The sequence below is a fragment of the Salvelinus fontinalis genome, chromosome 34 (genome assembly GCF_029448725.1).
Source record: "Salvelinus fontinalis isolate EN_2023a chromosome 34, ASM2944872v1, whole genome shotgun sequence".
Classification (NCBI taxonomy): Eukaryota; Metazoa; Chordata; class Actinopteri; order Salmoniformes; family Salmonidae; genus Salvelinus; species Salvelinus fontinalis.
In genome coordinates, this window is record NC_074698.1 from 8698536 (window position 1) to 8842714 (window position 144179).

At 45.3% G+C, this 144179-nt stretch overlaps 7 protein-coding genes and 1 long non-coding RNA gene across 14 annotated transcripts in view; 2 read left to right on the forward strand and 6 right to left on the reverse strand.

The window, feature by feature from the left end:
• Nucleotides 1-8592: 8592 nt before the first annotated feature.
• On the reverse strand, nucleotides 8593-75177 carry LOC129833007 (gap junction gamma-1 protein-like). 2 transcript variants are annotated; one of them, XM_055897219.1, is made up of 2 exons: nucleotides 73538-75177; nucleotides 8593-12447 (listed from the first exon to the last, which is right to left on the reverse strand). In XM_055897219.1, exon 2 carries the CDS (start codon nucleotides 12391-12393, stop codon nucleotides 10939-10941), a length of 1455 nt encoding a protein of 484 aa, XP_055753194.1. In that variant the 5' UTR covers nucleotides 12394-12447; nucleotides 73538-75177; the 3' UTR covers nucleotides 8593-10938. The 2 variants fall into 2 exon arrangements, with proteins under 2 accessions (XP_055753194.1, XP_055753193.1); XM_055897218.1 differs by lacking the exon at nucleotides 73538-75177 and adding an exon at nucleotides 72380-73492.
• On the forward strand, nucleotides 29728-33280 carry LOC129833011 (uncharacterized). The gene is made up of 3 exons (XR_008756031.1): nucleotides 29728-30966; nucleotides 31606-31948; nucleotides 32220-33280. It is a non-coding gene; the product is annotated as an uncharacterized LOC129833011 (long non-coding RNA).
• Nucleotides 75178-77044: 1867 nt separating the features above from the next.
• LOC129833005 (116 kDa U5 small nuclear ribonucleoprotein component) lies at nucleotides 77045-90349 on the reverse strand. Its single transcript, XM_055897213.1, has 26 exons — nucleotides 90218-90349; nucleotides 89583-89695; nucleotides 89283-89445; nucleotides 89079-89157; nucleotides 88890-88965; nucleotides 88710-88775; nucleotides 88518-88553; nucleotides 88328-88418; nucleotides 88017-88099; nucleotides 87657-87823; nucleotides 87274-87398; nucleotides 87021-87084; nucleotides 86849-86939; nucleotides 86485-86620; nucleotides 85990-86117; nucleotides 85414-85607; nucleotides 83964-84318; nucleotides 83724-83806; nucleotides 83332-83418; nucleotides 82788-82914; nucleotides 82188-82275; nucleotides 80572-80690; nucleotides 80117-80211; nucleotides 79776-79929; nucleotides 78558-78665; nucleotides 77045-78429 (listed from the first exon to the last, which is right to left on the reverse strand). The coding sequence occupies exons 2-26, from the start codon at nucleotides 89682-89684 to the stop codon at nucleotides 78334-78336; spliced, it is 2913 nt and encodes a 970-aa protein (XP_055753188.1). The 5' UTR covers nucleotides 89685-89695; nucleotides 90218-90349; the 3' UTR covers nucleotides 77045-78333.
• Nucleotides 90350-93250: 2901 nt separating this feature from the next.
• LOC129833013 (probable phosphatase phospho1) lies at nucleotides 93251-103889 on the reverse strand. Of its 6 annotated transcripts, none has more exons than XM_055897229.1 (3): nucleotides 98806-103889; nucleotides 98324-98385; nucleotides 93251-97403 (listed from the first exon to the last, which is right to left on the reverse strand). In XM_055897229.1, the coding sequence occupies exon 3, from the start codon at nucleotides 97357-97359 to the stop codon at nucleotides 96589-96591; it is 771 nt and encodes a 256-aa protein (XP_055753204.1). In that variant the 5' UTR covers nucleotides 97360-97403; nucleotides 98324-98385; nucleotides 98806-103889; the 3' UTR covers nucleotides 93251-96588. The 6 variants fall into 6 exon arrangements, with proteins under 6 accessions (XP_055753204.1, XP_055753199.1, XP_055753203.1 ...); XM_055897224.1 differs by having other exon boundaries at nucleotides 93251-97542; XM_055897228.1 differs by lacking the exon at nucleotides 98806-103889 and adding an exon at nucleotides 98626-98799 and having other exon boundaries at nucleotides 93251-97539.
• A 671-nt stretch (nucleotides 103890-104560) lies between these two features.
• LOC129833012 (zinc finger protein 652-like) lies at nucleotides 104561-128753 on the reverse strand. Its single transcript, XM_055897223.1, has 6 exons — nucleotides 128418-128753; nucleotides 120599-122088; nucleotides 119921-120068; nucleotides 118089-118204; nucleotides 109802-109946; nucleotides 104561-108552 (listed from the first exon to the last, which is right to left on the reverse strand). The coding sequence occupies exons 2-6, from the start codon at nucleotides 121778-121780 to the stop codon at nucleotides 107951-107953; spliced, it is 2193 nt and encodes a 730-aa protein (XP_055753198.1). The 5' UTR covers nucleotides 121781-122088; nucleotides 128418-128753; the 3' UTR covers nucleotides 104561-107950.
• Nucleotides 128754-129509: 756 nt separating this feature from the next.
• LOC129833014 (prohibitin 1-like) lies at nucleotides 129510-134063 on the reverse strand. The gene is made up of 7 exons (XM_055897230.1): nucleotides 133262-134063; nucleotides 132567-132661; nucleotides 132066-132227; nucleotides 131766-131908; nucleotides 131480-131596; nucleotides 131169-131264; nucleotides 129510-130985 (listed from the first exon to the last, which is right to left on the reverse strand). The coding sequence occupies exons 2-7, from the start codon at nucleotides 132649-132651 to the stop codon at nucleotides 130773-130775; spliced, it is 816 nt and encodes a 271-aa protein (XP_055753205.1). The 5' UTR covers nucleotides 132652-132661; nucleotides 133262-134063; the 3' UTR covers nucleotides 129510-130772.
• A 1609-nt stretch (nucleotides 134064-135672) lies between these two features.
• Nucleotides 135673-141467, forward strand: LOC129833015 (uncharacterized). Its single transcript, XM_055897231.1, has 6 exons — nucleotides 135673-135804; nucleotides 136474-136657; nucleotides 137120-137223; nucleotides 137312-140116; nucleotides 140379-140587; nucleotides 140874-141467. The coding sequence occupies exons 2-6, from the start codon at nucleotides 136474-136476 to the stop codon at nucleotides 140977-140979; spliced, it is 3408 nt and encodes a 1135-aa protein (XP_055753206.1). The 5' UTR covers nucleotides 135673-135804; the 3' UTR covers nucleotides 140980-141467.
• Nucleotides 141468-141534: 67 nt separating this feature from the next.
• Nucleotides 141535-144179, reverse strand: part of LOC129833017 (synaptic vesicle membrane protein VAT-1 homolog) — a 43106-nt gene continuing 40461 nt past the window's right edge. The window contains exon 6 of the mRNA XM_055897232.1: nucleotides 141535-144179. This exon is cut by the window's right edge and continues 3314 nt beyond it. The gene's annotated coding sequence lies outside the window, so the exon portion shown is untranslated.

Consider the following 144179-nt stretch of genomic DNA (forward strand, 5'->3'; position numbering starts at 1 on the left):
TTATCCCCTCCCATATGCTTTCCACACCATTTCAATGTATTTTGCTCAATTTCAAAGATAGACATTAACGGACTCTTATGCCACTGCCAATAGCATTAACTATGTATGGAATGTTGTGTGAAAATGTATTACCATTGAGGCTGGTTTTTGCAAGTATTCAGACCGCTTGCTATGAGACTCGAAATTGAGCTCAGGTGCATCCTGTTCCCATTGATCATCCTTGAGATGTTTCTACAACTTGATTGGTGTCCACCTGCAGTAAATTCAATTGATTGGATATGATTTGGAAAGGCACACACCTGTCTATATAAGGTCCCACAGTTGACAGTGCATGTCAGAGCAAAAACCAAGCCACGAGGTCGAAGGAACTGTCTAGGCACAGATCTGGGGAAGGGTATCAAAAAAGTCTGATTGAACCAAGATTGAACTCCCCAAGAACACAGTGGCCTCCATCATTCTTAAAAAAAAAAGACGTTTGGAACCACCAAGACTCTTCCTAGAGCTGGAGCTAAGCAATCAGGGGAGAAGGGCCTTGGTCAGGGTGGTGACCAAGAACCCAATGGTCACTCTAACCGAGTTCCAGAGTTTCTCTGTGGAGATGGGAGAGCCATCCAGAAAGATAACAATCTCTGCAGCACTCCACCAATCAGGCCTTTATTGTAGAGTGGCCAAACGGAAGTCACTCCTCAGTAAAAGGCACATGACTGCCTGCTTGGAGTTTGCCAAAATGCACCCAAAGGACTCTGACCATGAGAAACAAGATTCACTGGTCTGATGAAACCAAGATTGAACTCTTTGGCCTGAATGCCAAGTGTCACGTCTGGAGGTAACCTGGCACCATCCCTACCGTAAAGCATGGTGGTGACAGCACCATGCTGTGGGGATGTTTTTCAGCGGTAGGACTGGGAGACTAATCTGGAACGAGGGAAATATAAACGGAGGAAAGTACAGAGAGGTCCTTGATGAAAACCTTCTCCAGAGCGCTCAGGACCTCAGACTGGGGCGAAGGTTCACCTTCCAACAGTGCAATGAATCTCAGCACACAGCCAAGACAAGGCAGGATCGAACGTCTCTGGAGGGACCTGAAAATAGCTGTGCAGCGACGCTCCCCATCCAACTGTTAGGATTGCGTCAATTCAATCTGGTATAAGGATAAGTATGACGATGAGTCCCCGATTGTATGCTATGTATATTTTATTAACTAAGCAATAAATGGCAAATGCAATTTTCGTATATACGGGTTCAATGTATCATCATGCAGGATAAAACAGAGAACTGGGCAACACCCCAAAACCCCTCCCCTATATACTCTAACAGTGTTAGTTCCTGCTTCAGAGCAAGCCTGTTAGAGTAGAGGTCCAGTGTGGTTTAGACCTACTGGCCTATCGCTGGTGTTGGCGCTTAAGCTAGGCCAGCCCCTTAGCGCTCCGGAGGATAGAGTGTTGCTGTCTTGCCCCTCATTCCTGTTGTTGCATTCACAGTTCCTGTTTTCTTGTCTTTTCGGTACTTTTCCATCCTTGCTACCCCTCGTGAAATGCACCCCTCCCCTCCCAAGATTAGTCAAGTCATGCTATATGTTTAGCCACACTTTGTTGCACAATTATAACACACACACACACACACATGTTCAATGTACTTATCACTCCCCCACATGCAATCAATAAAACTCAGACCTCACACAACCTGACAGAGTTTGAGAGGATCGGCAGAGAAGAATGGGAGAAACTCCCCAAATACAGGTGTGCTAAGCTTGTAGCGTCATACCCAAGAAGTCTTGAGGCTGTAATCGCTGCCAAAGGTGATTCAACAAAGTACTGAGTAAAGGGTTTGAATACTTATGTATGTAACTTGTTTCTGCTTTGTCATTGTGGGGTATTGTGTGTAGATTGATGAGGGGGAAAAACAATTTAATCAATTTTAGAATAAGGCTGTAATGTAACAAAATGTGGAAAAAGTCAAGGGATCTGAACACAATAATGCGCCACCAGTAACCTTTAGCACATATTTTTCCTCCTGTATTGTACTCTCATTACTGTACCTTGCCAGTACAGAGCAGATATTTTCACTGTATCTCCAGCGACTGGGGACTCCTCAATTACCGGCTGGGTACCCTTGTTTTTTCTATCGTCCTGGGGCAGAGAACCAACCGGAATAATCCCCTGGAAAGCACCTGTGTTAGTCCTTTCCTCTTCCCTTGCTTTCCCCAAACACATAATGTTAACATAGCTTCTTTAATGCCAACTCAGTCAGCTAGGACACATAATAGGGAAAATACTTTTGGTACTGTTTGAAAGCAGCGGTCCCCACATGTTGTGCTTCACGAACATGGGTTCATGAGATTCCATTCATGTGGACTGTGACCTGAATGTGGAGCCAGCTGCTGCTCTCAGCTCTGCTCTGCTCTGTGTCCCACTGGCCCTTATCTCTGGGGAGCACTTATTTCAGGAAATCTAACAAACAAGTAAACTAACTGAATCTTTCCATTTTTTACACTTTAATATTCCCTTACCACCTCAGCTGTTTACTCACTAATGAACTGACTGACAAATGGAAGGATTAGAGAGAGTTTAAGTTTCTTAGAGTTTAAGTTCTTAGAATTGTGGTGAAGTTTTCTGAAATTCGACTTATATCAGATCATAGATGGAATCAAAAGTGCATTTCTGTATGATTGCAAATAGGAAATCCCCTCTATTGGCTTTATACCAGTGGGGCACCTCTCTGACAGTCAATCGAGGCTTCCCTGAAGGATCGAAATGTCCTCATACCAACCTGAGACTCAACTGTCACCAAATTCACAACTTCCAAACAAATATGACACAGCTGACATGAGAAGAAGTGACATATCTGACCCGTCTGCTGCACGGGTCCCTGGAATAGTGACACAGCATCAGCCTTTATGACTGTAATCCTTCTGATAGGACCGTACAGCCCCCTGCTCTCCACCAATCAAAATCAAATGGGAAGCCGACTGTGAGAGTAAGAGGACAATACACAACAACATCCCAGGAGTCCATGTCAGTCTTGTCTTGTTCTGGTGATATGGTGATTCTATACTGACGAGACAGGCATCAGGGAGACACGCAGTACATTGACGGGGATACCAGACTGGAACTCTCAGAAACATCCTTCACAAAAGGCTAGAAAAACAAATGTGTTATTTATGAAACAGTGCTTTTCTACTGTTGGTTTCGGATGAAATCCCCAAAAGGTGACTTTGACAAGGATAGAGGACCTCTAACAGACGACCCATCATCAGACAAATAGATCCCTGCGTGTACATAAAGTGTTTCACTGAATAGACATCAACAGACACATGCTTAAGGAAGAGAATGTGGCCTCCTGATGAGTAGACACAGTTGACAAAATGTCATTTTGATTCAGTCTAACTGGAGACCTTTTTTTTCCAGTTTATATACCGGGCCTGACATCAACATAATGTGACGTCTGAGAAAAGTATCTGTCTAATGTAAAACCGCCAGCTCCCATACAGTTAGACAAACAGCCTACAAGGCCAATCACAAGCCATTATGTCTCCTGCTGGAATGAAAAGTGCTGGGAAAGCGATGTGTCACATCTGCACTTCTGCTGAATACCCTCGCCTCCTAGTTCCAACTCCACTACCAAGCACCATGGGACCATGTTGGGACAATGTTGACACAGAGTCTGGAAGAGTGCCCAAATCCACTTGCACACACACACACACACAAGCATGCAGGGGCGGACTAGGACCAGAAAGCAGCCCTGGCATTTACAGTGCCTTCAGAAAGTATTCACACCCCTTGACTTTTTACAAATGTTATTCTGTTACAGCCTGAATTTAAAATGGATAACATTTAGAAATATAAATTGATAGTTTGTGTCACTGGCCTACACACAATACACCATAATGTCAAAGTGCAATTATATTTTTTAGACATTGTTACAAATGAAAAGCTGAAATCTCTTGAGTCAATAAGTATGTTTTTGTTATGAAAAGACAAAGTAAATTCAGAAGGAAAAATGTGCATAACAAGTCACATAATCTGTTGCATGGACTCTGTGTGCAATAATAGTGTTTAACATGATTTTTGAGTGACTTCCACATCTCTGTACCCCACACATACAATTATCTGAATTTCAAACACAGATTCAACCAGGGAGGTTTTCCAATGCACCGCAAATGGGTAGAAGAAAAAAAATCAGACATTGAATATCCTTTTGAGAATGATGATAATTAATAATTACACTTTGGATGGCGTATCAATACACCCTGTCACTACAAAGATACAGGCGTCCTTCCTAACTCAGTTGCCGGAGAGGAAGGAAACCACTCAGGGATTTCAACATGAGGCCAATGGTGACTTTAAAACAGTTACAGAGTTTAATGGCTGTGATGGCTGTGAACTGAGGATAGATCAACAACATTGTAGTTACTCCACAATACTAACCTAAATGACAGAGCCTATACAGAATAAAACATATTCCTAAATATGTATCTTGTTTGCAATAAGGCAAAGTAAAAGTAAAACTGCAAAAAATGTGGCGAAGAAATTAACTTTATGTCCTGAATACAAAATGGTATGTTTGGGGCAAATCCAACACAACACATCACTGAGTACCACTCTTCATATTTTCAAGTATGGTGGTGGCTGCATCATGTTCTTGGTATGCTTGTCATCAGCAAGGACTGGGGAGTTTTTTTTTAGGATAAAAATAAACGGAATATAGCTAAGCACAGGCAAAATCCTAGAGGAAAACCTGGTTCAGTCTGCTTTCCAACAGACACGGGGAGACAAATTCACCTTTCAGCAGGACAATAACCTAAAACACAAGAGTTGCTTACCAAGACAACATTGAATGTTCCTGAGTGGCCTAGTTACAGTTTTGACTTAAATCGGCTTGAAAATGTATAGCAAGACTTGAAAATGGGTGTCTAGCAATGATCAACAACCAACTTGACAGAGCTTGAAGAATTTTTTAAATAATAATGTGCAAATATTGTACAATCCAGGTGTGCAAAGCTCTTAGTTTTACCCAGAAAGACTCACTGCTGTAATCACTGCCTGTAACGTCCTGACCAGAGTTCTTATGTGTTTTGCTTGTTTAGTGTTGGTCAGGATGTGAGCTGGGTGGGAATTCTATGTTGTGTGTCTAGTTCGTCTGTTTCTGTGTTCAGCCTAATATGGTTCTCAATCAGAGACAGCTGTCAATCGTTGTCCCTGATTGAGAATCATATAAAGGTGGCTTGCTTTGTGTTGGGGATTGTGGGTGGTTGTTTCCTGTCTCTGTGTTTGTGTTCTGCACCAGATAGGACTGTCTCGGCTTTCACGTTTGTTATTTTGTTATGGGTTAATGTTCACCGTTTGACTGCTGATTAAACATGTTGAACACTAACTGCGCTGCATTTTGGTCCTCTCATTCATCCCAGGAAGAAAGCCGTTACACTGCCAAAGGTGATGTTAACATGTATTCACTCAGGGGTGTGAATACTTTCTAAAAACAAATAAATATTTAACCCATTTTGAATTCAGGCTGTATCAAAACAAAATGTGTTAAGTCAAGGGGTATGAATACTTTCCAAAGCCACTGTATAACACACCAGACAGTTTTTTTCCTTTAGGACCCCTCACTGGCCCATTTCTTTCCTTGAGGCCCCCACATCGGCCCATTTCTTTCCTTGAGGCCCCCATTATTAGCCAGATAATGATCATTTTGCACAAAAGTTAGATAGGCCCACTGGGCTAAAAATGGACCAGCTCATCTGGCATTTGCCTGAAATGCTAGATGGCCAGTCCGCCCCTGCTTGAGCGTACACATGCACACAAATCCAAACCTCAGAGGCCCCATCTTGGAGCCATAAGGCACCCCAGACTGTACTGAGCAATTACCAAACGCCTGAAGGTACCACGTTCATCTGTACAAACAATAGTACGCAAGTATAAACACCATGGGACCACGCAGCCGTCATACCGCTCAGTAAGGAGATGCGTTCTGTCTCCTAGAGATGAATGTACTTTGGTGCAAAAAGTGCAAATCAATCCCAGAACAACAGCAAAGGACCTTGTGAAGATGCTAGAGTAAACAGGTACAAAAGTATCTATATCCACAGTAAAACGAGTCCTATATCGACATAACCTGAAAGGCCGCTCAGCAAGGAAGAAGCCACTGCTCCAAAACCACCATAAAAAGCCAGACTACGGTTCGCAACTGCACATGGAGACAAAGATCGTACTTTTTGGAGAAATGTCCTCTGGTCTGATGAAACAAAAAAGAACTGTTTGGCCATAATGACCATCGTTATGTTTGGAGGAAAAAGGAGGAGGCTTGCAAGCCGAAGAATACCATCCCAACCGTGAAGCACGGGGGTGGCAACATCATGTTGTGGGGGTGCTTTGCTGCAGGAGGGACTGGTGCCCTTCATAAAATAGATGGCATCATGAGTGGGGGAAATTTGGTGGATATAATGAAGCAAAATTTCAAGACATCAGTCAGGAAGTTAAAGCTTGGTCGCAAATGGGTCTTCCAAATGGACAATGACCCCAAGCATACTTTCAAAGTTGTGGCAAAATGGCTTAAGGACAACAAAGTCAAGGTATTGGATTGGCCATCACAAAGCCCTGACCTAAATCCTATAGAAAATTTGTGGGCAGAACTGAAAAAGCGTGTGCGAGCAAAGAGGCCTACAAACCTGACTCAGTTACACCAGCTCTTTCAGGAGGAATGGGCCAAAATTCACCCAATTTATTGTAGGAAGCTTGTGGAAGGCAACCCAAAACATTTGACACAAGTTAAACAATTTAAAGGCAATGCTACCAAATACTAATTGAGTGTATGTAAACTTCTGACCCACTGGGAATATGATGCAAGAAATAAAAGCTGAAATATATCATTCTCCATACTATTACTATTACTGACATTTCACATTCTTAAAATAAAGTGGTGATCCTAACTGAGATAAGACCGGGAATTGTTACTTGGATTAAATGTCAGGAATTGTGAAAAACTGAGTTTAAATGTATTTGGCTAAGGTGTATGTAAACTTCCGACTTCAACTTGAACTACTGCTGTACACACCGATTCTATTCATATAGTGTCCATAATGTCTATACACATATATATTTATATTCCTGAGTGTCACATTGATCGTTCTGATATTTCTTAATTCTTTTCTTAATTTTTTGAAGTATTTGTGTGCATTGTTTTGTATTGTCAGGTATTACTAGACTGTTGGAGCTAGAAAAATAAGCATTTTGCTCCACCTGCGTTAACATCTGCAAAATATGTGTATGCGACCAATAAAATGTGATTCGATTTCATTGGGCGGTTGATATAACTCACCTGCGGCTTGCTGGGATCAGAGCAGAGTGAGTGGTTACCTGGCATCCATACCAATCAGCCAATCAGTGCCAGAGGAGAAGCTGACTGGACGGACTACTTCCTGTCATTTATGCCTGCCTTATCACCATGGACACGTGGCACTGAACATGTGCAATAGAATATAGGATTATTACTTACAAGGAGTGCTTTTTTTCCTTCTCATTTTAATTGGTTACTATCGCTTATGAAGTACTGTTAGTTTACATAGGTTAGTGAGATTTAAGAGAGGCCTATCAGGAGAAAGGTCTACCCACATTAAACAAACACTACAACTAGGACAGAAAGAGCAGGATTATTAGTACTAAAATTGGGAAAAGTTACTGTCGAGCAGAGCCAAGGAAGATTTGGCAGTTTCTCCCCCATTCGCAAAACCGGTCATGTTCCTACACACACAGCTGGTCAGCACTACTCACAACTTTTCAATAAGATACAGTTCAGGGCTCCGTTTTCACAAAGTAGTAATGCTGATCTTCAGTGTACAAAACATTAAGAATACCTTCACCCCCCCTTTTGCCCTCATAACAGCCACTATTCATCAGGGCATGGACTCTTCAAGGTGTCGAAAGCGTTCCACAGGGATGCTGGCCCATGTTGACTCCAATGCTTCCCACAGTTCTGTCAAGTTGACTGTATGTGCTTTGGGTGGTGGACCATTCTTGATACACACGGGAAACTGTTGAGCGTGAAAATCCCAAAATCGCTGCTGTTCTCGACACAAACCGGTGCACCTGTCACCTACTACCATAACCCGTTCAAAGGCGCTCAAATATTTTATCTTGCCCATTCACTCTCTGAATGGCACACATACACAATCCATGTCTCAATTGTCTCAAGGCTTAAAACTCCTTCTTTACCCAGTCTCATCCCCTTCATTTACACTGATTGAAGTGGATTTAGCAAGTGGGATGAATAATGGGTCACAACTTTCACCTGGATTCAGCTGGTCAGTCTATGTCATGGAAAGAGCAGGTGTTCATAATGTTTTGTACACTGAGTGTAATTACAATTTAAAAGGCCAAACTGATCTTAGATCAGCACTCCTACCCTGAGATGATTTCTGAATATGGGCCCAGAAGTTTGCTACATTGCAAATACGAGTCTATTTCCATACAAGGATACATTTGGCAATTGCATTTTTTATTTTACACATCAACAACATGATACACAACTACTGTACCTATAAAAAATATATTATCTTTACAATTTGAAGGCAATAAAATAACCAATTCTAGGAGATATCTGTAAATACAATCTTTATTGTTTATTTTAAAAATCTTTATTGAAGAAAAAAAAGTTTGAAAAACACAACTGGTCAAAAAAGAAAAGAAAAAGGAAACCAATTTCCCCTCTGCTACATTAGACCTCCCTAAACACACCAAAACACACAGACATAATTTGAAAAAATAGCAACTTTTACAAAAAATACAAAGGATTGGTCATACACATGTTCTTCTCCTTTGTGATTCAGGTAGCACGGCCACAGTACTCCTTGGCAAAGCTACATCACAACCTGGCTGCATAGTAGCCTAACGTTGTCTTGGCAATGGCAGTGACGCTGCCTTCATCACACGAACAGTGTTTGGTCTCTATAGCTTCATCCCAAATGGCACCCTATTCCCTATATATTCCAGTACTTTTGACCAGGGCCCATAGGAAATAGGGTGCTATTTAGGACGAACCCCATATGGCAGTTCAGAGAAATACTTCGGACAGAGGAGAACAGAGAGGCAGATCATCAACACAGCTAGCTTAGAGAGCTGGGGGGGTTTCCAGCTTTGTTGGTCTCATATAGAACACTGTACGGAAGACTTGTAAGGAAGAGGTTGAAAAGGAAACAGTAGTCTACTGTGTAACGGGAGAGACTAACTTCAGGTGTTTGGAATGCTGGGTGATCATTGGTAACTCGACATTAGTAAGTACTAGTAAGATAGCAACTTAAAGTAAGCCATATTGTACCAAGGGGATGATATATCCTTAGTTTAAAAGCTGTACCACCAGGGGGCACTCAATAACCAGACAGATAAAATGCCAACCCAGTACTGACAAAACCTTACACAGGTCCAAACTGGAGAGAACTAGAGACGGAGAAACACAAAGAAAATAAAGTGAAAAGATTGCAGGTTTACAGAGGGAGTTGTCAATAAATGGTATTAATTAATGGTGAGAATAATTGATTCTCATACACATTGGGAAGGAGGGGAACTCCATTGGGTACAAGAGTAGCACTCTTCACCAGACTCCGTCTAAATCAACCATATATCCCTGACCACTTTCATCTGATCAAGCCATGAACTGTCCCTCCACCTGGAAGATGCATGCACTCAAAGACTTGGCCTGGGTCAAATATAAAGTCGCACACACTAAACATCAGTGACCTTGGAGAGATAATAGATACACAATAGCCTTCAGGGAAGGTGAACATCCACATTATGATTGACCTTTTCATTATCATCCCTGCATTATGAAGTCGTTGCATTATGAAGTCATTGCATTATGATGTCATTGTATTGTGATGTCATTACATTATAAAGTCATTCTTTAAACTGTCTTTGTATTACGATGTCATTCATTGCATTACGATGTTCATTCATTCGGGTGCCAATGTATTACAAAGTCTGTGACTTTGTAGGAAGTCAGCCAACAAATTAGCTTGATCGAAATCTGGAATGGAAGTCAGGATCACCAAGAAAACGGACGGGATAAAAATAAATGCATCAGAAGAAAAAAAAAGATGATGATAAAGATATGGTAATTTTCTCAGCCCAATATCCTCTGGAAGACTTGCCTGGTTGCCCAGAATCCTTGCTCCGGCCAAACGCTATGCCACGCCCACGGATGTTAGTTTCTTCTCCTCAATGAGTCTGGATCTGAGCACCCTTCACCGAATGCAAACACATTCGACGCCATCTGATTGGTCCAGAAACCGATGGGTTGGGCCAGAGCCAGAACACACGTGAGTAAAGCGGCGCCCATGGGCTCTGATTGGTTAGAGACGATCCAATCGCTGATGACTTTGTTTTGTACAATGCCCCTTGTGCCCTTCGTCACCACAAATGACTTCAACGGTGGCAGGCTCAGACTAAAGTGTGCAGCGAACTACAGAATAATTTAGTGTGAGTCATCAGGCTACTGGAAGACGGGACAGTAGAAAGACAACAGAGAACAAGTGTCTGCTTCAGAATTGGAAGAGTTCAGAAACACTAGAGACTGTTTCAAAGAGTTGTGTCGGGGTGTTTTAGGTTAGACAGCGACAGCCCAGACAAACTGCCGCCTGCTACAAAATCCCTAATGCTCCTGACACACCGGTCCTTACCTGTCCACACTGACATACTACTACTGTAGGCTAGTCTCCTCCAGCTTGTGGGATTTTTAAAGGCACAACATGGTGTTGAAATATCCACAGAAAGACAACATGACATTCCACTACCTCAGCCCTTCATTCAGGGCCGGTCCTGGCGTTTTCGGGGCCACCCCTTTCCCCACTGACACATACTCTACAGGGATATGGGGCTCCGTCAGTGCTGGCTCAGGCCAGGGCTGGAGTGTGTGTGTGTGTGTTTGTCTATTTGTGTGTGTACGGGGTCAAATCCACACAGAAGGCTTGCCCACCCCTGACTTGCTGCTACTGCTGTTGCTGCTGCTCCCATTCCCTTCTCCACTGCTGCCCCCCTTGCCATGTTTGAATCGGTGCTTGCGTTCCTTGTGAGGCTGCGGCTGAGGCTGGGCCTGGGCCTGGGCCTGGGTGATGTTGCTTCGGGGCTTGTCATCATGGTTGTCCCCCAGGTGTTCCTCTGCCCTGTGCTGCTGGCTGTAGGCCTGGATGGCTGCCTCTAGCTGGTCATGGGCATGCAGGATCATGTCCTTGTTGAGGGCCACGCGGGCCTCCCCTCCCGTGGGGAAATTGTCCTCGTTGCTCCCAAACTGCTGCTGCTCCTCCTGGGCGATGTTGGCCCGGTTCTGCTTGCACGCCATCTTGGCGTTGCTCAAGTCCGTGTAGGGGATCTGCTCCGGCTTCACCACGATGTTGTAGCCCGGCGGAGCCGACGGGGCGTTCCACGAGAACGGGTACCCCACGTAGTCAGCACCCCCGTCCCCCACCACCCCTCCCCCCGTGCCCGGCTCCGGGACTGGCACCCCCACGGAGACCCCCACGCTGGGTCCCAGCAGCCCCAGCTGGTACTCGTCCTCCTGGGGCGGGCAGCGGCGACGGCGGAGGATATCACAGATGGTCCCGATGCCCAGGTGCAGCATCTCCCACACGTTGAGGGTGAGGCAGAGCACAGTGACGCCGTACATGATGCGCAGGAAGATGGTCTTCTCCGTGGGCCGCGACACGAAGCAGTCCACGCTGTGGGGGCAGGGCTTGAAGGAGCACACGAACACGGGAATGACGCGGAAGCCGTACAGCAGGTACTGGCCCGCCAGGAAGCCCGCCTCCAGTGCCGTGCGAGTCACCAGCTGCAACACGTAAATACGCATCAGCCCATCACCCTGGATACGCCGCCGCCCGTCATGGCGTACCTTGGGCTTGGGCCGCGGGGCCAGCGGGTCGACCCGGCGAGGGGGCTCGGGCTCAGGCACCTCGTAGATCATAGGGTCATCCTCTTGGTCCTGGTCCTGGTCCTCCTCTATACCCCGGTGCTGCTGCGCCCCGAAGCAGATCTTCCTGGGCCTCCGATGGGTGTAGCCCCCTCTCCCTGTCTCAGTGGCCATCCCTCCCCCGCCCTTGTCCAGCCGGGCGATCTTGTTGACGGCGTAGCCCATGTACATGAGAGATGGCATGGCCACCAGGATGATCTGGAAGACCCAGAAGCGGACGTGCGACAGCGGCGCGAAGGCGTCGTAGCAGACGTTCTCGCAGCCCGGCTGGCCCGAGTTGCAGACGAACTTGCTCTGCTCGTCGTAGTAGATGGACTCTCCTCCGACGGCGGTGAGGACGATGCGGAAGACGACAAGCACGGTGAGCCACAGCTTCCCCACGAAGGTGGAGTGGTTGTGGATCTCCTCCAGCAGCCGCGTGAGGAAGCTCCAGCTCATTATGTCACTGGACAGTGGGGCAGACAGGGTCCCGCACTCACCTGCTCACAGACTCTACACACACACAGAGAGAGAGAAAGAGAGCAAGATGAAGAGGGAGTGATGAAGAGAGAGAGAGAGAGAGAGAGAGAGAGAGAGAGAGAGAGAGAGAGAGAGGAGAGGGAGAGAGAGAGAGAAGAATAGGGAGTGATGAAGACAGAGGGATGAGAGATAGGGAGAGAGAGGGAGAGAGAGAAAGAGAGAATTAGTCAAATATGAAAGGAGATTATACATAACGTACTGTCTACCAGCAATTTCTTATCATGAAAGCGGATGAGTGAGAGGATTTTGACAGGGAATGTAGAGATAGTACAGTTAGAAGCTTTGCTTCTTCAAGTTCAACAGAAGGAGTCACAGATCAATTACGGAGAGGAGAGGAGACAGATAGAAAAGCCTAAATCCAAACAAGTGTTCTCTCTGAAATTGAGACAGACTGCAATCTCCACATGCATTAGATCCATTCTACTCTCTGGTATACCCCAAATGAATAAAAGTTCCAACCCAACAACACAGTTTCAGCACAGTGAAATAAATGGGGGTATTTTGAGGGGCTGTAGGATATCAAACCAAACAATAGGATATCAAACCTAAGAAAAAGATGCTCAAATGTAGCAGAGAGGAGCCAAAATAATCCCAATAGGAACTGAGCTATCACAGAGCACATTTTACACAAGCACACACTCTCTCTCTCTCCGGGAATAAATCCTCTTGCTCCTCTCTGTGAGGTGCAGATTGTGTTGACTTAAAACCTCTAACGAGTCACAAACCCGGATCCGGGATCCCCCCCATCAAAAAAGCTGACTAGCATAGCCTAGCCTAAAGCCACAGGGATATCATATAATAAAATGTTCATGAAATCACAAGTCCAAGACACCAAATGAAAGATACACATCTTGTGAATCCAGCCATCATTTCTGGTTTTTATTATGTTTTATAGGGAAGACACAATATGTATTTCTATTAGCTAACCACCATAGCAAAAGACACAACTTTTTTTTCTCCACCATTTTTTTCCTGCATAGGTAGCTATCACAAATTCGACCAAATAAAGATATAAATAGTCACTAACCAAGAAACAACTTCATCAGATGACAGTCTGATAACATATGTATTGTATAGCATATGTTTTGTTAGAAAAATTTGCATATTTCAGGTATAAATCATAGCTTTACATTGCAGCCACCATCACAACTCTCACCAAAGCAACTAGAATAACTACAGAGAGCAACGTGAATTACCTAAATACTCATCATAAAACATTTATGAAAAATACACAGCGTACAGCAAATGAAAGACAAAGATCTCGTGAATCCAGCCAATATTTCAGATTCTTTAAGTGTTTTACAGCGAAAACACAATTTAGCATTATATTAGCTTACTACAATAGCCAACCACACAGCAGCATTGATTCATGCACGTTAGCGATAGCGAATAAACCAGTAAAAGATATTACATTTTCACTAACCTTCTCAAAACTTCATCAGATGACAGTCCTATACCATCATATTACACAATACATATATTGTTTGTTCGAAAATTTGCATATTTAGCGGCACAAATCGTGGTTATACAATGAGAATAGTAGCCAAGCTGCCAACAAAATGTCGGGAGAAATCTTGGTAGAGGCACCTGGTCTAATCAATAACTAATCATAAACTTGACTAAAAAATACAGGTTGGGCAGCAAATGAAAGATACATTAGTTCTTAATGCAACCGCTGTGTTAGATTTTTAAAATTAACGTTACTACGACATACAGCGTGCGTTAAAGCGAGACCGCACTGAAATTAATGGTGGAATATGAGTTTTACATTTTTCAACAGAACAACGAATTAACAGTGGTGGGCCGTCAGGGCCAGCAAGGCCTTCTCTGCTGGCCTAAACATCATCAGAATATATATTTTTTTTAAATATATTTTCCCACAAATATGTATTAAATTATTCCCCAGAGTAAGAATTATACTCTTAATTTCATAGCTTTCCTCTTGGTTGCACTGCTTCCAGCCCCAGGTTGAGATTTGGAGGGCTGGCCTTTATGTTAGATCTTTTATCCAATCATATTCAGCCATCATGTGTTGCCAGGGGTCTAAAATCTGCCCTCAGGCCTTCAGAATCAACAGTGCGGGCGCTTGTAGCTTAAAGTGAATGGAAATGAAAATTTAGTGTCAACCAATCAGCTTTAGAGTTGGCTATTGTACGCCTGCTGGCTGGCTCCAGTGTTACACAGGAGCCAGCTAGCAGGCGTAGTGCGTGCACGTCTTTTGATTGGATTACCAATATTGAGAAGCAGGTCCTATGGGCATAAACAAATTAATTTGCGTATGACTAAGCTGTTTTTTCAACCCACAATGGCGGAAGGAGGAGAAGATATCGATTTGGTCGAGGATATAATTATAACGCCATTCTCAAGACAAACTTTTCAAGAAAAGTTAGACATTGTAAGGAGAGGTCGCCCGACACCGATGCTACAAAGCCTGTCACAGGCGGGAAAGGGGTTCGTTCGCCACTTTCAAAGTTCCAACTATGAGCGCTGTCAATGGCTCACATGCTCCGAGAAGCACTGCAAACTGTACTGCTGGGAATGCCTATTATTTGCAAGTGATCGATTTGGTGTTTGGAGCCACACTGGCTTTGCAAACTTGAGTTGTCTAACCAAGGCAGCAACGAGACACCAAAGTATGGCTGGGCACTTACAAGCAATGGTGCTTTTGAAAACTTTTGGGGACACCCGAGTGGATCTACAGCTCAATGAACAATCGCGCAGGGCAACGGAGCTGCACAATGAAAAGGTGAAGAAAAATAGGGAAATATTGAAAAGACTCATTGATGGTGTCATGTTTTTGGGTAAACAAGAACTTTCTTTTAGGGGACACGATGAAAGTGCTGACTCCACAAACAAAGGGAACTACGTGGAGCTTCTTTCTTTTCTTTCTGAAAGCAACACAGATTTACAATACCACCTGTCCACTAACAAAGTGTTCATTGGGACGTCCGGCAAAATACAAAATGACCTAATTTATGCTATTGCTGAAGTGATGGGAGAAGAGATCAAATGGAGATTAAAAAAGCTCCCTTTGTTGCTGTTATGGTGGACGAGACAACAGATGTGGGGAAATGCAGCACAGCTCTCACTCGTCCTGCGTTATGTGACGGACACAGGAGTCAAGGAGCGATTTATCCGATTTGAAGATGTGACAAGCGGCAAGCGAGCTGATGACATTGCCGCTATTATTTTCCGTTTCTTGGAGGAAAATGAATGTAGTCTGGATAAAGTTGTGGCACAGTGTTTTGATGGCGCAGCAGTCATGGCATCTGGACTCAATGGGGTGCAGGCTAAAGTTAAGGAGAGGGCACCGATGGCCTTATTCATTCACTGCTATGCACATAGACTAAATGTAGTACTGACTCAAAGAGCCTCAAAGCTTAAAGAATGCAAGGTCTTCTTTGCCCACCTCAATGGCCTTGCAGCATTTTTGTCACGATCCCCTAAGCGCAAGCAACTGCTGGATGACATCTGCAAGCGTCGTCTTCCTAAGGTTGCACCAACGAGGTGGCAATATACATCTAGATTGGTCAATGCAGTCTTTGAAAAGAGAGTTGCCCTAAAGGAGCTGTTTAACCACTTACTGGAACATCATGATGACCATGACGGGGATACTGTGCTTATGGCTGATGGATTTAATGCATGTTTGGATGATGTTGAGTTTTGTTTTTTGCTTGAAACATTCAATGCGATTTTTAATTATTCGGATGTGCTTTTTTGGAATTCTACAGAAACAAACGTTGGATGTACAATTCTGCCTGACAAGGGTGAACGAGTTTTGTGACACAATTGAGCGAGAGAGGTGCAGGTTCAGTCAAATGTACGATGACACAGCGCGCATCTCAAGTTCACCCAACGCACGCAGAGGCCCAGCACAAGGAGACCCTCGCACATACTATCAACAACTCCACAGCAATATTCTGGACAACATTCTTTGCCAGATACGAAACAGGTTTCAAGACCACGAAAAATGAATGTTTCTCTCCCTCCTGGACCCCCGGCACTTTCAGACCTACCGGAAAAAAATCCCGCAAACAGCCTTCTCCAGCTTAACAGAGTCACGGAACACTGTTCGACCTATCCAAGCTAAAAACAGAACTGACTGTAATGTATGCTATGACTGATTTTGAAGGGAAAAGTCCCTCTGATCTCCTTGATTTCCTTAAGCAGAAAAATCTGAATGAGGACATGGGGCAACTTTACACATTGGCATGTGTGACAGTGACTATCCCTGTTTCCACGGCTTCTGTCGAGCGGTCATTCTCGGCCTTAAAGCGAATCAAACGTATTCCAGAAATGCTACTGGACAGACTCGGCTTTCAGCATTAGCCTCCATGTCGATAGAAAAGGACTTATTGGTGGAACTAAAACGCACAGACTACAACAGAGTCATTGAAGTCTTCTTGAGGAAAGAAAGGAGGAAGGATTTTGTGTTCAAATAATCAGTCTTTGGTGAGTAATAACATGCATACAATGCATGTTATTTTTTATTAAATGTGTATGTATGTTTCGCATTTTATTTCGTTAATATGAAATACCCTATATGTTAACAAAATAAAATGGCAAATAGCCTATGTTGCAAATTATTTGTTTTCTTTCTTTTGTTTTCACTGAATAGTTATGTGTCTTTATCATCACGGTGAAACTGCTTTGGGTGCGACAATGCGCTGTTTAGTGAACACACTGTATTTATTTTTTGGGGGACTTAAAGGTCAAAGTTTGTGGACCAGAAATGGATAGAAGAAGAATATTAATATAACTTTGTTGCACTCGACTATGTTCTTGCCTATTAGTTGAACTGTACTGTATTGTACTCTTCCCCTGCAATTCTCTGAATAAAATGTCAATTTCAAGGTGACGCAACGCCTGGTTATACTGCGTTTCTGTAATAAGAGGTGGATTAATTCGGGTGGGACTGTGTAGGACCTCACTGAAGGCCCAGGCCCCAGGCCTACAGCACGCTACTGCGAATTAACATCATAAATAGTTCTTACTTTTTGATGAGCTTCCATCAGAATCTTGTGCAAGTGGTCCTTTGTCCAGAATCATCGTTGCTCGGTTGTAGATTGATGTCTTCAACTTAGGAATTAGCGGCAAACATTAGCTATGTGGCCCAGACGTGCCCAACTCTTCATAACGCAGCACAAAGAAATATTCGAAAATCGCAATATATTGATATAAACTGATATAACTCGGTTTAAAATAACTACATTCTGATGTCTTTAACACCTATATCGAATAAAATCAGAGCCGGATATATCTAAGGCCTATAACGAGAGCTTTTCAGAATGCCATCCTGAGGTCTGTCTTGCGCCATGACGAACGTTGAAAAGAGTGCGCCCCACGTTCCAAGACCCTTTATATGGCCTCAGATCTGCCTAGCAACACCATTCCAATTCTCACTGCTTACTGACATATAGGGGAAATCGTATGCAGTGCATGTCGACTCATAGATTACATGCAAATTAATAAACTGATCCTGGAACAGAGTGCCCGATTTCAGATTTCTCACTTCCTGACAGGAAGTTAGCTGCAACTTGAGTTCTGTTTTACTCACAGATATAATTCAAATGGTTTTAGAAACTAGAGAGTGTTTTCTATCCAATAGTAATAATAATATGCATATTGTACGAGCAAGTATTGAGTATGAGGCAGTTTAATTTGGGAACTAATTTTTACAAAGTGAAAACAGCGCCCCCATATTGACAAGAAGTTTTAACGGTGATGTTCTGGTGTGTAAATAGCATTGTGTAGTGTGGTGTGGTGTTGTGTGTAGTGCTACATTAAAATGGATGAGAGATGAAGCCTGTCTATGTAAGATAGCCGTGGGCTCCAGGCAGCCAGTCCAACTGCACCAGTTAAACCAGCAGGCGGCCTGGCCAAAACAAGTGGAGCACGGAGTCACACCGTAGACCCGCATTAGCTAAGGCACTGGAGCAGAACCCTAACCCTCCTGCCTGCGTCCAGGGGAGTGTGAGGGTGGTGAGGGAACAGGTGTCCAGAGCCAGGTTGCATTCTGCACAGAGTGACACCTTCCTGCTAAGTAGCTCCAACGGTGCGTGGCTCATTGTGAGTCGAACTGAAAGGTAAACCCAACCATGAAATAAAAGCTTGGGCTGAGGTTTAAAAAGGAGCTCCACAGCGCCTGCCTCCCCCCTCACTGGAAGGTTGGGAGCCCAGATAGAGGGAGGCCAAGCATGGTCTGCTGAATGCTGGAGGGAGTGGAGGCTTGGCTGTTGGCTGTTAGTAGACATACTGTAGGGTGTGTCACAAATGGCCCCCTACTGCCTACATACTACTTTTCACCAGGGCCCATAGGCACACAACCCTTGTGCTGGAGCTCCTCAGACCCCTGGTTAGTGTCTCCAATAGCGTGAGGTGAGAGGAGGTGAGAGGAGAGGAGAGGAGAGGAGAGGAGAGGAGAGGAGAGGAAAGGGAGTGAGAGTTAGAGATGGGAATGTTTGAAGCTGCCTTCCTGGACTCACTATAAAATATGTGCAGTATTGATAACTGTGACCATAAAAGGCCTGCCTGGGATAGAGGTACTGTACATGTCAGGAAGGCTGTGCATACTGCTGTTTTAGAGTGTTTTTGTTTGTGTGTTCGCGTGTGTGTGTGCGCGAGGGTGTACGTTCCCACAAGTGTGTTTACTAGATCTGCTGCACATAAACAGGAGTGTTTTTAACACCTGTCTCACATTACAGTAGTACAGCAAGACTGCAAGTATATAAACTCAGCAAAAAACGTCCTCACTGTCAACTGCGTTAATTTTCAGCAAACTTAACGTGTAAATATTTGTATGAACATAACAAGATTCAACAACCGAGACATAAACTGAACAAGTTCTACAGACATGTGACTAACAGAAATGGAATAATGTATCCCTGAACAAATGGGGGGACAAAATCAAAAGTAACAGTCAGTATCTGGTGTGGCCACCAGCTGCATTAAGTAATACAGTGCATCTCCTCCTCATGGACTGCACTAGCTTTGCCAGTTCTTGCTGTGAGATGTTACCCCACTCTTCCACCAAGGCACCTGCAAGTTCCCGGACATTTCTGGGGGAAATGGCCCTTGCCCTCACCCTCCGATCCAACAGGTCCCAGACGTGCTCAGTGGGATTGAGATCCAGGTTCTTCGCTGGCCATGGAAGAACACTGACATTCCTGTCTTGCAGGAAATCACGCACAGAACGAGCAGTATGGCTGGTGGCATTGCCATGCTGTAGGGTTATGTCAGGATGAGCCTGCAGGAAGGGTACCACATGAGGGAGGAGGACGTCTTCCCTGTAACGCACAGCGTTGAGATTGCCTGCAATGACAACAAGCTCAGTCCGATGATGCTGTGACACACCGCCCCAGACCATGACGGACCCTCCACCTCGATCCCGCTCCAGAGTACAGGCCTCGGTGTAACGCTCATTCCTTCGACGATAAACGCAAATCCGACCATCATCCTTGGTGAGACAGAACCGCGACTCGTCAGTGAAGAGCACTTTTTGCCGGTCCTGTCTGGTCCAGCGACGGTGGGTTTGTGCGTTGTTGCCGGTGATGTCTGGTGAGGACCTGCCTTACAACAGGCCTACAAGCCCTCAGTCCAGCCTCTCTCAGCCTATTGTGGACAGGATGACCACTAATGGAGGGATTGTGCGATCCTGGTGTAACCCGGGCAGTTGTTGTTGCCATCCTGTACCTGTCCCGCAGGTGTGATGTTCGGATGTACCGATCCTGTGCAGGTGTTGTTACACATGGTCTGCCACTGCAAGGATGATCAGCTGTCCGTCCTGTCTACCTGTAGCGCTGTCTTAGGAGTCTCACAGTACAGACATTGCAATTTATTGCCCTGGTCACATCTGCAGTCCTCATGCCTCCTTGCAGCATGTCTAAGGCATGTTCACGCAGATGAGCAGGGACCCTGGGTATCTTTCTTTTGGTGTTTTTCAGAGTCAGTAGAAAGGCCTCTTTAGTGTCCTAAGTTTGCATAACTGTGACCTTAGTGTCTTAACGACCGTTCCACAGGTGTATGTTCATTAAATGTTTATGGTTCATTGAACAAGCATGGAAAACAGTGTTTAAACCCTTTTACAATGAAGATCTGTGGAATTATCATTGAAAGACAGGGTCCTGAAAGACATGGTCCGTTTCTTTTTTTGCTGAGTTTATATACAGTTGAAGTCGGAAGTTTACATTCCCTTAGATTGGAGTCATTCAAATTTGTTTTTCAACCACTCCACATGTTTCTTTTTAACAAACTATAGTTTTGGCAAGTCGGTTAGGACATCTACTTTTGCATGACTCAAGTAATTTTTCCAACAATTGTTTACAGACAGATTATATCACTTAATCACAATTCCAGTGGGTCAGAAGTTTACATACACTAAGTTGACTGTGGCTTTCAAACAGCTTGGAAAATTCAAGAAAATGATGTCATGGCTTTAGAAGCTTCTGATAGGCTAATTGACATCATTTGAGTCAATTGGAGGTGCACCTGTGGATTTATTTCAAGGCCTACATTCAAACTCAGTGCCTCTTTGCTTGACATCATGGGAAAATCAAAAGAAATCACCTCCACAAGTCTGGTTCATCCTTGGGAGCAATTTCCAAATGCCTGAAGGTACCACGTTCATCTGTACAAACAATAGTACGCAAGTATACACAACATGGGACCACGCAGCCGTCATACCGCTCAGGAAGCAGACGCGTTCTGTCTCCTAGAGATTAACGTACTTTGGTGCGAAAAGTGCAAATCAATCCCTGAACAGCAAAGGACCTTGTGAAGATGCTGGAGGAAAAAGGTACAAAATTGTCTATATCCACAGTGAAATGGGTCCTATAGCGATAACCTGAAAGGCCGTTCAGCAAGGAAGAAGCCACCGCTCCAAAACCGCCATAAAAAAGCCAGACTACGGTTTGCAACTGCATATGAGGACAAAGATCGTACTTTTTGGAGAAATTTACTCTGGTCTGATGAAACAAATCAGAACTGTTTGGCCATAATGACCATCAATATGTTTGGAGGAAAAAGAGGGATGCTTGCAAACCGAAGAACACCATCCCAACCGAGAAGAATGGGGGTGGCAGCATCATGTTGTAGGGGTGCTTTGCTGCAGGAGGGACTGGTGCACTTCACAAAATAGATGGCATGATGATGATGGAAACTATGTGGAAATATTGAAGCAACATCTCAAGACATCAGTGAGGAAGTTAAAGCTTGATTGCAAATGGGTCTTCCAAATGGACAATGACCCCAAGCATACTTCAAAAATTGTGGCAAAATGGCTTAAGGACAACAAAGTCAAGGTATTGGAGTGGCCATCACAAAGCCCTGACCTAAATCGTATCGAAAATGTGTGGGCAGAACTGAAAAAGCGTGTGCGAGCAAGCAGGCCTACAAACCTGACTCAGTTACACGAGCTCTGTCAGGAGGAATGGGACAAAATTCATCCAAACTATTGTGGGAAGTTTGTGGAAGGTTACCTGAAACGTTTGACCCAAGTTCAACAATTTAAAGGCAATGCTACCAAATACTAATTGTGTGTATGTAAACTTCTGACCCACTGGGAATGTGATGAAAAAAATGTAAGGTGAAATAAATCATTCTCTCTACTATTATTCTGACATTTCACATTCTTAAAATAAAGTGGTGATCCTAACTGACCTAAGACAAGGAATTTTTACTAGGATTAAGTAATGGGGTCTCCCACTCCTCTTTCTACTCTGGTTAGAGAGGTTGTTCTATTCTGTTTCCCCGAACAAGAATAGACTGACGAGTTTCATAGAAGTCTTTGTTTCTGGCCATTTTGAGCCTGTAATCAAACCCACAAATGCTGATGCTCCAGATACTCAACTAGTCTAAAGAAGGCCAGTTTAATTGCTTCCTTAATCAGATCAACAGTTTTCAGCTGTGCTAACATAATTGCAAAATGGTTTTCTAATGATCAATTAGCCTTTTAAAATGATAAACTTGGATTAGCTAACAACATGCCGTTGGAACACAGGAGTATGGTTGCTGATAATGGGCCTCTGTATGCCTATGTAGACATCCCATTAAAAATCAGCCATTTCCAGCTACAATAGTCATTTACAACATTAAGAATGTCTACACTGTATTTCTGAACAATTTGCTATTTTTTTTTTGAATGGACAAAAAAAAGTGCTTTTCTTTCAAAAACAAGGATATTTCTAAGTGACCCCAAACTTTTGAACGGTAGTATATATATATATACAAATAATATATTTCCAAAACAGAAAATTGAGTACTGCACCAATGCTAACACTGACAATTGAGTACTGCACCAATGCTAACACTGACATGTATGAATAAGTATCATGAGGACATATTGAGAGTGAGGAGCTGAGCTGACATTAACACATAGAGCCATTAGGCAGTTTGTCCTTCAACCGTCTGGACTCTTGTCTGGCTCTGGCCTTTCCTCTCCTGCATGACAAAATTATACACACCGTCTTTAAAGAACCCTCACTGTAATCCCTCTGCTATCTGTTATCACTAGACACACTTGGACACATACCGTACAATCACCCAGTCCAAGGCTAATAAACGGCACTAAGTGACTTGTAACTTACAGTACAGTGTGACACAGACGGGGATCTTTTCATCTGAGGAAGACGTCACTGAGGATCCGTCAGATGTCAGTATACGTGTTTGAATAAAGCCTGAGCGTTAGAAGATAAATATGTCTGTTTTTCTGCGTGCTCCTGTTATCCATAAACAAGTTCTTTTTGGAAGTTTCTGCCGTGTAAGCCCAATCAAGTTTTCTGTTTCTTGAATGTGCATTGTGTTTCTCTTATCTGTCAGCGCTAGCCGTGACAGAGGGGCATCGAGTGACACCGGTCATTGAGTCATCACCGCGTGAAAGGAAGATCTGGGTAACAGACCCCTGGATGTTAACATGCTGTTTCTCTGGAATGGGAAGGTGTGAGGGTGTGTGTGTGTGTGTGTGTGTGTGTGTTATATCTGTGTGCCATGTGTGTGTACAGTAGGTGTGTGTTTGTGCATGTGGAGGACGAAAGTGAAAGCGAACAAAGTGTGTGTGTGTGCGTTCACACGTGCAACTATGTGTGAGCTAGAGGTGGAATACGTTTATGTGTGACTATGAAAAAGTAACAGAAAGTGATTGTGAACAGAGAAAAGGCACCATGTTAGATGGCCAGAGTGTCCTCTGCCTTGCAGTCAGGATTAGCCTCTTTCTGCACTCAAAGGCCTGGAGCTCCATGGAAAGATCTAGCAGCCCGGGGCCGTCATACCACCACCTGCCCATGCGAGAGCCTCCAACATGGGCATATGGCTCCAGCTGCCTCCCCCTACCATCCTACCACCCCCCCACATCCTGTCCTTCCCTTTCTCAATTATTCTATGTCTATCACTTTCTGTGTTACTAGAATGAGCCAGCCTGCCAACCTCAACACATGCTTGTACAAGCGTGCACGCAGCCATACCCGTCACGATTCACAACCATACTCGTCACGATTCACAACCATACCGTCACGATTCACAACCATACCCGTCACGATTCACAACCACACCCGTCACGATTCACAACCATACCCGTCACGATTCACAACCATACACACATAGAAACAGCTGTCTGCCCCTCAACATACTCACCCAGATACACATGTGCACAGCTTCAGTTGAAAATGACAAACTCACAGCGTCCTCGAGTAGTTCGTGTTTACATTTACAGTTCTGATGTTTACAGGCGAGCCTGAGAGAAACTGCAAGGCAGAAATTCCACTCTGTTAAATACTTGCATTCTGACCAAAGAGCTTGGAGCTTGCATATACTAATTCAGAGACGTAGAGTAGTAATTCAGAGATATAATAGATTGTCCATCCTAATACACAGCAGATTCTGGACCATCTGTGTATGTAGTCTCCCAACAGACAGAGCAGAGCAGTGGAGTGTGTCCTGGTGAGCACCGAGGGGCCAGCTGTGACTCAATGCAACCTCAGCAGCCAGAGATACACTGGTCCTCCAGGGGAGGTTGGGGCTGGATGTAGAGACAGGACAAGGGAGCTTGGGGCTGGATGTAGAGACAGGACAAGGGAGCTTGGGGCTGGATGTAGAGACAGGACAAGGGAGCATGGGGCTGGAGGGTAGGGGCAGGACAGGGGAGCTTGGGGCTGGAGGGTAGGGTCAGGACAAGGGAGCTTGAGGCTGGATGTAGAGACAGGACAAGGGAGCTTGGGGCTGGATGTAGAGACAGGACAAGGGAGCATGGGGCTGGAGGGTAGGGGCAGGACAGGGGAGCTTGGGGCTGGAGGGTAGGGTCAGGACAAGGGAGCTTGAGGCTGGATGTAGAGACAGGACAAGGGAGCTTGGGGCTGGAGGGTAGGGGCAGGACAAGGGAGCTTGGGGCTGGATGTAGAGACAGGACAAGGGAGCTTGGGGCTGGATGTAGAGACAGGACAAGGGAGCTTGGGGCTGGATGTAGAGACAGGACAAGGGAGCTTGGGGCTGGATGTAGAGACAGGACAAGGGAGCTTGGGGCTGGATGTAGAGACAGGACAAGGGAGCTTGGGGCTGGATGTAGAGGCAGGACAAGGGAGCTTGGGTCTGGATGTAGAGGCAGGACAAGGGAGCTTGGGGCTGGAGGGTAGGGTCAGGACAGGGGAGCATGGGGCTGGAGGGTAGGGGCAGGACAGGGGAGCATGGGGCTGGAGGGTAGGGTCAGGACAGGGGAGCATGGGGCTGGAGGGTAGGGTCAGGACAGGGGAGCATGGGGCTGGAGGGTAGGGTCAGGACAGGGGAGCTTGGGGCTGGATGTAGAGGCAGGACAAGGGAGCTTGGGTCTAGAGGGTAGGGTCAGGACAGGGGAGCATGGGGCTGGAGGGTAGGGTCAGGACAGGGGAGCATGGGGCTGGAGGGTAGGGGCAGGACAGGGGAGCATGGGGCTGGTGGGTAGGGGCAGGACAGGGGAGCATGGGGCTGGGGGGTAGGAGCAGGACAGAGGAGCATGGGGCTGGAGAAGGGGTCAGGATAGGGGAACATAGGGCTGGAGAAGGGGTCAGGACAGGGGGCCATGGGGCTGGAGAAGGGGCAGGACAGGGGTGCATGAGGCTGAAGGGTAGAGGCAGGACAGGGGAGCATGGGACTGGATGTAGAGGCAGGACAGGGGAGCATGGGGCTAGATGTAGAGGCAGGACAGGGGAGCATGGGGCTGGATGTAGGGGTCAGGACAGGGGAGCATGGGGCTGGATGTAGGGGTCAGGACAGGGGAGTATGAGGCTGGATGTAGGGGTCAGGACAGGGGAGTATGAGGCTGGATGTAGGGGTCAGGACAGGGGAGCATGGGGCTGGATGTAGGGGTCAGGACAGGGGAGCATGGGGCTGGATGTAGGGGTCAGGACAGGGGAGTATGAGGCTGGATGTAGGGGTCAGGACAGGGGAGTATGAGGCTGGATGTAGGGGTCAGGACAGGGGAGCATGGGGCTGGATGTAGGGGTCAGGACAGGGGAGCATGGGGCTGGATGTAGGGGTCAGGACAGGGGAGCATGGGGCTGGAGAAGGGATCAGGACAGGGAAGCATGGGGCTGGAGCTGGGGGTGAGGACAGGGGAGCATGGGGCTGGAGAAGGGGCAGGACAGGGAAGCATGGGGCTGGAGAAGGGGTCAGGACAGGGAAGCATGGGGCTGGAGCTGGGGGTGAGGACAGGGGAGCATGGGGCTGGAGAAGGGGCAGGACAGGGAAGCATGGGGCTGGAGAAGGGGCAGGACAGGGAAGCATGGGGCTGGAGAAGGGGCAGGACAGTGAAGCATGGGGCTGGAGAAGGGGTCAGGACAGGGAAGCATGGGGCTGGAGAAGGGGTCAGGACAGTGAAGCATGGGGCTGGATGTAGGGGTGAGGACAGGGGAGCATGGGGCTGGAGAAGGGGCAGGACAGGGAAGCATGGGGCTGGAGAAGGGGCAGGACAGGGAAGCATGGGGCTGGAGAAGGGGCAGGACAGTGAAGCATGGGGCTGGAGAAGGGGTCAGGACAGGGAAGCATGGGGCTGGAGCTGGGGGTGAGGACAGGGGAGCATGGGGCTGGAGAAGGGGCAGGACAGGGAAGCATGGGGCTGGAGAAGGGGCAGGACAGAGGACCCAGCTAGCCCAGTGGATCTGGGCCAATTCCGGCTAAGAGTCAGGGCACTCAGTAGCCTAGTGGCTAGAGTGTTGGACTAGCAACCAAAAGGTTGGAAGATCAAATCCCCAAGCTGACAAGGTAAAAATCTGCCATTCTTTGAATTCTTTGAATATAAGAATTTGTTCTTAACTGACTTGCCTAGTTAAATAACAGTAAAATAAAAACAGGCCCAAATGTATTACTTGCGGCTCCTCTCTGGCAGATGATTACACGGGCTGCTTTATATAATGAACATTTCATTATTTATTTGTCCATATTTTCCTCATTGTTTCTGTGATCAAAAAATACAATGAACATTTAAATGAAATTCTTTAAGAGTCCTGTGTAGTATTTGAGTATTTTCATACTTTGTGCAAGACAACTGATAAGAATTAAAAACGTAGCATTTGTAACTTCCCGGGTGGCGCAGCGGTCTAAGACGCTGCATCGCAGTGCACACTGCCTTTCTACAGTTGCTGGTTTGAGACCGTGCCAGCCGCGACCGGGAAACCCATGAGGTGACGCAGAATTGGCCCAGCGTCGTCTGACTTAGGTGAGGGTTTTGCCGACCAAGATATCCTTGTCCCATCGCGCTGTAGTGGCGTGCTAGGCGCATGCACGGTCACCAGGTGTATGGTGTTTCCTCAGAGACACATCTTTTTGTGTGGACGGGTATAATTTGTATGTATAAAATGTATAATAGTAATATTGAAAATTACAAAAATCTGGTAATTTTGTATACATTTATTTAAATTTGCATCGGGGCGCTTCTGGGGGGATTCTGATAAGATGCCGGCAAAGTCGGCTGAATTCGGGTAGACGGAAACGGCCCGATGTACTTGGGCCGATTCTGGGCAGTTATTTAATTTTGATTCCGGGCCGAGTCCGACACCCGATTCCGGGACGATTCCATCAGTTCCGGCCCCCCGGAAGAGGACCGCTTCTGGGCCGATTCCTCATTGCTAGCTGGGGAGCATGGGGCTGGATGTAGGGGCAGGACAATGGAGCATGGGGCTGGATATGGGACAGGACAGGGGAGCATGGGGACCAGGGTTGGGGTCAATTAAATATTAATTCCAGTCAAGATCTGTGTTGTAAGATCTGTGTTGTAGCGTGGTTGAAATTTAAAGGTAATTTCCGATTGAGCCAACATATGCAGCATTGATCGTGAATGCAGTATCCACATACGCGGAAACATTGCCTTTAACGCTGATCTTCTGCGATACGGATTGAATCAAGCCCTAAATTCCAATTCTACATTTTCCTCATTGAAAAGCATAAAAGAGAATTGGAATAAGAATTTCAGTGTACTTCCTGAATTGAATGAGATTGAAATGGATTTGACCCCAACCCTGTCCTAAAGCAGGACAGCTGAGCATGAAGGGTTGTGTCTCCATGTGTGGATGGGATGGAAGGAGAGCCCAGTGAGAGGGAATGTGTTTGTGTCACTGGATATACCGTGTCCAGACATATCCTACATGGGTGTTGTTGAGCAGTGGATAGGCTGCATTAGACAAATATCTACATAGAATCACCATAAACTGTAAACTAACATGATGAACAGCCATTTATCTTACGCATGTTTACTCGCTCCCCCTCTCCCTCCCTCCCCAAGACAGTGTATTGTGTCTCTCTCACTCTCGTGTTATTTCTCTCTCAAGGTTGAATTGACACTCACCCCCAAAGGGAACGAGAGACTTTACATTTGCTTGTCTACATTAACTGACGCTGGGGTCTGCATATTCACGCATAAATACACACACGCGCGCGCACACGCACTGCTACTGTGTGCGTTAGAAGGAAAATGTGGGCGGGCAGTTGGATAATGAACATAAATTGAATGAAAATACTCCACAGTGAGTTGTGAGGGGGAAATAGTGATTGTCTCTCCAGTCGGGGAGGGAAGACTTCACAGAAGTGAAAGTGCTGGAGCATGAAGCCTTATATACACAAAACAGACAAACACACCTAAAAACACAAAGAAAAACATTCAATGACAATAGAGATCCCTCCTGCAGCGCACAAATGTCGATACACACTCGGTGTCACAAGTTCCCTCAACTTCCCTCTCTCTCCCGGCACCACGGTCCCAGCCTGGTGAACACCCCCATTCCTCCTTCCTTACACCCAGCTGTACATTTTGATGAAACATGGTGAAGCCCCAAAATTGCCCTCCCTGGAAGCCTGTGTTTCCGACATAAGGAAGTGGATGGCGGCAAATGTTCTACTTTTAAACAAAATAGAGATGCTTGTTCTACGTCCCAAGAAACAAAGAGATCTTCTGTTGAATCTGACAATTCATCTTGATGGTTGTACAGTCGTCTCATATAAAACTGTGAAGGACCTCGGCGTTACTCTGGACCCTCATCTCTCTTTTGACAAACATATCAAGACTGTTTCAAGGACAGCTTTTTCCCATCTACGTAGCATTGCAAAAATCAGAAACTTTCTGTCCAAAAATTATGAAGAAAAATGTATCCATGCTTTTCTCACTTCTAGGTTAGTCTACTGCAATGCTCTACTTTCCGGCTACTTGGATAAAGCACTAAATAAACTTCAGTTAGTGCTAAACACGGCTGCTAGAATCTTGACTAGAACCAAAAAATGATCATATTACTCCAGTGCTAGCCTCTCTACACTGGCTTCCTGTTAAGGCAATGGCTGATTTCAAGGTTTTACTGCTAACCTACAAAGCATTACATGGGCTTGCTCCTACCTATCTTTCCGATTTGGTCCTGCCGTACATACCTACACGTACGCTACGGTCACAAGACACAGGCCTCCTTACTGTCCCTAGAATTTCTAAGCAAACAGCTGGAGGCAGGGCTTTCTCCTATAGAGCTCCATTTTTATGGAGTGCTCTGCCTATCCATGTGAGAGACGCAGACTCGGTCTAGAAGTCTTTATTGAAGACTCATCTCTTCAGTGGGTCCTATGATTAAGTGTAGTCTGGCCCAGGAGTGTGAAGGTGAACAGAAATGCACTGGAGCAACGAACCGCCCTTGCTGTCTCTGCCTGGCCGGTTCCCCTCTCTCCACTTGGATTCTCTGCCTATTACAGGGACTGAGTCACTGGCTTACTGGTGCTCTTCCATGCCATCCCTAGGAGGGGTGCGTCACTTGAGTGGGTTGAGTCACTGACGTGATCTTCCTGTCCGGGTTGGCCCCCCCCCCCTTGAGTTGTGCCGTGGGGAAGATCTTTGTGGGCTATACTCGGCCTCGTCTCAGAATAGTAGTTTGGTGGTTGAAGATATCCCTCTAGGGGTGTGGGGGCTGTGCTTTGGCAAAGTGGGTGGGGTTATATCCTGCCTGTTTGGCCCTGTCCGGGGTATCGTCGGACGGGGCCACAGTGTCTTCCGACCCCTCCTGTCTCAGCCTCCAGTATTTATGCTGCAGTAGTTTGTGTCGGGGGGCTAGGGTCAGTCTGTTATATCTGGAGTATTTATCCTGTCTTATCCGGTGTCCTGTGTGAATTTAAGTATGCTCTCTCTAATTCTCTCTTTTTCTCTCTCTTTCTTTCTCTCTCTTGGAGGACCTGAGCCCTAGGACCATGCCTCAGGACTACCTGGCCTGATGACTCCTTGCTGCCCCCAGTCCACTTGGCCGTGCTGCTGCTCCAGTTTCAACTGTTCTGACTGCGACTATGAAACCCTGATCTGTCCACCGGACGTGCTACCTGTCCCAGACCTGCTGTTTTCAACTCTCTAGAGAATGCAGGCGCGGTAGAGATACTCTTAATGATCGGCTATGAAAAGCCAACTGACATTTACTCCTGAGGTGCTGACTTGCTCCACCCCCGACAACCACTGTGATTATTATTATTTGACCCTGCTGGTCATCTATGAACATTTTAACATCTTGGCCATGTTCTGTTATAATCTCCACCCGGCACAGCCAGAAGAGGACTGGCCACCCCTCATAGCCTAGTTCCTCTAAGTTTCTTCCTAGGTTCTGGCCTTTCTAGGGAGTTTTTCCTAGCCACCGTGCTTCTACACCTGCATTGCTTGCTGTTTGGGGTTTTAGGCTGGGTTTCTGTACAACACTTTACAACACATTATAAAGGCTTTATAAATACATTTGATTTGATGATCCTTCTCTTGCGCCTCCTCCTAATAGCCCTTATACACATTCCATGATCGATCGTTCTAAACACACTTCCTATCGGTTTGGCAATTTCCGGTCAATCTAGTTATTGACGAAATAACGTTACTACCATTATTTCGCAGTTTTCTACTAGGTGTCTTCAGGACTTGCCTCAAATTAATATTAATGATGTACATCGAATTGTTAAATCAGCCTCCGAGACTAGCTAGCAAGAATGAAAAGGGGTTCAAGATGTATATATGAAGCTACATAGACAACTATGAAGGTGAGTACCAAGTCAGTGACAGATATAACGTTAGCTAGCTACAATCATTAGTTCGCTAATTTAACTATTAACTGTAGCTAGCTAGTTACTTCGTAAAAGGATGTAACGTTGACAGAATCTACCTGAGAATGTGTGTATTTTCGTTAGCTTGGTTAAGTTATGCTTGCTAGCTATATTTGCTAGCTAAAAATAATTGTTATTCGTGTCTACACAGTATCTAACAAAGATACATTGACAGGGGAGATCACCGTGAGGGCTGCCTGTCACAGATCCATGAGGAAGAGTGAAAAGCCGCACAGCATGAGAGTAGGGAAAGATTATAGATAGCTCCTAGGGACCTTGTTAAACATCTCCTGTGAGACACTGTCATCATGGTCAAAATGTGTTGGAGACAGTGTCAACGTTTAATCTTATCAGTAGATAGATATTAATGATGGGTCCCAATCCCAATTTAGAATTGCCCACTTAACAGGTTATTTGGTAAAGATCTGTTGATGCAGTGTTTGGTAATTGTGTTACTGAGACACAATGTATTCCTGTATAGTTAAATGAGCCCCAAGTTAAGAAGACCAGACACTACTATGTTTGTTATTTATGGGCCGCATCATTCATGTTCTCACTTCAGTCTTATCTTCACAGATGGTGTTTCAGCACTCCGTACCAGTGATAGTGGTCCAAAGCCACTGCTCCTGTGTTGCAGGAAGTGCTCTGTGCAATCATCTGGTGTCTCTTCTTTACCAGACAGCGCACTACTCTCAAGTAAACATTCCTGCTGCACCACCAGTTCACAGCTGCACAGACACAGAACAGCGTTGGCACAAGCCAAGAACACTTGTGAGTCTATCAATATCCATAAAAAAATGCACCTGAAAAGTATTCAGCCTATGTAACAGTAAATCATTGTTAATTAGGGTGTGAAACCAGGTCCGGTTGATGGGATAGAGTTCTGTAAACTTACTAACTCGTGTGCTGATGGAATAAGGTAAGTTGGAGGTTCCTAGAATGGGAACATTTTAGAAAACATTTTCTTGTGATTGTTTTTGTATCCAGATGATAGGCCTAAACAGTGGCGTCTTTACGATGTAATGACAAATGTTTGGGACAAAGACTGGGGGGAAATATATCTATAAATCTGTATATTTTAATTCATTTTATTTGAACTTTCGGGCTTGTGCTGTTTCTGGAAAAGTTACATGAGTCTTTGTCATAGTAATCTCTCCAACCTGATGTTAAGGTTTTAAAATGTTTTGCAGAAGTTCTCTCTACAAAGCACTCAATGGATACATGCCTGACATGGACCTACTCCGCGTCTCAGAAACGGATGCCAACTTTTCTCCACTTACTGCCCCTCTTGTGACAACAATGGAAATGTCAGCTGACGTGCCCCTGGTTGAGTCCGCTTTTGGGCCAGTGCAAGCCGGCAGTGTTCTGTCCTATCAGCTTCCACAGCCAAAGACCCGTGAAATTGTGAAGATTGCCGATGCCCCTTCTCCACCAATACTTCCATTAGATGGCTACATGCTTCAGTCTTCCCAGTGTGCTTACGTCCTTAGCCATCAGGAGCAGTTCCACCTCAAGGCATTAGAGACAACCTACGAGATGTCATACAAAGTTGTCGTTTCCGAGAGGTTTGCCATGTCCGGGGAGAGACCTCACCTCAGACCACCTAGCTGAGCGGATGTTCAAGGTATCTGGTATGCAGACCATGGAGATGAAGAGGGGGCTTGCCATGGAGCCAGAGGCTGTACAGGAGTACTGCACACTGAAGAATGTTAACTTCTTTCCGTGTGGCTTCGTAGTGCACCCAGATGCCCCGTGGTTAGGATCCTTTCCAGATGGCATCATATTTGATCCCAGTGTAAGACCACACTTTGGACTCTTAGAGGTCAAGTGCCCAAATGTACCAAGTTATGTTGACTGCCCTTACCTGAAGATACAGAATAGAGAGCTGAAGTTGAAGAGATCTCATGTTTACTACTGGCAGGTGCAAGGTCAAATCCTTCTCACAGATTGTAACTGGTGTGACTTTGTCATCTGTGCACAGGAGGACATCCTAGTTGAAAGGACGTATAAAGATCTACAGGTTTCAAAAACTATAAGAGGGAAGGTTGACCACTTATGCTTACCACTACTTGCAGAAGTGTCTATCTCGCACCTGAATGGATCCCCTGCATGGGTGCCAAGTTTAGTGGTTTTAGGAAAAATAAGTATTGTTCTTGTGAAGAAATCTACAGTAGAATAGATTTGTTTAAAAAATGTATTTCAGCAAATGTTCAACAGTTCAGTTAATCAATTACACATCTCTGACATTGTATTCAATCTTGCATTCTGGCTATTCTGTGTTTACTTGATTTCTTTCCCTCACCCCTGTTACTTATTGCCTAATTAAAGCCAATACACGCTCCACACAAACTGATATTCACTACAACACAAATGATTGATACATGTCGTAGATAAACAAATTATTATTTTGCTGCTAGCAAATAAACACATGTACATTTACACTGGCTTGGCCCATGCTCTGGACCGGATCAGAGACAGCACAGTCCATTGGCAGCGCACCTTGTTCTTCATCCCCCTCAGTCGGAGCAGGAGGTTTCAGTCTTCTTTCCCAAACACCAGATCTCTTTTGAATTGGCCAGTTCCACGCGAAGACAGTAGGAACAACACCTCTTTTTAGGTATTGTCGCCCCCCAATTTTTCCCTCAACAAAGTCACTTTCGACGAAATGTGTACTACACACCTTTGTGTTGTCACTACGTACTGCCACCAATCACCTTTTTCTGAGCTCTACATTGACTGGGAAACGATGGAAGCTCACAATACCATTACATTTGGAAGAAACTGAACACAGAGGCACTGAACAATGTTCATTAGCACCTCCTTCGCGGGGATGTAATTTAAACGTAGTCATTGCGGACTATTTCAGTCAGAAAAGCATCGGCGCTAGTAAGCTAATGATAAAAACAATAGCAGAACTCGCTCCGGAAGTCATCAACCCGGTCAGAAGTAAATTAGAACGTTGGAGGCGGTATAATGCATAGAGCCTATTAAAATCACACTGTTGGAGCTCGCCATGGGAGAGCCAGCCTCTCTTTTAGGCAAAATGTGACAATAACAGGGAATCAAAGGAGACATCCTTTGTCTTTGCCTTCCCTCTTCTCTCACCTTCCCTTCTCCCACTGATCACATCTCATTCTTCTTCTCTCCCTCCCTCCCTTCCCTTCTCCCACAACATCTCATTCTTCTACTCTCCCTTCATTTTTCTCCTCTCCCTTCCGTCACAACATCTCATTATTTTCTCTCCCTTCCCTTCTCCCAGTCGTCACAACATCTCATTCCTAAACCCATGCCAAATCTCCCTCAGGTCCATTCCTGTATCCACTCCAAACTTCCATGTCCTAATTGGCACTACCATATGGGGAGCTGGCGGTCGACTCCGTGTCTGATTGTACGCCCCAAATCAGAAACATGCAAAACACACACATTCCACACACACGCATATGCACAAACGCAGGCACGTACACAAAGCCGGGCGGTCCTATACGCTCAGTACGCATGTTGCGTAGGACCCTGCAAATTACGCAAGGGCCCCGCCTCCCCCTCGTGTCAAAGCGGGTGTCAATGTTTACAACTTTGATGAGAGGATGAAGCGGAACTATCCTTCTGGTCACGAAAAGAAAAAAACACAATGATAGTGAATTGCGGGAAAAGCAATCAGGTAAAAACGTGTGTTCTCTCCTCTCCAAGTTTGATGTCAGCAAATAACAGTAACGTTAAGTTGATGTGCTAGCTGGCAGTGCATCTCTCTCTAGTCTGTCTTGCTAACCTAGCTGGGCAGTGCATCTCTTGGTCTGTCTGTATCTTGCTTGCTTTCCAGCCACTTCCAGGGCTGTGTTCTGTGACTTTGTGCCTGACAAAAATGAGAGTGAAATACAACTATTTATTAAGTTTGATAAAACGGGCAACGGTGTTTATTAACGGCAGCTCGGAAAAGATAACCGCGTCGCGCCTGAACAAAATGAAACTCACGCTTTCCAGGAGCAACCTCTGTGGGGACCAGTCCAGACCATATATGGGCGTGATGGCACTCCTCATAGGCGCACATCATTTTAAAACAAGACAATGATTATCTAGTCTCTCAGTCAAGGTTTAGTTACAACTCTGGACTAATACAATATGGAAATCAATGGATTTACATTGACTATTGATTTATATATTGAATTTAACATGTAGATTAGCTGGGGATAGTAGGCAATATGGATACACATCTCTCAGTAAATAATAACCATCAAGTATTCAGCCGTAGTATAAACAGTATTTTATATTTGAAAATGTATAAAAGGAAATCTGGGGGAGCCAGTTTGAATGGGCCTGATGCAGCTGATCAAATTAATAATAGTATTGTTGTCTATATTTACAGGTGCTATGCTTAAGTTTGTCAGTAGAGGAGATGCTGGATCATCAGCCAGTACTAACACAGACCCAGTAGAGCCGGCTTCAGCAAATACTAACACAGACCCAGTACAGCCGGCTTCAGCAGGTACTAACACAGACCCAGTACAGCAGGCTTCAGCAAGTACTAACACAGACCCAATACAGCTGGCTTCAGCAAATACTAACACAGACCCAGTACAGCCGGCTTCAGCAAGTACTAACACAGACCCAATACAGCTGGCTTCAGCAGGTACTAACACAGACCCAGTACAGGCAGCTTCAGCAAGTACTAACACACACACAGTACTGGCAGCTTCAGCAAATACTAACACACACACAGTACAGGCAGCCTCAGCAGGTATTAACACAGACCCAGGACTGGCAGCTTCAGCAAGTACTAACACACACCCAGTACTGGCAGCTTCAGCAAATACTAACACAGACCCAGTACTGGCAGCTTCAGCAAGTACTAACACAGACCCAGTACAGCCGGCTTCAGCAAGTACTAACACAGACCCAGTACTGGCAGCTTCAGCAAGTACTAACACAGAGCCAGTACAGCTGGCTTCAGCCAGTACTAACACAGACCCAAGTGAAGTACAGGCAGCCTCAGCCAGTACTAACACACACCCAGGTGAAGTACAGGCAGCCTCAGCCAGTACTAACCCAGACCCAGGTGAAGTATAGGCAGCCTCAGCCAGTACTAGCACAACCAGAGGTGTACAGCCAGCATCAGATACAAGCAGCTCAGACCCTAATAGAACAGTTGCTGCTCCACCAAATGACCCAGCAGATTGTCCCCCAGTCTTAACAGACTTTATGAGGACTGAGTTAGTGCGCAGAGGTTCTTTCAAACCAGGACTGGATTTTTCTTACCCTAAAGACAACTCAGAAGAGGTTTCCATTCAGGCTTATTACAGAGACAGCTGTCAAATGGGGAAAAGACTACCTGACTTTCATACTCAATCAAAAACACTATTGTTTTTGCTGAAAGCTCTTTTCTACAAAAGACTACAAAATAATAAAGGAAAGTGTGAATGACTGGTCAAATATAAATGCCATTCTGAAACACCATGAGGGTAGTCCTGAACACACAAACAATATGATTAAGTGGAGAGAACTTGATCTGCGCCTAAGTCGGGGACAGACTCTTGACCAGATACAAATGACAATTTTGGAGGATGAAAGAAATAGATGGCGGGATGTCCTTACACATTTAATAAGTATCACCCAATCTCTGGCTGAAATAAACCTAGCATTCAGGGGTTCATCAGTCAAACTCTTCCAACCAGATAATGGAAACTTCCTAAAAGAGGTTGAATTACTGGCAAAATTTGACCCCGTTATGGAAAATCATTTTAGCAAAATTAAAGATGGAGACACATGCTCATTACCTTGGGAAGCGCACACAGAATGAGCTGATACAGATTGTGAGTGACACAATTCTGGAAGCAATAGTGACTCAAGTAAGAGACTCAAAGTACTTCTCCATTATCTTGGACTGTACACCTGACATTAGTCACCAGGAGCAAATGTCCATTATTCTGAGAAGAGTGGCTTTAAAGGGAAAGCCAGAGATCAAGGATCACATCCTCGGCTTTGTGAATGTTGAGGTTACAACAGGCTTGAATCTGTCCACTTTCATCTTAGATAAGCTGAAGATTCCATTTGAAGATTGCAGAGGGCAAGCTTACTGTATGATAATGGGGCCAACATGAAGGGCAAGCACCAAGGAGTACAAGCCAGACTGCTCAAAAAGAATCCCAGAGCCGTGTTGGTCCCATGTGGAGCACATACTCTAAACCTTGTCATTGCAGATGCTGCCAAATCTTCAAAATATGCAGTTGTTTTTTGGGGGGCATTTGCAAAAGCTCTTCACCTTCTTTTCAGCAGGCACACAAAGATGGAGTGTTTTGAAGAAACACGTGAACATAACCGTGAAGTCATGGAGTGACACAAGATGCGAGAGTAGGCTCCTCAAGTTTTCATGCAATCAGGTATCAGGCTTCTGAGGTTCGGGAGGTATTACTGGAAGCCAGACGGATGATCAACAATCCTGTGGCCAATGTGGAGGTACAAGTGCTTGCAGAGGAAGTTTGGTCCTAGCGCTTCTTGATTTGCTGTGTCGTATGGTGTGAGATACTGACAATGACAAACAAGGTGAACAAGCTCCTCCAATCCACCTCAATGCAGTTGGATATCTCAAATGCAAACGCCTCTCTCGCTACATACAGGGAAACTGGATTCTCTGGAGCCCCAGACAACAGCCAAAGGCATCTGTGAAGAAATGAATGTGGATGCTGTTCTGAAAGAGAAGAGACCGAGAAACAGCAAGAGGCATTTCAGGTATGAGGCACCTGATGAAGCAGTGACTGATGCACTGAAAAACCTTGAAGTCAAAGACTTCAACATTGTGATCTACTCTGCTGTGACATCCATGGATGAGAGATTTGAAACACTCAACCAGGTGAAAACCAAATATGGAGTGCTGCTGAACTTCAGCACTGCCTCTCAGATGTCCAGTGAATCTTTAAAGGCTTACTGCATGGAAGTTGAAAACACTCTAACCTTTCAGAGATGACTGTGACATCAGTGGAATGGATCTGGCACATGAGATTCAGAATTGATCTGATCTGCCATCAGATAAGATGACTGCCTTTGAGCTGCTTTCCTTTCTCTGTGAGAAAAACCTGGAGGAACTCTATCCTTACCTTTTGGATAGCCCAAAGAATTGCAGTCACCCTACCAGTAACAGTAGCATCGGCAGAGAGGAGCTTTTCAAAATTAAAGCTCATCAAAAGCTACCTGAGGTCTTCCATGTCACAGGAAGGTTTGAGTGGTCTGGCCATCATGAGCATAAATCATGACGTGGGGGAAACCCATGTCCTATGATGACATCATTGATGAATTTGCCTCAAGAAAATGCAGAAGAGGAATATTTTGATGGTAAGATGTTAATTCAAGCATTCAAATGTTTACACACCTAATAACATTTAAGATTGTATGGCAGAAGTGCATTTGTGTAAATGGCTGCTTAACTATGTGACATACTTTCTAAATTTCTTCCAGACCGTCCAGACAGACTGGTGTCCATGCTGATGCTGAAAATGCCCAGGCTGTAGAGGGAACCAAAGTTAATCACACAGCTGTATAGGTTTTATTTGACTATTTTGAGACATATAGCTGCAACCATTGTCTATACGCTTATGTTTACTTTATTATAGCCAAAGCTAATCACACAGCTGTATAGGTTTTAGGTGGTAGTATTCAGAAGTTTGGAGGACTGAGGTGCCCAAAGTAAAGTGCCTGTTACTCAGGCCCAGAAGCTAGGATATGCATATGATTGGTAGTATTGGATATAAAATACTCAAACGTTTTCAAAACTGTTAAAATAATGTCTGTGAGTATAACAGAACTGATATAGCGAAGAATCCACCCAGGATTCTTTTTTTCTTCAGCTCATCACTCATTATAATGGCTGTCTATGGGAATATAAAAGGAATACCTCCCAGATTGCAGTTCCTAGGGCTTCCAGCAGATGTCAACAGTCTTTAAAAAGAGTTTCAGGCTTGTTTTTTGAAAAATTAGCTAGAAGTTTTTATAAGTGGCTCCCATTTTGGCTGTAGTGTTGTGGTGCGCACTTGGTTATTTATCTCCGGTAATGAACATACTATTCTCCGTCTTAAATTGTATCTTTTTTTTTTTCTTTTTTTTTTTTTTTACATATTAAGGTACCTGAGGATCGATTACAAATGTTGTTTGACTTGTTTGAATTAAGTTTATTGGTAATTTACGGGATTCATTTGTATGCATTTTGAACGAGGGAAACCGGTGGATTACTGAGTCAAGCGCGCCAACTAAACTGACTTTTTTGGGATATAAAGAAGTACTTTATCGAACAAAAGGACCATTTGTGATGTAGCTGGGACCCTTTGGATTGCAAACAGAGGAAGATCATCAAAGGTAAGTGATTTATTTTATCGCCATTTCTGACTTTTGTGATGCCTCTGCTTGGTTGGAAAATGTTTGTAATGCGTTTGTATGCGGGGCGCTGTCCTCAGATAATCGCATGGTGTGCTTTCGCCGCAAAGCCTTTTTTAAATCTGACAAAGCGGCTAGATTAACAAGAAGTTAAGTTTTAAACGATGTAAAACACTTGTATTTTCATGAGTGTTGAAAATTCGTAATATTATACTTTGAATTTTGCGCTCTGCAATTTCACCGGATGTTTCCCCAAAGCGGTTTTAAGACATATAGCTGTAGCAATTTCCAAATGCCTGAAGGTACCACGTCCATCTGTACAAACAACAGTACGCAAGTATAAACACCATAGGACCATGCAGCCGTCATACCGCTCAGGAAGGAGATGCGTTCTGTCTCCTAGAGATGAACGTACTTTGGTGCGAAAAGTGCAAATCAATCCCAGAACAACAGCAAAGGACCTTGTGAAGATGCTGGAGGAAACAGGTACAAAAGTATCTATATCCACAGTAAAACAAGTCCTATATCGACATAATCAGAAAGGCCGCTCAGCAAGAAAGAAGCCACTGCTCCAAAACCGCCATAAAAAAGCCAGACTACGGTTTGCAACTGCACATGAGGACAAAGATCGTACTTTTTGGAGAAATGTCCTCTGGTCTGATGAAACAAAGATCGAAGTGTTTGGCCATAATGACCATCGTTATGTTTGGAGGAAAAAGGGGAAGGCTTGCAAGCCGAAGAACACCATCCAACCGTGAAGCATGGGGATGGCAGCATCATGTTGTGGGGGTGCTTTGCTGCAGGAGGGACTGGTGCACTTCACAAAATAGATGGCATCATGAGGGGGGGAAATTATGTGGATATATTGAAGCAACATCTCAAGACATCAGTCAGGAAGTTAAAGCTTGGTCGCAAATGGGTCTTCCAAATGGACAATGACCCAAAGCATACTTCCAAAGTTGTGGTAAAATGGCTAAAGGATAACAAAGTCAAGGTATTGGAGTGGCCATCACAAAGCCCTGACCTCAATCCCATAGAAAATTTGTGGGCAGAACTGAAAAAGCGTGTGCGAGTAAGGAGGCCTACAAACCTGACTCAGTTACACCAGCTCTGTCAGGAGGAATGGGAGGAGAATTCACCCAACCTATTGTGGAAGGCTACCCGAAACGTTTGACCCAAGTTACACAATTTAAAGGCAATGATACCAAATACTATGAGTGTATGTAAACTTCTGACCCACTGGGAATGTAATGAAAGAAATAAAAGCTGAAATAAATAATTCTTTATGCTATTATTCTGACATTTCACATTCTTAAAATAAGGTGGTGATCCTAACTGAGCCAGGGAATTTTTACTAGGATTTAATGTCAGGAATTGTGAAAAACTGAGTTGAAATGTATTTAGCTAAGGTGTATGTAAACTTCCGACTTCAACTGTACCTCATTCTGTTCTGTATAGGTCTACTTATTCTTAGAACGACAGATGGAGCAAACTGTTTCAAAGGAGGGAGGATCGTAGTGGGAACACTGGGGTGTCAGGTGTGACTGTGTGGCAATGGCAAATGGTTTTAGTGGCTCACAGGTCAGGTAGGAGGGCCCCTTAGCAGAATTTTGCTTAGGGCCCCAGGGAGGTCAGGACCGGCTCTGCACACACACCATAGTAATCTGCTAAACTGACAGCCGGGATGGCATCTGTAAGAGATAACCCCTTTAAATTGGTATATTTAGGTTAATGTGAGGGAGCCATCTTCTAATGCAGTCATAACACACATAACACTATGCACAGTAGAATGTCCAGTATGGTGTAACAACAATGAACACTAGAGTAAAGTCTTATGAAGACAGAGAGAGAGAGACAGACAGAGAGAAGAATGAGAGACAGAGAGAAAAATGAGACGGAGAGAGAGAGACAGACAGACAGACAGAGAGAGGGGGGGGGGGGGGGGGGGGGGAGAAGGAGAGAGAGAGCAATTCACATCTGTGTGATTTAATGTTAGTGAGCACAGACCCAACCAGGACTGTTGGCTGGGGGAGGAAGACAGCTGGCTGGGGGAGGAAGTTGTTTTCTTCCAGCCAGCAGGGGATGCAATGGTAAACCCTTAAGGCAATACACACAGGATTTCTCTCCTGCTTGGTTACCCTATCATATCTGAGCTAGGGGGTTTGGATTAGCCCCTTTGTTAAATGTTCAGGAATATTCAAATGATTAAAATCCCTGCATAGTTAATAAAGGAATTATTATCATGTCTCCTTGCCTGTTATTTTGTCTAAGCACCAACCAATAACCCTGGGAGTGGATAACACAGATATGTAAGAATGTCTGCCAAAAATGACGATACACAGCTTGGGTTTAAATGGAGCCGGTTATCAGTGTTTATTATCACACAATACAAAGAGCTGACTTTCTGTTCTCAGACAGTCCTTCTCTCCACATCTACTGCAAACATGCTGCTAGAGGCCTATATACTTCAGTTACACATTGATATACAGGTAACTGCCCAAATAAAGGAAACCCCAACATAAAGTGTCTTAATAAGGTCTGTTGGGCCACCACGAACCAGAACAGCTTCAATGCACCTTGGCGTATATTCTACAAGTGTATGGAACGCTATTGGAGGGATGCGACATAAGAAATGATCAGACACACACAAATCAAAAACAAACACAACAGTTAATTCCACAGTGGAGAGAAGATGGATGGGGAGACCTTCATTTGGGCCTTAACTGTTCTATAAAAAGACCAAGAGGAAAAAGAATGTTGTTACTATGAGACATCAAGAATAACACAGATCTTTCTCCTTAGAGGGTAAACATGGATACAGTGTTGGACAACCTCTGACCTTTTCTAAGAAAAGCACAGTCTCCCATCCGGTCAGATATATTGGACCGTTGTCCAAGTGTGGAATCAGGTCGGAGAATGCGGATGTCTTTGGAGAGATGGCTGGAGACATTTGGGGGAGGAGGGAGAAGTGGCAGCTTCTCTGTGTTCGTGGGAAAGTAGGCTTTACAGATTGTGAGGAATTCTGTCTTTTACAGCATCCTAAAGGGAGTGAAGGCAACCATGAAGCTGTTCCATATGTTTGCTAGTTGAACAATCTCTCAGGCTCTCCTTCTCCTCTCTTGGGGCTGAGTGGCACTGTACTGTAGGCATCTGGGATTTCTCCTCAACTTGAGAAAAAAAACACTACACACGTAAACAAACTGTCCGACTGTATCTTCCCAAGAGCTCCAGTGCTAAATGAACAAGTAAACAAACAAAAGGTCTTCACAACAAACACACACGCGTGCACACACACACACACAAAAGGTGCAACAAGGAGAAATAGGGAGGTGACATACCCTCACTCCTAGCCCAGACGTGTCAGCTCTATCCTTTCTCTGTGTTTCCTCTGCATCTTTTTATTTCCTTAATGTTATTATTCAGTCTCCTTTAGCAACTTCTTAAATTAACCTGAGCTGGTGTGCCCTGGTCTAATCCCGAACGCACTAAACAACGATGACCACGGAGCCATGTGCTTAAACGAGGAAGTAGTGTGTATGTCTAACCAAGTGTGAGGCACTGATGAAAGAGAGAGGAGAGAGAGCATCCCGTCTGAGGTAAACACAATGTTCCCCACTTACCATTCATCTCCTCATACATGGGTTGTGGATTTTTTCTATTTTACTAGGCAAGTCAGTTAAGAACAAATTCTTATTTTCAATGACGGCCTAGGAACAGTGGGCAGAATGACAGATTTTTAGCTTGTCAGCTCGGGGATTCGATCTTGCAACCTTTTTGTTACTAGTCCAACGCTCTAACCACTAGGCTACCTGCCCGGATGGGGGTGGGGTGGGGTTCTATGGTAAATCCCCCTGAAGAAGAGGGGGTTAGATAGCGATATAAGAGGTGGTAAGGGAGGGGGTATTGGAAGAAGGTAATATAAGCGGTATAATTGCTAACCATCCGCGGCAGAAGGAGTGACCTTGTAGAATCTATTAGAATAGACAGTGTACGGGGAAGAACAGCTTCATGATTGGAATGGTAAGGTACAATAAGAGCATCAAGACAGCAATGAATACAGAGGAGCAAAATTAGCACTTTCATCCTTCCAATCTCATGTTTTACACTTCATCTCTCCATCCCTTACTTCCCCTTTTCAAACCTTCATAGAGTTATAATCCTTCCCTGCTGAGAATAATAAGTATTTTGTTGGTATTGTAGGAATCCACTCACCAGTGGTTCAGGTGTAGCGTAAATGAGAGTTAAGGGCTAACTCAGTTCTGTTCTCTCTCTCTATAGAGAGTGGACAGATTCCTATCACCACATTTCACAGCATCTCCCACGGAAAGAAAAATCTGGGTATTCAAATTCAAATCACAGCTCACAAATCCACAGCCTATTTAAAAAGTGGACTCTGTGTAGTAACCTTGTGGTGATCTGTCACGTGTGACTGGCCTTGGTTAGTTTGCCAGGTGAATTAATAAATGATTATAATTTATAAATGGATTATGGATTAAATAAAGGCACAGCAATATAATGGTACAGAAAACCATTACCTTAAAATAACTATACTCAAGTATGCAGTTATGAGTTTATATCTTATAAATCTAATTACTTTATTAAATGCAGACTTTAGCCATACCATAAAACTGTAATTTCATGGAAGCCTTTAAACACAAAAAGCTTTCCTGAGATTCTTGTCTGTAATTAGTGTGAAGGAAATGAGTCGACCTGGCGGTGAAGTGAGGCTAGGAGCACTATCAGCCTGCACTGTAAGCACACACACACACACACACACACACACACACACACACACACACACACACACACACACACACACACACACACACACAGGGAAGTGCACATGCAAACACCTCCGCAACCCGAGCTCCGACTCACTTGCGAGCTCCTAGAAAGACATCTCATTAGCAGGCAGGACAGGATGAGGGGAGGGGGAGATGAAGGAAGGAGGAGGGGAGAGTAGAGTTCATGTGAGTGTATAAGAGAATGCACATGTGCTTGCGTACACTTTAGAGGGTTATTGTATACGTATGTCTGTCCCCTGTCGGAAACCCTATTAATATGGTCTGTGACAGACAGGATCGTAAAGGCAAGGCTTTCATGGACGTTCCACTGGAAGTGTGTAAAAGAGTGCTTGTGTGTGTGTGTGTGGTGAGTCTGTATGTAAGTGTGTGTGTGTGTGTCTGTGTGGGGGTGGGATCATGAAAGGTATAACGGAAAGCCAGGTACTGTAGTGTATGTTTAGTATTTGTGAGTTGGCTACGTACAGTATGTATGGGCTATAATAAAGAGATAAAGGTCATGCCAGTTGGAACTAACCACAGGGAAAATGCTGTGGACAGAGGGAGTCAACTTCAGGCTGAAAAATACTTTACTGTGTTTGTGAGCCAGGATGGGAGTGAGTGTTTCTTGTTGTGTCTTGAGGCATGAATAGTGTGTGTGTGTGTGTGTGTACATAGTGCTTTGCCTAAAGTGACAGGTATGGGAGTAGAAGGGATGAGTGTTTGTATGTGCTGTGCAGTGGAGGCTGCTCAGATGAGGAATGGGAGGACAATCCTACTCAGTGAAAAAATATATGTATAATTTTAAACATGACAAAAGTTATCATTTTTAGATAAAACTACACACTAACTATATCCACAAGTCACCAAATACCGGATTAAAAAACATTGTTTTGCAATGTGCCAGGTCACAGTTGTAAATGAGAACTTCTCAACTAGCCTACCTGGTTAAATAAAAGGTGAAGGGAAAACAATGAAGGTTTACAGTAGTCTCAACAGCACTCTGTAAGGGAGCACCATGGTGTAGCTGGAGGACAGCTAGTTTCTATACTTCTCTGGGTACATTGACTTCAATACAAAACCTAGGAGGCTCGTGCTGCTCACCCCCTTCCATAGACTTACATGGTAAGTATGACGACTTCCGGAGGACATCCTCCAACCAATCAAAGCTTTTGCAGTATGAACTGACATGTTGTCCATCGAATTAAAGGATCAGAGAATTAAGAGAACTAGGCATGTCTGATTTAGAAGCTTTGTGAGTTGATGCCATTGTTGGATAGAATGATATTGAGATAGTGAAGTGACAGTTAAGCATAATATATATTTTTTTACATTATTCAATTCAAATGTGTTTCTTCAAACTACAGGAGACGGAGGGGGTAGATAATGTTGTTTTCTTGGTATTATAACTTTATTTTGGTGTCGAGTTAGTGCCATTAGTGCCCTGCTAAATTTAGTAGCAATTAGCTAGCTAGATATTAGAGTGCCGTTGTTCTCGCCAGAATGGCTAGTTAACGCTAACGTTGTAGTGGAACAACATAGTGAAATTTTTGTTGAAGAACCCCCTTTCATTGCCCACATCAGATTCAAGCTACTGAGAAAAAGACGCATTGATCATGTAATGCAAACTCTTGAACGTGCCGTCCTTGGCCAGCTCTCCTGCTATCTCTCTCAGAATGACCTTCTTGATCCAAATCAGTCAGGTTTCAAGACTAGTCATTCAACTGAGACTGCTCTTCTCTGTGTCACGGAGGCGCTCCGCACTGCTAAAGCTAACTCTCTCTCCTCTGCTCTCATCCTTCTAGACCTATCGGCTGCCTTTGATACTGTGAACCATCAGATCCTCCTCTCCACCCTCTCCGAGCTGGGCATCTCCGGCGCGGCCCACGCTTGGATTGCGTCCTACCTGACAGGTCGCTCCTACCAGGTGGCGTGGCGAGAATCTGTCTCCGCACCACGTGCTCTCTCCACTGGTGTCCCCCAGGGCTCTGTTCTAGGCCCTCTCCTATTCTCGCTATACACCAAGTCACTTGGCTCTGTCATATCCTCACATGGTCTCTCCTATCATTGCTATGCAGACGACACACAATTAATCTTCTCCTTTCCCCCCTCTGATAACCAGGTGGTGAATCGCATCTCTGCATGTCTGGCAGACATATCAGTGTGGATGACGGATCACCACCTCAAGCTGAACCTCGGCAAGACGGAGCTGCTCTTCCTCCCGGGGAAGGACTGCCCGTTCCATGATCTCGCCATCACGGTTGACAAATCCATTGTGTCCTCCTCCCAGAGTGCTAAGAACCTTGGCGTGATCCTGGACAACACCCTGTCGTTCTCAACTAACATCAAGGCGGTGACCCGTTCCTGTAGGTTCATGCTCTACAACATTCGCAGAGTACGACCCTGCCTCACGCAGGAAGCGGCGCAGGTCCTAATCCAGGCACTTGTCATCTCCCGTCTGGATTACTGCAACTCGCTGTTGGCTGGGCTCCCTGCCTGTGCCATTAAACCCCTACAACTCATCCAGAACGCCGCAGCCCGTCTGGTGTTCAACTTTCCCAAGTTCTCTCATGTCACCCCGCTCCTCCGCTCTCTCCACTGGCTTCCAGTTGAAGCTCGCATCCGCTACAAGACTATGGTGCTTGCCTACGGAGCTGTGAGGGGAACGGCACCTCCGTACCTTCAGGCTCTGATCAGGCCCTACACCCAAACAAGGGCACTGCGTTCATCCACCTCTGGCCTGCTCGCCTCCCTACCTCTGAGGAAGTACAGTTCCCGCTCAGCCCAGTCAAAACTGTTCGCTGCTCTGGCACCCCAATGGTGGAACAAACTCCCTCACGACGCCAGGTCAGCGGAGTCAATCACCACCTTCCGGAGACACCTGAAACCCCACCTCTTTAAGGAATACCTAGGATAGGATAAAGTAATCCTTCTAACCCCCTCCCCCCCTAAAAGATTTAGATGCACTATTGTAAAGTGGTTGTTCCACTGGATATCATAAGGTGAATGCACCAATTTGTAAGTCGCTCTGGATAAGAGCGTCTGCTAAATGACTTAAATGTAATGTAAATGTAATGGACGACGGTCTGCGTATTCAAACTGCGCAACACAACAAGAAGATGAGAAGAAAAAGGGATACTGCATTTTTGGACTTTTAAAGGGACAAGTTGTGAAGCAAAAGAGCATGATGAGAAGGAAAGTTCTGCTAACAGGGGCAACTAGTACAAGGAACTTGAAGAGGTAATTGCACATTACGGTGCTTTACTTGCTGAGCATCTCTGGATGTAGAAATCAATTCAGAATGATTTGATATCTTCCATCGCATCATCCATTTAAAATGAGATTAAAAGAGAGGTTGACGCATGGCAAATGGATGAAACCACAGACATCAGGTGTCGTGGGCAGTTGTTAGTTATCGTCAGGTATGTGGATGATCAGGGCTTGATTCAGGAACGTTTCTTTGGCTACTTTGATGTGTCAAGTGGGCGAGATGTGCAGCCTGTGTTTGAATATCAATTCTGAGTCTAACTCCATAGAGAAACTTGTTGCCCAAACCTAGGACGGCGAGCCTGTAATGGAATGTATCTTCTATTTGTATTTACAGCCAAGTCCCCTCCTGTTCCCTGATTAAGAGGGGATGACCACTCCGCTACCAGTGTCAACTCTCTCCTGATATGAACTGAAACAATGTCTCATCTGGCACATTGAATGTTTCCTCTCAATTTTGTCTCGCTACTGTATGTAGAGTCAATCACCAAATCACTTTATTTCACATCCATGCGATTTTAATCCGTGCTTGGACTAACTCATTCTTAACTCTTTTGTCTAATTGTGTAGTGTAATGGTTTTCTGTCTTCCCAGTTAAATCTTGTCCTGCCCTCAGTGGAAGAGTTGAGCTCTTCTCCAACGCCATCCATCCATGATGAGCCTATCCTGCACTGGACCCTCTGAAGACCTCAACCCCTATCCTGCACTGGACCCTCTGAAGACCTCAACCCCTGTCCTGCACTGAAGTCAAGCCTCTGAACACCTCAACCCCTGTCCTGCACTGAAGTCAAGCCTCTGAACACCTCAACCCCTGTCCTGCACTGAAGTCAAGCCTCTGAACACCTCAACCCCTGTCCTGCACTGAAGTCAAGCCTCTGAACACCTACAACTAATTTAATCACTGCTGTGGTCCCTTCCCTTCCCAAGTGTGTAAGTAGCCCTCTCATTCCCATTCCCCATAATATATTACTATAAAAAGTCTTTATTGAAATGTTTAAGTTTAAAATAATTTCTTTGCCCATTTTTGAAACCTGCTTTGTCGTCTGTGCAGTCCACACTTATACCGTGGGTCTCAAGTCACCAGCTTCCACTGTTGTAGTGGTTATTCTCTAGGGTAGAGATGTAGGAGACAGTGTCCACCACACACACACACCCACCTCGGGTCCAAACCTCCATTGCCATTCAAATAAGATGTAATACATCACTCAGCAGTTTCCTGGTTTTGTTTAGTCTACATTGAAATATACTTTGTATAGTATTTGTGGTGATTTCATTAATAAGCATTAGTTAAAATACCTTCCATTGAACAAGGGTTGTTTGGTAGAGAAAAACATAGATGTAGGAAGGGAGGCTGTTTTTATTAAATAACATTCTGTAGACTCATTAACGTCAAATCTCTTTCCTAAATGAGGATGTGTTTTAGTTATAGAGATGGACTACCATCTGGCTGTGTTGGGCTGCATAATGTCCAGGGAGTTGGCGGCACAGCCTGGGCGCTGGGTAGGGGGGGTTTGAAGTGCACAGTCTGGCTGCTGGTTAGGGAGGGGGAATTGGGGGCACAGCCTAGGTGCAGGGTACTGTGGCTGGCACCCCCTGGGAGGAAGGCATGGGGGAGAAGGGGCAATGGGCGTGGCAAGGTTTCCTTCAAACCAAGTCAGGACATAGCTCATAAAATATATCCTAAATCTAAGATTTTCGCCCCATATTTCTATTGCAATTGACGTTACTCAGTGCTAATTTGCTAATATTATGATCATGTAACGCATTGCAAAATTAATGGTTTTGTCACGGTCGTCATCGGAAGGAGACCAAGGTGCAGTGTGGTAAGCGTTCATTTTCCTTTATTATATTTAAATGTCGCCAACAAAACAACAAACAAAGATACGACGTGAAGCTTAACAGGGCTATAGTGCCACTAACAAAGATAACTACCCACAAACACCAAAGGGAAAAAGGCTGCCTAAGTATGATTCCCAATCAGAGACAACGAATGACAGCCGTCCCTGATTGAGAACCATACCCGGCCAAAACATAGAAATTCCAAACATAGAAATAAAAAACATAGAATGCCCACCCAAATCACACCCTGACCAAACCAAATAGAGACATAAAAAGGCTCTCTAAGGTCAGGGCGTGACAGGTTTGAATCTATGAATACTGTCATTCTATTTTTCTTCTCAATCAAATGTGAATATTTTCAAAATTGTGTAGATCCTGTATCATTGGATGATTATACATTTGACATGAATGTGTTGCATTGAAATTATTATTTCTACAGTAGTATAGTAGTTACTAGCAGTAGTGTTATTAGCATTAATAATATCATTTTTATTTACAGACTTTCAAAGCTGCGCTCACACGACGACTTGAATTCCGTACTTTATCATATTTTGGTGAAAAAGGAGAACACAGTAACCCACTTATGCAGCTGGATTTCCACTGAGTTAAGTGAAGCGAGAGATTTAAATGGCATCAGTCCTGTTATTAAAGCAAAGCGAAACATCAGACAAATGGTTAGGGGCAGCGAGTGCAGCGGTGGTGTGGGTGCATGGTTTGGGGGAGGGGGGGGGGGGTTGTAGCAGCTGCAGCAGCTTTCACCCTGGGTCTCTAGTACTGTGAGGGACATCCTGTCATCTGAAAGAAACACTGACAGATTTAAAAGCAGAAATAGGATGGCATCTCTGAGGTCACCATTGAACTGTACTGGGCGTTGCATTTGACTCGCACAGCAGTATGTGAATGGGAATGTACTTAGGGGGGGGGTGATGTGGCGCTTTTGTAAAATAAGGGTCACACTACGAGAGTCGCTGCATCGTTTTGGGAAGAGGCACTGCGAGCTTAACGCAAAGACAGAGTCTTGATGATAGGGTTTGGAGAGAAAGAAAAAGATAGAGAGAAGCATCCAAGCATCCAAGCATCTTATCTTCTCCCTCCAGCCCGCCATGCCGACTATCTTTTAAACAAAACCATGCTAACCACAGATAGTAAAATGATGCCGTACGCATACATACATTTGCAAAGAAAAAGCTGCAAGCTGAGCGATTCTCACACATGGCAACACTAAACACACACACGCACACGGCGCCAACAGTCTTACGCCAGTAGAGTGTGTATGAATGGGGCGTTGTGTCTGTCTGCGAGCCCATGGCACCATAGACCCAGTAGACACAATGCTGCCCTCACCAACTCATTCACAGCCTGGCATCCAGAGCACAAAATGGAGCTGTCTGTGTGTGGACTCAGAGAGGGGAAATCATCAGCTCTCTAACAACGTTCTTCCCCTCGCCCATCCCCCAACTCCCCATCCCCCAACTCCCCTCGCCACCCAGCCCCCGTCCACCACGTCTGTGGTGTAGCTGTAGCCCCCCTTCCTAATCCCCCGCTACCGAGGCCTCCTCTCTTCTCCTCTCCCATCCCCCTCTTTCCTCACCAGAACTCCTCATCATCCACCAAAGATCCTTAGGCTATAGACTCCCTCCTTCCACATCTAACACTCAGCATCAGGGTGTACGTCTATTCCTCTCTGTTGCATGTGCAGTATGTCATTCAACTCTTACCCTCTGTGTTCAGTAATTAGGTGAATCAAATGTTTCCAAATACAGACCAACACATATTCATTATAGCTGACTCCTGAATTCTGGATGTATTTTTAAGGCAGACATGCCTCTGATGTGAGCTGTGCTGCTAACAATCTGTGGAGGAAAGGCCCCTGGAGATTAAACAGGGCGGGAATCAGAGACTCTGAACCAGGGTCGATACGCACACACACACAGTGGGAAGATTCCCTTATTGAGGAGATAGATTTCCAGTGCTGTGGAGGAGTCCATTACAGCAGAGTGTTGGGTATACACAAAAAAATTAGAATGGTGATTTATGACTGGACAAAGCGCTTGCTGTCAGAGCAGAGCAAACCCAGATTAAACTGAGAGACAATTGGATGGGACAATGGGATGGGAAGGAAGAGAATAGGAGATATTGGTCATGAGAGTCAGGAGAGGCCATAAAGAGCATTAGGATGGGATTTCAGGCTCCCAGAAGCCCGGTTCTATTGTGTTAGTAGTTACATCGCCTGAGGCCAAAGCAGACCTGAGACCTGCCAAATGTGCTCACCCCCTGCTGCTCTGTCACAGAGCTGAACGCTCCAAACTGACCTGGGATCTGAACATATTCACCATCTCTGCTCCAGATACCAGCGGCGGACTGAGGCTGAATCTGTATGGGCTGTTTCATGTCCTTTGAAATGAAAGCCAAATGACTGAATGAGAAATGAATACCAAACGGTGTTGCCATTTGCCATGATTGATGACATCGGCATGGTAAAAACGTAACAACACAAATGAGAAATTGATTAGCGAGTGAAATGAGTGTAATATTATTAACAATAGGATGGAGCAGCACCTGACATTTCACCTTATAACAAGTGGTTAGATGAACTTGTCTTTTCCCTAGCGCTAAATTGGCACTTAAGCTATTGTCATGAGATTTAATTTGGGGTGTGAAAATGACTCCTTTCATAAAACACGCATGAGTTATTACAGAATTGAATGAGAATTGAATAATGAATGAATCAATGTTGGCTCTGGCAGAGTCAAACCAGACATCTTACATACAGGAGGGTGGGTTAACTTTAAGATCCAGGGGTCTGTACCTCTGTTGACTTCACCGACTACAGCTCAGCCTTCAACACCATAGTGCTCTCCAAGCTCGTCACTAAGCTCAGGGCCCTGGGTCTGAAACCCTCCCTCTGCAACTGGGTCCTGGACTTCCTGACAGGCTGACCCCAGGTGGTGAAGGTAGGCAACAGCACCTCAATCACGCTGATCCTCAACACGGGGGCCCCACAGGGGTGCGTGCTCAGGCCCCTCCGGTACTCCCTGTTCACCCATGACTGTGTGGCCACGCATGTCTCCAACTCAATCATCAAGTTTGCTGCTGAAACAACAGTGGTAGGCCTGATTACCAACAACAACAAGACAGCCTACAGGGAGGAGGTACTTGCCTTGGTCAAATGGAAAATACCCTCTGCCTCAATCGTGTACTACAGGACCAGAGAGAGCATTGCCCCCTCAAGAGAGGGTCAAAAGCTTGAACTTCCACGACGTACACATCACTGACATACTGAAATGGTCCCTTCACACCGACAGTGTGGTGAAGCCGCAACAGCGCCTCTTCAACCTTAGGAGACTGAAGAATTTCAGTTTGACCCCTAAGACCCTCAAGAACATTTGCAGATGCACCATTGAGAGCATCCTGTTGGGCTGTATCACCGCCTGGTACGGCAATTGCACCGTCCGCAAACGCAGGGCTCTCGAGAGGGTGATGGGGTCACGGGGGCACACTGCCTGCCCTCCAGGACATCTACAGCACCCGGTGTCACAGGAAGGCCAAGAAGATCTACAAGGACCTCAGCCACCCGAGCCCCAGACTGTTCACCCCACTACCATCTACAAGACAGACACAGTACAGGTGTATCAAAGCTGGGACCGGGAGAATGATAAACAGCCTCCTCTGTCCAGTACCCTGCCCTCTGCCCAGTACCCTACTCTGCCCCTTAGTCACTGTCACTAGCCGGCTACCACCGGGTACTCTACCCTGCACCTTAGAGACTGCTTCCCTATCTACATAGTCATTGAACACCAGTCACTTTGACAATGTTTACATATCTACTGGTGTACTAAATGTTTTATTATTTAGACATTTTGGATTGTGTTGATATTGATTGATAGGTACTAGGAACATAAGCATTTTGCTGCACCCGCCATAACACCTGCTAAACTGTGTACGTGACCCATACAATTTGACAGTCAGGGCAGCACAAACGCACTGACATGCCAACAGAGGAGCATGAGCACAGCAGCTAAACTCCAGTGTTGCCAGCTTCAGTCGAATGGCGAGTTCCAGATCAGTAGAGACATTCTTCTAGCCATCATAGTGACTGAGTGCTGAGTAGACGCTTATGGGCTGAACTCGCATTGGGGGAGGGTACTTAGCTGTGTGTGCACATTCACACAAGGTTCCTATCGCCTTGTACATGTCAGTAGAAACATGCAAGTGTTGTGCACACGCGAGCGCATGCACCTACACACACAACAAGGCCAGTGAGCAGTGCACAGGCCTTTCAGGGGGCAGGTGCACAAACATTTTTGTCATTTAGCAGACACTTCTATCCAGAGCGACTTACAGGACCAATTATGGTTAAGTGCCTTGCTCAAGGGCACATGGACCAATGTTTCACCTAGTCGGCTCGGGGATTCGAACCCAGCGACCTTTTGTCCCAACGCTCTTACCCGGTAGGCTGCCTGCCGCCGTCAACAAAACAAAGGAGCTGATCGTGGACTACAGGAGACAGCAGAGAGAGCATGCCCCCATCCACATTGACGGGGCCGCAGCGGAGAGGGTCAAAAGCTTCAAGTTCCTTGGCGTGCACATCACCGAGGACCTGAAATGGTCCCTTCACACCGACAGTTTGGCGATGAACGCGCAGAAAACCAAAATCGGCTTTCAAAATTCAGATTTCAAAATTCATAACATACTGCCTCTGTAGCGATTACTATATTTATTTTTCGCATAGGCCTATTTATTTCTGCAACAACACACACACACTCATCCCAAATTCAAAGCAAGCTAGTTACGGTGCCTCCTAATGGCATGATTGACATGGGGAAAAGAGGGTAGGCTATCAGTTGATGTTGATGATTGATGTAAATCTGCTAGTTAGCTACCTCACATTTTTATTTTATTTAACTAGGCAAGTCAGTTAAGAACAAACTCTTATTTACAATGACGGCCTAGGAACAGTGGATTAACCACCTTGTTATTTGGGGGCCGATTGTGATTTATCTTTAATGCTCTTAAATAATAAAGTTCATAATATAGCCCAATACACATCATCTTCTACCTCATGATACAGTATATGGCTGTCTGGATAGTGGCTTGTGTAGATATTTTTAGTATATGGTTGTTAGCTAATCTAAACTAACTGTGTTCAGTGCTTAGGCCCAGTTTGTAAATCGGGAGGTGCTGGAATGAAAAGTGAGCGTGAGAAGGGTATTCTTTTTTTAACCTTTATAATAAAGCATTGCATGCATATCATCACATTTGCGTTAGTGACATAGAGCAGTAGAGTCCAAGCACTTGCAGAAGTTGTACACATGGGGACAATTTATAGTAGCCTTTTTTGTTGCCACGTAATTAAAGCATTTTTATGCAATTCTATGTAATTGTACATGACTGGAGACTTGGGCAGAAACCTTTTTAACACTGCACAAATGATTGAAATGACAGGCTACTTTGACACTGACAAACAAAGAATCTGAGCTCAATAAAAACGGCCGCGTCTTGAATCCATCAATAGCCTAGGTCTATGTTGTTATGTTGTGTTGCCACCATGCTGTGTTGTCATGTGTTGCTGCCTTGCTATGTTGTTCTCTTAGGTCTCTCTTAATGTAGTGTTGTCTCTTGTTGTGATGTGTGTTTTGTCCTATATTTATTTTTCATTTTTTAATCCCAGGCCCCTGTCCCCCGCAGGAGGCCTTTTGCCTTTTGGCAGGCCGTCATCGTAAATAAGAATTTGTTCTTAACTGACTTGCCTAGTTAAATAAAGGTTAAATAAATAAAAATAGAATGTACTGTATGTGGAGGAAATTGTAGTCCGAAAAACATTGCCAGTATCACTGGCTCACTGCCAGCGATGGCCGATGTGCTCGTGACAAAAGCCTACCTTGCTCTTATTTTACTTTGTAAAACAGCGTTCGCTCAATGGGCCTAGTTGGAAGTGAATCAAATATTTTGGTAGCCTACAGCAGATCAGTCTTCGCTTTTCAGCAGGAGCCATTCGCTTTCCAACCTGTGTTTTCCCGCTAGTGTATTTAAAATATACTTAAAGGTCTGTTTTGTCTGTATGCTGTTCACTGACAGATTTCTAGTATGTTCCATAGCTATGCCTTGTTATTGGCTACACACATTTTTTTTAAAGAAGCTATTGATCCTGTGTGGCTAAGTTATAGGCCTACTCAGGTGTAGTAGGCTGTTCTGAATCATTTCGTTTATTTCGGAATAGACAGCATTAATTCTAAAACTTCTGCACATTTATTTCAAATGATCATGGGTGCTGCAGCACCAGCACTGTTGATATGTAAACTAGGTAGATAGTGACACACTCGACCGGTGACCACATTTCCACCCGTGCATGTTTGGATACTGGGTGCACGCAATCTCTGTACAGGGCAGACTGGGAAAAAGGCACAACTGGGTGCACGTGAGCGCCGTACAGGGCAGGCCAACGGACGGGGTAGGGGTGGTGAACCTGACGACATCATGACGACTTGGGGGCAGTGGGTTCAGAACAACGGCAAAAACTGTATACAAAAGAATAGATCTCCACCACCCAAAAGGGCACTTGGCGAGTGCTAAGGCAAAGGGGCAGGTGCTAGAGCACAGGTAGACCCCTATCTGTGCACATGCCTGCCAGTGGGTCAAAATCATCATGTGTAGAGAATCATGCACTTCCGACACACAGAGCAGAGCAGTCATCCACTGTTCAGGGGGGAGGGGATCTTTACCAAGGACATATACACCTATAAACCCGCAAGGCTGTGGACTCACCTGACCTCCCTGTCCTTGTCCTCCCTCTCTTCCCCGACATGCTGCCTCTCACTCCATTCCATTCCTCTGATCTCTCTCTGCTTCACCGCTCTCCAAGTGCTAGACCTTCTCTCAGTCTGGCCGGTAAAATCTTCAGCTTCTACGGGGCTCCTGAGTGGCACAGTGGTCTAAGGCACTGCATCTCAGTGCTAGAGGTGTCACTACAGACCCAGGTTCGATTCCAGGCTGCGTCACAACCGCCTGGGATTGGGAGTCTCATAGGGCGGCGCACAATTAAGCCCAGCTTTGTCTGGGCTTGGCAGGGGTAGGCCGTCCTTGTAATTAAGAATTTGTTCATAACTGTCTTGCCTGGTTAAACAATTTTTTTTTAAAGTGATGCCTCATCTCCTCTCTGGGACTGTGAGCTATGTGTTCCTGGTGTTTTGACGGGGCAGCCAGAGGCTCTAACCCTGAGCAGACGGCCGTATCGATAAATCCAGGAGTCATCAGTCCTGTGACTGTCTGGCCATGACTGGGCCAGTGGTACTGGGACAAGGATCTCCCCGGCCATTACACTCTAACACCCCGGCAGTAGTTCTTCTCAAAGGACACCCCACATTACCCCGTAATACCATGGGCCAGAATCATGACCCACTTTAAGTAGCTAGGAATTTTGATCAAGAACCCAAATCTCTTTAAGAGAAAAATTATCAACATGGTCAAGGTTAATCAAACAGCATCATTGAATTTGAGAGACATTCAGTAGAGCTGCCCTATAAGCTATCTGTTTCTGATGTGAAAGGGTTCCCTGTTTAAGCAAAGACGAAAACACAACTGATAGTTAAAGGTAATTTATAGTGGCAAACAGAGTAAACATCCCATAGCTAAGTAAGGGGATAAAAAAAATGGAAAAGTGTAGGACTTTCCCCTGGAAAATTAGTTTCCCATGGATTTATTTAAGTGAGACCCCTAAGGCCCCAGACCAAAATTCCAACACCAGCTTATTCAATTGAAACTAATAGAAGCCAAATTCAACAGATGGAGAGCATTATGTTGAACTATGCAATCACATTACCTTCCACAAAAGAATGGAGTACAGAGAGTGGAAGAGTAAGGGAGGAGAGAGGAATGGAGTACAGAGAGTGGGAGAGTAAGGGAGGAGAGAGGAATGGAGTACAGAGAGTGGAAGAGTAAGGGAGGAGAGAGGAATGGAGTACAGAGAGTGGAAGAGTAAGGGAGGAGAGAGGAATGGAGTACAGAGAGTGGAAGAGTAAGGGAGGAGAGAGGAATGGAGTACAGAGAGTGAGAGAGTAAGGGAGGAGAGAGGAATGGAGTACAGAGAGTGGAAGAGTAAGGGAGGAGAGAGGAATGGAGTACAGAGAGTGGAAGAGTAAGGGAGGAGAGAGGAATGGAGTACAGAGAGTGGGAGAGTAAGGGAGGAGAGAGGAATGGAGTACAGAGAGTGGGAGAGTAAGGGAGGAGAGAGGAATGGAGTACAGAGAGTGGAAGAGTAAGGGAGGAGAGAGGAATGGAGTACAGAGAGTGAGAGAGTAAGGGAGGAGAGAGGAATGGAGTACAGAGAGTGGAAGAGTAAGGGAGGAGAGAGGAATGGAGTACAGAGAGTGGAAGAGTAAGGGAGGAGAGAGGAATGGAGTACAGAGAGTGGGAGAGTAAGGGAGGAGAGAGGAATGGAGTACAGAGAGTGGAAGAGTAAGGGAGGAGAGAGGAATGGAGTACAGAGAGTGGGAGAGTAAGGGAGGAGAGAGGAATGGAGTACAGAGAGTGGAAGAGTAAGGGAGGAGAGAGGAATGGAGTACAGAGAGTGGAAGAGTAAGGGAGGAGAGAGGAATGGAGTACAGAGAGTGGAAGAGTAAGGGAGGAGAGAGGAATGGAGTACAGAGAGTGGAAGAGTAAGGGAGGAGAGAGGAATGGAGTACAGAGAGTGGGAGAGTAAGGGAGGAGAGAGGAATGGAGTACAGAGAGTGGAAGAGTGGAAGAGTAAGGGAGGAGAGAGGAATGGAGTACAGAGAATGGAAGAGTAAGGGAGGAGAGAGGAATGGAGTACAGAGAGTGGAAGAGTAAGGGAGGAGAGAGGAATGGAGTACAGAGAGTGGGAGAGTAAGGGAGGAGAGAGGAATGGAGTACAGAGAGTGGAAGAGTAAGGGAGGAGAGAGGAATGGAGTACAGAGAGTGGGAGAGTAAGGGAGGAGAGAGGAATGGAGTACAGAGAGTGAGAGAGTAAGGGAGGAGAGAGGAATGGAGTACAGAGAGTGGAAGAGTAAGGGAGGAGAGAGGAATGGAGTACAGAGAATGGAAGAGTAAGGGAGGAGAGAGGAATGGAGTACAGAGAATGGAAGAGTAAGGGAGGAGAGAGGAATGGAGTACAGAGAATGGAAGAGTAAGGGAGGAGAGAGGAATGGAGTACAGAGAGTGGAAGAGTAAGGGAGGAGAGAGGAATGGAGTACAGAGAGTGGAAGAGTAAGGGAGGAGAGAGGAATGGAGTACAGAGAGTGGGAGAGTAAGGGAAGAGAGAGGAATGGAGTACAGAGAGTGGAAGAGTAAGGGAGGAGAGACGAATGGAGTACAGAGAGTGGGAGAGTAAGGGAGGAGGGAGGAATGGAGTACAGAGAGTGGAAGAGTAAGGGAGGAGAGAGGAATGGAGTACAGAGAGTGGAAGAGTAAGGGAGGAGAGAGGAATGGAGTACAGAGAGTGGAAGAGTAAGGGAGGAGAGAGGAATGGAGTACAGAGAGTGGGAGAGTAAGGGAGGAGAGAGGAATGGAGTACAGAGAGTGGGAGAGTAAGGGAGGAGGAGTAGATTCACTCCCAAAAACAGTAACAAAGTGAATTTAAAAAAAAACATAATCCCTTGTTGACCTAAAAACAGTGTAGGCTAAAGCATAAGAGTATACCATGACTACACCATTGTAGGCCTACTGTTGTACATTGTGCTGCCTCACATCCAAGACCACACACACTGATGCTTATTGTTCAGGCAAGCAGGCAGATAAAGTAATGTCTCTGGTTTGTTCATTGGCCATGAAGGTCTTAGTTTCCATGTTATCTCATTGTTGTCGTTCTCCACAGTAACCAGTGTTTGAAGGAGAAGCTTTACAATAATGGTAAGAGGCACGCTGAAGGATTACAGACTTGGACTGAAGAGGCACCGTCCTGGCTCACTATGTTTCTCTCGAACTCCAGTTATTATTCATGTGTGTAGTCTAAGTCTTGCCAGGGCTGCCAGTGACTCCACACACATAAACGGACCAGTTTTCCAGCATTGGTCCCTCACTGGGTCAATAATTGGATGACCTGGGGTGGAGAGTGTAGGGGAGAGGACCGGCTGCTCCAGGAGTCCTCTGCTGCCAAGTTCAGTAGACGAGATGAGATCCAGACAACTCCACTGCCCCAGCCAAGGACCCCTACTCAGTCTCTCCCCCATGCCCCACACCATAACATACACTAAGTCATTATCGCCTTCAGATGGAACACATTCCCCATCAGCCCTTCCTTTGTCGTACTCTAAACACTCTTGAGTTAAGGCTGTTGATGTGAGAGGCTCACCCCCGCCCCCCCCTCTCATTCCCCGAATCCATGCCCTTCCTATGCGACGGGGGAAACCAAGATGAGGGGACTACAACAAAACAATTACAAAACATCTCAGAAATCCAGACCTATTTAAAGTTAACCCTTGAGCTCTTCTGTGAAGCTCATCTTTAAAAATGTTTTTTAAAAGGGTATAATCTCCAAGTTTACTTTGAAGATATCGCCCATTATTAGCTAGCATCTGCACAGCCCTTTGGGCCATTTTCCTATCTATCACACCACCAGATAGTCGCCAGACCCCGTGGCCATAGAAACCCACTCGTATTACTGTTTAAAAGAAGGAAAGAAGGAAAGAGACTGGGGCAGGAGAAGAGACTGTGGGGGTGGGGGGGGGGACCATCCTGAGAAAGCTAGCTCATGGTGGTGATGTAACAAGGCTGTTGGAAAACGACGAGCGTGCCATTAGTTTGTTTTAAATTCTTGCCCAATCGTTTCATGTTGTTGTCAACCTGCCTCTGTGCGTTGCCGATGGCAGGCCGACAGGCTCTGCCTGTTCATCCCACTACCATCTAGAAGGTGGCGACAGTACAGATGCATCAAAGCTGGGACTGAGAGACTGGTAGCCTGGAGATAAACAACGTCTAGCTGAAACAGTCACCACTAGCCGGCCTCCGACCAGTACCCGGTCCTGAACCTCAGACATTGTCACCTTCCGGCTACCACCCGGTACTCTACCACGCACCTTAGAGACTGCTGCCATATGTACACAGATCCATTGAACACTGGTCACTTTAGAAATGTTTACATACTGTTTTACCCACTTCATATGTATATACTGTATTCTGGTCATGGCTCATCCTATATATGATTATTTATACTCAGGTCCGGAAGCTAATTTCCTGCAATTCTATCCATTTTGCTATGGGGTTTTGTACTGTATTCTCGACAGAGCTCACTCTAATATTTCTACTACTGTACATTGCATTTTAGTTACACTGCTTATTGTATAAATGATTGGAGAGAGGCGCAGGAATACGTAATAGGGGGTTTTAATACTCCACCCAAAAATACAACATGCCATGAAAAGGCACGGGGACAAAGCCCAAAACAAACATGTATACAAAAACACAGGGATGTAAGCCAAACAAAAGAGTGAGGTTAAACTTCTAATAAATACACGGGACGAGACCCGTAAAACAAAGGACGGGACGAGACCCGTAATAACAATTGTGCAATACTACACAGGACGAGACCCGTAATAGCGAGCACACAATACACGCAGCACGAAAGCCGAAACAACAAAGCACAGGTACTCACAAGACCAACGGACATTGGAACATTAGAAAGAGGAGGAAGGGAAGCGCTACTGAGGTACACTATAGTATATTTTGGTAGATAGAAAGTGCTCTTTGGTAAAAGGTGTAAATAGGTCATCAAAAAGAAAGGAGGACCAAGGCACTCTTCATATAATAAATTAAAATGCCTTTATTAGTATGGCATGTTCAATAGAAACAAAGTTGTTAAAAACCGACGCGTTTCGGCTGCATGGCCTTCGTCAGGGAGTACATTGGAACATTAACTGACCACACAATGGCGAACAGAGGGCACATATCTACAATTACTAATCAGGGGAAATAGGACCCAGGTGTGCGTAATTAGACAAGACAGTCCGGGGTTGGTGGTAATGAACCAGTTCAGTGACACCTAGAAGCCGGTGACGTAGAACTTGGGATCTCGTGCACGGAATGAGCAGCAGTACCGGAGGGATCCGTGACAGTACCCCCCACCCCCTGGCGCATTGCACTAGCAGCGGGACGACACTGGCCTCGGGGACAACCACAGGGATGAGGTGCGGGTCGGTCAGGGCAGGCAGAGGGGGAGGTTCCGGGTGGAGAGCCAGTTGCTGCTTCAGAGGTAGCGTTGTCAGATGAGATAGTTGCAGCTGCAGAAGTTGCGGCTGCGTCGGACTGGCCAGTTGTCGTGGTTGCAGCTGCGTCAGACTGGCCAGTTGTCGTGGTTGCGGCTGCGTCGGACTGGCCGGTTGCGGCTGCCGGGTCGGACTGGCCAGTTGCAGCTGCCGGACTGCCAGTTGTCGAAGTTGCGGCTGCGTCGGACTGGCCAGTTGTCGTGGTTGCGGCTGCGTCGGACTGGCCAGTTGTCGTGGTTGCGGCTGCGTCGGACTGGCCAGTTGTCGAAGTTGCGGCTGCGTCGGACTGGCCAGTTGTCGTGGTTGCGGCTGCGTCGGACTGCCAGTTGCAGCTGCCGGACTGCCAGTTGCCGAAGTTGCAGCTGCGTCGGACTGGCCAGTTGTCGTGGTTGTGGCTGCGTCGGACTGGCCGGTTGCGGCTGCCGGGTCGGACTGGCCAGTTGCAGCTGTCGGACTGGCCATTTGTCGTGGTTGCGGCTGCGTCGGACTGGCCAGTTGTCGTGGTTGCGACTGTGTCGGACTGGCCATTTGTCGTGGTTGCGGCTGCGTCGGACTGGCCAGTTGTCGTGGCTGCGACTGTGTCGGACTGGCCATTTGTCGTGGTTGCGGCTGCGTCGGACTGGCCAGTTGCAGCTGCCGGACTGCCAGTTGCAGCTGCCGGACTGCCAGTTGCCGAAGTTGCGGCTGCGTCGGACTGGCCAGTTGTCGTGGTTGCGGCTGCGTCGGACTGGCCAGTTGCAGCTGCCGGACTGCCAGTTGCAGCTGCCGGACTGCCAGTTGCCGAAGTTGCGGCTGCGTCGGACTGGCCAGTTGTCGTGGTTGTGGCTGCGTCGGACTGGCCAGTTGTCGTGGTTGTGGCTGCGTCGGACTGCCAGTTGTCGTGGTTGTGGCTGCGTCGGACTGGACGCTTGTGTACATTAATCTGGTGTAGATACATACAGATTCCATTTGGATTACTTTTACAGTGCTATTTGTGTTGTTAATTGGATTAATTCTGGCATGTCTTCATTTCTTTCTTTTTACTTTTGGATTATGTGTGTATTGGTTTGTATTGCTCAGTGTTGCTGCGCTGTTGTTGCAAGAAACACAAGCATTTCGCTGCACCTGCGATAACATGTGCAAATCTGTGTACGCGACCAATAATCTTTGATTTGATTTGTTCCATGATCTGTTATTGAAGGTTATTATCTTGGAGGGGCCTGACAACTGATTGACAGCTTGAAGAGAATAGGTCAATGAGTGATAAAGAGAGGCCTAGACTAGGGCAATGTTAAACTATTGTTTCTACTGTGATAGCCTTAAACGCAACCTATAGCTAAGACTCTCCTCCCCTTCTCTCTCTGCCTCAACTCAGATCATGGAGACAGCATCAATCAGGAAGGGCTTTCAGTGTAGCCTTCCATAAGTAGTTGGTGCTGACTCCCTAGAGTTTGAAGAGGAGAGAAAGGGATTAATGCAGAAGAGTGACTAAACCCCAAAAGTGAAGTGAGAGGACAGGAGAACAGAAAAGACGGTCTTCGAGTCATTTTCTAACTGACCCACCCCACCACAGCGAGTCAGACCAGTAAAATATGCATGCTTACAAAGCTAATGGCATATCAGCATATAGATGCAGCCTATTTCAGGGAGAAGAGTTGTGGAGAACGTCAGTTTGGGGATTTGTCTGTGATTTGTTCACAGTATAAACAGATCAATCCCTCGTCTCATTGATTGGACTCCAGGTTAGCTGACTGCAGACTCCAATTAGCTTTTGGAGAAGTCATTAGCCTAGGGCTAGTGGTTCACAATTTTACAACCTACACTGTGAATGTTTAAATGATGTATTCAATGTAGACAAGAAACATACAATAATTTGTGTGTTATTAGTTTAAGCACACTGTGTTTGTCTATTGTTGTGACTTAGATGAAGATCAGATCAAATTTGATGACCAATTTATGCAGAAATCCAGGTAATTCCAAAGGGTTCATATACTTTTTCTTGCCACTGTAGCTAAAAATAACCCAGTGCCAGCTTGTCTCTCGATCTCTGCCATTTTGGTCGTGTGTACTGCAGACCCTTAAAGATGCTCAATTGACCGAAAGGATTCTCTTGGACAACTCAGAGTTGGTTTCAGACTAGACATTTACAGTGTATGTTTTCCGCTGCTCATTCACATCTATTCGTAAAAACATCATTACGCCAGATTTGACATAGACTTGACACAAATTAATACTGTGAATAAGCAACAAAAAAATGGCCTTGAGTGCTTCTGTCAAGCCCATCATTTCTCTCTCTTTTGTTGTTGAAATCGCCAAGCTTTAGCGCTGAAGCTATTCCCCGAGTAGCATGTAGCATCTGTGCAGCCCTTTGGGCCTTTTTCCCATCTATCACACCACCAGATAATCGCCAGACCCCGTGGCCATGGAAACCTATTCATGTATGAATGTTACTTTGTTGACAAATGACTTGAGGGAAAGAGATTGGGGGAGGAGAAGAGACCGCGGGCCGGAGGGGGAAAGAGGACAGGATCGTCCTGAGAGAGCTAGCTCATGGTGGGGATGTAACAAGGCTGTTGGAAAACAACGAGCGTGCCATTACTTTGTCGTGGTTGTTTTCAATTATTGCCCAATCGTTTCATGTTCTTGTCAACCTGCCTCTGTGCGTAGCTGACGGCTGTGTCTGTTTGTTTGTTTGTTCCATAATCTGTTTAGAAGAAAGGTCATTATCTGACAGGGGCCTGACAACTGACTGACAGCTGATTTGAAGAGAATAGGTCAATGAGTGATAAAGAGACGCCTAGATTAGGGCAATGTTACTGTGACAGCCTTAAACGTAACCCATAGCTAAGACCCTTCGAATTGACCTCCCCTTCTCTCCCTGCCTCAACTCAGATCACGGAGTAGCCTTCCATAAGTAGTTGGTGCTGACTCCCTAGAGTTTGACGAGGAGAGAAAAGGATTTATCCAGAAGAGTGACTAAAGCAGACAAGTTGAGCGAAAGGACAGAAGTGGACAGAAGAATAGAGTCAAAACAGCCAGCTCCAGTCAGCTGTTCTAGCACACTCTACTGGTGTTTTTCAGTCATTCAGAAAGTCCTAAACGTATTTTAGTTCTTATTGGTCAAGGTCACGCTACTCGTTCTCCTGCATTGAGGTCACATACCTTTGCAGTTTAGATGTTCTATTGTGACTGCAGCTTAACGTAACTGCCAAGAGATCTTTATGTCTTGTGGGTTTGGAGCCAGGTAGCATCTGTTGTCAATAATTATAATGTGTTGAGCTTGTTAGTTAGCTCGCGCTCTCCCATTTGCGTGAGTGCTAGCATTAGCATTTGTATTCAGAATGCATTAGGATTTAGCATGCTTATTAGCCATTAGCCGTTTGTTTGCATTTCTCATGCATGGTGACAGGCTATATTATTAGTGTATATTGCTCATGCTATAATTCAGCAATAAAGCCAGAGGGGGTGTGGTGTATGGCCAATATACCACGGCTAATGGCTGTTCTTACGCACGACGCAATGCAGAGTTCCTGGATACAGCCCTTAGCCGTGGTATATTGGCCATATACCACAACCCCCCGAGGTGCCTTATTGCTATTATAAATGGGTTACCAACGGAATTAGACCAGTAAATTGTACATTTGTGTAATACCTGTGGAATACGGTCTGATATACCACGGATTTCAGCCAATCAGCATTCAGGGCTTGAACCACCCGGTTAATAATCTGGGTTATATTCTAATTATATTCTGTAGACATTTCTATATTTGCTATATTTTTGTTTATGTACAGGACCACTAGTTTATGGGGCCTGTTAACTAGTTAATTTATGCTAGGCCTTATTACAGTGTTGTACCCTAGCTTGTACTTTCATGTCATGCACATTATATCAGTGCTACAGCCGAAATGTATTTATCCTTTCTTTTCAGAACCACAATCATTTTCAGACACAATTCATGTCCGTTCTCACTGAATGGTGGTCAGATGTGTGTGATGTGTGTATGAATGTGGACATCTCCTCCCATTAAACTCCCCTTAACCTGGACATCCGCCTCGTCGTTGTTCTTAAGGCCGGTGGCGGTTGCTTCCGGCCTTAAACCAGCACCTAAGGTTTCTTTTCACATTCACGGTCCTTCGATTCTCTACAACCCTACCCATATCTTTCAAGTATAACATAGTCATTTTCTAACTGATCCACCCCACCACAGCGAGTCAGGCCAGTAAAATATGCATGCTTACAAAGCTAATGGCATATCAGCATATAGATGAAGCCTATTTCAGGGAGGAGAGTTGTGGAGAACGTCAGTTCGGTGATTCGTCTGGGATCTGATCACAGGATAAATGGAGAAATCCCTCTTGAATATTTCAGCCCATCGGAGACAATTTACCCGTCTGATCAGATCTTGCAAGTGAAGGACTACTGTGATGCTTGACTAACCATGATTGTTCAACCATTTAACATAAATTACCATCTCGCAGATCTAGCCACCTGTTTGCCTATCCACCATATGGAGATGGGATGGACAGCTACGTGACCAAAGGCAGTGGGATGTCTCAGAGAAATAACCCTTACTGCACATGTAGCAGTGGCTAAAAATAACCATGTACCAGATTGTCTCTCGATCTCTTCCATTTTGGTCGTGTGTACTGCAGACCCTTAAAGATGCTCAATTGACCGAAAGTATTCTCTTGGACAACTCAGAGTTGGTTTCAGACTAGACATGTTTTCCGCTGCTCATTCACATCTATTCGTTGTAAGATTATTATGATTTGACATAAATGTAAGATCATTTAGATTTTACATAAATGAATACTGTGAATAAGCAAAAATAATTCTGTCAGCAAAGAATCAAACAAAATGTCTCCCTTTCCCTCTCCCTCTCTGTGCCTTTCCTCCCCTCTCTGTATAGCTGTGTCTGGCTGCCAGGGAGTAACAGGTTGTCTCTGCTGCGGTGGCCCCTGAGCTTGGCTGTTGTCTTCAGCTCTCCTCTCCTGGTGACGAGGACACAGAGAGACAGAGCTCATGCAGCCACGTCTGGCCCAGCTAAACCAATTGGGTATGAGCAGTGAGGGCAGCTGGACAAATCCGCACAGCACTGTGACACAGATCCCCCACTGGATTCTTATAGACGACCACATCAGTCTCTGCGCCCTGCAGATGACCCTTGCGTGTGTGCTGATATTGTGTGTGTGTGTGTGTGTGTGTGTGTGTGTGTGTGTGTTTGTGTGTGAAAGGGCTTTCTCTGTGTGTTCCACCACAGCAGAGACAACCTGCTGATAATTTGTCACAGTGTTTCACAGCGTGTTTCACCTTAGTATCACACTCTCTGTGTGTGTGTGTGTGTGTGTGTGTGTGTGTGTGTGTGTGTGTGTGTGTGTGTGTGTGTGTGTGTGTGTGTGTGCTAGTCTAGAGCTACTTATTAGCCACAGAGCTCAGAACTCAGGCAGGCGAAGAAAGGCTTTGGTTTAAGGAGCCAAAATACAGAGTCTCTCAATATAATACGATTCAAGCGGCACTGAGTGTGCGATTATGTTTGAACAGTGTAACTGTGCATCCTCCCTCCTGGTTATATTTCACCCTAGCAACAGCTGCACCTCACACGCAAACGTCCACGTCCACACACCCACACATAGATCTCAGTTTCATTGAGTGAATGACCAGCGTCTCTGTGTTTAAAGTACATTCCTTCCTACTGTGTGTAGTGCAGCCAGCCTTTAGCTTCCTGGCCCCACACCTTTAGTGACTTGCGGGCAGTCGGCATGAGACCTGTCGCCACGCGTTACGGCCCCGTGTTGTCTCCTCCGCGCTTGTATGTAAACGCATCGCGGTGTCCTGACTCATGAGACTGAGAAATCCGTGTGAATATGTACGTCCCACGATGAACGGCGCGTAAACGTCTCCGTGTGTATGAGCAGTGTGTGAACCCGTGTGTGTGTGAGACGGGGTGCGTGTGTGTGCGAATCGGTGAGATTGTGTGAGAGACGGTGTGTGTGTGTGAGAGAGTTGGTGTGTGAGCGAGAGAGACGCTGTGTGTGTGTTACACGAGGCACATGTGTCTGAGCGGATCTCCGTGCTCAGCAGTGACTTTCCCAGTGGGAAGGAGTCTCATGGCTGTATGCATTTTGCTGTGCTGCTCACCTCCCCTCAGGAGCACACACTGAGGTAAACCAGACATCACAGTCTGTACACACACACGCACAGATGCTCGCACGCACGGATGCACACACGCCCACATCCACACACAGACATTTTCCTTTGCATTACAGGCCTTTATAACATTGATATACAGTTTCTGACGTCTGGTCTGATGAACATTCATGGCTCTATATAAGCCCGTCTACAAGTCTTCAATATCTGAGGGGTGCACGTATTTTAACAAATGACACAGTTGACTCCCCCCCCCCCCCGAGAAATTGCCCTGATAAATATGGTGTATGAATCATGACGATACGGATTATCTTAGTTAGGAAAGTGATCCATTTCTGTTGCTTAACAAAATGACAGACTCATCGTTACACGTGGAATGCCAACTACGGACATTTGCGTTTTAAGGGGGGGGGGGGGGGTGACTTCAGGGGACATTCTCCTCAGACTGACGTCAAGTCATCATGAGTCATGAGGACAAGTACACGATCCCTCTCCCGCTGCGAAGTTTTGTTGGAATGTTCGGAAAGGGTTGGGATGAAGCAGAAGTCAAATTTCAGTTGGACCTTTTGTGTACGACTGCCAAATAAAGTGATGTTAGTCTTGTGTTTTGGACTACAGCCGCCCCACCACGTTTCTGTGTCAGTGTTAAGAACAAGCAAGAACAAAGAAGGTGTGTAGTTGTAGTGCACACTCATTGATCTTACACATTAATTGGAAGAAAAAGAAAATTGTTTAAAAAAACAGCAAGGTCAAAGTCTTTCTCAAGAAAGGCAGTTTCCTTTAACACACTGCCCACACACATTTAAAAAAATCCTCTACTCGCTTCCTTAACACACACACATTATGGCCTTCCGTCAATGGCTAGAGGAGTGCTTTGTGTCACAAAATGGTGGTCAAGTGTTCAATGAATCGTATCAATATCTTTCGGGAAACTGAAACAGTTCTAAGAGACTAGCAAGACTCATCATCCAGAGCAAAACAGTTTCACAAGACCGGCTCAATCCATAGCCAAGATGTTCATACCATAACTGTTCCACAAGATAAACCACCTTAAAACCCAGAGACATTTCCTTACCTTTACTTAACTAGGCAGGTCAGTTAAACAGGCCCCCCTCCCCACCAAAGAAAGAACATATGTTACTCAAATTTTGCCAAAACTGCATACCAGACCAAGTCGGTTAGTTCCACGCAACAAATCCAATTTACAACAACCATTTACACAATTTGATTAAACAGGGCCCTTCATTCTACTTCAAATTTATTCTCAGTTTTTTGTTTTTGACAAGTCTAAAAGCACTAGCCAAGAGGAAAATGGAGGGTCTAAAGAATTTGCATTTCAGACACAACGCCTCAGTCTTCTCTGTCTGTGTGCTGTGTGACCAGGGTTAAATCTGAGGTGTGTTTACATCCGCTATACTGGATATGCACATGATGCCTCGGCATTTCAGCTCTTGTGCCATGCAGATAGAAAATTGGACGGAGAGTGAGGAACCCTCTGCGACGACATTCACTATTTAAAGAAGGTGGATTTCAAATCCTTTTCTGAAAGAGCACACTACATTTCCAGGACATATTTTGCAAGATACAGTCCGTCGGCGTACACCATCATTCAGAAGTTGACCATTTTGAGGTCCGTGATTAGCCTACTATTTTACAACAGCTATGATTTATTTTACATTCTACACTATTACTCAAGGGGAGACGAATCCCTCTCTTCTACCACCTAGCAGACTCTAATATCCATGATTTAATTCCATCCGTTTATCCATTATTTTTTATTCTCTACACTATAAGTCTGGCCCAGTGGTTATCCCCAACAGATGATTCAACAGAGAGCAATTTGTGTGTTTTGAATGGATATAGGAGAAGAGCACATCCGTCATGATAATACTGATGGGGAGGGGATGGTGTTCATTTTTCTGCTGCCACACAGAATCTGCTACTCATCCCTCTCTCAGCACTGGGTCCAGAGAGGCTGGTCTCCCTGCTGACCCCCCCCCCCCCCCCCCTCATCCCTACAGTGGCCGGGTCTCCCACACACTCTCCAGGGACTAAAATGAGAGCTCAGGATTAAGGGGGCTGGTCCAGTGGTTGTAGAGGGGGACAGCGATAGACTGCCTAACAAATGTGTCCAACAGTCCCATGGAGGAAATGAAGAGAAAGGCCAAAACACACCTAAATCTAAAAGCAGAGAGGACAGGAAGATATTGGGGAAAAGGGGCGAATGAAGGGTTGACTCAATGGTCATCTCACCAAAGAGGAGACACAGAATAAATAGATATCATCCATATTTAATACAAACCAATACGCAGGATTCATGACTAGAGCTTTTTCTGTGCTATGTAAAATGGATCTGCATTTTGTAGACAGACATTGTATTGTGTTCCTGCAGCTTGGTGCAAAGTCATTGTGACACATTGAAGTTAATCCCAGTCTGTCCGTGTTAAATACTACACAGATACCGGATGTACACTGAACCAAAATATAAACGCAACATGCAACAATTTCAAAGGTTTTACTGAGTTACAGTTCATATAAGGAAATCAGTAAATTGAAATAAATTAATTAGGCACTAATCTAGGGATTTCACATGACTGGGAATACAGATATGCATCTGTTGGTCACAGACACAGTACCTTTAAAAAAGTAGGGGCGTGGATCAGAAAACCAGTCAGTATCTGGTGTGACCACCATTTGCCTCACATCTCATTCTCATAGAGTTGATGAGGCTGTTGATTGTGGTTGGTGGAATGTTGTCCCACTCCTCTTCAATGGCTGTGTGAAGTTGCTGGATACTGGCGGGAACTGGAAAGCGCTGTCGTACGCGTCGATCCAGAGCTCTCCAAACATGCTTAATGGGTGACATGTCTGGTGAGTATGCAATCCATGGAAGAACTGGGACATTTTCAGCGTCCATGTATTGTGTACAGATCCTTGCAACATAGGGCTGTGCATTATCATGATGAAACATGAGGTGATGGCGGCGGATGAATGGCACGACAAATGGGCCTCAGGATCTCGTCTGCATTCAAATTGCCATTGATAAAATGCAATTGTGTTTAGCTTGGGGCACTCTGTTCAGAACGTTGTCATCAGCAAACCTCTCGCCCCCACACAACCCCATACACGTGGTCTGCGGTTGTGAGGCCAGTTGGACGAAATACCAAATTCTATAAAACAACGTTGGAGGCGGCTTATGGTAGAGAAATTAACATTAAACTATTTGGCAACAGCTTAGGTTGACATTCAGCACGCCAATTGCACGCTCCCTCAAAACTTGATACATCCGTGGCATCGGGTTGTGTGACAAAGCTGCACATTTTAGAGTGGCCTTTTATTGTTCCCAGCACAAGGTGCACCTGTGGAATGATCATGCTGTTTAATCAGCTTCTTGGCAAAGGAGACGTGCTCATTAACAGTTGGACAACATTTTAGAGAAATACGCTTTTGTGTGTATAGAACATTTCTGGGATCTTTTATTTCTGCTCGTGAAACATGGGACCAACACTTTACAGGATGTGTTTATATTTTTTGTTCAGTGTATATTTCAAGTGCATAATAATGGAACAGGAACTCATTACAGTAACATAAGAATGGAATATCCAGGCTATGTCTTGGGTTAACCATATTAAGTGATGGGAGTGCCTCTGACTGAACCAGTTACAGATTAATTAAATATATCCTGGGAGAGGGAAGTTGGTCAAAATGAATACTTGCATGGATTAGAGAATCAGGTGGTTAATGAAGCAACACCCACAGAATGGAGAGAAATGGAATAGCTGGCTATGGGAAGGAAGGCCGTTTCTGCAAATCACGGTATAGCGTCTTCCACTGTCTACGACTCACTTTGCGCCTCTAATAACATGTATAATAATTGAATTGTTATATAATACTAATGTCATAAAAAAAGAAAGGATAAATCATGTTTAATGTTACCATATTCGCATGAGACAAAAACACACCATTAAGATATTCTGAATAGCCTAACAACCTTTCAAAAAAAAAAAAAAAACGTTTTAAAAAGGTATATGTACATCTTGACAACTACATTTCCTTTGTGTGTTGTCTTATTGTGTAAAGATGCACAGTAGCAAATACTAAACACCATGAACAATCGCTAACGCTCCAGAGCCTATTGTCCCCAACTCATCGACTGTGGCTAAGGCACGCTTGCTAATCCCATTCATTGAGCGCACTGCACATTATCGTTAATGAATCTATGTAGTAGACAAGCACTAGTTCCTAAAGGCTATATACATTTAAATTAAAGGCATACTACAAAAGATCATCCAACATGACAACTGTCAATATTCTGTAACAAAGGATAGGCTAATGAAGTGCATGTTGACATGTACAGTAAACCAATACACTTATTTTAAATAACCATATATACAATTAACCAGTAGTAGACTATTCATTTGAGATGGACAAACGGATTGCACGCACACAATAGATTGACGTCGCACAATCCGCCTCTCCGATCACATGTGCATGCCGGTGTGGTCGGCTGAGAGTTGCCCTCCTGGTAATATTAACGTACAGTAGGCCTGTAGGCAACATAACGGTGAAACAGGCAATGCAAAATGTATATCACAAATTATGAAAAAAATAGCCAATGCAAAAATGTGCATTCGATTTGCCATTGTTGCAAAGGCGCATTAGTTACCCAAGGCTAACCAACACGCACTACGGAACACAACCTCGTGCAGACAATGAATAGGCAAATAAAGAGCAGTATCATTATTGAATATGGTAGAAATTCTTACCGCTATGCGAGTCTGTGAAGATGCTTTAATATACAGTAGATACGGTGTTCCCGTGAAATTATTTGTCGGTTCTGGCTTTACACACAGTCCAAAATTGAATTTGTCGGTGTTGATATCGTTGGCTCCAAATCGCAAGTGAACTTGAAGAGTATCTCATCACATCAGGGAAGGCTTGTGCATTCGTTGTCCATGTTCCGAGGATAACTAGTATTATCTCGTGATACGAGTACGTCGATTAAAGCGAAGTTCTCTGCTGCGTAAAATGCATGCCAAAATCCCAATGAGCGCATTCCAGAACAGTCTTGTCATTTTGGTAGCCTATTATTCTCGGCTCTAAAGGCTTCTTTGCATATGGAACACTAGCATCATCTTCTCAGACAAATTATTGAGAGCAATCGTTATTTTGTACATGTCTGTCGCTGAATTGGCTTGCCGCAATTCTACATTTCGAACAAAGCCACGAATCGCTCACATCTTATTGTCCCTTCATGGATCGGTTCATCGTCGGAAAACCAGAGAGTTGATGTTTTGTGCAAGTGATTTCAGCTGGTCTAATCCACCTCAATCCGACAGTGACTTCTCCTCACGTATTTATTATGGCAGGCGGGCGTTTGTTCACCATTTGGCATGGAATAGTCGCTGACTAGACTTCGAGGTGACACGTTTTGGTTGAAGATACGACGACACCGGAGAGTGACAGCTCGATTTTCTGTCAGAAGCGCAGTGGTGTCGATGTGATGCGAAAGAACGGTGGGATGTTGCGCATCTTTGACAGTGCGCGTGCCCGTCAGTTTACGCGTCTTGCTTGGATTGTACACATTTTGGAACTCATCATACACAACATCGCGGAGCCAATTCCTTTGCATTAACAGATAACCATTTAAACATACGAGCTATAACTGGGGGAGGGAACATTTCAATTGAACAAATTCAATTGTGTAAAACTTAACCTTACCTTGAACTGTCTGCAGAATTAGAAGTGCAAAAAAACAAAGTGAACAATATTGTCATAACCTCTAGCTATTTTTTCTCCAAATTAAATGTTAGATTTTATGTTAGAGTAACCCAATCACCATCTAATTCCCTATTAACTCATAAACCCATAGAATGTTAACATTGCCTCAATAGCTAATTCAAAATCGAATTGACTGTACTTACCCTAAAAATGGCTGATGTAAGACTTACGTTTCTTATGAAAGGAGCTGTTGCGCTGACAACACGTTTTCTACATCCATCACTGAGAAGCGCGGGAAGAGACACGGAAAGTAACAACAGTAGAACAATGCAGGTCCTTTTTGACATAACCTTGGGGCAATGAAACGGAGAGTGACAACGGAACCGGGTTCCCGCTGTGACCAGTGGCAGTCCCTCATCCTCTCTCCATAGTTATAGCGCCTGTCAAATCAGGACAGGCTTGACAGGATTGGTTGGGTCTGGGCTCTGCCTGTGAGGGCGCCCAGAGAAGAGGCTGATGCCAGGTTTACACTCGTTAGTTCTGTTCAGTTGCTGCTGCTCAACACCAAGAGCCCGAGGAGAGAGGAAAGTTGGGATCCCAATACGACTTTGATGACTTCACTCTGTTGGATGACCCATAATGCAGTGTGTAATTGACAATCTCCACCGCCAGGCCCAAGACAACAGTGTACCAAGGGGAAGATTAAGTTCCAAAGAGTACCTTCCATATCATGATCCCATGGAGTCAAATCTTCCATTCTTGATTCACTGGAAAGAAAGTTAACATTCTCACTCCTGCTCCATACTGGAAGGAACATAGTCACTCCATCCATCCATCCATCCATCCATCCATCCATCCATGCCATTCTCTAACTAACTGCTCAGTACTGAGAGAGGTGGGGTCTGGTGTTGACCTGCCTTTGTGTGAAGCCTCAAGCCAGCGAACACATGGCTAATTTGGCTAACTGAAACCAGGCTAGTTAAGTTTGAGGCCTAATTCTTCAATGTGGTTCCAATGTACTCCACCCCCTGTCTCGCTTTTCCGGGCAGGCATGTGTCTGTGCAGCCATCCCCAGCCCGACTCTCCCTGCCTAGCTGGCTGTGTTCTGCAGTGTGGCATGACCTCTACAGATCCTGTGATCTCTCATCATCGGAGGATGATGATTCAGTGTTTTGGGTCCTTCAGGTGCCCTAGGGGTGAGGGAGTCACACAGTCATGTGTTTTTTTTCCTTTCCCTTTGTTTGTTCAGTATTCCGACCTTGCCGGACCACCACTTGCCACGGACCGGCCGGCCAGGCAGCAATGGCGCCCCCGTGTGCCTCTAGGACATGTGCCGACTATTCAGGAAGGGAAGGATGGAGGGGAGGTCAGAGCAGCCACAAACCCTGCACCCCATTAAAGGATTAGGAAATAACCTCTACGTATACATACAGCTCTGTCATCAAGCCACCTACTGTCTACCACTCTCTAGTCATGCTAAAGGGAGAAATAGATTTAGCATTTAGCCACCAGTCACTGCTCAGTCTACCGGTACTGTGGTTGGTCGCACTAACAAACTAATGAAAATAATATATATTATTACATTTCTTATCACAGTAGACATGCATATGTCTTCTGCTGGGAGGTGGACATGAGAGGAATGTATGTGACTGCTTGTGATGTAGAGGTGAGACTGAAAGAGAAAGAGGTGTAGGAGAAAATAGACCGAGGAGATGAAAGACTAGCGGGGAGGAAAAGCGGAGCGATCGAGCAGATGAAAAGGAGGATGAAAAGAGACAGATGAGAGGAGAGAGGGTGCCCTCAGCCAGGCCATAGCAGAGAGCAGTCTCTAGTGTCTCTCGTTTATACTTAACAACAGAGTCCACAGATTGCAGCGAGCGCTCAGGGGACGTGCATTCAGACCGGCAGGAACCGCTGCCATCCGCCCCGCTGCCCAGGGCCACGCACGAGCACAACTCACGCCAGCCAACACGGGGTAGGGAGAGAGATGGGACCACTGCAGAGGGTTAAAAGACACATTCACACACTGTACAGGACATACCAGCAGTGTGGGAGAGGGATTTGATCATATACAATGTCACAACAGATGCCATCGAAGGAGGGGAGGGGACTTGGTTATATAGCAACAAACTGACTCTTGTAAATGCCGTGTTTGACACTGACGACATTGGACGGGCTACATGTGCAAGATACAAAAAGTAAAGTCATAAAACCTTTATAAAGTTGCATTTAAAGGCCCAGTGCAGTCAAAAACCTGATTTCCTTATGTTTTATATCTATTTCTACACTATGAGTTTGGAATAATACTGTGAAATTGTGAAAATTATGATAATGCCCTTTTAGTGCAAGAGCTGTTTGAAAAGAACAGCTGAAATTTCAGCCTGTTTTGGTGGGATGGAATTCTGACCTGCCAGGTGACATTAAATTAGTTAATAGGCTAATAAGTAAGAGGGGTCCAAACCTCTCTGCCAATAACAGCTAGTTAAAAAGGTTCCCCTCCAAGACAGTCCTAGCAAAATTCTTGCTTGAGAAATTTCTCTTTGGTAAGAAGCTATGTTTATTTTTTTAACCATTTTAATTTAACACAATCACTTAATCGTTACCCAGAAATGATTTGATACCTTAGATAAAAAATGGCTGCATTGGACTTTTAATAACCTGCTGGAACATTCAACAGTGTGTGGGACCGGGGTACATTTTTTGTTTTACATGACTAAACACACTGAAGATATCTCAGTCCCCATATCTCCATGTACCGATGTCTCAGCGAATGAAAACCAAACCCATAGAGTTCTCACGATTGACATTCAGTCAAAATGTCAAAGCTACCCAATACCTTTTTTTTAACCCTCCAGGTCCAGTCCCGTCCCCCACCCTGCGTCTCCGTGTCCATTCGAGTTATCGTGATGGGCATACAGCTGAGATGTCAGAGGTCTCTAGGTGTGACAGCCAGAGTTAACCACACACCAAGTCATCAAAACAAGGGAATAATCCATTATTAGTCAAGTGTACTGAAACAAGCCCTGCTTCCTTACTCTTAGAGTGGTTATATTTAAGCTATTATGCAAATATGTCACGAGTCTTTGCCAAATTTTGTATCTCAGAGCCAATTCCTTGTGCACTCAGACTTTAGTTGGGTCACATTTACATTTACATTTAAGTCATTTAGCAGACGCTCTTATCCAGAGCGACTTACAAATTGGTACAAATTGGTCACAGTGGTCACAGTGGAAAAAGCATTGGGAATCATTGACTTCATACTTACTCTAACATTTATCATCAGGGCACCAAGGAGGAGGCTCAGTCAGCAATAAAACCATCAGTCTGACCTTCATTCTCCCATCATGCTACCTTTCTCAATCTGTGCTCAATTCTTTCTCAAAAACCCACTGGAGAAGAAGGTCCTAGGGGAGGGACCTTTGACTGTCGTGGAAAATTGCAAGATTATGTTATAATGCTTGTATTGCATTATAATGGTTGTTTTATTCGAAAGAAGAGAGTATTGTGTGTGTGTTCCACTGAGGATGGGCCTCAATGAGATAGCACTGACAGAGGAGATTTACGATGTCTTTGGGTGATTAAACCTAAAGAGCATTCCAGAGAACATGAGCTAATGGTTCTGTTCTATGCCGTACCAGGGAGAGATGGTTCCCTTTTGGATTAAGGGGGCCAGACACTGGTCTTTACAATGAAAGCTGTTGACACCGCAGTAACTGTCTGGTATGTTTTATAGATATCTTTCATACAAATCTTAACCTTTGTGAACTGTTCCTAAGATCTGTGATTCGTCATGTAAGTTGAGGGGTGTTTCGTGATCTTTGTACTTTTCTGTAGTCACTTCAACGGTTCATTAGAAAGTGAATTCTTGAAAGTCAAAGGCTATTGCAAAGCTTATTATTATTAAAGATGTAGTTTAAGTATAACTCTGGCTGGTGTGTAGTTTGTAATTTTCCTCATTTGGTAAAGCAAAAACATGCCACCACACCTCCAATACAGTTGAGGAGATAGACTTTCTGTGATTCCTCCCACTCTAAGATAGAGGCTTTGTTCTCCAGCACACTTGTGGTGCATGTGACCCTGGTCCCGACATCCATCTTCCGTGCTTGCCTATCCCCATCCAGAGGCCTGTCCATCAGTCACGGCCCACACAGCACCCCAAACAGACATACCAATCATTCACACGGACGCCTGTGCTTCAACACGACGCTCCGCACTTCTGCTGAACACCACCGCCCATATACATACAGGTGCAACACCCCAAGGTCATGACGTATATACAGTAACTTCAGAAAAAGGGCCCTGAATGTGAACCAAACTAAACACCTGGAAGGAAGTGAAGAACCTAAAGTTACCTCAGTTGGTTATAGATCCAAATAAAACTCATTTCACAGGCAGATTTTTTTTTTTTTAACTCAAAACAGGCTTAAGACACCCAATTTCATTAAAAAAAAAAAAAAAAAAAAAAAAAAATCACACACACAAGCCTGCTTTCAAGTCATCTCACACCTACAAAATATTTGGGAATTTATACATGTAAAAAAATAAGCACAAGACATTGATGAGAGGGGAAACACCTCAGCAGTATTATTCATTGCGCTGATGACGAGGGGTGTCAGACACGTTGCTATCCCACATCACGCCAACCCCTACAACCTTAGACGCCGTTATATCATAAGAAAAAAAGTCCCTCTTAGAAGGAGAGCACGGGCGGGCAAAGTTAACAGGAGGTTGCAGGGTCTGTCGGGTTCCACATGAGTGCTTCATTGATTAACTTAAGTCATTGACGAGGATAAGTGACCTCACCTGGTTCACAAAGTCCACATAAAATCGCCAATATGAAGGCAGGAAACTAAACCGGCAGACCCTGCTTCCCTCTGTGACAATGTCCACCCACCTCAGTGGGGTTTTGAGTCCCATACAGTGTGGTGTGGGGATGTTGCTTGTGGTGCTGGTGGAGGAGGGTAGCACCCCGGGCGTTCTCTCCCCGTCTCCGGACACCTCACATGGGGTAGTTGAGCACCACGTCCTGCTTGGCCAGCTCCAACAACATAGGGTCGTCGAAGAACTTGCTGATGCTCACATCCTCACTCAGACCCTGCATGGAAACCAGGGAGTCGGTCAGTCACATGGTCGTGATGTGCCGGGTCGATAGTACATACTTATTAAGGCACACCTTCCCTCAGACATGGTGAGGGGGGGGGGGGGGGTGGGTAGTATACGTACCTTGCGCCGACGGGTCTTGATCATGAACTCTCTGGCCAGGTGAGGGGCAGGCTGGGGCTCCAGCGGCCTGATCACGATGCTCTTGTCCAGGGGGTCACCAGGGACAATCTGGGGGGAGGGGAGAGAAGAAACAGGGGTCAGACGAGGGTTGAAAAGAAAACGGGTGCAAAGGACAATTTCAGTTTGAGAAATTCCACGGCGTCACATTATGGAACACACGGACAACTAGACATACAGAAGCTGAAACCTGAGCAGAGGCCTCCTATAACAGTCACCATCACTGTCCTTAATAACGTTTCGCCACTCAAATACGTGATTCATTCTCTACTAGTTAGCCGGCGTTCTCGATGTCACTGAGTCAGGGGGATTTACCGTCACCTACAGCCAGCCAAAACTAACACGGCAGCGCCTTGTCACTTCACTCCGTCTCCGTGTCGCGCTCTTCATTGCTGCGACGTTAGCACATCTAGTTCTGAGTGGAATGGCGTTTTAAAATGATTACTTAAACCTATCATCTTCACCGACACCTCAATCCCGTTTTCATGGGTAAATGTTAAATGCCTATCGGAGGGAGAGCAGGGGGGGAATCTCAGCCCCAAATCAGACAAGGGGCTGTTTCGCCAACTCTGCAATCTCTCACTCCCTCCTCCGTGTGGGGCTGCGTTCCAATCCCAAATGGCACCCTACTCCCTATTTAGCCCTATGGGCCCTGGTCAATATCTGTGCACTAGCCTAAATAGGGAGTAGGGTGCCATTTGGGACAAATCCGAGGACTGTGCTGTAACAAAACCCCAGGCCCGCGGGGGTAAAAGATTGGACGGGGGGGAAATCAATGGAGCGTCTGCAGCCCAATGAACAGATGGAGCGGGGCCGCTAAACGGCGTCACACCACACTGGGAGGGGGCCGATGATCACGCTACTAGAGGAGGAACAGCCTGCGTTTCAGTTTACAGAAGAGGGGAAGACTAGAGGAGAGAAGCAGGCTGGGGAAAATGAGGGCGACGGGAGCAAGTTCATTTTGCCTGACACAGTCAAAGAGGAGAGGGAGAGAGACGCACGACACGGGGGGGGGGGAGAGACAGAGACAACTGTAGTGTACACAATAGCTGCTGACTCAACACCCTTCTAGTCAGCATCCAAACCAATTTACTCAGAGTGGCTGGCATGAGCACGAGGTTCGTGACTCTGGCATCATTGTGTCCGTCCGTGTGATCCTACCTGCCAGTGGTGGAAGACGGACAGGGAGAAGGCCTGGCCCTGTGTGTGTGTTCTCAGGTCAGTCTCGAAGCCAAACGAGTCGATGGCTGGGATGAAGGCCTTGATGGTGTAGAGGGGAGACCCGGGGATGGGGGCGTCCTGGGTCACATGACCTCTGCGGCACAACAGATAGAATTGTAACAAAGAAAATAACAAAAAACACCACATCTGAGCAATCAGCACAATATTTCCACGTTCATCTTTCCAGGTGAAGGTTTAAAAATGTCAGTCAAGAAGTTACGGGTGGGGTAATTGGAATGGTACAGAGGAGACATAGTTATTTAGCGGTTTGCGGGCCTCACCTCCGTCTGGCCAGTACTGTGTACACAGCAGACACACAGTCAGCTGGGGCCTGGACCTCGACAAAGTAATAGGGCTCCATCAACCTGGGGGTGGCCTGGGAGGGACAGTAATCGGGACAGCCATTAGGAGAACCAGAGGACGGCAGGAGGGAGAGACAGAGAAGATAGGGGACAGGGGAGGAAAGAACCGCGGAGAAAGTCAGAGAGAAGAGAAGTTGAGAGGCGGGCAATGATGGAGGGATGCAAGTAACCAACCAAAAAGGAGAACACCCTTGAAAGAGGGAAGCTATCACACGTCAATACAAAAAAAAGAGAAAGTCCAGCGCTTCAATCAAGGTAATGAAACTCAGGAGAAAGAAAATCAGGAGAAAAAGGATAGGAAACAAGAGAGGGAGCGAGAGTTAATGAAAGATGGAAGAAAGGAGAAGGTGAGGGAGAGAGGGGGATGATCTCACCATGAGGAAGGCAGAGTACACCACTCTCCTGGCTGTGGGGATGACCTGTCCTCCTCCTCTGTGTAGAGGCTCCTGCGCTATGACCGCATCCAGGATCTTAAACTTCACGTTTCTGATAGCTAGGGAGGGGACATATAAACTCCTCTCACTGTCAACTTCGTTTATTTTCAGCTAACTTAACATGTGTAAATATTTGTATGAACAAGTTCCACAGAAATGTGACTAACAGAAATGGAATAATGTGTCCCTGAACAAATGGAGGTCAAAATCAAAAGTCAGTATCTGGTGTTGCCACCAGCTGCATTAAGTACTGCAGTGCATCTCCTCCTCATGGACTGCACCAGATTTGCCAGTTCTTGCTGTGAGATGTTACCCCACTCTTCCACCAAGGCACCTGCAAGTTCCCGGATATTTCTGGGGGGGAATGGCCCTAGCCCTCATCCTCTGATCCAACAGGTCCCAGATGTGCTCAACGGGATTGAGATCCGGGCTCTTTGCTGGCCATGGCAGAACACTGACATTCCTGTCTTGCAGGAAATCAGCCATACTGCTCGTTCTGTTCGTGGTGGCATTGTCATGCTGGAGAGTCATGTCAGGATGAGCCTGCGGGAAGGGTACCACATGAGGGAGGAGGATGTCTTCCCTGTAACGCACAGCGTTGAGATTGCCTGCAATGACAACAAGCTCAGTCCGATGATGCTGTGACACACCGTACCAGACCATGACGGACCCTCCACCTCCAAATCGATCCCGCTCCAGAGAACAGGCCTCGGTGTAACGCTCATTCCTTCGACGATAAACGCAAATCCGACCATCACCCCTGGTGAGACAAAACCGCGGCTCGTCAGTGAAGAGCACTTTTTGCCAGTCCTGCCTGGTCCAGCGACGGTGGGTTTGTGCCATAGGCAACGTTGTTGCCGGTGATGTCTGGTGAGAACCTACCTTACAACAGGCCTACAAGCCCTCAGTCCAGCCTCTCTCAGCCTATTTTGGACAGTCTGATGGAGGGATTGTGCGTTCCTGGTGTAACTCGGGCAGTTGTTGTTGCCATCCTGTACCTGTCCCGCAGGTGTGATGTTCGGATGTACCGATCATGCGCAGGTGTTGTTACACATGGTCTGCCACTGCGAGGACGATCAGCTGTCCGTCCTGTCTCCCTGTAAATCTGTCTTAGGCGTCTCACAGTACGGACATTGCAATTTATTGCCCTGGCCACATCTGCAGTTCTCATGCCTCCTTGCAGCATGCCTAAGGCACGTTCACACAGATGAGCAGGGACCCTGGGCGTCTTTATTTTGGTATTTTTCCAGAGTCAGTAGGAAGGCCTCTTTAGTGTCCTAAGTTTTCATAACTGTGACCTTAATTGCCTACCGTCTGTAAGCTGTTAGTGACTTAACGACCGTTCCACAGGTGCATGTTCATTCATTGTTTACGGTTCATTGAACAAGCATAATAAACAGTGTTTAAACCCTTTACAAATGAAGATCTGTGAAGTTATTCGGATTTTTACAAATTATCTTTGAAAGACAGGGTCCTGAAAAAAGGGACCGTTTCTTTTTTTTGCTGAGTTCATCTGTCAGGTGATTGTGAGTGATAAAGAGTGGTAAGACACTTACGTTCGTCACACAGAGGCCCCTCCCTGGTGCCCCACTGGAAGCCCTGGACGATGCTGTCCTTAACAGAGCCCAGCAGAGCCTTGTCCACCTGCACACAACGACACACCGTCAACTACCTGGAGACAAATCCTTCATGCAAAGCTACACGTGTCTGAATACAAGTGGACACAAAATCGCCTTCAATACACCCTACAGTGTGATTCGGTGTCATAATCAAAGATCACTATGGAGAGATTGATTGTTCTCATTGATCATAATATTCCCTTGACTTCCAGGTGGCATAACACTAAAAAGACAGAGGTGGTTGCGCTCGATAACCGGGCACTGCTGTCCGTGCCACTCAATGGGTCAATGTCACCACGGTCACACCGGTGTCAGAGGGCCAAACACACTGACACATCCATCGATGCATTTTCACACGTCTGCTAGAGAGCAGTCAATCTGAACCACTCCAACACGCACTCCGTCTGTTTACAGTTTGGCCTAGAGACAGGCTGACCCCAGAGCCCTAGCCTGCCCAACCCACCTCAGCCCAGGATGACCCCAAGACCACCAGCCCTCAACACCACCCCTAGCCCATCCCCAGAGCCCTGGTCTCACCTCAGAAGGCAGGGTGTCATCTACCAGGATGTTAGGCCCGGTGGTGTCGGGCCCAAAGGCCCAGATAGACCTGGCAGCCAGCAGATCCCAGTCATACTTGGTCTGGAAAAACTCCCCCAGCTTCTTCCTGGAACCAGAGATTAAACAGGATGGATTAGTGAGTGGCGTCCATGGCGATGTGGGGTGGGGGTGACAGGAAGAGGAACAGAGGGGACAGAGTTTGTTTAATCAAGTCAAGTTAAAGTGTGTCACTGCCTTGGCACCGTGGCTCACGTTGGCAATGCCAGGCCCAGATGGGTTCACAGATGAGCAGCATACAGCTGGCCGGACACTGCCCACTTCCAAAACACACACACACACACACACACTGAGCTACAGCTGCGGATAGGAGGATAGGCCTCAAGGTATGGTCAAGACAGGTGTTCTGTGATGGCAGGTGTCTGTTTGGGTTGAGACACTGACATGTGGACAGGTAGGAGGATACAGCAGGTGAACTCTTTGCATGAATAGGCGGTGTGCAGGTGTGTGTGTGTGTGTCCCGTACCTGTTCCATGTGATCTGCACCACCTCGTTCTCTATGTCCTCAGCCAGGCCTTTTTCCAGCGGCTCGGCAATCATGGTGATCTTATTCCTGTCAATCAAAACGCACAGCCGTCAATCCCACAGGCAAACAGCCACAGCACTCAAGTCACCCATCCAGCTGGTCTAGACACGTCACACTAACCTCAACATGAAACAGAGTGCGTCCCCATAGGACACCCTATTCCCTATATAGTGCACTGCGTCCGACCAGAGCCCTATGGAGGCTGGTCAAAAGTAGTGCACCACAGAAGGAAATAGGGTGCCATTTGGGACGCAAACAGTCCACACTAGTGGTTTAGTGTACTGTAGGCTAGGTCACTGGTGACACAATGGGAGATGATGGTGGATGCTTACTTCTTGTTCGGCGTCTCGGCAAAGCACTTGAGAGACGACGTCTCCACTACCGTCTCACAGAAGGTCACCACGGGGTCAGCCACCTGGGAGAAAGAGGGAGACATTCAGCACTGGAAAACCAATCAAGGAATAACACCAGACATGAAGGGCATTTTGTTTAAGACGTTACAATCCCGATACAGGAAGATTCGTTTGTTGTTCCAATTGGGTGAAGGGACACGCGAGGGAGCGACAACTCACCTTGATGTCGATCTCAGAGTACATCTTCCGCAGGTCGTGCATGACACAGTCCAGGTAGAGTTCCCCAGTGCCCAGGATCACATGTTCCCCTGACTCCTCCACCTTGGTGGTGAGGGAGGGGTAGCTCTTATTGACCTTCCGCAGTCCGTCCAACATCTTGGGCAACTCTGACGGGTTGACTGGCTCCACAGCGATCTTGATGACAGACGCCGTGTTGAACTTGAGCGGCCGGAAGATCTGGGCCTCCTCGTTCCCCCGGGGCTCGGTGATGGTGGCGGTCTTGACGATGGGCTGGTCACAGCCCTCGATCAGGACCCAGTTGCCGGCAGGCACACGGTTCACCTCTATCTGGTACCTGTGATTTAGAACGTGAAGGGGCTTGAGCTACAACTGCTGGGGTAAATGACAGACAACATCTCATACTGAACACAGAGATGACATATATTGACGTCTCAGGGGGAGTTGGGATAGGCAAAAAAAAACATCTCCAATTCACATGTGTATAATACACACTTGTACATGTGAAATAGGACAATTATCAGCACCCAACAAATGACTATAATAATAGAGGACCAGAGACTAGGGAAGAAACACAGAGGGATTAGACTAATGAACTTGTTATAATAAACACTCATGCTTGGCCCCAAATGGTCACCTATTCCCTATATAGCACGCTACACGGAACCCAAACCAGCTGCGCGCGTGCATACATTTATTTTGTCCCCCCACACCAAACGGGATCACGACACGCAGGTTAAAATATCAAAACTCTGAACCAATTATTCATTTGGGGACAGGTCGAAAAGCAGTAAACATGTATGGCAATTTAGCTAGCTAGCTTGCTGTTGGTAGCTAATTTATCCTGGGATATAAACATTGAGTTGTTATTTAACCTGAAATGCACAAGGTCCTCTATTCCACCAATTAATCCACACATAAAACGGCCAACCGAATCGTTTCTAGTCATCTCTCCTCCTTCCAGGCCTTTTCATCGTTTAACTTATATGGTGATCGCATCTAAACTTTCATAGTATTACCACGACGACCGGCAAAACTGTTCGTCTTTCAACCCTCCAAGTGGGTATTACCAATGAGGAGATGGCACGTGGGTACCTGCTTCTATAAACCAATGAGGAGATGGGAGAGGCACAACTTGCATCGCGATCTGCATCAGAAATAGGAATGAGTTCTATTTTAGCCCTTGGCAACGCAGACGCTCGTTGGCGCACGCAAGCAGTGTGGGTGCAATAATTGAATAACATGGACTTCTACATTTATTTTGCAACGCTCGCGCACGCGACGTGTCCGGTCTCGTCAGCATGTTACTTTTGACCAGGACCCATTAAGCTCTGGTCCAAATTAGTGCACCATGTACGGAATAGAGTGCCATTTGGGACGCAGGCCAAGTGATGTGTCCCCGAGGTGGCACATTAACAATGACTCTCATTACCTGGCGACGTTGATCCAGAGACGTCCCACCGTGCAGACCTGCGAGTCCTCCTCGTCCTCCAGAGTGTAGTTCTCTCCCAGCACCTTGACTGGCTGGCCCGCCTGGATGGTACCGCTCAGCACCCGGCCGAACGCATGGAACTGCACCCCGTCCTCAGTACTGTACATCTTAGTGGTGTGGCACATCAGAGGACCCTGGATGGGAGGAGAGAAGAGGGGAAAGAGAACGAGCAACAAAGAAGGTATAAAGGGAGAGGAAAGAGGGTAAAAGGAAATAGATAAGCTTAGTTAACCTTGTCTAACAGAGCAACTATTTGTTACATCTCAAGCCTCTCCCTTCAATATTGGCTAGAGGATCTCTGAAGGGCATTTGGAATGTTTGTGATCGATTTATTTCTTCACTCCCAGTCAATTCCAATCGCCCGCTTGCTTGCTTAATTGCGATTCCAGTTGCAAATGAGGCTATTGATTAACACTGAAAACAGATTCCACCTATTAGAAACCAACTGCCATCTGTCTCTCTCGAGCCTCCTCTCACCCACAGCCCCTGTGTTTCTCCCCAATCCGCCACACTCACATCAGGGTCGCATTCTGCCATGGCCTCCCCCAGGTCTGAGTCCAGTCCTCCAGTGTAGCTGTGCTCTATCTTGTTCTTGGCGCCCCCCTGTGGTGAGGGGATGTGCTGCACGCACATGTCCACGAAGCCTGCAGGAGGCAGGGAGGTCATGCTCGGCTTCACATGAACGTGTTTGTCACATTCACCAGAAACATAACATTGTGTACAATTATACCAGTGATTATCCAAGGCTGTAGGCAGACACTGGCTAGAGCGGTAACCACGTACAGCGAGTCATCCTGTACGCAAACGTACAGTAAGAGCCGATGACGAGAACGCGAACAACAGAATTAAGCCTCTCTAAACGGCAGAAGACAAACATGGCTCAACTGTAAATGACCTCTGTGAATAAGATTAAACATGATACAGTTATTGAGCGGTATATGAGGAGGCAGTGGAGGTCAGAGAGGAAACGGGGGGGGGGGGGGGGGGGGGGGGGGGGGGGGGCGTACGTACCGGTGAACTCTCCAAAGAAGCGCTTACAGACCAGCCTGAGTAGCGGTCTGATGTTGAGCTTCAGCTCCTCTTTGACCAGGTGGATGCCCAGCTCATCCAGCACCCGAGGCAGAGACGTGTCACAGTCACCCACCACCTGGGGGGAGGGCGGAAGAGAGAGACAGAGAGAGAGACACAGAGAGAGAGAGAGAGAGAGAGAGAGAGAGACAGAGATGCAAAATCACCGTTTCTTTTTTTGGGGCTCATAGGAATAGTGTGTTTTTCAGGGAACAGACACGTCTACACCAAAGCGCTCATCTACGCTTTGTAGCGTATAAGATGTGTCTTCTATCTAGGAGAGAGGACTGCGTTACAGGAGTCTTACCTGGGATAAGATCTTGTACAGAGGCTCCAACACAAACTCCACAAAGCTACGCTGGGTGTTACTGGTGGGGGCTTTCTTAGTGAACCTGCGTCTGAGGAGAGAAGACAAAACAGGGTTATCGTCGTGCATTACAGACAAAAAGCCTAAATGACCCTGAATGGAAACCACTTACGTTTTGGGGTTGAAGTAAATGTCTCCCCACAGCCTCTTGGCAAACTCTGTGTAGTTGATGTTACCTGCAACACCAGAGAGAAGTGTTAACGACAGTTGTCATTTTCTAACAGTTATTCGTAGGGTTAAAACGAGAACCAACCAGGTCTAGTCATGTCAGAGATGCGTTTACAGTTACACATATCAAAAGGTGTGGGAGAAAGTGACCAGTGTGAGTGGAACACTGTGTGGAACTAGGGGGGGGAGGGTCTCACCGTAGGTGTCAGAGTAGATCTTGGCGAAGGAGCCCAGGGTGAAGCAAACGCAGTACTGAGAGCTGGCGAAACACACGTTCCCCAGGAGAGGAGACACCACCAGGTTCTCATCTGTGGAGTAGGTGCTGAGGGAAAGGGGAGAGTGGAGCCACAGTCAATGACACGCACTGGAACACTATACCACAACAGGCTAATCTCAATGCTAGTAGTTTTGTTTTTACATTCATGGTTTCCCTCTGCAATGGAATCGTCTTTACAAATGCTCTGTGCTCTGCTTGCTACTCGTCGTAATCTCATCTGAAATCAGTCGATATTTCCTTTCCACCGCACCCCTCAGTGTCAGCCCCGTAGCCATGGTTACCAGGCCCTCCCCGCATCAGTACCTGAGCATGGCGTTGACCTCGTCCACTATGTGGCGTAGCTTGTAGTAGGCGTCTGTCGGGGGCAGCTTGAGCTCCACGATGAGGCGGTCCACCTTGTTGATGCAGATGGTGACGGCCAGACGCTCCTGGACTGCGTGCTTGATCAGACGCTCTGTGTTCAACATCACCTAAAGACACACAGGGGAGCAGAGGCCTGGGTTGGGACTGGTACATTTGACTTACTGGGGCCAGGCCTCAGATGGAAACACAAAAGCCTGCGTCTTTAGGCCAGACAGCAGCAAAGTCTGATAATAGAAGTGCGACACAAGATAGAGAGATGGTGAATGTGGATTTGAACTAAAAAGAAAAAAGAGGACTCACGCCTTCTGCTGCGTCGATGAAAAGCACGATGCCGTCGGAGAGTCGGATACCTGCGGTCACCTCATCCGAAAAGTTGACGTGGCCTGCAGGGATGACAAAGGGTATGAGGTCCCGCTCTGCCTTTCTAAAGCAGCTGACCTAACATCACACGCCGTGAGGTGGGAAATTACAATCAATCAACCGCCCCTTGATTACTCTTTTAATCTCCCCTACGTTTCCTAGGAACACAAGCATTTTGCTACACCCGCAATAACATCTGCTAAATATGTATATGTAACCAATAACATTGGATTTGATTTTTATTTGCATACCTGGTGTGTCCATGATGTTGAAGAGGAAGGATTTGCCTCTGGAGTCTGGAAGAACCATTGTGACGGGGGTGCTCTTGATACCAACCCCTCGCTGTGGAGGCACCACATAGGAGTCAGCACAATGCACTTATATGGGAGACGCACAATTCTGCAAGAACTTGTCATAGCTCTGAATACAATAACAACTTACCTCCTGCTCAGTGAAGAGGATATCTGTGTAACGGAGCTGAAATACCACGGGAAAATGCAGTGAATTAATGGCTCACTTACAGTATACACAGAGTATTTCAGATTACAACTGGTTAGAGGATTTCCTCCAAATTAGGATGAAAGGAGAGCAGCAACTTTGGGGCAGTTTAGTCAAGTTGGAGAGTAAACTCACATCCATGTCATCTCTCTTCCTGATCTCTGGGTGTGTCTGTTCAATCAGGCAGTCCACGAAACACGTCTGCAGACAAGAAACAAATCCATTAAAATCACAATAACGGGAACAACCTAGCTACTGACATCCATGATCCAGCCAGGTCTGGCTCTAAAGCGGGTCAATTGCTGAGTGTTTGACCTTGCCGTGATGCAGGTGGCCACACAGGGTGACGTTACGGATCAGCTCGGGACTGTCCATTAGGTCAGCCAGGAACCTGCGCAGAGGAGGAGAGGTGGGGTTAAACATTGACCTTCTGTGAGAAGACAGAGACAGACAGACGCAGGTCTAGTTTACAACAGTCAAACTGGTGAACGGTCAATGACTTACTCCATGTCATAAACAGTGGAAGGTAGCTCCTGTTCCATCAGAGTGAACTGCTTGTTCCTTACAGGCTTGATGATGGGTTCTGATGGGGATGGAGAGAACATGTGAATCAGTTTATCACTATCGTATCTGAATTAACGCAGCCATGTGCTTAAGTGTGTATTAGTGAAACTGTGTGTGTGTGTGTGTGTGTGTGTGGTGTCTGACCTGTGAGGGGCTGCGCATCCTCTTCCTGGACTAAAGTTTCCACCTCCGGCCCGTACACTTCCTCTGCTGTAGGATAGTATTTCTTATCCTCGTGCAGAACTACCTCCATTCCTGGGACATCTTCATCAGCATCAGCCGGCTCATCATCATCATCCTCATCAGCCTTCACAAAAGCAGAGGGGGAAACAAGCATGTCATGAATTGACCAAACATTATAAACACACCTACTTAATTTCTATGTTAGACTGCATTGTAATGTGCATTAACGTCTACGCTGTCTGTTGATTTCAGTAAACAAACCTCATCCACATCTCTGTCATCTGCCTCCAGATCATCATCCTCGTCAGAGTCTAGTTCTGGCCCAATGTAGTTCCCAAACTCGTCATACAGGTCCGTCTCCATTGTGAAAGGGACTGGGTAAGAGGAAAACATGATGGATTCGCATTAAAATTGCATCACACACACCCACGTGATTTATCCTTCTGCAAAGAGTACCTGCTACAAACCAATGAATGTGGTCTACTTTAACTCTGCAATTAGTTCAGATGTTCATGTATAACGTTTCAGGTACATACGCACACACCTACACGTTAATGTTAGCTAGATAGACATGCATTGGCGGGTAAGTTGAGAAAATAATGAAAAGGAAACCCATCAAACTCACACCTCACCTCAAAAACAATGGGTCACTTTAAAAAACGCCTAAAATGTGCAACTTTGTAATACAGATATCTAGTAGTTACAATAATCTCTTAGCTAGTTAGCAATGTTTTGGTGGGATCGCTAGCTAGTTAGCCATAGCGGTTATATAGGGAATGAATGACATCCCTAACCAACGTCCAGGCTGCGTTGTGGTGGATGATGTTTCGCTTTTCTACAATAAAGTAGATACCTTGTTCTGGATAATATATCAGCACAAAAACACTTAACGTTACCTTTATGTGCAAAACGAGCGGTAGTTTCAAATTTGTATCGCTATTTTCCTAATTATTTGAACTAATCACAATGTTTTTCTCTCGTTTCCAAACCAGGCACATGTAGGACCCCTCAATGTAAACGCACGTCGAGCGTAGGTGACGCACAAATGTAGACTATCTTCACATTGCCTGATTGTACGTTATTGTAAAAGTACAAATGCATAACAAAATTATATAAAAACAATATATATAGTGATTTGTTTTAGATAAATAATATAACATTTACAGTCCACAGATATTTTATTTACTAATATATTTGGAAGAAACTGTTCATGCGCGCGAAGTCTCGAGTCTAGGCGACATTTTATGTGCAGGCGCATATTTTACACGAACAACAAGCGAGATGACCCAGGATCGATATTTGTGTACTGAAAGGCAGTATCTGTGTTAGATGGATTTGTAGGTTTATGTTATACAAGCCCAGTGCACTCAAATGTATGTTTTCTTATATTTTGGATCCTATTGTACAACAGCTAATGAAACTAACACTGTAAAAAAAAACATTTTATCAGTATTTTTTTTTTATCAGTAGCTAGGTTTCCAAACAATGAGACAGATTTTCATGCAAATATTTTTTACATCTGCATAAAACAATATGAGCATTTTCCCACCAGAAATGTTTCCATCAAACTGTTTCTATCAGCAATGTTTCCATCAAACTGACTTTTTGCAGATAAAAGGCTGTGCCTGATGACATAGTGCACATAAAAATTACTTTTGCTGTTAAATTCACATGTACCGAATGAAAAATACAAGTTAAATGGGTTTCCATCGCATTTTCAACTCTACTGATGGTTTTGTCACAAAAACTGTTTAGTTACACAGCAAATGTGTCCACTATGGTTTTGGTGCATGCACTCTAGCCAACAGTTCACAGATACAGTGCAGGTAGGCTACCTACATTATGAGATTATTATTATAAGAGAGATATTATTTGTATTTGTCAAACGGCAGCACAGCATCGATTATCATGTCACAAGAATAAGACCCTTGATATTTATTGGAAAGGAGCATCAAGCTCATCACCTTGCACGTTCACCACCCTGTTAAGTTAATCATAACTTATTTAATATTTATTTTATTGACCTAGGCAAGTCAGGTAAGAACAAATTCATATTTACAATGACGGCCTACCCCGGCCAACCCTTGGACGACGCTGGGCCAATAGTGCGCCGCCCTATGGGACTCCCAATCACAGCCGGTTGTGATTCAGGCTGGAATCAAACCAGGGTCTGTTGTGATGCCTCTAGCACGGAGATGTATTGCCTTAGACCGCTGCGCCACTCAGGAACCCAATCTGTAGCCTAATAAACTGCAAGCTTTCCTGCGTTGTAATGGGAGGACCGCACAAAATATCATCGCGTGACTCCAAGTTTACTTCAATATGATGGTTATTATATCAACATTTGCACATAAAGGCATTCCACCGCCATTTCCCGCATAATTAATTTTACCGACACAGAAAGATCCCACCATATCGAACGAACAAGTTGTCTGTCAGCATTTATAACATTTTATCGGCATTTCATGTTTCCATCACCCTGGTTGTGACTTTTTTCATACATCTGGTAATTAATCCACATGGAATGGTTGGGCTACTTCCTAATAGTTGCAGTGTTGCCAACTCCTCAGTAAGGAAAGTAGCTATTGTCTGTCCTAAAAGTCGCTAAATGACGTCATCACCCAATTTGCATAATTGGCCATGTGCATGAATTGTGATTGACGCTGTAGGAGAGAAGAATAACGTCGTGGTTGAGGCAAAAAGTGAGTAAAAAACACCCTCGTTGAGAACGATATGTGCGTTCACGTCAGTCTCCAAAAGTCTCCAATAACACCAGAAAAAGTCGCTAGATTTGTCGCTAGTCACATTTTCGAAAATGTGTCGCTAGAGGGTTCTGAGTACTCGCTAAATATAGCGACAAAGTCTCTAAATTGGCAACACTGAATAGTTGCTGATTGAAAATGCAATCTACACATGACCATCCAATCAGGTTTTTGCATGGGTGGAGTTTCAGCTTCACTAGTGACATCACAAGGCAGTAAATAAGTTAATAGACCAATAACAAAGAGCGTTCCAAACTTGTCTGCCAATAACAGCTAGTTTTCAGTTTCCCCCACCCCACTCAGACCACTCCCAGACAATCCTAATTAAATTCTTGTTTGAGAAACATGTTTTTGCTATCAAGCAATTTTTATTTAGTTGACATTTTTAATGGAAAATGATTACAGTAAGTTAAATTATTTGATGTTGATATAAAAACATCTGCATTGGGCCTTTAAGTTGGAGATGACAGTCATTTAATTTGCCAAATGCAGATGTATTGCAACCATCATCACACTATATAAGTTGTTCAACTAGCTTTCTCTAATGGCCTGCTGTTGGTAGACAGTTTAAGTGCTTACAGTAATTATGTGAAACAATAAAAGTGACTGTTCTTGTTCTCAAATTCTGTATAATGTCATACATATATTCTAGATAGGCTAGGCCTGCTTAATACAAAGTGGATAAATCCGCAGGGACTCAAGCAGTGTTGGCACAATTCTAATTATTTCAGTGCTTGTTGTGGAAATTGATAATTGTTCATTGATAATTGCATAGTTCTGGGGTGTCAGATGACTGGCACGAGGGACATATCTGCCGCTGTAATTCAGTAAGCCTTGTAATATGTTGAAAGAAAGTATCTATTTTATCAGCGATTGCACAGAATAAATGCATAATCTCTTTGGTGTTATGGTGAACTATTTTTCACCCACTTTGGAGACATTATTTAGACCTTTCCTTTATCTCACAGCTAATTATCCTCCGTGGTCTAATGTTTTGAGAGAGGGAGGGGTGTTGCATTGCGGTGGGCATGTATCTAAATGGTGTTCAAGCCTATTGTGCTGCTGCCTTACTCAAGGAACACTGTTTCCAGTGGAATTTATGTGTAGAGAGACATAGTGGGGTGCAATTAGTGTGTTAGGATAGGACATAAAGTACAGACTCGGAAGTTTAGTTCATGGCTTTATATTCCTGCTGGTGGTGGAACATGTAGGTACAAGTACGTGGTACAAATTAAAAAGACATGCACAAATAATAATAATAATACATACATATGTTTTAAAAACGACAATATTTAGTTATATAGCTATGTCATATGGTACAGTACATTTTCTATTCCATTTCAATTTATTTTCCAAAACTTTTAAACTGGCCTCCATTTACAATCTGTAAGTCTGCCAGTAGATGGCGATGTTATCACATTTACATTTTCCCTGATCAGCCATCAATTCCCTATTTCACAAAGAGCACTGTTAAACAAGTAAACACCATTTATTATTGATAATATAACATTTAAGAATTACACTGGAATAGCCACCCATTCATTTAGCATCGACAATGCCATTGGGTGGACTGGCGAGGGCTATAGTCAGAGAACGGGACATTAACTAACCAGATCTGCTGCCCCACTGACCCAGTTTGACTGTTAATAGTTTTTTTCAATTGCTATCATGCATTGGTCAAAACTGAAGTCACATTGTCAAAACTCTTCACACAGTCAGCGAAACAGAAGTGTATGTGGACCAAACTGTGAATCATTTCTCATTGCTTTCACACAAAATGCATCCATTCATACTCCACCACCTGCAAAACTATATATTTGCAGCATGTTTTCAAATGCTAACACACTGTTCCCAAAACTGTTAAAAACACATTCAAAACAGAATGATGGCAAATGTCATGCATTTCTGCAGTAGCCAGATTGAAACATAGAACATCTCAGCAGAATATTGAATCATTCCAAACACAGCTGATTGCAATTTCAGCTGAAAGCCTACCCACGTGTCCTGTTTTTAGTCTCGTTACCAAACAGACAAAAGAGGACGGCTTCGGAACGATTTAGTTTGGAAACATGGATCAAGGAAGACAGGTTGGTGGGGAAAGAAGAGTGGCAGGGAGAGGGAGAATGTGTGGAGGACAAAGGAGAGGAAGACCAAGAGCGGTGGTCTCTGATTAGATAAGGGCCACAATTATTACCCATGTTGTAAACCATGGTCTTTCTTTGAGAGGCCGGTTTAATGATGCAACCAAATCTGCAGCGTTCAACAGTTGCATCAATAGTACACATTTTCCTGCAGAACAGGTGAGATGTGCATCCTTCAATGATAATTGAACTACATATTACAGTACAATACAGTATGTTTACATTTTTACATGTACTGACATTTTGAAATATATTGATTTGTTTTGTGTTTTTCAGTAGGATCCAAGGGTTGCCTCCCACAGGAGAGGCAGAATATTATCAGATGTGCAGTAAATTGCCATTGTTGACATGGTGACTGGCAACAATGCAATAAAACTGTGGGAAATTCAGGAGAGAGTGCTGGCAGACAATATTACTGTTGGTAATGTGAATACGGTCAGCACAACGATAATTGCCAGAGTCATAGAGAAACATAAAACAAGGATGAAGCAGTTGTACACTGTACCATTTGAGAGAAACTGAATGTGTGAAAGAACTCTGGTATCAATATGTCCCGGTAAGATGTCTGTCCAATAACCAAACAGGTTACAGACACAGCTGTGCATAATATAAAGTACTGTAAAACTGTGGATTTACTGTATTTAAGATTAAGGGAGATGGAAGCCAGGCAAACCGCACATACATTCATCTTTGTGGATGAAGCTGGATTCAATCTGGCAAAAGCACGACGCAGGGGAAGAAATGTGATTGGACAGACAGCAACCGTGGATGTCCCAGGCCAGAGAGGAGCTAACATCAATGTGTGCAGCACTGCCCTGCCCAATGATGGTTTGCTGTTACACAAACCACTCATTGGCCCCTCCAATACAGAGGCTCATTTATTTTCTGGATGAATCTGCATAATCGACTTGTGCCAGCGGCGGCGAGAAGGGCAAGAAACTCCCCTACCTTCGTTGTTGTGTGGGATAATGTGGCATTCCACCACTTTGCTGCAGTCACAGACTGGTTTGCTGCACATCCCAGGATGTCAGTACTATTCCTGCCTCCATATTCCCCCTTCCTAAACCCCATAGAGGAGTTTTACTCTGCGTGGAGGTGGAAGGTTTATGACCACCATCCACATGACCAGATGTCCTTACTGGATGCCATGAATGCGAGGTGTGGAGACACTTCTCCCGAAGACTGGCAGGGTTGGATTAGACATTCCAGAAGACACTTTCCAAGATGCTTTGCCAGAGAAGATTTAAGATGTGATGTTGAGAACTTGTGGCCAAATGCAGGAGAGAGGGAGAACTAGAACCCTCACAGTACAGTATGAGGGATTATACTATAGATTTATTTTATTTTATTATTATTGCAGCCCTGGAATTTCAGGAACTTGTTTTTTTGTTTCAACTTTATTCTTCACAAGTAAATTACTATATGTGAAGACATAAAAAAAAATAAAGGCTTAATAGCCTTGCCAATTGTTGCATTTCTGATTCATGTTACACATACTTTAGTACAGTCAATAAAGTGAAGGTGTTATTCTATAATGAAATAGTGATTTATGTGGAAAATCATTCTAACTTCAAAAGAGAAGTACATTTATGTAATGCTCCCTGTTAAGTGTGTTTTAGGTCAGTGTGTTTTGAGTGACGATGTATGCTTTCTGAGTGAGAATTGTTGCCAGAGTTATGGTCGAACGAGCTCATTTTGAGACATGTATGAAGTGGTTTGAGGTGAGATTGACTGTTTGGCCAAGATGCATGTCGGTAATGCAGACTGTATGAAGAGTTTTGAAAAAGTGGCTTCAGTATTGACAGACGCTTGTTAGCAATTGATAACTGTAATAAACCAATACAGCTCAGTGACAACAAAGGAATATAGGTAATACATCAGTCCTTAATGTATCACTGCAGAACACCCTATTCAGTCGATGTTTGTTCCTCTTCCCTCTCAATCCAGCATCAGAGGATCAATCCCTCTAAAAGATTGACTGACAATACTGCCCTGATTTGGTAGGGTATCAACTAAGGCATAGATCTGTAATAACAGAGTTGATGCTTTTCCTGGGTTGGTGTTTCTGATTGACTTTAAGAGTGTGAGGAGGTGCACTGAAAGACTACAGTATCTCTAGCTCTATCTATGGCTGAGTCCGAGTAAGACAGATGGACTGAGCGGAAGTGCGACACTGTCGCAGGCAATATATCGAAAGCCGGTTCAATTGACTGCTCTATTCTTGAGGGTAGAGTGGTTTTTCATTGTGTGTCAGTATGTGGTTTTGTGGGAATTTGATCTGGGAATGTGATTTGCCGTGTGTGTCTGAGTATTTGTGTATGTGTGTGAGCAGGCGGTGTACCCCCCTCCCACCCCCTAGCTTCATCATTTCTCCTCTGCGTGCCTCCTGAGTCGCTCCACCACATCATCCCCACTGGCCCAGGGCACAGTAACAGCCTTGAACTCCCCCGGCCTGGCCTCGTGGATTTCAGTGATCAGCCGGTGCATGGGGTAGTCCCGCCGGGCAAACGCCGTGTCCCGGGGGCCCAGGATCAGAGACGGGCAGAAGTCGTTGGCCCCATCGCCCACGTAGAATACCCTCTGGAACGGCCGCCCACGCTCCTGCGTCCGCCGCATCACATAGTCCCTCAAGATCACCTGCTTGCACATGTTCTCCGGGCAGCGCAGGCAGCTGTGGGAGTGGAAGGGGCGCAGCACCAGCCGGCCATACTTGTCGAAGGTGGCAGGGTTGGTGAAGATCTTGACGAAGAGCTGGCGGGCCCCAACGCGGCGGAGCCAGGACTCGATGAAGAAAGTGTTGGCATCAGACACCAGAACCACCTCAAAGTCCTGCGGGGGGCGGTGGCGAAGGAACTGGAACAGGGCCAGCATGCCGGGAGAGGCGGGGATCTTCTCGATGACGGAGCGGATGGCGCTCTCGGTCACGCCCTTCTCTGCCATGTAGGCCAGCACGCGGTGCATGTACTCGTTGTAGTGGCCCGGTCGGTAGGTGTCCTTCAGCCAGGAGGGGAGGTTCTGCCCCGGGGCTGCCTGCACCACCACATCATCACTGCTCTCATTCACAATGGTCTCGTCAAAGTCGAAGAAGATGAGGAAGCGCCTGTCAGAGGGGGGTGTTGCTGAGTTGGCGGCCATGTTGTTTGCGGAGCGTCTGGAACGTGGGGGGGGGACGTCCTCGCCTGGGGGAGAGCCAAAGCAGTTCATGATTGGCTTTGACACAACCTCTTACTGAGATGAGTGGCACCAAAATCCCTCTCTTTTGCACCTTTCGGTCTCTCGTTCACGACGAGGCTGGTCGGAAAACACAAGGCGGGGCTTCTGGGAAGAATTAGTGTATAATAGGCCAGGGACGAGGAGAGGATGGAAGCAGAGGGAAAAAAAGTACAGATTGAAGAGGAAAAGACAAACAAAATACAAACATTTAGAGAAACTTTTTTTCAATGGACCTGAATTAGAAAGATTAGAGGTGGAATGAGAAAGAATAATTGTGCCAATATCAGCATGGGTTGGTTGCATTTCTGCTTGGTAGCCACCCAACATGTGTACTGAAACATCAAACATATTTCTACCCCTGAAATCACATTAAGTCCGAGTAAGTCCCAAGTCTTCAAGTCCGAGTCCTTTATAGTCACGAGTCAGTGCTTGCAGTGCTAAACTACCATCCAATAATCATTTTAATATACTAAATGCTGTTACATTGTAAGGATATCTAGATCATTTAGCTCTATAACATTTGCTGTTGTAGCTAGTATGAAAATCTCCCTTTGTTGCATAATTTAACAAAGACACTACTGGTCGACTCCGAGTCACGTCCGGTCCTGGACTAGAGTACTAACACAGATTTGTTACCATTTGAAATGCCATAATCTAAAGTCACATTATCATGTAAGTGATTAGCGGCGATGTTCTGTACCTGTGCAGCTGCAGACCATTGCATTGGGAAATGTAATACGAGCAAGTAACACACACGATGAGTCAACAGCATACAAAATAAACTTGATATCTTAAAAATCAAGACATTTTCCAACGTCAGCCTACGATGCGATGCTGATCTGTTTGAAGCTGCAAGGAGTCAGTGAAAAGAACATACTGTACTGACCTTCAATGTTCCGTGCTGTCAACAGAGGGTTCCTAGAACACTATCAACCAATAACATGGGATCTGTAAAGTGAGGAGGATAATTCAGGTACAGGAAAAGCCTGTAAATAACCCCAAGAGACGGACACCGTTCAATGTTGTAATTATCTACAATGCCAGAAAATGCAGCGCGCTCTGCAGCACTTACTGTAGGCTAATAATGTAACCATCATCATACAATATTCGGCTACATACAATGAATATAGTACAGTACCCCATTATATTATGCCATTTCACAGGAATCTCAATTACTTATGCTATAACAATTTGTTCCAAAAACGGAGTAGACTGATGAACATGTAATAGATAAATTAGCCTGCATGCAAATGTTTCCTAATCCACGAGTGAACGCGCTGTATTTAAGCACTGAAAAACGTACTGACGGATAGTTGACTAAATAATTAATCTTATTTGCAGAGCGAAGGAACCATCGCAAAAATGTACCAGTAAGAATGTATGTCCACAAACAGTATACCCGACGACACTCTTGTCCCTCGCGGTATCTCTAAAGTCGCCTATGTTCTTGAATTGGTCACCGACATCCTGTTCTTTGTCCAGTCTTGAACTTGACCATCACTTGGTTATGTACGAGTTTGATTGTCGAGGAATAGAGTGCTTTCAGCTCGTTTTATTGGCTGTCGAAACCACTGAGCGTGCTACGGTTATGACGTCATAGGCGACGCAACACCGGCCCATTTGGCGCCCGCCTCTAAGATCCTGACTAAGTGAACCCATAGAAGCAGTAGACAGGTTGGTTGATTCTGGTTTGAATATCACTCAGCACAGCTTCCAGAGAGAACATGGAGATATTCCGTTTGTTGTGTTCTCTCAATGTATGCATAACAAAACTGCTTAGGTGGTATGTACACACGATAGGCCTGTTTTGTGAGATCATTTACAGCCTTTTTGCTGTGTGTGCAAACCACACATCCCTAATTGACCAAAAAGGTGACACCAAGAACACGATGTTCAAATTGATGGTAAAATAAACTGAATGGTTTACAAGTGGTTTTAGAAAAAGGTGAAAGCAAGACATTTGCACCTCTGAATGTTCAGCCACTTTGACCCAGCAGGCTACCCTCCCCCAACCCCTCCCTCATGTCTCTGTCTCCTCTCAGACACACAGCCTCCCTGCTTCTCCTGCAGGAGCCAATAATGCCCAGCAGTTGGGAGGTGACTATTTCTGAACGCAGATGGGAGTCCAGACTTATCTGGTGCTGTGTTATCACCCGGCCCACTAGAATGAACCTGACCACTCACTCACATACTCACAAACAGCATCAGTGCTGTGGTGAGTCAGTCACCCACACTTTCCACTGCTGTCAGTTGTCCAATGGTTATTTTGCATACAACCTTCCTACAAATTTCTGAGAATGTTGCTTTGTATATGTAAAGAAATATGGCACGCTAGCTCCAACCTGGTGGCGCAGTGGACTAATTCCACGGATAGAGAACATTAGATCATAACTTCGAATTTCACAGATGCTGTGTCATAAAAAAAAAAAGTGTTTGCATGATTAAAGCCTAAGGACATTAATTTCCATGTGTCCTATCTGCTTGGAGTAAAAAAAATAAGTTTACCCAAAACAAGCTAGTAGTGTTAAAAGTCTTATTGAAACTTTTAAGCTGGTGACTAAACCAGCCGCGATGCGTGCAAAATAAATGTACATATACATGTTATTCAATCATTTCATCCCAACTGCTCACGTGCGTCTGCGTAGCCAGCGCTAAAATAGAACTTGGCTCTATTTTAGACGCTAAACGCGCCACCACTCCCATCTACTCATGGGTTTTTAAGAGAATACTAATTAACGTGGGTGAAAGACGAACGAGGTCCACATTCCAGTCCAGTTGGAAGTAACACACATTAAAGTTGGTTGCCAATTTAAAATCCAAAGAAGAAAAAGAAAGCTTCAACGAGAGAAATCTTACTCAAATCTAACTAGGTTTCCCATCTTATGGGTGGATTAATTGTCAGAGTAGAAAACCCATTTTTTTTGTAGGACTCAAAATGGGCAGAAAAAAGGACCATAAGCATTTAATCTCCCAGGACAAATTAGCTAGCAACAGTTTCATCTGTGTTTTGAGCTGTCAAATTAATTGGTATTTTAACCTGCATATCATGAACGCATCTGGTGGGGATAGTTAAAATCAACATGCGCACGATGGCCCCCAATGCAACGAAGACGGTTTGGTCAAGGTGTAAAGAAAGAACTTTGAAGGAACCAGAGTAAAACACTCCCAGAAACCTCCCTGCAATGTTCCCAGAATAGGCTAAAATGTTAACTTCCGTTCTCAGAACATTAAAAAAAAAAAAAAAAAAAACGTATAGGATACTTATGGCTTTGTTCCCAAAACCAATTGGGAAACCAAAAATGCACATTCCCACAACCTCCAAGGACCCAAATGTGCTAGCTGGGTGCTGTCTCTTTCTCCCTTGCTCTCATCTGCACAGAACACAAACACGGACTCACATCCTCTCATCTAACCCTGTGATGTCAACAAGGAACTGAGATGCGATATTTCAGTATCAGTAATACACTACCTCTCATCAAGTTTTTGAAAAGAAACTTTGTTAGGTTTTGCTCTAATAGTCTGCTCTGGCTACATGGTCTCTACAGGATTACAAGTAAACATCTGCAAGCACTTGAACACAGACATTCATGAAGACAAAAAAACTAAACACGAAACAGACAGCTAGACACGTACTCTAGGGACTAATGGGTGGGGTGTCCTTTAACCTGGTTGATGTGGCGTGGACTTTATGATCTTCACTTCTCCTTTCCTGAAGGCTGATAGACATTTCATATACATACACACAAACCTTGCAGCCAAACACACTGCTGTTAGGAGACTGTTACTGTTCCCATTGAAAGCTACTTAAAATAGCTTGATTGTATCCAAGATCAAGTGCTTTCATATGATTTATGTGGCGTCCTCCATGACAATGTCAACCGTCACTCCCACTTCCTTCCTGCCAGGCAAACCCAGTTCTATTAATAAAAGAAAATGGGTGCATAATATGGTCTAGTTATGCACAAAGACTGCTATAAGTGTACTTGCAGTGCTTACAACAAGGCTTATTAGCGGTGGTTTTGTGGCGCTTCAAATTAAAGCAAATTTTTTGGAAACCGCCAAGCTGTGTTTGTGCAAGCATTTCCTTTATTCATCCCTAGAATGGTTCCTTGAGGAAAATCGCCTCTGACATTGTGCCATTACGGCTTCTAATGCTGTGACGCCAGGTAACAATGGAGTGAGTCAGGTCATCTAAAAGGTCAGGGGTGTAGAAGACTTGACCTACAGTATTTGGATTGGAACACAAGGCCATTACTACACACTTACCACAGACCCAGGTCGTAACTACCCACTGTTGCCACAGACAAGGAATTGCCACACAATTTAAATTCGTGAGAGATAAACGAAAGCCTCTGTTTGGTAATGCAGTGATTTCAGCCATTTGATCAGTATCAGCTTCCTTCTGTTGATACAATCACATCCACTCACAACACTGCAGACAAACACTCGCAGAGATCAGCTTGTCAAATGACCCTGAAATGTCACCAGACAAACACAAAACCGACTGCAACCACAGAGATGGAACAATCAGAAGAAAATAGAAAAAGGGTACAAAATATACAGAATGAGCCAGCTTGCAAAAGGAGTGAGAGTTGAGCGAGCTGCATCACCCTGTGTAACAGGAACGACCAGAAGCAGAGCTGTAGACGTCTGGAGCCTGTATCAAAGAACATGACTAAGCAATTAGAACACAAACCCTGTTGATTAAATCAATGTAGTAATGAATAATATAGCCACCTTGGATTAACTCAGCTTTTGCAAGTGGACCCAAACTGTTAGACCTATATCCATCCTGCCCTGGCTTTCTAAGGTCTTCGAAAGCCAAGATAAACAGATCAACGACCATTTCGAATCCCACCGTACGTTCTCCACTAAGAAATCTGATATCATAACCGCCATCGATAAAAGACAGTACTGTGCAGCCGTCTTCATCGACCTGGCCAAGGCTTTCGTCTCTGTCAATCACCGCATTCTTATCAGCAGACTCAATAGCCTGGGCTTCTCAAATGACTGCCTCACCAACTACTTCTCAGATAGAGTTCAGTGCGTCAAATCAGAGGGCCTGTTGTCCGGACCTCTGGCAGTCTATGGGGGTGCCACAGGGTTCAATTCTCGGGCCGACTTTTCTCTGTATATATCAATGATGTTGCTCTTGCTGCTGGTGATGATCTGATCCACCTTCACACAGACAACACCATTCTGTATACATCTGGCCCTTCTTTGGACACTGTGTTAACAAACCTCCAAACGAGCTTCAACGCCATACAACACTTTTTCCGTGGCCTCCAACTGCTTTTAAATGCAGTTGGTAAAACTAAGTGCATGCTCTTCAACCGATTGCTGCCCGCACCCTCCCGCCCGACTAGCATCACTACTCTGGACGGTTCGGACCTAGAATATGTGGACAACTACAAATACCTAAGTGTCTGGTTAGACTGTAAACTCTCCTTCCACTCCCATTAAGCATATCCAATCCTAAATTAAATCTAGAATCGGCTTCCTATTTCGCAACAAAGCCTCCTTCACTCATGCTGCCAAACATACCCTCGTAAAACTTACTATCCTACCGAACCTCGACTTTGGCGATGTTATTTACAGAATAGCCTCCAACACTCTACTCAGCAACCTGGATGTAGTCTATCACAGTGCCATCCGTTTTGTCACCAAAGCCCCATATACCACCCAACACTGCGACCTGTATGCTCTTGTTGGCTGGCCCTCACTACATATTCGTTGCCAAACCCACTGGCTCCAGGTCATCTATAAGTCTTTGCTAGGTAAAGCCCCGCCTTATCTCAGCTCACTGGTCACCATAGCAACACCCACCCATAGCACGCGCTCTAGCAGGTACATTTCACTGGTCATCCCCAAAGCCAACACTTCCTTTGGCCGCCTTTCCTTACAGTTCTCTGCTGCCAATGACTTGAACAAATTGCAAAAATCACTGAAGCTAGAGTCTTATATCTCCCCCTCTAACTTTAAGCATCAACTGTCAGAGCAGCTTACCGATCACTGTACCTGTACACAGCCAATATGTAAATAGCACACCCAACTACCTCATCCCCATATTATTATTTACCCTCTCTTTTGCACCCCAGTATCTCTACTTGCACATCTATCATTCCAGTGTTAATGCTAAATTGTAATTATTTCACCTCTATGGCCTATTTATTGTCTTACCTCCCTAATCTTCTACATTTGCACACACTGTACATAGATTTTTCTATTGTGTTATTGACTGTACATTTGTTTATGTGTAACTTTGTTGTTGTTTTTGTCACACTGCTTTGCTTTATCTTGGTCAGGTCGCCAAATGAGAACTTGTTCTCAAAGGTAAAAAAAAAAAAAGAGGCTTGGCGGCAAATCCACTTTTGGTTCTCAACATGGTGCACAACTTCAACCACAGCTTTCCGCCTTGGTGACGGATTTGTTTAGTCCAGGACTGATTGTACAGTATTTTGTTTTTAAAATGTTATCAGTCTGACTCAAAATGTCTGGTTAAACTATCCATGGGGGGGTCTGAATTTAGATTAAAATGAAGGTAAAAACATTTTATTTTGTCACATTCTTAGTGAACATGATGCATTTCCTCAGTTACGACCTGTCTGTATACAAGACTCCTGTGGTCACCGTTGCAAAAGACAATGTGATGTCGGGCTGAGACTAGGGCTGCACGATATTTACCAAATATTACCATTATGATTTAACTTGCAATTTAGATCAAAACACTTTGGTAAACTGTTGGGAGTCAGAGAAATAAAAATAGTATTTCCCATTCTATGCTCGGTGTAGTTTGGCATGACAACTAAAGAACAAACAAGGTACAGTAGAAGTTGTTGTGACAGGGTAGGAACCAGTGTTGGTCAGTTTCCCAGGGGACCCTCATTACAGTTGAACATTACATCCATGGCATTTAAGAATAAATTGCAACCTCTTGCGATATGCATATTGCAATTTCGATAATAACTCGAATAATTGTGCAGCCCTAGCTGAGACTGACACTTTATTCCATTAGCTGTGAGAACAGGATACCATTAATGCAAAGACTAGTTTTCAAATGCACATGAAGCTACCAATACCACATAGGATCTGACAGAGAAGAACACACGACAGCACACAAATATGTGATAATTGTGGCTACTCGTTTTTTACTTCTGAAAGTTAGCAGAGTCTGTTAAATGTACATTATAAAAAAAAAGGCCCAACATTACAACTTCTCCTCAATCTTCAAAAACAAACATACAAAACAACCCCCCCCCCCCACCAAAAAAAACAACCCAGGACAGTATAAAGCTGCACAATTTTGTACCAGATACTCACAATAATAAAATATGCAATGCTACCTTAAGTGGTTAAAAATACATGAGGGGAAAAAGTATATAGTTTTTTTTTTTTTTTTTTCATCTTTAAAGAATATACATTGTTATTTTTCTTAACTAGCCAGGATTTTAGTCAAAAGTGCATTCTATATAACAAATATGAAAGGAGGAGAATCATACAGTAAATCGGAAGAGAAAATGTTACACAAAACAAAGAGGAACCTCTGGATATGAGGCAGACAAACACCTCAATGTATTTCAGATCAGATGAAGCAGGGAGGGGCTCGTGTGAAAATCGCCAAAGCAGGAGGAACAACACCACTCGATCACTGTTTGGGAGTACACACTAGAGCCAGTCTATTGACTTACAGGGGAAAAAACGTAACAAATATATGAACTAAACAAAAACATTTCCTTATGCCATGGTCCCTTCCACGCTATCCACCCCCAGATTGATTCTCCTCCTTTTCCTTACTCAAACAGCCACTCACCAAACCAACCACCTCCCTCCTCCATGACCCAACACATCACTTCACTCACACAATGCATTGTCAGTCCCTCCCTTCACTGCAACTCGCTCACGCAGCAGTAAAGTGCAGAGGATACACACAAATGGAAAAGCTTTTTAAAACGAATGAACGAGAGAAGGAAAAAAAAGCTTCATACTGAAACGCCATGAAAAACAGTAAGTAACTCGTGGTTAAGCTGATACAGAGGCCCAACTAACAGACCCACAGTAATGGCAGAATGGTTGTAGCATCTGTTAAACCAAATCCAATGGGCCAAATACCCGCAACTCAAGGTGGTGCAGGGACTTGCTAATGGACTGCTACGGTTCCTCTTCAGTTTCTCCCAATATACAAACACGAACCCGATCCACTACTCAGCCTGAACCACTACTATGCTATACCCATTGTGTGTTAATCCACAGAAACATGTCAGACAAATTCTTGTGTGCGTGTACAAAATCACCCCCAGAACCCCCTTCAACAGATGACACGGCTTTAGCAGGGAGAGACCCAGAGGGAGAGACCCAGAGAGTTGAACGACAGAAAGAATATGGCCAGGGCCAGACGATGTAAAAAGCAGCTTTTGTTACAACAGCACCAGAGGGATCCCATTTTGCCATTACTGAGACAAACACACACCTTAACGTTGCTCCTACAACACTCAGTCTTATCTGAGAACAGTCCCAGACAGGTTGAAGGGGACGACGACGACAACATCCTACAACCCACTACAACAATCTGACAAGACAGTATTGATGAATGACCGAGAGAGATTCTAACAGCAACCGGACTGACAGAATAACATACCAATGGGACAGCGGGAACATTCACACAATAAAAAAGGTTACATATACAAATGTGATTTCTTTGAGTAAATGTACAACTTGAGTAAATGTATCTACACCAGAAATTGAAACGCATGTTAGATATATCCTCCAACCTTTCCTATGACTATCACTCAACAGCATGTTCAGAGCGAGACGAGAACAATTCTTCAGTCTGAAACTGAATGTAGCATATTTCCAGAAAATATTACTAGAAAATAACACATTTGATTGCTAAACCGTTAGCCCATATCACTACATCTAGGCAACATTCAACATGTTTTGATTCATCAGTATTTGCCAACGTGCGTGATAGGGCCTCGTTGTTTGTGTAACCTTTTATAGTATATGTAACACTAAAGAGAACAAACCGTTACATTACAACAACAAAAAGTGTCCTGCTCCACACCAAGCTGTGGAAGATAGGCTGGTTTGGAAAAATACAGATTTTTCAGTTAAGAGTTGATAAAAAGTCAGAACCTTGTGTTTTAACGACCTTTTACAGGGTGACCCGTATTATCTCAGCAGCAGCAGCGGGGGGGAGACGGAGTAGCGAGAGACGGAGAAAGAAAGAAAGCGAGAGAGACAGAGGAGCGAGAGACGGAGAAAGAAAGAGATCGAGAAAGAAAGCGAGAGACGGAGAAAGAAAGAAAGCGAGAGAGACAGAGGAGCGAGAGGCGGAGAAAGAAAGAGATCGAGAAAGAAAGCGAGAGAGGGAGAAAGAAAGAGAGACAGAAGAGACATGCGAGGTCCAGGTTGGGTCGTATGTGATAACCCGTCACAGTGGCGGTATTGAATTACAGAATTACTGTTTCGATTACAGAAGACAAAAAAATTAAAGAATCTCTTGACAAGCATTTTGTGTGAAGTGAGACCAGTGATGACGTACTGCTTTTTGAAGTGTGTGTGTGTGTGTGTGTACATGACGGCAGGTTCAGCTTCATCAGGTCTGTTCTGTTGGGAACGTCTGACCTTGTCAGCTGTAAGGCTGTATGTCAGTCAAGAAGACAAATCCCAGAACTGCATGACAACAACACAGCCAATCCCACACTGTTACATTACACTCCAGATGTTACGAGACCTAGCTTGTGTATAGAACTGTGTGTAGTACTGCAATGGAAAGCACCAATTAACCAGAATCTCTGTTGCAACAGACTAGTAGCAGCACTAACAGCCATTTTCTAACCTCCCCACTGTGACCTATGGCAGTGATTCCTGGCCTACTGCTGGTAGAGCCAGTGTGGAATTCCTTATTGAGACAGTGGGAGACCCAGTTGGCACCAGGATGGTAAACATTCAACAAGACCTTGGTGACCCCATGAACCTACGGGTCAGCCTTAGGACCAGGACTTACAACTCCCCCGAACTGTGCAACCGTTGTTTAAGTCAGTCGACGTGAAGGACTAAGTTGATGAAACGGATCTGTTCTGATCCGCTACCTGGATAAGGAACCACTAGTAGAATAATGACATTAGCAGCTGTCAGTGGAGAGGATACAATGGACACAATCAAGGGATAACTCACATACCGGTACACACACAGCCTTCTACCATGGGAGGCAGGTTGTCTAAGAACACAGGATTTTCGAAGAATATTTTCACAAGATATGATATGAGCAAAGAGGTTGTAAAATCTGTGTCAGTTGACTTGGGTCTCTAGCTAAGTGGGTCACTCACTTATCTAAAGTGTAGACTGAAAGTGTACCTGTCTGTATCCCTCACACACTGGTGTGTACTGAGCTCTGGGTGTCTTGTTCATATCAGTCTTCGAGGGGCCGTTCTACACCAGGGGCCAGGGAGAGTTGGGGTGGGGGTAATCGAGGTGTGGCAGGCAGGCCTGGAGCCCAGGGCCCACATAGGTTTCAGTGATGCTGGGGGGCCCCAGGCCCTTTGTCCTGCGGTGCCATGTAACGCAGGTAGCTGCTGTCCTCCTGCCCACAGTGGGTGAGGGGCTCGCTCTTGAAGAGCGCGGGGGGAGGGGAGACGGGGGGCACAGGCAGGTGGTGGTGGGGGAGAGGGGGTGCTTGCAGGGGCGTGCCGGGGTGGTGCTGCTGCTGTTGCGACGTGTGGTGGTGAGGGAGATGGTGAGAGGGGGTCATGTGCAGGTGGGAGAAGGCGGCGTGTCCCACGGGGGCGCGTGGGGGAAGAGCCCCTCCTGCCGGGCTGAGGCAAAGCGGGGCGGAGGTGGTGGCAGCTGAGGGAGCGAGGCCCGGGCCGGGGCCAGAGGAGGAGGGGGCAGAGAGGTGGAGAGGCAGGGGGAGGCTGCTGGCCTGCAGAGTCACAGGGCTGGTGACCCGGAAGCATTTCTCCTTGTGGGCCTTGAGCATGTTGGAGAAGCGGAAGCGCTGGCTGCACAACTCGCAGGGGTACGGCTTCTCTCCTGTGTGGGTGCGGCGGTGGCGCTTCATGTTGGGCCGGCTGGTGAAGCTCTTCCCACAGATCTCACAGATGAACGGCTTCTCTCCTGCAGGGGACAGGGACGGAGAGAAAGGAGAGAGAGCGAGAGAGAGGCAATAGGAGAGTCAAGGACTAAATCACCAAAATTAGTTTAACTTTCACACGTCACAGAACTTCATGCATGAGAAGAAGAATATACCACCTGGCAACACCTTTTGGTCCTGTGCGGATTAAAGCTCTCTGAACTTCATGAAGCTAACTTTGCATTCAGACAAGGTCCCTGTATGAGAGTATTAGGGGTCATTGCTGTCTAACCACCCACTCAGCGATGCCAGTTCACACTTTGGGATGAGATGTGAAAATAAACAACGGCTGTCCATTCGAGAGCTGCTCTCATTACCCTTTCATTCAATGTGCCCGTTACCACCCCAATACACTCATTCACAGCATACTCAAAGCAACTCTCTAGGCTTTAATCTGAGCTGCATTTTCCTCCTGAGAGGCTCCGGTAAACCATTTACACCACATGACAGTGGATCATTTAATTGTGACATATTATACTGGAGCCTTGTGTTAATGTTCTGCAACTTCTGTGAAGTAGGTAAGTTCCAGAGGAAAGGATGGGGGGGGGGGGGGGGGGGGGGGAGAAGAAAGAAGGACGAAGAAGGAGAAGAGTGTGTATTACAAGGCATCACTGGGTGTGTCTCCGACCACAGGAGGCCAAATTGGTCAGCGGCGGCCGGCGAGAGACGGTCAAATAATTACACCATACAAAAATAACCACCAGGGCAGAATCCAGGGAATCCACCCACACTAGGGAGGGAGAAATTACATTTAAAAAAGACTGAAAAAGAACAGGCCTGCGGCAGGGGAGAAGGGTAGTCATTATACGTAGACATGGAGGAGAGGCAACACCGATGCTTTGCCACCCTCTCATTATGTAGACTGGGCGAGGTCTCGGTACCGCTCGTCTTGGGACGCCCTGTTTACTTCCGTTTATAGAGCATCTACGGAGACTCACTGGCTGACTAGGGATCAAGACCGAAGGCCATGCAGACTCTCCAGTAAATGGGATGGCTTTGGCCAGGGAGCATATCCGAACGTTGAAGACTGAAGAGGTCTGGCTTCTAACATTATTGGAAGACTAGCTTCTGAATATTTGGATTCTGAACATTCCGATGACAGGGAAAAGTTCAAAAGGGGCTTTTTATAGGAATAGGTCCTTGGAGGGTGAGCTTTGTAATTGCACGTTTGTGTCAAACACATTCCTCAGTGAGTGTGTGAGTGTAAACAGCTGTGTGTGTTCTCGGTCTCACCGGTGTGTGTTTTCATGTGCTCGTCAAAGTACTGCTTCATGTTGAAGTCCTTGCCACACCACTGGCACATGAACTGCTTGTGTCCGATGTGGATGCTCATGTGGGAGCGCAGCTGGTACTTATACTGGAACCGCTCAGCACAGTTCTATAGGGAGACAGAGAGAGAGAGACAGTTAGGGTGTCCCAAACAGCACACTATTCCCTAGTAAGTGCACAACTTTTTTTTGACCAGGACCCATATGGGGGTAGTAGTGCACTATATATGGAAATAGGGTGCCGTTTGGGACATAGCCATTTAGACTACATAGCACATACACGATCATGCCTGGAATGGAAATTCATGAGGGCTACTATATAATAATATACACATAATACACACATAATACAGATGCAGTGGAAGAAGGAGCCCGCTACGCAGTACTGGGTCTGCAGTACTCTTTAATAACAATGTAATGACACGTTAGTGGAGTTGCTTTATTTAACCACATGGACACCACACAGCCCAACCAATCCAACCAACCACATGTTCCCAGACAACCCTCCTCCCTTTGTGGTTGGCCACACAGAGCCCCCCCCCCCAGGGGGAGGTGGTACCTGCTTCCTACAGAATTTCCTATAAACCAGAATGCTGGGTATGCAGACGAACACCTGAGGTGAGTTCAACGAGGGTTTGGTTTCCCCCGAACATGTCATTTACTAACAATTTCAGTTGAACGATTTGAATGAACGTTACAATGAAGCCGCAAACGGCTCCTTTTTGTAAGGAATTGCTGTGGCTTTTTAAGGGGCAATATTCAAACTGAAAATGACTTTGCTCTTAATATTACTACATGTAATTGAACACCTACATGGCCACTTGATTATTTGTAGTGGCAGTTTAGACCCAACACAGTCACGTACACTTCCGGTCAAAAGTTTTAGAACACCTACTCATTCAAGGGTTTTTATTTACTTTGACTATTTCTTCTACCTTGTAGAATAATAGTGAAGACATCAAAACTATGAAATAACACATATGGAATTGTTACGTTCCCCAGTTTCTGTGTTCTGTTTTGTATTTTAGTGTGTGTGTTTCAGGAGATGGCTTCCTGAAGTACTCCCCAACCAGCTGATTGGTCAACCCCAGGCTAATTGGTGATTGGAGCTGACCCCGCCCCCCTCGTCAAGAAGCAGCTGACTCTAATCACCATTGCTACCTGAAGATAAAAGCCAGTGTTCTGCCCCAAGAGAGGAAGGAGAGATTGAGAGAGGAGAGAGATGAGATTTGGAGTAGAGATTTGGAGATTGAGAGAGAAAAATTAGATTGTGATATAGAGTTGGTTGTGTATCAGAAAGTGTGGTATGTACTGTTGTTGTTGGTAGCAGTTTTTCTATGTCCTGTATTTGTGAGTGTTTGTGAAATCATTAATAATTACTCTGTTTCATTTGTTCCCAGGGGGGAAGGAGAAGGCACTTTGGGAGTGCTTAGGCAAGAGGCCCGAGGGCATACATATACCCGTAGTATATTTACTGTCTAGGCACACTACGTAAGACCTGGGCGGACCACCCCCTGTATTTTGGTTAGGGCACCAGGCGGTGTTAAGTTAGGTAAGTTAAGTGGGTAGGCAGGTTAGATAGGAGAGGGGGAACTTTGATATTTACTTTCTTTGCTTTGGTTCCGTCCAGCCCCTTTTCCCCATATTACCATGTAAGAAAATAAATTCTAGTAAACGGTAAATTCTGCTTTTGTGTCATCCTTACTCGCACCTACAGTCCATACCTCTTGCACTTCAGAGAGTTGAGTTGTAGCAGGGAGTTGCGTTCCCTCTTCTCAGAGGCGTGCGTAACAGGAATCATGTAGTAACCAAAAGTGTCAAACATATTTTATATTCTTCAAAGTAGCCACCCTTTGCCTTGATGACAGCTTTGCACACTCTTGGCATTCTCTCAACCAGCTTCATGAGGTAGTCACCTGGAATGCATTTCAATTAACAGGTGTGCCTTGTTAAAAATTAACTTGTGAAATTACCTTTCCTTCTTAATGCATTTGAGCCAATCAGTTGTGATGTGACAAGTTAAGGGTGGTATACAGAAGTTAGCCCTATTTGGTAAAAGACCAAGTCCATATTATGGCAAGAACAGCTCAAATAAGCAAAGAGAAACAACAGTTCATCATTACTTTAAAGACATGAAGGTCAGTCAATCCGGAACAATTCAAGAACTTGAATGTTTCTTCAAGTGCAGTCTCAAAAACCATCAAGTTCTATGATGAAACCGGCTCTTTTGAGGACCACCACAGGAAAGGAGAGGATAAGTTCATTAGTCACCAGCCTCAGAAATTGCAGCCCAAATAAATACTTCAGAGTTCAAGTAACAGACACATCTCAACACCAACTGTTCAAAGGAGACTGTGTGAATCAGGCCTTCATGGTGGAATTGCTGCAAAGAAACCACTACTTAAGGACACCAATAAGAAGATGCGACTTGCGGTGGCCAAGAAACATGAGCAATGGACATTAGACCGGTGGAAATGTCTCCTTTGGTCTGGAGTCCAAATTGGAGATTTTTGGTTCCAACCGCCGTGTCTTTGTGAGACGCGGTGTGCGTGAACGTATGATCTCCACATGTGTATTTCCCGCCGTAAAGCATGGAGGAGGAGGTGTTATGGTGTGGGGGTGCTTTGCTGGTGACACTGTGATTCAAGGCACACTTAACAAGCATGGCTACCACAGGTGTCTCATAGTAAAGAACATGTCAGGAGTCGGGACTAGACAGGCAGGCAGGCATATATATATATATATATATATAGAGAAAGTTACACACACACACACACACATATATATTAAATATATATACACACACATATACACACACATATATACACTGCTCAAAATAATAAAGGGAACACTTAAACAACACAATGTAACTCCAAGTCAATCACACTTCTGTGAAATCAAACTGTCCACTTAGGAAGCAACACTGATTGACAATAAATTTCACATGCTGTTGTGCAAATGGAATAGACAAAAGGTGGAAATTATAGGCAATTAGCAAGACACCCCCCAAAACAGGAGTGATTCTGCAGGTGGTGACCACAGACCACTTCTCAGTTCCTATGCTTCCTGGCTGATGTTTTGGTCACTTTTGAGCAGACACATGCACATTTGTGGCCTGCTGGAGGTCATTTTGCAGGGCTCTGGCAGTGCACCTCCTTGCACAAAGGCGGATGTAGCGGTCCTGCTGCTGGGTTGTTGCCCTCCTACGGCCTCCTCCACGTCTCCTGATGTACTGGCCTGTCTCCTGGTAGCGCCTGCATGCTCTGGACACTACGCTGACAGACACAGCAAACCTTTTTGCCATAGTTCGCATTGATGTGCCATCCTGGATGAACTGCACTACCTGAGCCACTTGTGTGGGTTGTAGACTCCGTCTCATGCTACCACTAGAGTGAGAGCACCGCCAGCATTCAAAAGTGACCAAAACATCAGCCAGGAAGCATAGGAATTGAGAAGTGGTCTGTGGTCACCACCTGCAGAATCACTCCTGTTTTGGGGGGTGTCTTGCTAATTGCCTATAATTTCCACCTTCTGTCTATTCCATTTGCACAACAGCATGTGAAATGTATTGTCATTCAGTGTTGCTTCCTAAGTGGACAGTTTGATTTCACAGAAGTGTGATTGACTTGGAGTTACATTGTGTTGTAAGTGTTCCCTTTATTTTTTTGAGCAGTGTATACATACACACACACACACACACACACACACACACACACACACACACACATATATACATATATATATATATACATACATACATACATACATACATACATACATACATACATACATACACACACATATATATACACACATATACATTTATATATCTATACACACACACACACACACACACACATATATATACACTGCTCAAAAAAATAAAGGGAACACTTAAACAACACAATGTAACTCCAAGTCAATCACACTTCTGTGAAATCAAACTGTCCACTTAGGAAGCAGCACTGATTGACAATAAATTTCACATGCTGTTGTGCAAATGGAATAGACAAAAGGTGGAAATTATAGGCAATTAGCAAGACACCCCCAATAAAGGAGTTCGGCCCGAAATCCAGGATCCAGTTGCAGAGGGAGTTATACAGTCCCAGAGTCTTTAGCTTAGTGATGAGCTTCGTGGGCACCACGGTGCTGAACGCTGAGCTGCAGTCAACGAACAGCATTCTAACATAGGTGTTCCCTTTGTCCAGGTGAGAAAGGGCAGTATGGAGTGCGATTGAGATTGCGTCATCTGTGGATCTGTTGGGGTGGTATGCAAAATGGAGTCAGGGAGGATGCTGTTGATGTGAGCCATGACCAGCCTTTCAAAGCACTTCATGACTACTGACGCGAGTGCCACGGGGCGGTAATCATTTAGGCAGGTCACCTTCGCCTCCTTGGGCACAGGGACTGTGGTGGTCTGCTTCAAACATGTAGGTATTACAGACGCGGTCAGGGAGAGTTTGAAAATGTCAGTGACATTTGACAGTTGGTCCGCGTATGCTTTGAGTACACGTCCTGGTAATCCGTTTGGCCCAGCAGCGTCGTGAATGCCGTCCTGCACAAAGGTTTTGATCACATCGGCTACTGAGAGCATTATCACACAGTCATCCAGAACAGCTGATGCTCTTGTGCATGCTTCAGTATTAATTGCCTCGAAGCGAGCATAAAAGGCATTGGGCTCATCTGGCAGGCTCGCGCCACTGAGCGACTCGCGCCTGGGTTTCCCTTTATAGTCCGTAATAGTTGTCAAGTCCTGCCACATCCGACGAGCATCAGAGCCGATGTAGTAGGATTCAAACTCAATCCTGTATTGACGCTTTGCTTGCCCGATTGCTCGTCCGAGGGCACAGCGGGACCTCCTATAAGCATCCGGATTAGTCTCCTGCTCCTTGAAAGCGGCAGCTCTAGCCTTTAGCTCGATGCGGATGTTGCCTGCAATTCATGGCTTCTGCTTGGGACATGTACGTAGTCACTGTGGGGACGACGTCACCGATGCATTTATTGATGAAGCCGATGACTGAGGTGGTGTACTCCTCCATGCCATTGGATGAATCCCGGAACACACCCCAGTCTGCGCCAGAAAAACAGTCCTGTAGTGTAGAATCCGCGTCATCTGACCACTTCCGTATTGAGCGAGTCACTGGAACTTCCTGCTCTAGTTTTTGCTTGTAAGCAGGAATCAGGAGGATAGAGTTATTGTCAGATTTGACAAATGGAGGGCAGGGGAGAGCTTAGTATGCATCTCTGTGTGTGGAATAAAGGCGGTCTAGGATTTTTTTCTCTCTGGTTGCACATGTGACATGCTGGTAAACTTTTTGTAAAACATATGAGTTTTCCCGCATCAAAGTCCCCGGCCACCAGGAGTGCCGCAACTGGGTGAGCACCCTCTCCCTTGCCCATGGCCTTATAGAGTTGGTTGAAAGCGGTCTTAATGCCAGCCTCGTTCTGTGGTGGTAAATAGACGGCTACGAATAATATAGATGAGAACACTCTTGGTAGATAGTGTGGTCTGCAGCTTATCATAAGGTACTCTACCTCAGGCGAGCAATACCTTCAGACTTCTTTAATATTAGACATCGCGCACCAGCTGTTATTGACAAATAGACAAACACCCCCACCCCTCGTCTTACCAGAGGTAGAGTCTCTGTTCTGCAGGTGCATGGAAATTCCCGCTAGCTCTATTTTGTCTGTATTGTCGTTCAGCCACGTCTTGGCGAAACACAAGATGCCACAGTCCCCAACATCCCGTTGGTAGGACAATCCCAATCGTAGGTCATCAATTCCACCCTCCAATGATTGCACGCTAGCAAGAAGAACGGATGGCAGTGGGAGCCCACTCGCTCGCCTACGGATTCTCAGAAGGCTGTCCGATCTGCGGCACCCTTTTCTTCACACAAAAGGCCTGTTCCAGTGAAAGCAGGACATCTCTCTCGAAGGACTCACCAAAGGAAAACGTTTCTTCCAGTCCGCGTTGAGTAATCGCTGTTCTGATGTCCAGAAGTCATTTTCAGTCATAAGAGACGGTAGCAGCAACATTAAAAAATAAGTTACACAAAACACAAAAAAACAAACAAAATAGCACAATTGGTTGGGAGACTGTAAAACGTCAGCCATGTTCCTCGGCGCCATCTTGTATATTAGCAAACGTTGTAACTCTGTTATTGGTCTATTAACTTATACCACCTAGTGATGTCACCAGGCAAACCAAAACTCCATCCATGCAAAACTTGAGGGGTATACTACAAAGGAAGCTAGATCTACTCAGGGTTTTCTAAGGCTAGCCAGCTTCAGTTAGCTTCACATTCAAGCTAAGGCTTAATCCATACTACGATGGTGGATATTGCTCGTCCGCCTGCCACTAACTCTAGCAGGCTCATAACTGCGTGTAAATGTCACACCTGGCTAGTACATGCCGAACTCTTCATTAAGACCATGCTGAAACATCAATCCATGGGCGAGTCGGTACCACATTTAAATTTGTACCAAAATCTAATTGAAAGAAATGTTGTACTGCAAATTTAGCAGGCTATGGTCTGAAACGGGCATTTAAAAGTGCTGTTTTTATTTTATTACTTATCGTTAATGCCGGCTTTGCTGTGTTTTTCAAAGCACCTCCCACTCTTAGCGATAAAATAATTGTATTAAGTCATACAAAAAGTTGTACCGTGTGTGAAGTTTCAATGCATTCTGTCATTACTAAAATGTGGAACGTGATAGGAATTTTAACATTACATTTGAATATTCAGTCGTCTTCCTCACACGAAGGGGATGATGCGAGAGGGAAGGAATCTGAATTTATTGGTCCTCAACTCACAGCTCAGACATTCAGTATAAATGGAGTTTACTTGACCCGGGGCAGGTAGTTATGAAGGACTCCTTGCCATAGAAATGTGCCTTGCTAAACGGTGAGCCTCGTTGTACTGGTTATCCCGAGTTGAACTCAGAGTTACCTCTCTAACTGCTCAAACCTGATTAGAAGGTCCTATGTAGATGGTTGACAAAAAAACAAAACAAAAAACGAGCAACTATTAGGAATTAACACCTAATCAAATGTCTTCACACTTTTACAGTGTTAGTTTCATCAGCTGTCGTACAACAATATTACACAAAACACAGAAAAAACAGAGTTTTGACTGCACTGGGTCTTTCAAAAAAATCAGACTTCACCCGTCTGTATTTTGATTCCAGTTATTCTGTACACCATGTGTATTCATGGTCTGCTAATGTTTGACATGGACATGCTGCATCTAGACCTGGTTGCTTACACCAGCTAGCCGTTGCTACAACTGTGTGACCGTAAACATTTATATGTAGTCAAGTGTGCCTTGGTTCAATAGTAATCACCATTTTGGAGCTGTCACAGCACAGCAGGCCGTACATATTCTTCTGTTCAAACAACCCATAGTTGTCGAAATCCTGACCAATTTGTTTGAGTTAGCAATTCAAACCTCACCAGCTAGAAGTCAATATTTAAAGGATTCTAAAACAAATATGAATACATTGACATGAATACTATTCATTCTCTGTTAAAACACTGTCCTTATAAAACGAATATTCATGGAAAAAAAAAAAAAAAAGTGTATACACTCTATAAAAGTAATCTTGAACTTAATCTTCTCCAGACCGAATGCAGGTGGATGTTCTATTTAAAAACTCTCCATCCCATCACGCATGAATGAAGAATTGTTATTGAAGGGTTTCTGTAACTGGTATATTGCCACTTATCGGTGTTTCCTACCCCCATCTAGTGGTCTCTCTAGCAACCTACTCTATTACAATCCTGTGTTATATATTCTGAGGAAATGATCACATGGTACATGTAAAAGCAATATTTGATGACATTTCTCTGTTGGCTTTTGTATATAATCGAGATCATGCATTCTAATGTACCAGGTACTGATTCATAGACGTTCTGATGTGTTTTCTTGCTTGATCATGTGACATGCAATTATTCTTGAAACAGAAGCCAGACGTGCGTCCCGACGATTCCGACTGTTGGCCTGAGGCCGAAACATTTGTGTTTTGTTGTCACCTTTAATTTATGATTTTTGAAGGGCACCATGATGGTTTTAATAAATATCTTTATTTTGCTTTCAAGCCTCAGTTTCAGATTTCTTCTTTCCTTTTTCTTTTTTGACAGTGTGTCCATCTCTTCCAATACTCTATAAAGTGAAATAAATATTCTGTTCCAGTCTGTTTGTGTTTGAGTGTGGGAGGGACAGTGAGTGTGACTGCAAGTCTAAACAGCTCACCTCACAGCGGAAGGGCTTCTCCCCAGAGTGCTGCAGGGAGTGAACCTTCAGGGACATGCTGCGTTTGAACGACTTGCCACAGGTCTCACAGGTGAACGGCATGTCCTTGGTGTGAGCTGCAGAGAGAAAGGAACAGGTTAAAGGAGGACAACTACCAGAGAGGGACAGGGGACAGATATTGGGGCGTTAAAAACAGTGTTTCATGGTGCTCAAAAGTGAAGAGTATTTATTTTCTCTCGCAATACAAAGAGAGCGATCTGAACGTAGCGCCACGAAAGAGCAAGAAAGGCAAGCGAGTGAGTTACTTCCAGTTGAGATGATGTACAGAGCCCTGCAAAAGTATGCCTACCCCTTGGATTTCTTCACGTTTAAAATATTACAAAGTGGAAGTAAAATGGATTTAATTGTCAAATCTACTCAACATACTCTGTCAAAGTGGAAGAATAATTCCAGCCCCTTTGTTTAGGCAAGCCTAAATGAGTTCAGGAGTAAACTGTGGCTTAACAAATCACATAAGTTACATGGACTCACTCTGTGTGAAATAATAAGGGTTGACATGATTTTTAAATGACTAACTCTTCCTCTGTCCCCCATATGTAAGTTCCCTCAGTCAAGTATTGTATGTCAAGCACAGATTCAACTACAAAGACCAGGGAATTGTTTCTAAAGCCTCACAAAGAAGGGCAGTGATTGGTAGATGGGTAACAATAACAAATCAGACATTGAATATATCTCTTTAAGCATGGCCGAGTTAATAATTATGCTGTAGATTATGTATTAAACCACCCAAACACATCAAAGATACAGTCGTCCCTTCTAAACTGAGCTGCAGGACAGGAATGAAACTGCTCAGGGATGTTACCATGAGGCCATTGGTGATTTTAAAACAGTTACACAGTTCAATGGCTGTGATGGGAGAGAACTGAAGATGGGTCAACAGCATTGTAGTGACTCCACAATAATGAATTAAAGAACAGAATGAAAAGAAGAATACAAATATTCCAAAACATGCATCTTGTACAGGACAGTAAAGAAATCCTGCAAATGAATACACTTCTTGGCCTAAATGCAAAGCCTTATGTTTGGGGCAAATTCAACACACCACTGAGTAACTGCCTCTTTATTTTCAAGCATGGTGGTGGCTGCATCATGGTATGGGCATGCTTGACGTCGGCAAATACTGGGGAGGTTTTCAAGATAAAAAGAAACGGGATGGAGCTAAGCACAGGCAAAATCTTAGAGGAAAACCTGATTCAGTCTGCTTTACACCATACACTAGGAGAGGAATTCAGTTTTCAGCAGGACAATAACTTACAAAAAACCAAATCTACACTGGTTGCTTACCAAGAAGACAGTGAATGTTCCTGAGTGGCCATGGGACAGTTTTGACTTAAATCTACTTGAAAATATATGGCAAGACTTCAAAATCTTGACAGAGCTTGAAGAATTATGAGAAGAATAATGGGCTAATATTGCACACTAAAGGTGTGTAAAGCTCTTAGAGACTTAGCCAAGAAAACTCACAGCTGTAATCGCTGCCAAAGGTGTTTCTAACATGTATTGACTCAGGGAGCTGAATACTTACGCAACAACAATATTTTTGAACTTACACATAAAAAATATATAATAAAATTACACCTTTTCTTCCACTTTGACCGAGTATTTTGAGAAAGTTGTTGAAAAATTTAAATCAATTTTAATCCCACTTCGTAACAATAAAATGTGAAGAAATCCAAGGGGTATGAATACTTTTGCAAGGCACTGTATATCCTATTAGGGACATTTGGGAGTTACCAGGAAGAGCAGGAATAGACAAACTGGAGTCCACCTACCAACCATGTGCTTGCGGACATGAGCCATGGTGTAAAACTTCTTGTCACAGATCTCACAGGCAAACTTCTTCTCCGCGTAGCCGTGCACGATCTTGATGTGCTCGTGCAGCGACCACAGCTTCTTGAAAGACTTGTTGCAGGAGACGCACTGAGCAGCAGAACACCACACACAGATAATGCATTAAGAAACAGGTGATGATTGTTGTTGTTTTGTGACATTGATTACCCCGATAAACCCTGACAGAATCCAAGAACAGGAGACAGGAGCTGAGACAACCCCAGTGTCTGGAGGCTACAGATGGTATTTCCCACACTGCTGTAAAAGTATTTGTCTAGGCTGGTTCCTAACGCTCCGATTCCCTCTGCTGGACAAATCGTTTCTAACATCCTTCAAACCCCAGAAATCTGGCCTTGATGACCAACTGAGATTTTAGTTTCACTGTACCTGGTACGTAACTGTAAACAAAGTACCTAATCAATGGACTCATTTTGATTGCTCAGGTCAAAAACACATTGTACATCTAATTAAAAAGCAGAGACCAGGGGTAGCGTCCCAAATGGCCCCCTTTTCCCTACATAGTGCACTACTTTTGACCAGGGCCCCCACATGGCTCTGGTCAAAAGTAGTATAGGGAATAAGGGGTCATTTGGGACACCCCACCCAGCTCTCCTCCTTACCTGGATGTTCTTTTCACAGTCAGTCTGCTGGTGTAAGGCCAGCTCACTCTCCAGGACAAACTTCTTGCCACACTTGTCACAGATTTGCATGCGTCTGTGTGTGACGTTCATGTGCTTCTCCAGGTACCAGCGGGTGTTGAAGACACGTGGGCACTTCTCACACGCCAGCGTCTCCCGCTCCTCCCCATCCGCTTTATCCCCCGTGGCAGAGCCAGCTGAGGAGGGGGTCCCCTTGCCCTCCCTGGCAGTCCGACGCGTCCTCTTGGGCGGCTGGGTGGTCTTCTTCCGTCGGCCCCTGGTGGTCATGCCGGTGGTGCTCAGAGCGGTGCACTGCGTCTTCCTCCGGGGCTGGCTGGTAGCGGGGGCCACCCCACGCCGGGCCCTCTTGGCTCTCGTTCTGCGGCTCTCTATTTCTTCCTCCTCTTCTTCCTCCTCCTCATCTTCCTCCTCCAGATCTTCCTCTTCTTCTTCCTCCTCCTCTTCTTCCTCCTCTTCTTCGCTGCAGTGTCTCTCTGAGGCATCCGTTTGGGGGGCAGACTTGTCCGCCTTTGATACGTTAAGTGTCTGATTGTTCAGGTTGACCTCCACGATGATCTGCTCCCGCTTGAAGGACTCCTCCTCTTCTTCCTCAGAGTCTTCAGAGGTGCCCCCATTGCCTGCCTGGAACCCCTGTGCGCCCCCCTCCTGCCCTACTGTCCCCTCTCTGTAGTACTGCTGCTGGGAGGAGGTGACATGCTGCGGGGACAGCTGACTGGGAGTCTGGTCACCCATGGGGGTCTTGGCTGCCATCTTGTTGTCCACTAGCACAGAGTAAGGCTTGCCCCCGCCCTCCCGCTTGTACAGCTTGCCCGCTAGGTCCAGGTCTGGGGCGGGGGAGTGGTAGTAGGACTGGGCCACCTGTTGCGTTCTGCGCCCCTCCTGTGACATCCCACCTGGGCTGGACATCTCTCCCTTCAGGCTCTGGCAGGATTTCATGTGTGGGGGAGGGGGAGACTGTAGTAGTGCTGGTTGAAGCACAGCCAGAGGTTTGTTAGCAGTGCTGGTATTCTTAAACTGTGAGAGTACCCTCGCTATGTTGTAAGGAGGGGCAGGGGGAACGGAAGCAATCCCCCACCCCTCCCGCCACTGAGGAGACAGGAAGGAGGAAGGGAAGAAAGCGTCACCCAGATTCAAACAGGGCATCCATGCTTAAGACTGAGGACAGACCGTGAGTGACATTCTGCTACAGCTTTGTTCCATAGGCTTCTGTTGAGCTCGACTCTCAAAGCTTCTCTGGAAGCTGGGGTGTCTGCTCTTCAACCTCTGAGGTTTTGGTCTCTCCGCAGATGAAGCCTCTCAGGTTAGTCTCTCACTCGAGGCTGTCAATGTTATATGGTCCGTTAAGGGCTTCCGTCTTTAAGCTTCCGTCTTGAGAGGGAGCTTCACGCCGGACTTTGAGCCGAAGTCAGAACTTCTGTGCCTCGTTTCAGGAGCCATCTGCAATCTGCCGCCTGTGAGAGCAAGAGAAACAGAGAACGAGAGATTAGGCTCAATTCTGTGACAAGCGTGTGGTGCTGCCTCAGAGTGAGTGTGTCTGATGTGAAACTACAACCTGGGGAAGGCGTCATGAACTGAGACTGAGCCATGCTCCACCGCAACTGTTTCACTGGCGTGTGTGAACATCCAAACCACACGCACCAGAGCTCTGTGAGAGAGGACTTAACCCCAAAACAGACTTCTCCTGCTCTTCACAATCTATTTATGCCTTCAGGTCAAATCATCTTTCATCAATCTCACCATCTTGTTAACCAGACTTGATATATGCGATCATAATCATCAAACCAAAAAAAAACGATACGGTCACATTTAATCAGAAAACCCCATCTTCCATGTCGGCTTTCAAAACACCAGTTCCACAATACTTCAATCTTAGCTTTCACATTTCAATAGCAGTTAATACACGGCCATATAACAATATTCGTAAGCTGGTATGAAATATACAATTTTGCTTTATTTAACCAGGTAAGTCATTGAAAACAGTCTCTTTTGCAATAACGATTAATGACGGAGCAATGATAATTGGCAATTATGTAGGCCTATCTTTCGACAAACTTATTGAAAAAGTAAGCAATTTCCTCATTTCAATTGGCTCCTTGAACTCTGATCAAGTTGTGTGCTACTTCAATGCATGTATGATTTGCACTCGTACCGTAACGCCTATAAATGTCACCCACCCACCCACCCCCACACACACACACCCACCTATTGTGGCAGTTACAGAGCACAAAATAACCACAGTAGGGGAGCTGTAAAAGAGCTCAACCACAGGAAACTGTACATCAGCGTCTCTGTGTGAGTGAGTGAGCCTGCACAGCGCATGTGATCAAAGAACAAATATATGCGAGAGTTTGGAAATGTAAACGAAGCTCTTGCATTATTCTTGTTACTTGGCTTTTTTTGGGGGGGGGGGGGGGTCGGTCGTTTACTGCCTGCCCCTATAACACTGTCATGGCAGTGACCCTCGAGGCACAGTGCTCGAGGATATGACACTAGTAAGTCAGACGTAGCTACAAATTTACGCTTTTTGTTATTTCCACATGTACGTTTGATCCCAAATGACCTTGGGCACGGACGCTGACTCAGCACTGGGGTTGGTTTCTTGACTTGCAACGACTTCGAGAGGCACTAGAAAAAAACATTTCCTCTCTCATAAACAACAAACATCCTCTGCTCAACGGCCCAATATAGGCTAACCGTCACAACCCACCTACAACCCACCTCAAGTCTTAGGGGGGGGGGGGGGGGGGGTTGCTAACTCAAAACTAAATACAGGGAGATTCCACAGCTGCTTTCAAATCAATGCAATAATCAAGACAGATAGTGATATTAGAGAACACACCTTTTATACCTTTCAAACAATGACTTCATAACTATTCTGCTACAGACAGTCTACAATAATGATGGGGGAAAATGTACAGTTACATATCACTGATACTTTGACTCCAAGTAATGATTTGATTATATATATACACATACACACACACTCCTAGAAACCTGTGCCAAAACGCTGGTATTTTTCATCCTACAGTCAGTCTGTTCCCCATCTTATTTTTAAACAGTGAGCGAACATGTTTTCTACTCTTATTTCCATGACTGATCAAAACTCATTTTCTCGTGCTCTCTCGTCTCTCTGCAGAAGACATATAGTGAGCAACATGTTTGGAACTTCAAATTGGGGGGGAAAAGTAAATATTTTTTTTTGTTTGCAGTACCGAATCGGAATGGAATGCATATTGAATCGTGAGAATCCCAATACATATCGTATCTGGTACCTAAGTATCGTATCTTGAGGTCCCTGGCAATTCCCAGCCCTAGTCTAAAAGCAGTCTGTTCCGATGATGTGGAGAGTGATTCTGATCAAGCCAAAGAGGACCTCTAATAACAGATTCTAGGCCGCTGGACTGTGTCTGAAGCCGAGCTCCACACACAGCCCCAAACTCTCTGGGTCCACCTCCTCTATCCACTACACTCACGTTGCGAGAAGTACAATTCTGGAACAGACCGACTCAAATACACACATGCCTACACATGCAAGCACTCAAACAAAATGCCTACTGCTATGTGTTGACACTTTTTTATTTTATATAAAAAAAAATGTTTATCAGAGGACAGGCATGCATAGGCATTTAGACAAAAGCAAAACAATACACCCCCACCCACCACCTTTCTTCCGGTGCATGTTGACTTTCTGAGAATTGGACCGCTCTAGGTGCATTACAACCACAAGAGGAGGGAGTGGAGAGCACTGCGCGCCATAGAGCACCTCGTCTCACCTACTGGAGCATTAAAAACGCCCTCAAGATTGCTCTCCTGCCCCGTGTGCAGACGTGATGTTAGAGCTGCCGGAACCAATTCAATAGGCCCTGTACTCTCTTAACAGCTGCTTATGCACAGGAATGTAGTAGGGTCAAGAAGACAAGAGGCCTGTGCATTGATGATCCCCCTGGGTGGAGTGTGTGTCAAATGAGTCACGGCTTCCCTGATGTGTAGCGCAGGCAGATGTAGGCCTAACCTTACACCAAGGGTTTCAAACTCATTCGGAGGGCCGAGCGTCTGCAGGTTTTTGCTTTTACCTTTCAATTAAGACCTACATAACCAGGTGTGGGGAGTTCCTGACTAATTAGTGACCTTAATTCAATAAAGTACAAGGGTGGAAGTGAAAACCTGCAGACACTCGGCCCGCCGTGGAATGAGTTTGACACGTGCCTTACACCGAGGGTTCGTTCTGCTCAGTGTAGATTTGCAAAGAAATTACTGGACCAGAACTTATGACAACTTTGCACAAACATAGTGCTGTTCCAGTCATTAACATGATCAAACAGAGAGCATGTGCAAACGTTCCACAACCACACACAGGCCAGCTGAGGTTACGCAACTCGCATTTAGTAAAATCCTTACTTAGATGAGCCACAGTAGAGTTTCACTCACAATGAGAGAGCACAGCCCTTTGATGTGGTGAGCAGGAAGAGAGCAGACTTCACAATATCAGTGGTAATTGTACGATTACCTTGTCAGATGTCGAGGTTAAATTCAGTGTAAATTCGGTCGTTTATGACTCCGCTTTTTCCAGTTTGGTAGTGCTGAGCGATTCATGCCTTTTGAGGTTTGGTCCTGTTTCAGCTTGCTTATTAAAAATAAACCATTTTCAATTTAAATTATTTCTTCATACATTAAATGCACTGTGTATTATGGGAGTTGAATGCTGGAACACAGAATAAAACAATTAATACAAGTTGCAGTGAGGTAGTGACTACCCATTACTGCTTATCACTTATTAACAATAATTTATTCACATTACTTTAATCAAATACTTATGTTGTGTATATTACATTTGTTTTAATTGATGACTATTATTTAATCCTAAGTCATCTCATCTCTATAGAGCTGCTGCCTATGCAGTTTGACAAAAATCACTATTTCAGTGGTACTTCAAAGTAAATACAGCATACTGTTATGACTGCTGAATACCAACTGTCAATCACTTAGATCATGTATTTTCAGTTAAAGATACCTTGCAAAGCAACTGCTCTCTATTCCTCACTTTGTAGAATATCGGCCCGTTGGAAACTACAACTCCATACTACATCGCACAGTTCGGGCTTGATCTGATTTGTCTCTAGAGAAACTGCGCAATGTCTGCAATGAGCTCACAGAAAAAGAAAAGAAACTGAACAAAAATGCAATGTGTTGTTGTATGTGTCTTACTGCTTTGCTTTATCTTGGCCAGGTCGCAATTGTAAATGAGAACGTGTTCTCAATTTGCCTACCTGGTTAAATAAAGGTGAAATAAAAAATAAATAAATAAATAAAATTCAAATATTTGAACTAACATTGGTCAATTAGTTTTTTCGTTTTTATTATCTAAAGTGTGTCTGCAAGATGGCCTCAAATCCTGTGCAGTTGGTAATCGCAACTTCATGTTGGTAAATTGCATGTAGTTAGTGACATGTCGAGGGTATGCATCAAAGTGTGTCAGGTGAATCCTTCCCAGAGGTTTAGTTACAATGCATTATTCTGCGTCATTGAATTCCACCCTCCCTCTGCCTGTGGACTTTAATGAGCTTTCCCTTTGAGGCAAATGTGTGAGCGCTCACATTCCTAACTCCAAACTCACAAGACCTTCTTAACCAGCTCACTGTGTTGCGCACAGGAGGGGAGCCCCATGCCCCTGTAAGTATTTGTGCCTAAGCTTTCCACATGTATAGATAGAAGGGCAGCAGTGGTAGGCGATCATGCTTTAAACCTCCACAAGCCTCTGCTCTGTCCTAAACTTTAACCAAATGCATGGCCTACATTTATTTTTTGCTCTTTCCCTCTCTCAGTGGTGTAAAGTACTTAAGTAAAAATACTTGAAATAACTACTTAAGTAATTTTTTTGTGGTATCTGTAATTCACTACATCCCTGAAGAAAACTACATACTGTTAACTCCATACATTTTCCCTGATACCCAAAAGTACTTTTGAATGCTTAGCAGGGCAGGAAAATGATCAAAATTCACACACTTATCCCTACTGCATCTGATCTGGCGGACTCACTAAACACATGCTTTGTAAATGATGTCTGAATGTTGGTGTGCCCCCGGCTATCAGTAACTTAAAATAAACAAGAAAATGATGCCACCTGGTTCGCTTAATATAAGGAATTTGAAATGATTTACACTTTTACTTGAAGTATATTTCAGCAATTACATTTACTTTGATACTTAAGTATATTTCAAACCAAATACTTTTACTCACGTAGTATTTTACTGGCTGACTTCCACTTTTACTTGAGTAATTTTCTATTAAGGCATCTTTACTTTTACTCAAGTATGAGAATGTTGTACTTTTTCCACCACTGCCCTCTCTGTGACAACACAGGAAGAGGGGGAAGGAAGGATCGGATGATGAAATGCAACAACGTAGGTTAATGAGATGGTCCATGGTGAGTCTCAGTTTTGACAGGTGAGAAGTCTATCAACCTTAAAGTAAAAACACTAATAAACATTAATACTGAAAGCCCTTAAAATATACGTCACAGTCATTCGTGAGAGCTTGCCATTTAGCTACTATTGACAAACCCATTTATCTATGAAGTTGGGTCTGACAATGTGTTATGAAGGAACTGGAAGTTAAATGTTGTTTTAGAAATTAGGCTATATTCAACACAGCGAACGTGTGCATGGCAAAAGACACCTCATAAAAGCGTCTGCACAACCGACATATTGTGCTCAATAAAAGTTGACATTTTGTTTCGCAAGAATTGGCAAGGCTGCAGCTGGGCCTAAATCACGGCTGACACACTGCAAAGCAATCCGTTGCCCCCTTCTCAAACATAACAGACTATCTAGCACGAATGCTAACTCGGCTTCACTTGCAATCAATCTGGCCTAGCTAGCTATTTCGCCAGCTGGCTGGCTAGGTTAACTTGCTAGCTACGTCAATTTGGCGCTAACTTTACCAACCCGCGTTATATTTTCAAAATACTAACAATTGATAAAATACGCATGGATATATTAGTTGAATCCTACAAACTCCAAAACAACGCATATTAACTGTTACACGGTTGAATGCTGTTTTGTTGGGAACAACCAACTTTAAAAAATAAGTGCAAAGAAAGGGTTAAACAAAAAGGAAACATTGGTTGGTCAAGACCGTCGGACGGAAGGCCGTTCGGCTAGCCAATTTATTAGCTTACAAACAACTAACAAGGTTCAGCTTACAGTAGTTATCTAAATATAGATGCTTTTATTTTACATTGGTTGGAAATCGACATACTAGCAAAAGACAAACAATTCGAATGCATCTACCTAGTTAATCAAGTTCGCCACGCACTGTCCATTTCCCCAGAAATAATACTAGCTAACATAGCTAGCGCAAATGTGAATTACCATGGCACACGGCTAACGTTAGCTAGCAAATCCTAGCTAATCACAGACGACTTTCACTTTTTTTAACCCAAAACCTCCCAGATATAAATCGGCTAAACCGATATTTTACACCAGTATACAATCTTGCAGTATCAAATCGTATACAAGGCTAAACATGTCATTATGTGTTAATAAACGTGTTTAACAATCATAGCTACAAGAATCTTTAAAAGAAAATCCTATTCCCGATGAAAAACCTAGCATGATAGCGCACAGCTCGTTACATACTCAATGACGGTTTATTGTCAGCAGTCTAGCTTGATAATAAACAAGACAATAAAATCCTTCATTTGTTTTGCATTGTAGACAAATGTCATGTTTGTAAATACATGAAAAAATATACAATAACTTGTAGATAAATTATACCTTACCTTCGGTGAGAGCGCCCTCTTTCTCATTTCGTGAAATCAGAGTTGCAGGGATTCTGGAGTGCTGCAGACGCACAAAAAAGAGCCAGCTACTGTTGCGGCTCACCACTGTTTGATAATCCTATTGCATGCTCGATTGCAAATGTGTTAACTAATGCATTTTTAGTATGTATGACACTGATATGTTAGCAGTGCTACTGTAGATCCATCGCTACGTGGCCCAGACAAGGTCTCGCGCACACTAACGTTTCCGACCTCGCTCATCCCAGGCACTGACAGGCAGGCGGCTGTCTGGGTTGGGTAGGCGCGCCACAATTTTTTCGTCTCCCCTCCAAACCAGACAGGGCACAATGCGCGCACTCGTGTCTGTCCCCATCTTTAGCCGGGAAATTATAAAACCAGAGCTGGATTAGACACGGAATCAGTTACTGGAGAAAGCGAACTACTGCATGAAATGTACATCTAAATGGCAATGCACAGATGTTGGAGATTTGTTAGATACATTTTCATTGCCCATTTCCTGGACATAGAAGCCTATAAGGATGGATGTCTGTACTATCCAAACACAGTAGATTGAGACTGCTCCGTTATTCCCGTCTGTAACCAACCTTCTAAAATGTGTAATGTGCAACTGTATATTTAGCAACTTTCCCCTCTGACCTAGGTACTAAAATGTGTAATTGTCATTTAAAGTATGCCAATTACGTACATGCGAATAAGTTAATTATATTTTAATATTTACTGAGTGCCCACAACTATGACTGTGTAAAACAGGAAATCATACAGAATGATGCACCGTTTAAAAAACTCCATTATGCAAATGTCTGTGCTAAAATGTCTACAACCTATATCAGGCTGTTGGGCTAGGAGGTGAAAGGCAATAGAACAAAACAAAAACATCTGATATGTAACAGACATAAACCTAAAACTGGCTACCACTACTTCAGTTTTATCACAGTGTATAAACTACATTGCATGTATTTTGCAATGGTAGCCTGACAATGTTTGTTCTCTGCCTCAATGTATACCTCAAAAACAGATGCTTGGGGAGTCCTTTCAACCTCTATACAGAACTTACACAATGGCAGACAGAAGTTAAATCTGGTCGACATTTTATATTTATGCACTCAAGTACAGGTATTCGAAATTGGATGCAAAACTCATAGTACATTTACAGGGCCCTCTTGTGGCTATAAATGAGAACACCATAACAACCGTGTCACGTTTCACAGACTTGGTACACACACAAAGAGCTGTCACTTTGCTGTAGAAAAAGACAATTTTATTGTTAAGTTGAGACATTGAATGGAATGCGGTGGCTTGCATATCCTCCCTCCAAAATAAAGACACAGCGACATACTTTAAAGAACGAGGGAAGGTTGCAACCCTTGACCATCTTACAGGCACGTTTCATACCACTGGGCTAGGAAGGCCATGTCACTGAGGACCATGGATGAGGTGGTGTGGACAGCGTGCTAGTAAACCAAAGATGATTCTGTAGAGGATCCAATCAAGTAGAGGGGAGTGCAGCACTGGGACTCATTTACATTTACATTACATTTAAGTCATTTAGCAGACGCTCTTATCCAGAGCGACTTACAAATTGGTGCATTCACCTTATGACATCCGACTCCATGGCAATCAAACTGGAAGGATTTTAGGAAAGCTAGCTGTGAGAGGACATTTGACAGGCCATCTCTGCACAATAGACTGTCAAAGGGATGGGTAGATTCAGAGTCATATTTAGAATATATGGCTGTGAATAGATTAGTTCAGATCATTTGTACGAGGTAATATAAAGTTATGAGTTTGAAAACAAGGGTGCTTTGGATCCCACACTACTTTGGTGTATAGTAGCAGGATCTTATTCACCCAGGGAAGTTTGTGATTGGCTAAGATGAAAGTAAATCCAGTTGATTAAATAGCTTGTCCTCTCCGATCCCCAGTATTGTGATTGCTGTGGTGGTTACAATAGGGCTAAAATGTTCCATCGTTCTCATGACATTCCAAACAGCTCTTTCCCTAAATTAACACAATTACAACTTTGTCATATCACAGGCCCCTCAGTCACTGCGCTGAATTTGCTAGACAAATTCAAGATAATTTACTGCATCACCAATTTTGTATTTGACAGAACTTACTATATGTAGTTTACCATAGATCAAGCCTCAGGCTCCCTCCCCCACACACTGCCCAAACTTCAGAACTTTACCACACTCCCAAGCAGAAATTATTTCACCAGTCCATAGTTAGTGGGAGGAGAGCGTGTGAAGGTGGACGCCCATGCCCCACATCCCCTCCATGGCCCATGCATTGGCTGGTCACAGGGAGGGGCGGTTAGGTCAGGGTGTGTGGGTCTCACTGGGGCAGCTGGAGGAGTGTGCCCTGGCCGGCAGGTAGGTAGGTGACGTTGCGGGAGCGGGACAGCTGGAAGGCGATGTCCTCGGCAGCCTCCAGTTTACGCAGCTCTACCAGGCCGTCTCCAGCCTCCTGCAGAGAGTTAGCAATGAGCAGGGCGGCCTGGGAGTCACCCTCTGCTGAGATGATGGCTGCCTGTTTCTGTTGCTCGGCCTGGGGAAGTAGAGAAGAAACACTGTTTACTTCTATTCATCCTTTATGAAGGTGTGCAAGGTCATAATCACTTGGTTGTTTAGGGTCACTTCCAGCTTAGTGTATTAAATGCACGTTTATCATTCTTATCACCTTACAGAATAAATCTGTCAATGTCTCAAACAAACCCTTTCTCCTTCTTACCTTCTCCACGACAAACCTGGCCCTCTCGGCCTCCTGCTGAGCCACCTGCTTCATCTCAACAGCCTCTGTGAACTCCTTACCGAACGTCAAGTGTGTCTGAGGAAGAAGGAACATGTCTTCAATTAAAAACACAGAACATGTACAAGTGATGACCAGACCCACTGATAAACACTGTTGCTTCCCTACTCATTAAAACAGCGAAAAGAAACATCTGCGCAGAAAAGTATTCTTCTCACAAGGTAGCGTTATTCAACATTGTAAATCATAGGACTTAGTCGTTTTGAGTGCGTTATCCCTTTAAAACAGCTTACCAGTGAGACGTCATCCAGGATGAGGCCAAAGGTGTTGGCTCTTTCTGTCAGGTCGTCACTGACCTGCCGAGACACTAGCTCTCTCTGGGTGATGAGCTCACCGGCATCAAACCGGGCCTGTGAGGCACACAAACACCCCTATATAAACATACACGCAAGGAAATAACAGGATAGTGTAGACTTCACTGCAACCCAATGCCACTCAGACTTTTAGAGGTAGAGTTTGGTTTTACCCCAAACACCAGGGTAAAAACTTAAGGAAATGTGGCATTAGTCCAACACTTACCACCACGGACTTGAGGACCTCTGTGGTGATGGATGGCAGTACCCTCTCGTCGTAGTCCTCTCCGATGCTGGTGAAGATGCGTGGGAGCTGGCTAGTCACCGGCCGGAAGAGGATACGCAGTGTGATGTTCACATTCTGCAGATCTGGGGGGGGGGGGCAGTTGACGTAAAAAGGAAAACACTCTTGGATAGAGCTTGAAATTAAGCGACAGAAGGATAGGTAGGTAAAAGCTTTTAGTAATCTTTCTTTGGCATACGTGTGAAAGCTATTGTGCCGGTCCTCGTGACTCATGTTAATTACCTTTGCTGCCTGTGACGACAGGCACGTTGCGCGGACGAGAACGGCAGTCAAAGATGATAGGCTTCTGTACCCAGGGAATGAGAAAGTGGGTTCCCTCGCCAACTACGGCTTCTTGCACTCCCCGGAACCTGTCAAATATAACTGCCCGATGACCTGCGTCAACTGAAACATGTGAAGAAATATTTGGACAATTCAGGTTGATAGTTTTATGGAACACAACTTTAAAGCCTCAGATATGTCACTTGTAATTTCTAGTATTGCATCCAAGTGTTACAATGATATCAAGATCCCTTTCGGGCGGCAGGTAGCCTAGTGGTTAGAGCGTTGGGCCTGTAAACAAAAGGTTGCTGGATTGAATCCCAGACCTGACAAGGTAAAAATCTGTCGTTCTGCCCCTGAACAAGGCAGTTAACCCACAGACAGGCAGTCATTGTAAATGAGATTTCTTTCTTAACCAACTCGCCTAGTAAACTGATCCATTTACAGAGCTCAATGTCTCACCATTGAAGAGGGCCGAGTTCACAACACCTCCACCAACCGCGAGGGCCAGCCCCAACTTCCCGATGGATTCAAATAGTTTCGCCATGTCTGTAGCCCTGGGGGGGTGGGGATAAAGATAGTAAATGTATTATCATTTCTATTGGAGTTCACCAGATAAAACTCTAGATGTTAATTATATACTTGATTATGTGGTGGTATAATAAATCTACATGTAGGTAAGTAGCTCCTAAAGCTATCCAAATAAGTGTTGTTCGGTTTTCCAGAGCTCTAACTTAGTCCCTTCTGACGTGATGGCCTTGGTCTGTCAATGATGCCAACGCTACATTAAATCACTCTAGTGAGCCAAGCAAGCAGACTTAGCAACAAAAACGACTAACACCATCTAACTAGTTATGTGAATTGAAACATTTGTCACGCAATGTCGCACCTGGACATGTCATGCCAAGCGATAGCTCTAGATCAGGGTAACAAACACTATCATGACGATCTGTTGCTACATGCTCACGCAGCGACAATAACTTGCAAATCGGTCGCTCGTGTCCATGTTACTCAATGCGTACCTTCCAAGTTTACTGAATAATTACCCACATAATTAGCCACACAGCATTACAATAGCAATATCTGACTATTAGGGAGCTTTGTTAATTATATATTTATACATGTATATAGTCAGAACGAATTAAATTAGCACTCACCTATTTTTTCAGTTCTCTCTATGACCTCCACCAGAGCAGACGTTAGAACGCATGATTTCTTTTCTACACAGCATGGGCATCACCTTGCAACAAACTCCTCTCTGATTGGATAAGTAGCGCTTCCGGACTTGTTTATTGATGCAATTCATTGGCTAGTGAGAATATCGCTGAGCATTCTGGTTGCTGAAGTTCACCAACTATGATAATAGTAATATTATGATATAATTAAGCAATAAGGCACGAGGGGGGTGTGGTGTATATAGCCAATATACCACGGCGATGGGATGTTCTTAGTTGCAACGTGGAGTGCCTGGATACAGTCCTTAGGCGTATTGTATTGGCCATATACCACAAACTCCCGAGGTGACTTAATGCTATTATGAACTGGTTACCAACGTAATTAGAGCAGTAAAAATACGTTTTGTTATACCCGTGGTATACGTGAACCAATCAGCATTCAGGGCTCGAACCACCCAGTTTATAATGATAATTAAACATTTCTGTCATTTGAAAGGGGTTAAATCACCGAGTTTCTAAACACTGAGGTGCAACATCGCAAGACTTACAGGAACGATTGCAAAACAGACCATACAGACCGGGCCAGGGTTTGGGTTTTGAGAAGTGAAAAATTCTTCGTTAGTTGTTAATTTTCCCAACATCTAAAGGCACAATCTATATTTGAGCCGAAATCTTATTACTCCAACATCGTGAAACTGACAAACTGACACGTTTTTATGTTCGCAAAAAACAACTTTATATCGAAATAATGCCTTTGATTTGACGGTCTACACAAGTGCAGTTGAGCACTAAACAACCCGTTAGACGCGATGACGTATTTCTGCGCATGAGCTTGTAGGCCATTGTCGCCATGACATTGCCTACAAGTGTGATCGGGGATTTCTATTGGAGAAGAAGTTTCAGCAGTTTTATCTTCATACTGTACTATCTTTGGTTGAATGAATCATCTCTTTGGCGAGAATAATGCCTAGGCCATAATAATGCCACATGTTTGACTGTTTCTTCTTCAGTTAGTGAGACATTATGAAAATAAAGTTGAACTTACTGTGTATCATTTCAGAACGTTCAGTGGCTGGTTTCACACACACACACACACACACACACACGTAACGGATGTGAAATGGCTAGCTAGTTAGCGGGTACGTGCTAGTAGCATTTCAATCAGTTACGTCACTTGCTCTGAGACATTAAGTAGGGTTGCCCCTTGCTCTGCAAGGGCCGTGGCCTTTGTGGAGCGATGGGTAACGATGCTTCGTGGGCGACCGTCGTTGATGTGTGCAGAGGGTCCCTGGTTCGTGCCCGTGTCGGGGCGAGGGGACGGTTTAAAGTTATACTGTTACATTGATGCTGTTGACCCGGATCACTGGTTGCTGCGGAAAAGGAGGAGGTTGAAAGGGGGGTGAGTGTAACGGATGTGAAATGGCTAGCTAGTTAGCGGGTACGCGCTAGTAGCATTTCAATCAGTTACGTCACTTGCTCTGAGACTTTAAGTAGGGTTGCCCCTTGCTTTGCAAGGGCCGCGGCTTTTGTGGAGCGATGGGTAACGACCGTGCTTTGTGGGCGACCGTTGTCGATGTGTGCAGAGGGTCCCTGGTTCGCGCCCGTGTCGGGGCGAGGGGACGGTTTAAAGTTATACTGTTACATTGATGCTGTTGACCCGGATCACTGGTTGCTGCGGAAAAGGAGGAGGTTGAAAGGGGGGTGAGTGTAACGGATGTGAAATGGCTAGCTAGTTAGCGGGTACGCGCTAGTAGCATTTCAATCAGTTACGTCACTTGCTCTGAGACTTTAAGTAGGGTTGCCCCTTGCTCTGCAAGGGCCGCGGCTTTTGTGGAGCGATGGGTAACGACGCTTCGTGGTTGACTGTTGTTGATGTGTGCAGAGGGTCCCTGGTTCGCGCCCGTGTCGGGGCGAGGGGACGACGTAAAGTTATACTGTTACATTGATGCTGTTGACCCGGATCACTGGTTGCTGCGGAAAAAGAGGAGGTTGAAAGGGGGGTGAGTGTAACGGATGTGAAATGGCTAGCTAGTTAGCGGGTACGTGCTAGTAGCATTTCAATCAGTTACGTCACTTGCTCTGAGACATTAAGTAGGGTTGCCCCTTGCTCTGCAAGGGCCGCGGCTTTTGTGGAGCGATGGGTAACGACGCATCGTGGGTGTCAGTTGTTGATGTGTGCAGAGGGTCCCTGGTTCGCGCCCGGGGCGAGGGGACGGTTTAAAGTTATACTGTTACACACACACACACACACACACACGCACACAATTTGTTGAAAGACAAATGTATCTCATTACTGGACAATTCTAATCTAGGTTTTCAATTGACCAATGCATTGATTCATTTTTGGACCTGTGAACCTGGCATTATGTTCGCCCCCTGGCGTTTGCAATGAAGAACAACAACAATCTTCACTCCCCAGTTCCTACTTCATAGTTTCACTTTCCATCCATGTTTTGAACAACATGCAAGGGAAGTACGTCCACGTCTTTGGTGCGAGACGAGAGATATGAGAGGCTTCTAAAAAGGTAAGGTATGGATATTTGCGTTGATATCGTTGTGGGAAAAAAGCAATGCCTTGAAGAGCTCTACTTTGAGGTCGTTTTAGATTGTGTCGTTGGATTTGTGCACTTCCTTGAAGTTTCATTTTCTCAGTCTCCGTGGTCACACTTACCCATTCCTTTGATTTTCACAGATGCTGTGATCTGATGGTAAAAGTGATGGTCTCTTTTATAGCGCGGGGAGGGGAATGTATTTCTGAAACAGTGGATGAAAGTGATTTGAAGCCTACTGGTCGATTGCTCTTTGTGGACCCTACTTTAACCTCAAGCAGTCAGTGCGCATGCCATGTGAACATTTCGCACATCTCTTTTTACAGTATACTATCAACATCAACGGTATCTCAAGCTGTTTCCATAGCAATGACCTCCGTTGACACGGCAGTTTAATAAAACAACGTTTCTGTTGATTATGTTGATGACGTTTCGTGGCAACGTCCAGTATAGGGTGTCATTTAATTAAATATCCAGATAATATCCAGATAACCCCCACAAAAAATGGTTATGTTGGCCTATTACATGGCAATGACAAATGTATTGACAATTTACGATCAGTGGTTTTGGTTGAAGGGAGACGTGGCTTGCTATACCCACCTATGTATTCCTCCTGTATGTCAGTAACCCGGTTTTTCCCAGCAGATGGCGGAGCAGTGCAGGACAGTGAGGGTGAGTGGCCTGCCCACTGATATGAAGGAGGACCGGCTGACAGACAAGCTGTACATCTACTTCCTGAGGGCCAGGAATGGAGGAGGGGAAATAGCATCTGTCACCATTGTCAAGGCAACACCCGGCTCTGCCCTCATCACCTTTGAGGACATTGGAGGTCAGTAGGTGTGTGTGTGTGTGTGTGTGCATATCATGTGCCTGAGGCTCCTCGGAGGGGAGGGCTGGTAGGGTGCATCGGGGATAGAATGTGAATAATGAATTGGTAGAGAGAAGAGATCAGGAGACTGGAGAGTTGATGGTGATAAATGGACTATTTCACCATAACGTAGAGTCATAAAGTAACAACTACAGTACATCGTTGCCACTGCTAAGTTCCTTATCAGTAGATTTCCATCTGGCTCGTTGACCACAGCCACTCTTTTTAAACTTCATTTTGCATCCATTTGCAAATTAACTATGAAATGCAAGGTATTATGCTTCATGGCCTGTCACCATCGATTAACTGTGAGCTCGGGTGTTGGCATACATTTCAAGGAGAGGCCAGGGGCAGGAGTGCTTAGTAAGGGTGTTTCTCTGACTGAGATTGATTTAGCTCTTGTACTCTGGTGACCCCGCATAGTGGCAAGGAGCGTGCTTCAACATGGCCGACACATTCTGAAGGTGGACGGGAAGATGTATGAACTCACCTTGAGTGAACCTCACAAAGACCTGGACCCAAATAAGGTATGTTGTTGACACGATATTTGTAAAAAGGCGACACATTTTGTTTAAACTTACATGCTCTCCCTCTTTCGCCCCCTCTCCCGTTCAGGTCATCTTGAGCATGTCTGTTACTGTGGACTACAGCCAGCTACCTGGAGGAAAGGCAGCATTGACCAGCCTTGACAGGAGTCATGATGTTCAGATCCACTATAACAACCCAGAGCAGCTCTGCACCTTGCAGGGCCTCTACTCCCAGGTTCAGGCTGCACTGGCCCAAATACTGGGGCTCCCTGCCTCTCTGGCCTCCACAGATACACCCCCACCTGGGGCCAATGGTGTTTTGGGAGTTCTTACTAGAGGCATTAGGGGCCAAGCGAAGAGGACTCATACCCAGGAGGCGACAGACCATCACAGGAGAGGTGGTGAGCAGAGTGATCTAGGCTCAGGCCCACTTATGGACTTTACGTCTGGAGGTCAGGGCTGGGAGGAGGAGGAGACAGCCCAGGCAGAGGGAGGTGCTGTGGGTCTGTGTCTGTCTGAGGAACCCCCCATGGTGGAAGAGGACCTCTCCCTGATCATGGATGCAGACTTGTTCCACTACCTGCAGAGGCAGTGTGGAGAGGAGTACCAGGAGATCCTCACCCAGCATGGGGTAGAGGTGGTGGACGTGACCGCAGAGGGGGTGACCACCCTGTTCCTACAGAGAGACCCCGGGGTGGGGGACATTGGGCAGGAGCTGGAGCGTCTGAGGGGGGCTCGTGGGGACCTGAGCCGGCTCTACCAGGAGAACGAGGCCAGGCTCCGGCGAGCCCAGCTGCCCAAGAGCGTCCTCTCGCCCAGGGAAGGCCTGTCCAGGGCCATGGAGGGCCTGCGGGTCAGGCTGCCCAAGTTGCTGCTCAGTGAGGATGACCGAAACATCTACTTAGTTGGCAACAGCAGCGATGTGTCCGAAGCCAAACAGTTCCTCCTCCTGGGGGAGAGAGAGGAGGCGGTGGAGGATGTAGCCAACTTGTTACGAACCTCCTCATTCACATGTGGTTCCTCCAAGCCAGGGGAAGAGGAGAGACTCAAACCCACTCTCTCCTCCACAGCAGGAACACCCCTGGACGCCAGGGTAGATAAGCTGCTAAAGCAAAATGAGACGGAGAGGAGGACGGAGGGGGCCCGAGGGTATAAGTTTGCCCCCTGCTTCAAGGCATTAGGGCCGGCTGGGCTAGGGACCAGACCTAGGGACACAGTGACGGTAGGGAACACATCTCCAAGCATACGACCGGGCCTTCGACCCATGTTAGGCCATGACCTGTTTGGCTTAGACAGAGCAGGGGCAGGTGTTGGGGGACTCTCCAGGCCAGGTGCACAGAGTAGTGGAGAGGATATACTGTTCAGGAGAGGTGAACCCCTGTTCACCCCCTCTATGGAGAATGGACTCTTCCTGAGCTCAATACCAACACACGTTGGGCAGCAGGGTGAGACAGCCCCATTCACCTCAACTCTGAACACCTTGTCAGGGGGCAGCACCATCCCCACCACCATCTCAACCTCCGGGTCAGGATCCACCCTAAAGCGTGCCAGTAGTTTCTCGGGTCGGGCCAGGTCCAAGGTCCAGGACCCAGGACAGAGTGAGGCTGAGAAAGCCACAACCAGAGCCAGGAGGTCCAATAGCTTGGACAGGAGAAATGCCTACAGTGCAGAGCTAACCATTTCCATGTTGATGTGGAATTACATGAAGGAGGCCTACGCCACCTGTATACGTGACATGACCTCTGACCTGCATATGAGGGAGAGCCAATCAGACAAAAGCAGTGACATCACTGTCATCTTTATGGGTACGGAGTCATCTGTGGTGAGCACCTGTCAGTCGGAGATGCAGAAGCTGGTTGCCATGGTGAAGACAGACTTCTGTTTGCAGGAGTTGCCTCTGGCTGAGTTAGGCGTGTCTGACCCAGCAGATGAGACTTTAGAGGTGTGCTGTGCTGAGGTGAGGCAACGGTTCAAAAAGGTCTCCATCCAGACAATGAGAGATAGCGTGTTTCTGATCGGCCCCAAGCAGCTGTGCTCTCAAGTGGGGGCAGCACTGAGAGAGGTGTTCCCTGGAGAGACAGGCCAGAGGGGGGGACAAGAGGACTTCTCTGTCCCCTCTACCTCCAAATTGAATCAGTCCAGTCCATTTCAGGTGAATGGGGTCCAGAACTCCACACAGTTTCAGACCAATAGCCCTCAGCGGATGTCTGAGACTCAGAGAGGGGGAGAGGAGGGGCCTGGTGCCAACAGGGAGAAGAAAAACATCCAGCGGAGTGACTCTTCCAAGAGGACGAGGAACAGCGAATCAGAACACAAGAACACAGTTGTTAGCCAATCACCAGCGAGGAAAGACCCTGTCATAAAGGAGAAAGTGGAGAGGGGAGGGACCATGGAGGCAGACGGGAGCAAGACTGACACATTCCTCAGCCATTCAGCGATAGGCAACGGAGGAAGGCCGGGAGCAGTGAATGGTGGCGGTACCAATCAAGACATGGTCACGCCCCCAAAAGAAAGCAACCTGAGATCCAGAGTGACCCAGAAGGACAACGACAGACAGTCTCGTGGAGCAGAGAACCAGGAGAGGTCAGGGTCAGGGGGAGCTCTGACACGTCACGGCCCCGGAAGGTCTAGTCTGTCTGGGGCACGGACACAGATCTGTGTGTGTGGGGAGAGTGGGGCGTCAGTGAAGAGGACAGGGTGTGGGGTGACCCTGTGCCCACAGTGCCTTCTCACAGTCCACATCCAATGCAGGGTTTGCCCCAAGGCTGAGGTGGCAGTTCCACAGGGCGTCCAGGGTAACATGAGCTACTCTGAGATGCCCTTCAGCCTGCCAGGCCATGGCAGAGACGCCGTCGTTAAGATCACCTACTGCATCCCAGATGGCATTCAGGGGGTAAGGGCATGACTTCTCTACCAGGCTATCTGATGGGCCAATTACAGTTGACATTTTAAACGTGTCATGTCAACTGTCCAAATGCACTCTTGGCATTATTAAATCAGCTTATATTAAAATGTTAAGTCTTAAGTATTCCTTGTCAGTAATTGCTTGCTTTGCATTTCTACGTTCTGTCATGTTTAACTCCTAAAACTGTCTGGTGACGTTTACAATCTGGAACACACCCCATTATCTGCCACATGTCCCTCTCTTGTTGTAGAGGGGCCACCCCTCGCCTGGCTCTGCGTTTCGGGGGGGAGTATTTGAGGCCTACCTTCCCCTTTGTGAGAGGACCAGGGAACTCCTACCGCGGCTGGAGAAAGCCTTCAGGCTAGGCCTCACCTTCACTGTGACGGGCAGGGAGCCAGGGGCCAGGGTCAGCTGGGACAGCATCCCCCACAAGACCAGCCTGCAGGGGGGCAAGTCTGGGTGAGTACTGGAGTCACAGTACCCATTAGTGACTTTCGACTGAAATAGCAACAGTAAAGAGCAGAAAGTCGGGGGTCAATGTTGTGTGCTGGTCATTTTATTACCTAGGGTGTGTCCCAAATGCCACCCTATTCCCTTTATAGTGCACTACTTTTGGGAGTATGGTGCCATTAAGGATGTAACCTATATAAGAAAAGCCCTATAGAGCTCTGGTCAAAAGCAGTGCACTATAGGATTAGGGTGCCATTTGAGATATACGCCATAATGTAATTTTGTGTCCACACAGGAATGGTTATCCAGACTCCACCTATCTGAGTCGCCTGTCTGAGGTACTGAGGGCTCATGGGATTGAGGAGGCCCCTGCCAAGTCTCAAGACCTAAACAAAACCTGACAAGGATAGTCTTATCTATGTTTTTAATCAAGGTGTTTGTTTCTCTCCGGTGTTGCAAGAATTGAATCTGTATGTATTTTGCACTGTGTCCCTAGACTCCCAAGAAATGTTGAACGCTTGTGTGAGTCTGTGTAGTTAATAAGCCAACGAGAGAAGTCCTTTTGGTTCTAAAGAGTTTTATAGTTGTACTGTTGTTCATGCTTAAATCAGGACCAGTTGATTTCCACAGATATTTTACAGATGATAGTGACACAAAGGTCTTTGCGCTACTATTGTTATTGGACCAGCATTAGTCCTCGCAGCTGTTGTTGATGTGATCTGTACTGTGTTTTGGACCTCTCGAGATTTCTGACCGGGAACATTCCCGTCTTTATCTTACTGTGACCGCGCACCGTCCATATCTTTTCTGTACTCCCACCGCTGATAGCATTCCCGTTCATTATGTAAACACACTCAAAACATGAGCCATAAAATATCAAGTAATTGCAGTTCCATGTTGTTTCCTCACAGTAACATCCTAATAACACAGTAACAAAGCCACAGGTCCAGGTCGAGTATTTTTTTTCCTTCCCGTTATGCTTTTTTAATTAGTCCTGGAAAACATGTAAGGCATATGGTAACATTACACATTGAAGCGTTACAAGCTCTAGAGCCCATACTGTGGACATCATGGCACCACGTATGCAGTAAAACCCAGTCAAGCACAGAAGCAGCATCAATTCAAAGGGTTTAAAAAAACAAAGTGGAGACAACTTAGTAGAAGAGTGGGAAAACAACGCTATAGACCGAAGGAGAGAAGGAACGAAAAACCGATCAAACAAATCAAGTGTAGGTAGAATAGCTGTCTCACAGTAAACAGTGTGTGGAAACTGAGCTGTCTGGACGGGAAAGTGACAATGGACCTGTTTTTCTGAAGCTTTCCCATAGACGGGTTCATGTACATCTTGTTATGAGGCCGACTTGACAGTGTCAGATGAGGGAAGAGGAGGGGGAATGGGTGCAGTGAGGAGAGGCGCGGGGGGGGGGGGGGGGGGGGGGGGGTTCAGGTATAGGTGCAGTGATTTGGCTTCTGTTGGCACCGTGATGATGAGGGTGGAAAGGGAAAGGGACTCCATCTGCACAGAGCCACTACTAGACTATACAGTGGAAGGAATAATGAACTATACACGCATGCCTTTTTCCCGGGTCACCTACACACCGATCCGAGTGTACTATACACATCGTAACAAGCCTAGCCAAATGCACCAGACACTCACAGCGTTCCTATAGAGTCGTGGAATGTGTCGGCAGTTGGCACATGGCAACAGTTTTTAGTGATTGCTAATGAAGAGCCAAGAGACGGCCAGAAACGGTTGGGTGGTTTTCTTTTCGGGAAGGGGGTGTGTGTGGGGTGGACGGGTGGGGGCTGTACGCCTCTGGATGTGGTAATAATCGTCAGACTGGGATTATCTTTCTAACTAGGAATACACTCCACCACGCACTGCGATTGACATAAGACTGGAAGGGAGGACAATATAGTGTGTGTGAGAGAGAGAGAGAACAACGAAGAACAGATGTACTCAAATGTAGTCATTTCTGAAAAAGAGTAAGGGAAGCTGTTTGGAATGACCTGTGAGAAACCATGTGAAACAGTGACATTAAGACTGCCAATCAAAGGAAACCCGTTAGCTAGGACAATATAGCTGGGAGCTGTGATGTTTTCCAATGCATGAAATGCCCTAGTTTCTTCATGGATCATCTCTGGTTTTAGAGCTCTTGCATAAGAATGTGCGTCTGGCTGGAAAAGCAATTCAAGCTGACACACAACGTAGATTCGCCAAGCTGGAAAAGCAATCGGGCGCTCGGGATTGGGAGGAGTGGGTTAGGGCTCAGGCACAGCCAACATCGGATTCATCCTGTCCTCTCTGACACCCAGTTACACCCCACGCCCTAGCCACTCACTACACCCACCCACCCACCCGTGTGCTGCAGCTGAGTTCATCTAAGAGACCTTTTGGTTCTATCAAACAGGAAGAAAAACACTGAATCAAATGACATATAATCTCTGCACCACATGCCATTGGATGCATGCAATTTAATTCCAGATGTTAATGCGATGTGTGTGTATGGTGTGACGAGTGTGTGTATGGAGAGGCCGGGGCTTTGGCTAACTGACAATTGACGAGAACCAAAGAGCTCTCGAGGTGCAATAGAGGATAGTGGAATGTCTGAGGCCAACGGGCTTGTATGTGAACTGGGATCGGCTTTCGGGCGGATATGTTGCGCCTGGGACAGACCTAGAGCTGGGTTTCTATCTGTGCAGCTGTGAAATATTGGCCTCGCTATGACATCCCCGACACATCTGCTACCTCACTCTCTCTCCTCCCATACAAACCATTTGGAATCGGGCTAAGAGAAACAGGAAACTGGCGTATGGGGGTGTTCACAAAGCTAAAGTAGAGAGAGGTTGGATGAAAGAAACGCTCAATGATTCACCTGGTCATGTATATTTTTGAATGGGTGTTTTATTTATCTTTTAATGTTTTTGGGGGGTTTCAATTCTAAGAAGATTGTAGTTTGTGTGCTTTGCTGTGCAGCCTAATCGTCCATGCCCTGTTCACTGTTATGGAGATTATATGGTATGGTTGTAAACGCATAGGCCTGTCGACTGATGTGGGCGTCAGTTTGTTGTAGTAGATGTCTGAGGCCTGATAATACTCTATTGACACATTTCACTGATCTGAGATCAGCGAGGACTGTGAGGAGTTTGGATATGGAGGGAGGTGCCTCTCAACAAGGTAGTGTGTGTGTGTGTGTGTGTGTGTTGGGATCGAGGCATGAGAGCAAGACCCCAACCAATCAGAAACGACTAAAACCTTCTGTAAACTGTAGCAAAATTCTATCAGCACCCATAAGCATTTGGGACAGAAATCACACACAGATTGTTTTAGTTTTTCTACAAGGTCATCGGAAAAGTACCCAGAATGATTTTGTCCTTCTCTTTTTCATTGAATGCACCGTTGTAGGCAAGGCATTGACAGAGGAGTACATACAGTTTGGCACAAATGGTCAGGCCCAACAGAAAGGCTCATCACATTGAAAAAGAATGTAGTTAGGCAGGTCCCACCGTAAAGAGAATGAACTTTGAACTTTAAACCCCTTGGAAAACAAAACCAAAAAACATAGGTCAAAAAACGTAACAAAAACATGAAGCAAAACAT

Coding starts and splice junctions, on each gene's coding strand:
- LOC129833007 (XM_055897219.1), bottom strand. CDS start 12,393: ATGAGCTGGAGCTTCCTCACGCGGCTGCTGGAGGAGATCCACAACCAC.
- LOC129833015 (XM_055897231.1), top strand. CDS start 136,474: ATGGCGGAGCAGTGCAGGACAGTGAGGGTGAGTGGCCTGCCCACTGAT. Junction 137,224..137,311: donor AAGACCTGGACCCAAATAAG/GTATGTTGTTGA, acceptor TCTCCCGTTCAG/GTCATCTTGAGCATGTCTGT. Junction 140,588..140,873: donor CTGCAGGGGGGCAAGTCTGG/GTGAGTACTGGA, acceptor GTGTCCACACAG/GAATGGTTATCCAGACTCCA.
- LOC129833013 (XM_055897224.1), bottom strand. CDS start 97,428: ATGAACTGCTTTGGCTCTCCCCCAGGCGAGGACGTCCCCCCCCCACGT.
- LOC129833012 (XM_055897223.1), bottom strand. CDS start 121,780: ATGCCCTGTTTGAATCTGGGTGACGCTTTCTTCCCTTCCTCCTTCCTG. Junction 120,069..120,598: donor ACTGTGAAAAGAACATCCAG/GTAAGGAGGAGA, acceptor TCTGCTGCTCAG/TGCGTCTCCTGCAACAAGTC. Junction 108,553..109,801: donor GCACATGAAAACACACACCG/GTGAGACCGAGA, acceptor TGTCCCCTGCAG/GAGAGAAGCCGTTCATCTGT.
- LOC129833005 (XM_055897213.1), bottom strand. CDS start 89,684: ATGGAGACGGACCTGTATGACGAGTTTGGGAACTACATTGGGCCAGAA. Junction 88,419..88,517: donor TCCTCTTCACTGAGCAGGAG/GTAAGTTGTTAT, acceptor GTGCCTCCACAG/CGAGGGGTTGGTATCAAGAG. Junction 85,608..85,989: donor TGGCAGAATGCGACCCTGAT/GTGAGTGTGGCG, acceptor CCTCCCATCCAG/GGTCCTCTGATGTGCCACAC.
- LOC129833014 (XM_055897230.1), bottom strand. CDS start 132,651: ATGGCGAAACTATTTGAATCCATCGGGAAGTTGGGGCTGGCCCTCGCG. Junction 131,597..131,765: donor AGGTCCTCAAGTCCGTGGTG/GTAAGTGTTGGA, acceptor TGTGCCTCACAG/GCCCGGTTTGATGCCGGTGA. Junction 130,986..131,168: donor CCAGGTTTGTCGTGGAGAAG/GTAAGAAGGAGA, acceptor CTACTTCCCCAG/GCCGAGCAACAGAAACAGGC.